General features: G+C 37.4%; 3 protein-coding genes across 3 annotated transcripts in view; 2 read left to right on the forward strand and 1 right to left on the reverse strand.

Annotated features, from left to right (window-relative positions):
* The window catches only part of LOC150087940 (transient receptor potential cation channel subfamily M member-like 2), a 409,197-nt gene extending 406,914 nt beyond the window's left edge, over nt 1–2,283 (forward strand). Inside the window, exon 32 of the mRNA XM_090369284.1 lies at nt 2,173–2,283. Within this exon, the coding sequence (XP_090225410.1) occupies nt 2,173–2,283 (111 nt within the window). The remainder of the gene's footprint in view (nt 1–2,172) is intronic.
* Nucleotides 2,284–23,385: 21,102 nt separating this feature from the next.
* Mzt1 (Mitotic spindle organizing protein 1) lies at nt 23,386–42,789 on the reverse strand. The gene is made up of 2 exons (XM_090370521.1): nt 42,547–42,789; nt 23,386–23,465 (listed from the first exon to the last, which is right to left on the reverse strand). Coding segments are annotated over exons 1-2 (216 nt in total). The 5' UTR covers nt 42,762–42,789; the 3' UTR covers nt 23,386–23,464.
* A 15,295-nt stretch (nt 42,790–58,084) lies between these two features.
* LOC150087942 (uncharacterized) lies at nt 58,085–119,725 on the forward strand. The gene is made up of 4 exons (XM_090369971.1): nt 58,085–58,438; nt 94,538–94,887; nt 104,443–104,648; nt 119,001–119,725. Exons 1-4 carry the CDS (start codon nt 58,307–58,309, stop codon nt 119,723–119,725), a joined length of 1,413 nt encoding a protein of 470 aa, XP_090226097.1. The 5' UTR covers nt 58,085–58,306.
* The last annotated feature ends 24,454 nt before the right edge of the window (nt 119,726–144,179 follow it).

The following is a 144,179-nucleotide window of genomic DNA, read 5'->3' on the forward strand; positions in this document are numbered from 1 at the left end:
TAAAAAAACATGGGCGTGGCTAAAATTATCTTTCCCAGTCAAAACAGCGCTCAGTGGGTGGGGGGGAGAGGGGTGACAAAATTGCGAGCATGGATATTTCTCGCTAATCCTTGTTCAGTATGTGTAATGCCCTTGCCATGGAAGGTTTCGTCATTTGCTTTTAATTTATATGCTTATAAATTTATAAATTGATATGCTTACAAAAGTGATAAATCTACCATTTTGCAGTATAAAACAGACTTTCTCGAGTGTGTTAATGGAAGAAAGTGACTTTATTGTGGACAAGTTCTTTCTAACCCGTACAAAAATATGGCTACGAATAACAAGGGAAATGTGAAAAGATCAAAGAAAGTGATGACATTAGCGAATAAAATTGAGTTATTAGACAAAATTTCTAATGGTGAAAGTGTCTCCTCAGTGGCAAAACATAAAATCAATGAGTCAACGGTACGATCAATCAAAAAATCGGAAGAAAAAATCCACCGTAGTGTCCGTGAAAACACGCTAATTGCTTCAAAAATTTTCTCTTTAACTCATGATGTTAAATTAGAAAAAATGGATAAAGCTTTAAATCTGTGGATAGAAGACCGAACTAAAAATAAAATTCCGTTAAGTTCACTCATCATTCATGAAAAGGCAAAAGGCTTTATCAACACTTTAGCGAAACTAGTGACAGCACTGGTAGGATAAGTTTTTTTGCTAGCAAAGGCGCTGGTTTGAAATTTCTAATAAATGTTACATTTAATATTAAATTGTTTCTTATTTTCATTTCGATGCCATATGCTTGCATTTCACTATGTAATGTCTATGTACATAGTCATATTATAAAATTTTGTCTACAGACGTAGACAAAATTTTAGACTAGTTTTTCTTATATATTTCATACTTTGGAATGGAACCCCTTTATTACTATGAGAGCCATAACTCAGTATTCGCGACATTTCTCAGGAACGTAACCCCCGCGAATAGCGGGGGTTTACTGTATATTGTTATCTTGTCAGGCAGTTTTGGTGTTGACACTTGAAATCTACACTAGAATCACTATAATTATGTATATATTTTGTGTAATATAATTTTGACATATATCTATTATTTTTTCCCCCTGCTTTTCTCTTTTCTTTCTCATTACTTACTTCTCTTATTCCACAACCTTATTTATTTACTTATTATACTACTATGGTTGTTAGGTCCTTTCTGGCTATCAGTTGCCTTTGTCCATAACTAATTCCTTTTTCATACTCTTTCTTCTCCTTTTACGAATTTTTTTTTGGCTGGTGCAGCATAAGCCTCAGGCTTCCTTGCACCATATAGCTAATAATAATAATATACAAATGTAAAATTTTTTTTTTTTTGATACTTTGAAAACAAAAAATTTTTTTACAACAATAAAACTTTACTTTAATTGATCAAAATGCCCTCTATCAGCACTAATGAATGAGTGGCATCTATCTTCAACATTTTCATTTCTTGATGTCCTCTTCCTGCCACATGCTAAGTTATTAATATTCTGAATGGTCCCATGCTCCTCAGATTCATCCCGCAAACGAGTAATTTTTAAATGTGCGGGTGCTTTTGTTCCATATCGTGATTTCCAAGCACGCTGAACTTCACCGACATTTTCACATTTCCAATATCATTTATAATTGCCTTTCTTTCTTTCTTCCAGACAAACTCTCCATTGTTTTAGAGGTATCTATAAAATAAAACTAAAATTAAATTATTGTAAGAAAATTAAATTGGTGCATATTGTTTATTTAAATATAAATTTTTAAAGTGTGTATACATAATTTTGAAACACCCTGTGTATGTGTGTATATATACATAGTAGAGAGCATATGCCATATACCCTCTGGATATTTTTTAGGTGAATAGTGTATATTTTCTTGTTTTTGAAAGAATTGAAAAAACAAATATTATTAAAATTATTTTTAATATATATGCTGTATATATATATATATATATATACATATACACACACACACACACAGGTATATACATATGATTATATATATATACACAGGTGTTTATATATATACACAAGTATATGCCATATACCTTCTGCTAATTTTATGACTACAGCACTGTGTATATGTATATATATATATAAAAATATGCAAAATGTATTTTAATTTACAAAATGTGTGTTATTTTAAGAATAACTATATTTTTCAGCCATCATTATCCTGGAGGTTGATTACAGAAGATGTCTTTTTTAAAATGCCAGCAGGTCAGGCAGTTCTTCTTCAGGAAATTACTCATCGTCTTCAGCCAGCTATATTATGAGAAATATGCTTCTGTAGCTTAGTAAATTCAGATATTATCCCGGTGATAATGCTGACATGCTAGGAATAAGCCTAAATTATGGCCAAAAGTGGCTGAAATATAGCAAAAAATGTTTTTTTAAATGTTATTGAGAAACTAACTACTTTTGTATAAAAGTAATTAGTTTCTTGCTTTTATTTTATGCAGGAATTTATGAGAATAGGACTCTTGTTTGTAGTATTTTTCAGTATAAAATATTACAGAAATAAACTAAAAAAGTTGTCTGAACATTAAAAATGTTTAGATGAAAAACATTAATGCAAACTTACGTTTACTTGAGCATTTTTGGTATCTGAAATTTCCAGCTTTATAAAGATTTGTACAGTATATATTAGAAATGATTATATATATTTATGAGAGCAGTTTCAGTCCTGTTTTACTCTGGTTGAAGATCTGTTTTGCATACTTGTTTGTTGATGTTCTGCTCTGAAACTGTTTCATCCTCATTTTTGTGCAGTGTGCTTCTTTACCTAAACATATACAGACAGCTGTGTGATCTATCTCATGAAAAAGTAATTGCATGACATTTACTTTAAGTGCCTTTTCATAAGTAAATTAGGTAAAGAAAAAAATTTATTCTCCCTGTATTATAAGCTGAAACTTTAGTTCTTATATATTTTTATAATGAATTTTTTCTACTGATATTTTATTCATGAAATAGTGATATATTTTAAATGTTAGCTTATTTGTGAACAGAGATATCTGTAGTTCTGTAAGCATGTTTTATTTCCATTTTGCTAAGTTATTGTCAGAAAATTTTCTTCGTTATTGTAAATAGTAAATATTTCCTGAGGATTTCACTAATTTATAGTACAGTAAACTCCCAATTATCCATTATTATTAATGATTTTTGAATTTTTTTCTCTTTTAACTCTCATTACTTGACACTGGAATGGTTATGAATTAGCACATTGTCTATAAATTGAACTAAGCTTTCATTTCTCTGTGTCTCTCTCTCATTTCATCTATTTATGTGTTTGTTTATTTTTTATATTTTGTGGCCTTCCAAGTAATAGAGAGCAACAGGATAAGTGCACAATTTCTTGATTTTTGTTTTTATTATTACTACTTTTGAATTTATTGAAAGTTGATGTAGCAACTGTCACCATCCTTTCTAAAATGAGGCCTCCAGCACTGTATGCAGTACTCGAGGTGTGGCCCGACTATTGCCTTATACAAAGGAGTAATCGCCTTTTCTCTGCTAGCAAAATTCCTGTATATCACTGACAAGATACCATGAGCTGCCCTTGCAGGCTGTCTGCACTGCTTTGAAAACTTCGTATCTGACTGCACAATTAGCCCCAGGTCCTTTTCGTTCTCCACTAACCTGAGTGTTGTACCACAATATTGGTACCTCATTATGGGGTTACTGCTACCCATATGCAGTACTTTGCATTTATCAATGTTAAACTTCAGTTGCCACCTCTCAGCCCAACTTTTCTAGATCCTGTTGCAGTAGCATACTGTCGTTGCTATCATTAATAGCCCTGCTGACCATAGTTTCATCTGTAAACTTGGACATTAAGCCCAATATACCTTTATCTGTACCACTGAAAATACAGAAAATAACAATGGGCGCAACACTAATAACATTAATCCACAAAGAGCAGCATCCATTGATTACCACTCTGTCTTCTCCCACTCAACCATCCCCTTATCCATAACACCAACTTTCCCTTAATGCCATACTGCTCCAATTTATGCAGTAGTCTTCCATATGCCACAATATCAAAAGCTTTCCTGAAATCCAAGTATATGATATCAGAATTATTTTTTGCATCCAGTTCCTTTGTGGCCACATCATAGTATCCAATAAAATTGGTCAGACAAGACTTCCCCTTAACAAACCCATGCTATGTCTGAACTATAACTGCAGTATTGTCTAGATTATCCTGCAGTGCTTCTTGAACTAGTGATTCCATTATTTTCCCCCCAAACAGGTCTGTAATTACTTGTCACCCTTTGATCTCCCTTTGTGAATTGGGTATAAATTTTGAATTGTTGAGGATGCTCTCATAATTATGGCTAAGGGTTTGTTTATTTTTTTGCTACCTCTTTAACATAGCTGGATAGATCCATCCATCCACCCCAGGTGCTTTTCTTGTTTAACTTCAACAATTTCTCCTCTCACTTTGCTCTGTTATTACAAAATCGTTTAGCTCCCTGCCAGAGTTTGACAAACTTCTGGCATTCCCCTCCCAGAATAACTCATGCGTGAATGTAGATGCAAAACAATCATCCAATTTGTCATCAACAAGGATCATCAACAGTTGAACCATTGATATCAAGTGGATCAATCTGATTCATCCCCTTCCTTCTAGAGTTTACATAAGTAAAGAAGTCTTTGCATCCTTTGCCAGAGATTTCTCGTAATCAGCTTTTGCTTGCCTAATCTTCTTTGTGACTTAATTACAGATTAGCTTATACACAGAAGGCTACACTGAGGCTTCTGTGTCACCTGGTAATTTATATGCATCCCATGCATTTTTTTTTTCTCTACCATGAGTCTCAATAATTCATCTGACAGCTATTTAGGCCTAAATCTTAAACAGTATTTCTTTTTGAAAAGCCTTGAATTCTTCCCATTTAGAATTTGCTGTTGGTATCATCATCAGTTGGTGCCACTGTAGGCACCTTTATGAAAGCAAAATCCCTTCCCTTTACCCCTGATGATAGTTAAAACTTTATTTACCTTCCCTTTCTTATTTACTTTATTCCACCTTTTTTTTTTTATTTTCCCAAAATGTGCAATCTGAGGAATGTTTTCTATTTATTGTTAAAAAAAAAAAAAATTAAAATACTAAATTAATACTTAAATCTTCTGACAGTAAAATGACAAACTTTGTCTCAACTTGCTTGATTCTGCAATATCAGCAGAATGAAATTTTATGATCATTTCTGTAGGGACCAAATATGGACTGCTAATTGTAGTTATATTGCTACGAGAGTATAATGAAGTAACATTATGTGCCTGTATATTACTGAAATGATGCTTAACTTTAAAAAAATAATAAAAAAGTTGTAAAAAAATAAAAACACATAAATACACCTACTTTATGTGTGTAGACACTGCTGTTATTTTTATATGGACTGTTATCACCTTTCTACCAGTGTCCTGAAACTCATTTTGTCATTATTGGCAACAGAGAAATTATAGTCCTACTGCCACACAAATGAACTCAAGGTCACTAGCACGCACAGCCTATGAAGTACAGGAATTAGTGATGTAGAAAGAAAGAAGGTGAGTGCAAATGGTATTTTTATATTATAGACCTAGATCAACATTATTTCATTATACATTTATAGGATTACTTTTTGTTACAAAATTAAAATTAATCTAAAAATCAAACTCGGCTCACTCCTCCCATCTCTTTACTTCTAACCTAGACTGCATCTGATTGTAACCTTCAGTTCATTCTCGTAGCAATATAACTATAAGTTCATGAGCTTATTTCATTCTATCTATACATAAGAAATCCCAAATTATATTGTGATTAGTAGCATATGATCACTTACTCCTGCCAGTTTCCCTGTGATGTTATGTATTCTGCCCAATACATGTATTTCATTTCATAATATAAAGTTATTAGAAAATTCAGTTAGACAATTAAATCTTGAATATAACATGAATTTAAAATCAAAAGATACTACAGCAGGACCTTGCTGTTTATGGGAGTTACATTCCTGAAGACATCTGCAAATAGCAAGGTTAAGGACCTGTAATAAAAGGAAGGTAGATTCTCAGATTGGTAGAAGCTATTGATAAAAGTGTCCCCCACTATTTGATGAGCATACAATAGATAGCAATTCTTGCAGATTTTCAACATTTGGTCATTTGGGAAATTTGCAAGGAAAAGTTTTTCTCGAAAAAAATGTGGGTGTCAAAATTGCAAGTAATAAATAAATAAAATGCAAGTGTATATGGGTATCATTCATTCTCTGCTGCAATATAGTATACAGCGCTATACTATATTATACAGACTATACATTATACAGACCAAATGACGGATGAAAACTGAATTCAATGAAGTAAAATACAGTGGTGAAATGTAATCACAGAAATCTGGTAAGAGAAAATGTCATTATAAGGATGTCTTCTCTCTTTATTCATATGGAAATGGGCATCCAAATAATCAGTCTCATTTAAGTTCTGTATTCTAAACTATTTTGAAAGAGTATCTTAATTTAACTTATAGACCAACCACAAAAAAATTGAAAAACTGTCAGCAAACATCTAGTGTATGGAAAAAATTCAGGTGCTGTATTATTAACCCAGTTATTGTGATACCAATCTGGTAGAGAGACTGGAAAATCCATGGAAAAATATTAATGAACTTATTTTAAATTTGCTATTTCTGAAAATTAAACTTTAAATTAAAACACTTTGGAAGATTTGGCCTTTGGAAATAGCTTCTACCCTATACTAATTTAATTAAAAAGACACCAGTGTCTTAGAATAGATTTTTATTATGATCTGTGTACCTTTTGGAAATACAGAATGATCCTGCATTCCGGAATGGTAATTAGACTGAGGCCCCTGAGAGATTGAGAAACGAATCCAGTATTAAGTAAATAGGTCTCCAACTTCACGATGCGTTATGTACAACTAATTACTATTATTTTAGTGCATGAACAACAAATGTGCTTAATATATTTCAAATTACAAACTGAAATCTGACAAATTAAGACAACTACATTATGAAATGGAACTAAAACTACCTTTTCCCACAAATTGACTGCTCCAGTGGTTGACAAATGGGACAGGCCAGAAGTGTGGAAACTAAATGCTGCAGTGGACATTCTGTTGAACTGGGTTCAACAGAGCATTAAATTTAAATATCAAAATATCTGTTAGAATTATGTCCTAATGAATTTTAAATATGCTTCCAGTATGGTCTTCTTTTTCAGTCTACATCACTTTTTTTTGTTAACATACCTATTTTCTTGTAGAATATATTATATAATATCGGAGTAAATACACCATAGTTTACCCATAAATTTAACTACATAAGTAGTGTAATGACATCGTTTAATTTTATCTCATATTGTGGCTATCTTCACGTGATACCAGGTATTGCACTACTTCGAATAAATAATGCTTCTCTAGCAGAGGAGAACCTGGTATCTCATTGTGAAGGTAGCCAGAATGAGATAAAATCAAACGATGTCATTACACTACTTATGTAGTTAAATTTATGGGTAAACTATGGTGTATTTAAACATATTATATAGTTCATTTCAACCCATACCATATTATGCCTTGTGCATTTAGTGTTCAAAATATTTCTTGTAGAATGCATAAGTCTGCTGTATGCTTAAATTAAGTTTGGATTGACAGTTTGAGAATTTTAGCCATTTGGAGAAATTAATGCCAAAAACAGGGTATATTGATATCTTCTTTTTAACATTTAAAATTATTATGCAAACTCATTTGAATTATTATAATTACACTCTAGACCTACAGTAATTCTTGAATATAGTACAAGTTTTTCCCTTATGAAATTGATTAATAAATATGTAATATGAAATAGTTCAAAATGCATCACATAAAATGTAAATCTTTTGTGAAGATATATTTCTTATTTATATTAAATTTAGCAATTTAATTCAGCACAGAGCATGCATAAGGTAAATGCTTTCTTGATAACAGAAGTTGCCTTGAAATTTAACAGGAAATAAACAGTTAATTTGAACTTTTTTTATTATTTTTTTTTTGTATCAGCACTAAGATTTCTAAACAAAATGAATTTATTGTATTTATAACCATTATAAGACTTGACAGTTTATGGCACACTGACTGATATTCAGTCTTTTATGCATTTTATTTATTTATTTTTCAATTTTATTAATCACAGAACTGAGAGGGAAACTAAGTGGTGTACAGTTTATACTAGGCACTTTTATATTGTGTCAGTAGGTTTTTGTTTAGTCTAAAAGAAAGAAAATGTAGCTAAATTGTAATTCATACCCTCCAACATACAAATATTCAAGTAATATCTGTATATTAATTAGTGGCTACGAAAAATTATTAAAGCAGACTATTTTTTCATATTGTACATATTCATCTGTGTATTAGCTCTGAATTAACTGTGATTGTACATGCTTTGATTGTTGTGCTGTATAAATTTTACACTTTTGTATTTTTGTATCTTTTCCAAATGTGCAGGGTAATTTGTTACTTAAATTTGTAATGTGGTTCAAATAAAAAAGTATACTAATAAAAAAAAAAAATTATTTGTTAGAGATGATTATTTTTTGATAATATTTGTCATGCTTTCTTTCTGTTGAAATTTTTCTTTCTGCACATACCTGAAAAGCAGTTTATTTAAATGCTTCATTTGGTGACCGATATGTTTTGTAGATTCTCTTTTAAAAATTCCTGTGTGAAGCTGCCTTATAAAACTATCAAAAACATTTAAAAAGTTTCTTAGCAACTGTAAGAAAATGATATTTTTGTATATTGGGTGATTAAGTTTTGTACAGCTAAACTAAGATATTTCTTAACTATTCAGTGGAATTTTATTTAACACCAAAAAAAAAAAAATTACATAAAGGAATTTTGTCTTCCTGGCCTCGTAAAGTACTAATTATATGAGGATTCAAATCAGAGAAAAACTTTTATATTTCATTATTCAAACAAGAAAACACCATATAATTTATTTAGTTTTTCTTGCTTAGGATGTTTATATTCTGTTCAAAATACCTGAGTCTTCGAAATTTTCATAGTGACTTTAGCACATTATATATAAAAATCTTTTATTGCCAACTAACTTCTATTGCCTGATACACAAAAGTCTGATATTGTCCAAATAACCACAGATATAAATTCAGTTAATATTTGTTATAGGTTACAACAGCATGATTGAAGACGGTGAAGTTAAAAATGAATCTTGATAAAATAGATTGGAGAATTGGTGATGCTATGTTGAACTTATATGGAAACCTTCATTGGATAAAATCCACTATGTTCAGACAATTGTCTTTGGCAACTAAGAGAGGGAGGGAGAGTGGCAAACAGCGTTTTAGTCTTCAACTGTTTGCTACCTTAGATGAGAAAGGGGTGTAAGTTTCACTTGCCCCTAGCATTAATGACTGGTGTACACCAGAGGTAGGCCCATATTTGCATTTAGCCAACATAGAAATAACACAGGTTATAAATGTCAGCTCTACAGCCTGTGGAGTCCATTAAGAATTTTGTCATAAAAGACCACATTGAGGAATGGACATAAAAATAAAAGAATGTACATAGGGCTTATTAATCGGCTGGGATTAATGGGATTATTAATCAGTGCTGGCTCAAATGCAGCATGTATCAGAAGTATGCAAAACAGATAGTCTGGAGCGGTGAGCAAAAAAAAAAAGTATTTTATAGTTTGACTTGACCAACTGGAGGAATGGACACTAAAAGAACCTAAAACCACAGCAAATAGGAGGCTGACAGACTTAATGGTATATTTATTGAGTTTTAGAGGTTTATTCAGAGCAAGGGGGTCTCACAGACTGATAGTGTAGTGTACTATCTGTTCCAGTTAGTGGAAGATGTAATGTATGAGTTATTGGGAGAAAGAACTAAACCTTGGAGAATACCAGCATTAATTGAGAAGTTAGAAGAAAACGTCCATCTGCCATGATTTGCAGTGAGCAGTTTCAGAAATGGTGGACTACTATATTGCAAGGCCCCTAGCCAAGTGGTCATCAGCAGGAGTGCAACAGCACATACTCTTTGAGTAGACCAGGGTTCAAGCTCCTGACTGCTAAATACAGTCAATCTGCCATGGACCAGCATGGTAGATTAAGGTCCATTTCCCTCAACATGAATTGTTGAGGAGGCTTCCATCCTGCAATGGATTGATAATGGCTGCAGTTTACCTTTACCTTTTTACTAAAATGCAAAAAAGCAGAAAGTAAACCATAAGACAGAAGCTTATTTAGAAGACTTATGCTAAACAAGATCAAAAGCTTTGGAAAGGTAAAGAGCGACTGCTTGAATTTCACTGAACTTTTCCATTGGATTTGTCCAAAGATAAGCATTATATGATTACATTATGGACAAACATCACACATACTTTACATTAGTGTTTGCTGAACCTAATTTAAATAATTTTTTTATCTACTGCATATATAGTAACTAATACTCTGGTTTCACTAAAACTTTGCTTGGCCATTTGTACATGAAATGAGTCTTAACATCTCCCCACCCAAAACTTTGTGGGGGGGGGGGGATGTTGCCTCAGGCTTTGAAGAATTTCACTCAGGCATTTTGGAAAACAAAATGTACACACGTACAAAATTAAGTCTTAACAGTTGCATTTCACAAGTCTAGTTTTGAATTTCACCTGAAAATTAAAACGATCGAGGGCATAAAAATAATATTAGTGAAACTTCCATGAATGCAAAATTAAGCCTCCTTGCAACAGATTTTGGTGATTTTAACAGTTAACAAATATAATAAACCACATTGGTGATGGAAATCCACGGGCAGGCTTTTTATATATATATAAAAAGTAGTAAATGATGTTAAATATAATTCCACTGAATTTGAAACATTCTTTAGAATCATATATTCTATTAGGAACTTCTGTATCTTTCAAAAATCATGTAACAATTAACAATTCCTAATTTTTTTTTGTGGCTGATGCTATAAGCTTGCTTTCTTGCACATGTTCCCTTACTAATGCTAATCATCGGTGACAGAAGTGCTAATGAGATTTGTTACATTATATTGCAATCACATGATTATAATAATTACCAAAAACTATACCATTATAAGATGGTTAATATACTTATAAGGCAGGCAATATGCAGGACCAGAGTAATATGTGGGGCAACTGCCTCAGGTGCAACTTTGGGTGGGGGGATGTTAAAATTCATTTCAAGTGCCAAAATCATTGCCCCACATATCACTGAGCCTAACTATGATGTATGTATTTATTTAATGCATTACTGAATGTGCCTCACTACAATGCAAAAGCACCTATTATGGCTTTATCTATCCGTCCACTTGTAAGCACACAATAGTGTCTTTATAGCTGAATGGATTTTGCCAAAATTTGGCACTTGCAAAATATGAAATTATCAAGATTCTGGTGTACACTAGCTAATTTAGAGTACTGCTTATTTTTTTTATCCAGTTAAATACAATTATTTTAATGTTTCCACTATATTGTACGCACATGCATTAGTTTTGTAAATAGGATAAAAAATAACTGATCTTGTTGGTTGTTGCTTTCTTGTAGAGATGTGTGAAACATCCATTTATGAAAGTTTACTTTTAGTAACTTGGTATGTGAATTGCATGAAAGGAGCAAGTGGCAGAAAATGGCATGAAATATTTATTAACAATACGTAGTTCATTTCACTAACTTATTATTGAATTTTTTTTTTTTTTTAAAGGAAATACTTGAAATTCAGAATCATTACTAAAAAATACATGTGAAAAACAGTGTTCATGACTATTTTTGGAATTACACATAGCAGACACTGTTTTTATGCTTATTCCTTTAAAATATTTTATAATGAATCAATAAAGATTTCTTTTATTTCTTTACTGATTTTGTTTTTATCTACACATATCAACACTATACTGGTAAATATAAAAGGGAGGAAATATTTGCATAGGATTGAGGTATTCCTCAATAACAAACAGAGCAATGCTAATAACCTTGGGTGGCTAGCAGCATTCAAAATTTTAGGATATTTAAAAAATTTTTATATTTTAATTTTCTTCTTAAGCAAAAGTTAAATTACGTACAAGTTAATACAACAGCATCATTTCTGTACATAGCCAACTACTTCAGTAGTTGCTTATTCTCGGCGGATACCACTACCTATAACAGCACCATTTTGGAGCTGATTGGCTCCTATCAATAAACTCCAAAACAGTACCGTATGGGTGGTGGTATTCGCAGAGAATAAGCAACAATAGTCTTCTATGGTGAAGCTTTAGCTATTTGAGGTAGTGCAATATTGTGGTAACTTCCAAAGGTATTCACAATATGAGATATACTTAAATGATGCCAATTTGTGACTACTTTAGTTGGCTACGTACAGAAATGGTGCTATTTCACTAACTTATACGTAAGTTAACTTCCTTCTTAATCTGGGGCTCTAGCCCTAAATTAACTTACATCATCAGGCATCTCTCGTATTGTGGAGTTATACTTCGCAACTGGATTGTCATCATTGCAATACCAGTGTACCTGCCCACCCACCAATGAGGAGCCAATAAGCTCCGAAACAGTGCTGTATGGGTGGTGGTGGTATCCGCCAGGAATAAGCAACAATAGTCTTCTCCTATGGCGAAGCGTTACTTATTTGAGGTTGTGCAATATCGTGGTAACTCGTAAAGGTATTCACAATATGAAATGGCGCCTCCATAGCCAGGTGGGAAGGAGCAGCAGTGCGTAGCACACGCTTCTTGATTAGACCGGGGTTCAAGCCCGTCACCACCAAATACGGAGGATGCGGAAAGGTCAAGGGAATGACCACCGCATATTCCCGGAGCAATATGGCCTTAATTGCTAATGCTCCTAAAAAAAAAAACAAATAACAATAAAATAACAATATGAAATATACTTAAATGATGCCAATCTGTAACTACTTAAGTAGTTGACTATGTACAGAAATGATGCCATTGCACTAACTTGTACATAAGTTAACTTATTTCGTAACCTGAGGCTCTAGCCCCGAATTACATTGCAAGCCCAGTCACTCCTGGAGATCCTGAGTACTGAGGCTGAGAAGTTTCTTACATAAAAGTAAGAAACTTCTCAGCCTCAATAGTCGGGATCTCCAGGAGTGACTGGGGGCTCTCCAAGCACATAATTCTCCTTTACTACAAGGCGGTTTTCCTCCCCAGAGTCACATTTGCTGCAGGGGCATGGTTTCGCTGGGCAGTTAAGTGTAAAATTAAAGAGAAGCTGACCTCTGTCCAACGGGACTTCTCCTGGCTACCCATCAGATCTGCAGAAGAGTCTCCACAGCAGCAACACAAGTCATTGCAGAAGTTCTTCCACTGGACCTCTTTGTAGTTTATAGGGGACTATGCTAGGAGGAGGAGGATTCCTGCAGTATTCCTAGGCATCCACCTTAACTTAGACACGGACATGAAAAGAGAGAAGCTGTGCTGCTATAATGAGCTAGTTCATATATGCCAGATGGAATGGGACATCCAATAAGGGACTAGTCACGAAAAACTTCATACTGGATATTACCTTTGCAATGGCAAATCTGTTACGAAATGGTTTACTCTCACGATGGAAACCTATCTAGTCACAGAACATGGGGCCCTCTATGAGAAATTGTTTCAATTTAGGCTTTCAGAGTCAGACCTTTGTCTCTGTGGAGCAAAGGAGAACTGGTCCCACATACTCTTCAACTGTGCAATATATAATGAATCCAGAGAAAAGCTGAGGAATAGCATCCAGGGATTCTCCTCAACTGTAGCAGAGCAACTAATTCAAACAGCAAGTAATCTTGCAGCACTCCAGGCCTTTGCAAAAGAAGTTTTTTGCTCAAAGGAAGAGGCTGGTTCTGCCCCAGATCAATCAAGTCTGAAGATAAAATTGGACAATAAGATTCATTTCACCAAGAAGACCTGGACAATACTTGAGTTTAAAAGTCTGTTTTTGATGTTAGAGTTCTTGATAGCCACAATTGTTGAGATATGGATGATTTGCTAGTGTAAATTTTATGCGTTTTTTTTTTTTTTTAATTAATTTATATATTTTGTTTTTACAACGTTGTATTTATTTATTTTATGGAAGATGTAAGATACTAAGTTGAGAGTTAGGCGGATTTGAACTTATGTTCTGGGTGCCACCTTTATTTTTAATAAAAATAAATAAGCAAAAGTTAAAATTAAGAGAAAGAAGCAAAAAATTAATCCTAACAACCTTTGTGTAAAAAGTTGTTAAACTGAATAAAGCAAATCAAATAATGTCAGTAATTTTAAACCTTTTCCATTTTTTCAAGCAAAAAATATACTCTTCTTCCTGGGAAGGGGAATATGTCCCCCTCCCAGGAAGAAGAGTGGAAGTGAATAGCATTTCCCCTCAAACACATCCATACATACAATCACTATAAAACTGTTGTAAATTTTCTTGTATTTTGTTTAGTTATCCTAAAAACATATCACAGAAGATTGATGTATATATTAACTGAAATAATGGAGTGACAGAAACCTTCTAAAGCAAGTTAATTCTCATTTTGTACAATATTTATTATACAAAATGAGACATTTATTGCATCGCCCCTCATTTTACTGTATCATCCAAAAAGGTCACAATTTCAACTTAATTTATATATGTTTAAGGAACATTTGCAAAAAAAAAAGTTTGCAAGGTTGCCATTAAAATGATCACAAATATTTAGCATAGTTTTGTTATCAAACAATTTTCTCTTCACAAAAACCCAGTTATAAAAACAATGGGAGGAGTTGTGCCAGTACCATCTGAGAGAGATGCAAAAAACAAGTTGTCGATGACAAAATGGATATCTTATTGAATGGCATGAGCCACAAAAATGACTGGCTTTCTCCGACATGAATGGAAATAATAGGAATATTTATGCATAATCATCTGTGCACGTTCCAGAAGCGACATGCACAGATGGATTGTGTATTCTGGGACACACTTTCAATTCAATAATGATAATAGATGTAGTGGTTACATCAGTAATGCTTAAGTTCTGAGATGAGAGCATATGGAAGTTGGTTGGATGGTGAAATGGACATTTGTGAGGAACTATGTAGAAAAGTTTTTTCTGGTTATTATTAACTATTAATAGTTACTGTAACTATCTGTAAACTATTAACATTTAAAACCAGGCCCTGACAAATTTGTTCAATATCTAGTAGGTACTACCAAATAGTACAAGCTGGCCTCGATTAATTCGTCCCGCGAACGCATCACACTAAACGGAAACGTGTTAATCGAATATAATAATCAATAGGAAAAATTATAATTGGCCCTTGACCTAGGATGTCCATAAAGAATTTTAAAAATACCTTTTAAATAACTGTTTTAACTGTATAAAATGTAAAATATAATGAAAATAATTATGGAATTAAATGTTTATTGCTTAAAAAAGCGGTTCCCAAACTGTGCGCCGCAGAATATTTTAAATTTTCGAAGGAAAAACAGCGATACTCTACATCTGTCGGACACTGCGCGAACTACTAGCTTGAGGTAGTTCAGTTTCAACATTTCTTATTAAGTTGTTTGTACCTAACTACTAAACGGAACTGTTAGGTATTTCTTTTGGTCTGGATGCGCCGTGAAAAAATTACTGAGACACTGTAAGGGCACCGTGAACCAAGGACCCCAGGAGATCACATCTGGTGAGTATGGGCTTGGTGCACCCAAGATCCTGAGCTGGATATCATCATTCTTCTCTTTCTTGGTGATTGCCTTCTACTTTTGACTCTCTCTCTCTCTCTCTCTCTCTCTCTCTCTCTCTCTCTCTCTGGGTAACTTGAAGGATTTTTTTTTTTTTTGGCTGGTGAGCATAAGCCTCAGGCTTCCTTGCACCATATGGCTCATAATAATGATAATAAAAGTTTGAGAACCTCTGACTTAAAATACACAATGAAGAAATGACTGTTGCAGAAATATTTGAACAGTTGACTTTCTCGTTTCATCAATCAATTTCCGATAGCCGACAACAATTTTCTCTGGGCCCTGGCGAAATAAATATCGCAGAGAACCTCAAACCTTTGTTTGAGGTTCTCTGCGATCTGAAAGATTTCCTATAGTTCTTTTACCATTATCTCCTTTACGGTAACATTTTCATCTGGCTCATTTAAAAATTTGAATTTTTAAATGCAAGTCTGCATTGACTTTATTAGTGGGAGACAAACAAATAACAAGTCTTCTTCTGATGGTTGATGGAACACACCGAGGCAGGCAGCAGGCAAACGTTCGGTTATTGCCCGTCCGACGTGCGGTTAGCTTGACCTGCGATTCAAATCTTTTTTCAACTATCGCATAAAAAAAAAAAAAAAAAAATCACGTTAACTGGAAATTTGCATCGTGAAAAGTGGTATAATTTTTTCAAATAACGGTAACTGAAACACACGTTAATCGAACTCGCATTATGTGAGGCCTGGCTGTACTTTCCAGACGGGTTTCCATAATAATAGATATTATGCAGTAAATTCATGATGAGATGAAAGTATCAGCTATCTTACTTAGCATTAAATTCAGATAATGCTCATAAGGGTATCTATAAGATTCTATGGCAACGAATCCCATTCTACCAGCGCAGACCTTAGCTCACCAAGTGACCGAAGAATTGGCTGTTGGCATGCAATGTGATGCTCAAGGACATCGCACACATGTTCAATCAGATTTAAGATCTGGTGATCATGCATGGAGTCATTTGGATCATGGATTCATTTGATATCTTCAGTTTCACAATATCCCTCCACCAATTCAGCTCTATGTGCAGTGGGATTGTTACGCATGAAAAGAAAATTTGGGCCAACTGCACCCCTAAAAAGTTCACATAGGGTTCGAGGTTCTGTTCTTGGTACCCCTAACAAAAACAAACATGAAGAGGGGTGTGGCCACTGATCATTATTCTGCTCCACACAAGAACATTACTTCTACCATAATGTCCCTTTCTCTGTTTTTGGAGGAATGGTACCACATTCTTCGTTGTCTCCAGATAGGCTAAAACGGGACTCATCAGAAAACAGAACTGTACCCCACTTGTCAGGGCTCCAAGTCACATGTTTTGATGAGCTCTGCAGTGAATTGGGATTAATGGGATACAAGCCACTGGCTTCCTTGCACTTGAACCTTAACACAGTCCAGTTGGAAATATTTTCACCCTGTGGCCACAGCAACATCAAGAAACAGTTGATGACAGGACACCATATGGTTCCATCTTGCTGTTAAGAGCCAGATAGTGATTTGTTTTAGTTGATGTAGTACTCAGGCAACCTTGGCCAGCTCTTCTTGTAATGATGTCTGTCTCCTGAAACTGCTTTCATAGTGCCAAGATGACATTGCATAACACATTAAGCCACCTGCAACTGCCCAGCTTCAAGTCGTCCAATGGCTCGCTACCTCAAAGAAATATTTTCACCTGTGACCACAGCAACGTCAAGAGAGAGTTGATGACAGGACACCATATGGCTCTGTCTTGCTTGTTAAGAGCCAGATAGTGGTTTGTTTTAGTTGACTTAGTAATCAAGCAACCTTGTCCAGCTCTTCTTGTAATGATTCCTGTCTCCCAAAACTGCTTCCATAGTGCCGAGATGCACGACACAGTAAGCCAACGTGCCACCTCCACCTGCAAAGCTTCAAGCTGTCCAAAGGCTTGCTATCTCAAAGAATCATTTAAATGATGATTTGTCATCCTGAGTACTGGAGATGTGGCTATCCAACTGAGCAAGCCAAAAAATGGGAATTAAGTGATGTGGTCACAACCCATGTTTTTAGAGACATAAATAATTTGCATACTGTGCATCTCTTAAGGTGGTAGATCAATTTCTATTGGATACTTGGAATTTGCATGCCAGGATGTCTATTACATCAAATATTTGCCTTTGGAAAAACATTTTGTTCTGTTCATTTTATTGAGCAGTGCATGAGCAATAAAGCATGACATGAATGCCAGTCTCCATTTCCCCAGTGAACAGGGAGGCCATTTCATGGTGGTAAAGTCTACAGAATGCACTTCAAACCATGTTCTAGTCACCACAGCTCTGTGGGGAGGTGCATTGTCCTGCTTGTAGAGTCCATTGTCCTGTGGAGGCATGATGACCATGAAGGGATGCAGATGGTCTGCAAGGATGGACACATAACCTGGACTGTTCAGAGATGCATCGACATACCAGAAGTCCCAATGTGTGCCAGTTGAACAACCCCAGACCATTACCGACCGTCCACCTGCCTGAACAGTTCCTTGTTGACGTGACAGGTGCATAGCTTCGTGTGCTTTCCACCAGATACACACCTCCCATAAGCTCGAAATAACTGGACATGGGACTCATCAGACCAGGAGACCCATCTCCAATCATCCATGGTCCAGTGCCAATGTTCTTTCGCCCGAGTGAGATGTAAAGTCCTGTGCCGCGGTATTAGCAATGGGACTCTGGTGGGTCAGTGGCTCCCATAACCTATTGTGGCTAATGAGCACCTGATGGTCTTGGTGGAGACGTTTCTGGCACCTCCATCGTTGAAGTCGGCAGTGATTTGTGCCACTATCACTCTCCGGTTGGCTGAAACAATTTGAGACAGCCTTCAGCCATCATCCACCACCTTTCTCTGTCCACAATGAGATGTTATTCTGGAAATGCCATATTTTCAATATGCTCTTGACACTGTCAAATGGGAATAGTGCAATTTCTGTACCACCTGTGTGATAGGGTGACCTATGCATCAGGCGCCCACTATCATCCCTCTTTCAAAGTCGGTTCACTGATGACGTTTATTCATATTGACAAATGTCATGATGTTTATCCATACTGACATCGAATTACCGTCTACATGAATGCAGTGTACCTATATACCTATAAACTACCTAGAAACCTTCTACCTGATCAACGATTGCCAGTATGGATTCCATCAGTGTCAATCCACTGGTGATATTCTGGTTTACATTACCCATTTTTGGACAAATTCAATGGAAGAGTTCAGTGAAACACAAGCAGTTGCTCTTGACATCTCAAAGGCTTTCGATCATGTTTAGCATAAAGGTCTTCTAAGCAAGCTTCCATCTTATGGTTTGCCAACTGTTTATCCAGTTTTCTCTCTGACCACTCACTGAGGGTGATAGTAGATGACTCTGTCTTCTAACTTCTTCACTAATGCTGGTGTCCCCCCAAGGTTCAGTTCTTTCCCCCCACTATTTTCCTCTTGTATATTAATGACCTTCTTCCATTGACCGGAAATCCTATCCAAAGTTTTGCTGATGATAGCACATTACATTCCACTTTCCAGTTTGAGAAACCTTGCCCTGCTCAATCAGCTTCAACTTCTCGAATATCTGCTACTAATTCCTTAAATGCTAATCTCCAGGTAATTCAAACTTAGTACAAATTCTCTAGTGGGGCAAAAACTTAGTTGATTTCAATCCTTCTAAAACTCAGTCCTGTCTTATATCTCGCAAAAAGGATTCTTTTGCTCCTATGCTTATCTTTGGTGACTCTGATTTCTAGGTAAGTTGAAACATCTTTTTTGGGGATTACCCTGACATCTAATCTCTCTCAAATATTATTTCCTCTGCATCTAAAAAAAACTTGGTTTTCTCTTTTGCTCTTTGCTATTTTTCTTCCAAACAGCTGTTCACTCAGTACAAATCGCAAATCTGACCTACCATGGAATATTGTTCCCACACCTGGGGCGGTGCCCCCAAAACTTCTCTCGGAATTCTAGATTCCATTCAGAAGAAGGCAGTTAGGTTAATTACTCATCTCCAACAAGGTCTCCACTCTCTGTCCCATAGACGTACTATTTCTGCTGCATGCCTTTTCTACAGATACTTCTATGGGCACTGTTCTTCTGAATTGGATTCTATAATTCCCATTCTCTTTCAAAACAGTCCGAACACTTGCTGCCACCAGCCAACATCCACTTACTGTCGAACTTCAAACTCACAGAACCAACTTTTCATCTTCCCCGTTTATTCATTCAACTGCCATTTTCTGGAACAACCTTCTTTCATACGTATTTCCTAAAATTACAGTTTACAGAAGTTCAAATCTAATGTCAACAAATATCTTCTTTTGTCTTCTCAACCTCCAAACCATGCACGGTACTAAGCACTATAGGTTCTAATACCTCTTGTGTTTGGGGTTTTCATAAAAAAAATTTAGAAACATACCTGTCAAGCAGCAGGTTCATTCACTAGTGAGAGGGGTGACAGTGTCAAATTGCCCGCGAACCAGGTATCCCATGAATTCTGTACTTTCAATGTATATCACTGTTTTAAAAGTTACTATGCATTAATGCAGCGGTTCCAAAACTACTGAGATTTCCGGACGCCTTCAAAAATAAAAATATGTTTGCAGACCCCCATATATATAAAGTGTGTGTGTGTGTGTGTGTGTGTGTGCGCGCGCACACACACAGTTTCCAGGATAGAGGTATCCAAAAATAATGGCTTATAATGCGAGAACCACTCATTATATTTTCTCAAACGACAGCACAATCAATAGGAAATCTCTCCAAGATTTGTTTTGTCACATTTTGCTGCATTTGGGGTACTGCGAATCTTCACCAAGTGATCAAAAATGAAAGGGGCACACCAAAAGTCAATGTCTGATTAGGAGTGCAAAAAAATGGCTTCATCAGTCCATTTTTTTTTTTCATAGATATGACTATGAAAAAAAAAAAAAAAGCATGGGACTTTATTAAAGACTGTGTCAATTTTTTAACACAGTCTTTAATAAAGAAAAAGAGAAAAGTTTGGGATTTGGACGATTTGAAACAGCATATCGTTGAAGCAGTTACTCTAATAACACCTCAGATGCTGGAAAACACTTGGCAAAAGCTTGAGTATCGTTTTGACATCTGTCAAGCTACAAAAGGTGCCCATATTGAACTTTACTAACCTTCATAAAAACTTGGTAAGTTACTCTGTATAATAACAAAAAAATTATTTTAATACACCTTATAGATGCTAGGATATGTGTGTGTATTTCTGGATACCTCTAGCCCAGACATCCTGTGTGTGTGTGTGTGTGTGTGTGTGTGTGTGTGTGTGTGTGTGTGTGTGTGTGTGTGTATATACACACTATCATTGAATTATATTAAATAAAGTTAAATTATAATGAAATAAATAAATAATTAAGCATTCATTAGAGGCAGCGACATGCAATTCCTCCATATGAAGCTGAAATACATCCAATGTGTTAAATTAAATAAAATAAAACATAAGCCAGTAGTATGGCAAAAACTGTAGAGCGAAAATTAACATAAAAATAACCCAAATAAACAATCGAACGAAGAGAAAGAATAGATATAAATAGTAACCCATAAACCCTTGTATATTTTCGAACTTTAAATCCAATTAAAACTATACAAAATTTAGACTAATGCCAATTATTTATTAATTTAGCAGTACCCCCCAGAGAGGTACCAGTTCCGAAAGACGTGAAATATCACCAAAAGAGGGTTAAAGGACGATAACAAAATCAAAATAAAATAAAATAGACTGACCATCATGCCCCCATATCGACAGAGGACCACGATTTTTTTTTCGCTGCATAAGGACCACCGCCGTGCAAATCCTCTGCATTGGTGGATCGATCGGAGGAGGGAGGGTGAATTGGTACTTCGATCTTTTCACCATGGCGACGATTTGTATAGCGATTGAAATGCAGCGATTCCATGACCATTATTGGCCTCGTGGTCCTCTGTCGATATGGGGCATGATGGTCAGTCTATTTTATTTTATTTTAATTTATTTTGATTTTGTTATCGTCTGGTAGTTCCTTTAACCCTCTTTTGGTGATATTTCACGTCTTTCGGAACTGGTACCTCTCTGGGGGGTACCGCTAAATTAATAAATAATTGGCATTAGTCTAAATTTTGTATAGTTTTAATTGGATTTAAAGTTCGAAAATATACAAGGGTTTATGGGCTACTATTTATATCTATTCTTTCTTTTCGTTCGATTGTTTATTTGGGTTATTTTTATGTTAATTTTCGCTCTACAGTTTTTGCCATACTACTGGCTTATGTTTTATTTTATTTAATTTAACATATTGGATATATATATATATATATATATAAAACATATGAAATAAGTGATAAAAATGTAGAAAAAATAGGAAATTAGAAATGAGTCTCAGATCAGATTAATGCCATCAAATGTTACATTAGTCTGTAAATCATATATTACAGAATGGGTATATTTTTACTCTGAATACTAATAATCTATATTCTTATTAAATTTCATTTGACATTTGACTCCCATGGAATACTGTAATATATATATATATATATATATATATATATATATATATATATATATATATATATATATATATATATATATATATATATATATATATATTAAAACTGGATTTTCTGAAAAGAAAATTCAAAGTTGTGTGAAACAACTCAACTTTATTCTTATTTTTTTACAGATATATAATAACTTTATCATCAATTCGCTATACATGGAATGAATAATTTGAAATATGTATACAATTATATATTTTTGATAAGATTAGTATATAACTAATCTTATCAAAAATAAGTCATGTTCTAAAAGAAAAATTCATTGTGATTCTATCAATATTTTTTAAGAAAATAAACATACATTACTTGATACCTTCTGAATGTTTTGTAGACCCCCTGGAACTGGTCTACAGACCCCATTTGGGAAACGCTGCATTAATGGAAACAAACAAAAATTAATTTACAAAGAAAAACAGTTTTATGACTCCCCTGTAAAATTTCAAATATGTGACATGTTTCTTATCTTCATTCAACTGTACTCAACTATTACTGGCATCTCAAGAAAGGACTGGAGCAAAAGTTCACATAAATGTTCAACAGTGTAGCACACAATGTGACTGGATTAGGTGTCCTAAATTGAAATGATTCCTGTAATAATGCTAGAAATTATTTCAATTGATGAAACAACAAAAACAATGGTGCTACTGAAATATAATCAAAACTGGAAGTTGCTGAGAGACAGGGACATTGTATTTGACATAAAAAATAATGCAAATTTGATGTTTATTTAGTAAATTTTTTGTGGTAGTTATTATAAATGTTTGTTTATAATCTAGCTACATTTCATGTTTCACATGTACTGCTAAGTTTGAAAATGCATAAATACCTGTATAAATCCTTGTTTATTTAGCATCTGTTAAATAAGCTAAATATAGTGTTTATGAAATTCCTTTCCTAGTTCATAATTCTTCAGAATGAAAATAAACAAGCTACGATTTAAACATAGAAATTTACTTCAAATAATTGCATCTACATATAAAAAACAAAAAAAAAAAAAAAAAAATCAAAACAGATGGAGATCTTGAATTCATCTACAAATACATTAAATACTTCAGGACAAAGGATATATGAGAAGAAAGTGTTTTCTTCATGATCCGAACTAATTATAGAAATGTATTTACAAGAGTCTCCTTTGAACTTATCATTGCACCGTCATCTGTTGTCTTTCTAAAAAGGCAAAAAAAAAAAAAAAAAATTACATTACTTGCTATTTATAATTAATCTGCTATTACCCTATACAAGATGAACATATTACATCAAAAGCAGTTACAAAACAAAATAAAAACTAAATAAATGATATTCATACAGAAGAAGAATATTTATAATCTGTTTTTTTTTTTTTTTTTTTTTTTTTTGCCAAAAAAACAGACTAGATATTTCCAAAGAATATCAGCTGCTACAAAATACAGAAGGGTCATCCCATGTCAAATGGCCTAGGGGTCCCTGCAAGACCATCTTCAATTTTCTTGAAACTTGCTGTGGATGTTTAAACAAGTTTTAAATGAAGCTGTGTAAAATTTCAGTTCAAAATATAGTATGATTGAGGCACCAGCACCTTTTTTGTGGAGATTACTTGTGTTACGCAGAATAAATCACAAAAAATTTTCAGTTTTAAATGTTACTGTTGCACAACATTGAGAGATAGTGCTCTTAAACTTGGTATACCTAGTTAACTTTTGGCAGAGAATGCAAAACGTTTGGTGTCCAGGCTCAAAAACCTTCACATTCTTTACAATGCAGTCTAAATCTGGCACCAAAAATCTGCCGCAACAAATTTAAGCAAGACTTTTTAAAGTCATAACTTTGAAATAAAAACCTTTGGTACCTTCTTCTTTGGACATTCCACTTACCAACTGCATGAATTCAGCCTAACTAAATATCAGCTCTTATACTTGTTTTCTGACTGAGATATTTTCCTTCAAAGATCGACTCAAAATTTGAAAGTCAAATTTGACCTATATTAGGGGGCAAATATCTTAATGTGAGACACCGTCAATTCTCTCGTTTTTGCCACCACTGGAAAGAGCAGAGTTTCAGCTACAAGGATCATGGTTTATCTGTTTTGTGCCTTTGCACTTAAGCCTAAACATAAAGTAGTTTTATGTGCCGTATTGTTATTTTGTGAGATCATTTTTGATGCAGAGCACTTCCTTAATGCTGTCTAATGTTTAGATAAGAGTTTCTTTAAATCGAGTATCTTTAAATAGAGTACTGTATTTCCCCATGTATAAGACGCACCTTTTTTCAAAAAATTTGGGGTCTAAAAACTGGGTGCGTCTTATACAGTGGTTGTAGATTTTTTTTTACTTGCATTTCCTCCTTGTCTTTGCACTCATTGTTTTGCACTTGTTACCAGCATATTAGGTTAAGTTTTGCCAAGTTCTGCCCAAAAATGGCTCCGAAAAGATTTTTGTACAGTGCTGAATTCAAGTTAAAAGTTATCCCGTTTGCAAAAGTGAATGGAAATCGTGCTGCTGAACGTAAGTTTGGTCCTCCTCCAACTGAGAAAACAATCCGAGACTGGCTACAGGAAGAAGAAACCCTACTGAAAACGCCACAGCAGAAGAAAGCCAATAGAGGCAAGTCAGCAAAATGGCCTGATTTAGAGAGAGAATAGAAGATATGGATTGAGGAGCAAAGGGCAATTGGAATTCCTGTGTCCACAAAGATGGTTCAGCACGAGGCAAGAAGAATTGCTGATGAAAAAGAAGTTACTGATTTCAAAGGAGGATGCTTCAGGTTCATGAAACGGAATGGACTAAGCATGCGTACACGCACCAGACTTGCCCAAAAGATGCCTGAAAGCTATGAGCAGAAGGTGCTTGAATTTCATCGTTTTGTCATTCAATGTCGGAAGACATCAGTTTGAGTTGAGACAGATTGCAAATATGGACAAAGTCGCCCTTCAATTTGATGTCCCAAGTAACAGAACTGTTGATAAGAAGGGGGTAAAAACTGTAACTGTGAAGACAAGTGGACATGAAAAGAGCCATTATACAGTCGTTCTAGCTTGTTGTGCCGACGGAACCAAGCTGGCTCCTATGCTGATTTTAAAACCAAAACAATGACAAAAGAAGACATTCCTCGAGGAGTGACTGTCCACGTTCATGACAAGGGTTGGATGGATGAGGATGGGATGAAGATCTGGTTTGAGAAAGTTTGGAGCAGGAGACAAGATGGTCTCTTATACAAACCTGCCCTATTGGTGCTTGATCAGTTCAGGGCACACATAACAAAAAATACAAAGAAGATTGCTGCAGAGCAAAAAACAAAACTTGCCGTCATACCTTGGCATCCCAGCTCCAACCACTTGATGTCAGCATTAACAAACCCTTCAAAGCTGACATGAGAGACAAATGGAACCAATGGATGAAGTCTTCTGGGGACAATTTGACACCAGCAGGAAGAGTGAAGAAACCAACTATAGGAGAAGTTTGTATCTGGGTGAAAAGACCCTGGGATAATATCAAGAATGAGATCGTCAAGTCATTTAAGAAGTGTGGCATTTCAAATGCCATAGATGGAACTGAGGACGAGGCAATATATGAAGACAGTGATTCATCATCAGACACAGATGAGGAAAAGCTAATGGATGGGAGTTTTGACTGTGATGAGTTGTATGAATTTTATGATGAATAAAACTTGAGTTCAATAACTTTATGTAATACATTTTTTTTCAAATTTCGAGCCCCAAAATTAAGATGTGTCTTATACATGGGGAAATACGGTATATTCTTGAATTCCAAAAAAAAAAAAAAAAAAAATATGAATGAACATTCTAGAACTCTGGAATATTCTATAATCATACAAAAAAAAGTATAAATAGCTATTTGAACCATGCTGTTATTAATGTGTTTTATCTTCATGATGAACAGTTTGTTTATTTTGTTCCTCTATTTTTTATTGTTTGACTGTAATAAAGTTAATTAAGTTTTCATTGCTTGCAGAAACATCCACTTATTAGTCAGCATGAAAGCCATGGAATCAGAAGATTTTGCTGGAGATAAGCTGGACTCATGCACTATCAGTCATATGGATAATTCTAAACGTCATGTGCTATCCTATACATGCAAAACTGGGTTAAAATTATTTAAAGAATTTGAAGAACAACAGGTGATAGGTTGACATTGTGAATTAAAACTGGGTGAAGAAGACAATTTGTCTATCATGAAGCTTTGCTTTCGACAAAATTTGAATTTTTGCAGCATTCATGTTGCAGTCCTTTCCAAAAGAAAAATCATATGGTGAAAAAGGTTTACAACCAATTGAATTTTGTTACAATCATGTGACTGGAATAAAATTCTGTTTTGTTTCTAAAGAGGAAATTGAGCAAGTAAGGCAATTTCAAGAAAAAAGATTCATAGACAGTCATACTATTGCTGGAACAAGAGAAAATCACCACTTCATTATTATTGATGCAAAACAGATTTGTGTTTGCAGAGTATCATTCAAATGACACACCATCATCATCTGTAGCTCATGTAAATCATGACTAGTGAAACCAATATTTAATATGTGCCAATTGTTAATTTACAACTTGGCCAATACATTGTCTGTATTTATGACAATAATTGGCAGATTGGAAATATTTGTGAAATTTCATTTGAAGAACGTGATGTATTGGTAAATTTCATGCATCCTCATGGAGCAGCTCTCTCATTTCACTGGCCTGCTAGACAAGATGTCTGCTGGATTCTTGAACAACAAATTATTGCCAATCTGGCTCCAAAAACAACAACAATGGGACGACAATATAGTAGTAATATCAACCATCAATAAAAAATTCCAGTCCATTATGACGCAGTGATTCAATATCTTCTCACTTGCTTATTTCAAATTGTATTATGTTTTAAATAAATTTTGTTGCAGTTATAACTTCTTTCAAGCTTAGAAACCAATAGAACATCTTTATGTTTGGAATCCTGAACAAAGACCACTTTTCAGGCTTGGGAACTTGCACTAAAGAAACCCATGCAATTTTTCTTTTTTTGCCATTTGCACTTCCATTGTAAAAAATACATATCTTTTTGTGCATTGGCAATATAACCTTTCTCCTTAAACCAAAGGGCAGAGTAATTGCAGAAAATTTCACTCGTAAATGCAATAGTTCTGTCCTTATTGAGATGTGAAACTTCACCATCAAATAAGTATGCAAATATTATGTGGAAAATATAAAATGTTTAAGGCCATTTTTTAGGCCTAAAGTAGCAAGACAACTGAAAAACCATGATTCTTGTTGCTTAAAACTTGCTCTTTCCAATGTTGGCAAAAACAAAAGAATTGAAAATGTCCCACATTAAGGTATCTAAGTGAGCTATTTCTTGGTATTTAGTCCAGTTAGGTACCGCCATAGCCAGGTGGGCAGGAGCAGTAGTGCGTAGCACACGCTTCATTAGACCGGGGTTCGAGCCAGTGACCACTAAATACAGATGATGCGGAAGGTCAGGGAATGACCACTGCATATCCCCCAGCCCGGATAAAGACTGAGGGTTGGCGTCAGGAAGGGCATCCGGCCACAAAAATTTCATGCCAAAACAAAAAACGCATAATGGGAAAAAGCGAGGACAAAAAAAAAAAAGTCCAATTAGTCTTATCAAATTTCCAGGTTGTCCTAATGTTACTCTGAGGAGTAGAACTTATACAGAAAGTACAGATGATAGGAAAGTGATCACTACCACGAGGGTTATTAGTAACGGTTCAGTCTATGAGAGAAAATATCACTGGAGAGCATACTGAAAAATTAATAGCAGAACTTGAGCCAGATGGTAAATCCACGTATGTGTGAACACCAGTGTTTAAAATAGTCAGGTTATGTTTATCTAAAATATTTTCAGGTTATGTTTATCTAAAATATTATCTGTCCTCTGAGTCGAGATGTTGAGAACCCCATAGTGGGTGATGGCCATTCCAGTCACCCATAATAAAAAAGGGAGCAAGTATTTGCATTACTAAATCATCTAAATCAGTAAGGGTACAGGTATTTGCATTACTAAATCATCTAAATCAGTAAGGGTCTAGTCCTTGAGGTTGTCACAGACATTCTCTGAGATATGCCAGACAAGCTGTACTTGCTACCTGTGAGTCTAAAACGCTGATGGAACTGATATTCGGGTTGGAGATGGAAATATCAAGTCAAGTGGACCCAATTTCGGCGAAGTCCGGATGGTCTGTGACAGCCAAATCCTCTGCTTGCACCTTCAAAATGGTGGGACTGTTAGTAATACTGGGTATAACCTCCATGCACAAGTACATGGTGGGTGACCATCCAGGTGTGAACCAACTTAAGCAGAGGTCGAGGTGTGGCACCCAAACCACATGGAGGAACGCCGGCCCTCTATGTCACCAGGCAGTACTAGTTGGTAGATGACTCTCATCAACCGGTGCAATACCACCACTTTTCTTACTGGAGGCCTGAAGTGGTGGAACCCATGTTTAGTCTCTAGAGCTAAGTTCTGGTCAACCCTTCCCCATCTCTTCCATCATGCAGTATGATTGATGACTTTTGAGGTTATGATGAACATCGTGGTGAGATTCAATATTCCTTACATTTCGAGGGTACAGCTCCAAAACGGTGTTCGCAGGCTGGCCGCTAGTTAGTACACCGGACCGAACCTATTGGTAACTCTCTAGGAGGCTTCCGGATCAGCTAGTGTATAATCTTGCTACCTCTACTCTGCCAGATAGTGACTGGAGTGAGTCCGAGTAGTGTGTATGCGGGGAGCATTGTCGAAGCCAAGTTATGTCAAGGATCTGGGTATATTCTTACCATGTGTACGCCATATCCAAAAATTTCATTACTTCATACAGCATGTCCCACCCACTTTTTCTTACTATTGAATACACCATGAATTGTCAAACTAATAGAGCAAGCTGCGAAAAGATCTAAACCTCCCAAGCACTTCCTAATTCATTTCACAAATGTACGTTGTCTCAATTCTAATCTCAACGATTTCCATTTCCACTTGCAGTCTGCCAAACCACATGTACTTTTTCTGACAGAATCTCAGTTATCGGTTGATTCAACTACTGCTCGTCTCAGATGCCCAAATTATTCGCTGTATGATTCTTTTCGCCTCAAAGGTGGTACTTGTGCATATGTCCGTTCTGATATTCCCTGTCAGAGACTTGGCAATTTGGAATCTCCTCTCTTTGATCTTCTCTGGCTTAAAATCTCTCTACCTCATTGTGTCAAATTCATCTGTTGTCTCTAACCGTTCTCCCAACTCCACTAATCACTTGGAGCTCTTTGACTTCCTCTCTTTGCAACTTGACTTTCTCCAGTCCAACATTCCTAACAGCGAGGTAATTTTCCTTGGTGATTTTAATGTTCACAACTCCAGTGTGACTAGAAAACTGTTTTCTAGTCACACCGACCCAGCTGGTCGAGATGCTGAGGCTTTTGCAATTACTAATGATCTTGCACAGATTGTTCATTTACCTACAAGAATACCGAACAATCCTAATGATACAGCCAATATGCTTCATCTTTTTCTCACAAACAACCCTTCTAAGTACACGATCGAAGTGAGAGGTCCTTTAGGCACTTCAGATCACAACTTGGTGGTTGTCTCTTCTCCAATGGAACCTTTATCTCATGGCTATTCCCAATCTCGTGCTGTTTGGCATTACAAAAATGCAAAATGGGATGACCTGCGAGACTTCTTTTCCTTGGTCGGATTACTGTTTCAAAGTTCTGATGTCAACGTTTGCTCAGATCATGTCAGTGAAATTATTCTTGTAGGAATGGAATCCTTTATCCCACACTCCACTTTAAAATCTCGTCCTTTATCTAAACCTTGGTTTGTCAATAAATGTGCTAAGGCTGTTCAAGAGAAGAATGTTGCATATTGTGATTGGCTTGTTTCTAATTCTTCAGTTTCATTTTCTGCCCACACCAAAGCTCGCAACAATTGCAAAGCAGTTATTAACCAGTCTAAACTAGAGTTTGAACAGGCTAAGAGTAGAAAACTTTCTTCTTGCCCTAATGGTAGCCGAGGATTCTGGTCTTTTGCCAAAGCTACTGGCCGCAACTTTTGCCCATCTCTGCTCCCACCTCTGTCCAAACCAGATGGTTCTGTTGTCACTTCAGCCAAGGATAAAGCTGAACTGCTAGCATCCCATTTTTCTTTCAACTCATGCATTAACGATCTTGGTAAAACACCTCCCACTATTCCCAACATGCTCCATTCAATGCCTCCTGTGGTATTCCGTCAAAAGGATGTCAGAAGGATTTTGACGAATCTTGATGCTAAGAAAGCTCCAGGTCCCGATGGTATTTCTCCAATTGTTCTCAAAACTTGTGCTCCTGATCTTACTCCTATCCTTTGCCGCCTATTTTCACTTTCTTATTCCAAAGGTGTTTTTTCTTCTGCTTGGCAATTTGCTCATATCCAGCCAGTTCCTAAAAAGGGTGACAAATCCCTCCCATCCAATTATCGTCCCATTGCAATTACTTCTACTCTTTCTAAAGTAATGGAGAAATCAATTAACTGCCAACTTCTAAACTACCTAGAAACCTTCCGTCTGATCAACGATCGCCAGTATGGATTCCTCAGTGTCGATCCACTGGTGATATTCTGGCTTATGTTACCCATTTATGGACTAATTCAATGGAAAGGTTCAGGGAAACACAAGTAGTTGCTCTTGACATCTCAAAGGCTTTTGATCGTGTTTGGCTTAAAGGTCTTCTAAACAAGCTTCCATCTTATGGTTTGCCAACTGTTTTTAGTAATTGGTTATCCAGTTTTCTCTCTGATCGCTCACTGAGGGTGATGGTAGATGGCTCTCTGTCTTCTAACTTCTCCACTAATGCCGGTGTCCCCCAAGGTTCAGTTCTTTCCCCCACTCTTTTCCTCTTGTATATCAATGACCTTCTTCCATTGACTGGAAATCCTATCCATAGTTTTGCCGATGATAGCACATTGCATACCACTTTCCATTTTGAGAAACCTTGCCCTGCTCAATCAGCTTCAACTTCTCGAAAATCTGCTACCAATTCCTTAAATGCCGATCTTCAGGTAATCCCCCAGTGGGGAGAATCTTTAGTGACACTCCGATTTCTAGGCAAAATGATATATCTCTTTTGGGGATTACCCTGACTTCTAATCTCTCTTGGCACAAGCACATTACAAATATTGCTTCTTCTGCATCTAAAAAACTTGGTTTTCTCTTTCGCTCTCAGCGTTACTTTTCTTCCAAACAGCTGCTCACTCTATATAAATCGCAAATCCGCCCTGCCATGGAATATTATTCCCACACCTAGGGTGGTGCCCCCAAAACCTCTCTCAGGCTTCTTGATTCCATTCAGAAGAGGGCAGTTAGGTTAATTAACGACTCATCTCTAACAGAGTCTCTGCACTCGCTGTCTCATAGACCTACTTTTTCTGCTGCATGCCTCTTGTACAGATACTTCCATGGGCACTGTTCTTCTGAATTAGTTTTTATAATTCCTGCTCTCTCTTTCAAAACAGTCCGAACACGTGCCGCCACCAGCCAACATCCATTTACTGTCCAACTTCAAACTCACAGAACCAACTTTTCATCTTCCTCGTTTATTCATCCAACTGCCGTTTTCTGGAACAACATTCCTTCATACGTATTTCCTGAAAATTACAGTCTACAGAAGTTCAAGTCCAATGTCAACAAATATCTTCTTTCGTCTTCTCAACCTCCAACTCAAGCACAGTACTAAGTACTATAGGTATCTAACATCTCTAACACCTCTCGTGTTTGGGGTTTACATAAAAAAAAAAAAAAAAATGTATGGTTTGGTGATAGATACAACGAGACTAATGTTATTGTGATTCCAAAGGTGACAGACTGTAATTGCCTCTACAGATGTTTGCAGGGGGATAGGTCTAGAGGCAACAAAGAATTCACTATGAGCACTACTCCTCCATGAGCTAAATTAGATGAGTTTCTATCTTTTCTATACATATTGTAATGCTTAATTATCATAGATATTGCATTTGTGAGATTTGTTTCTTGAATGCATAATGCAACAGGCTTATATTCAGATAGGAGATCGTAAAAGTAATCAAAGTTAACACAGAGCCCACAACAATTCCACTGAATAACTGTATCCATTGTTTGGTTTTAACTGGTGTCTGCTAACTTCCGTGAGGTAGTTTGCTTATGCCTTTCTATTTTTCCTTTTTCCTTCTTTGAGAAGACTGGTCAGCTTGTGTCAATGTCACCTTCTAGATGAATTTCAAGAAATGTGTCATCTTCATCCGCTTTTTCATCGGTGTCCATGGTATCAGATCTGAATGTGTGTGTGTATCAATTCTTTCAGAGCTCTTGGTTTGTACTTTCAGTTGCTGATTGGGATTCTTATCTGGAGGTATTGTTACCAGTGTATTTACTTCTTGTTTGAAGAGTGTTCCTTTAATGAAGAAAGTAATGATTTAGCCCAACCAGATATAGAGATATTTGGAGGAACAGAGCAGGCAGTCTGAGTTGATATTGAGCGTAGCCATTGAGTAACTGATGCATACGTAGATGATTCAGTAGCAATTGCAAAGTGTTTCTTTGCCTCTTGATATGACACTTTGCTCTTTATCTTATATTTCTGAATGTTCTTCTCTCTCTCTTTTCCATTAGATACAGTCCTTAGAGAAGGCAGAATGATTACCATGGCAATTAGGACAGTTTTGGGTTTCATTATTACAGTCTGTAAGTGCGTGTTCTTTTTGAACCACAAGAAGCAAAAGTGACTACACCTCTGCACAGTTTGCGAATGACCGAATTTTTGGCACTTAAAGCACCAGACTGGGTTGGGAATGTACAGTCGAACATGGCATCTGAGATATCCAGCTTTTATAGTTGTGGGGAGATTTGGTGACTTAAATGTCAATATGACTGTTCGAGTAGGGACAAGCTCTCCATCTTTTTTGATGACAATTCTTTTTGCATTGACTACATTTTGGTTGCTTAATTCACAGACAAATTCATCCTCTGATACATTTAGGAGATCCCATTCTGATATTACCCCTTTAGAGGAGTTCAAGGTGGCATGTGGGGTAACCTTTGTGGGAATTCCACCAAAGGCAGATATTTTCAAGAGTCTTTCACAGCATGTCTGTGTTCACTCATCTCCACTAATAAGTCTCCAGATCTTAGTCGCTGAACCATTTTTGGAGGGCCAGCCATATTTTCGAGGCATTTCTGAATCAAAAATGGGGAGAGCTTACTCAATGGTTGGTCTGTGGAGGAATGAAATATTAAAAAGAGCAGAGCAGAAAAATCTGTCCCTTCTTTTTTTTTTTGTCTCTTGTTGTTATTTGGTTTTTAGGAGCATTAGCAACTAAGGCCATATTGCTCCGGGATATGCGATGGTCATTCCCTGACCTTTCTGCATCCTCCGTATTTGGTGGTGACAGGCTCGAACGCTGGTCTAATCAAGAGGCGTGTGCTACGCACTGCTGCTCCTTCCCACCTGGCTACGGAGGCGCCGTTTTTGTCTCTTGGCATGGGATGTATCCAAATTATCGTGGTCATCAGGTCTATTTGAATCTGGATCAAGAGATCCATAGTTGGACTGTTTTGTGTTGCCCATAGTTGCTCCTTTTAGCCCCGGGAGAGTAGATTTCTTCTCCAAAGTTTCCAGCCTCACCACGTGGAGGCAGAAGCGGTGCCACCAGTGACCAAGCAATAAGGTTGTTAGTGTTATCACATTAGTAGGTTAGTCTTATATACAAGAAGAAAGGTGGCTTTCCTTTCTGTTGAGTAAGTTGACTTCTTTAGTTTAGAAGAACAAAATTATATAACTTTGGAAATTAGAAAATAATGCTCAACTACAATCAATCACTCTTTTAAGAAAATCGCTTTCAAATCACTCAAGAATCGCTATAGTCACTTGCTTGGCACTCAGCTAGATATAGGGAAAGGGATCCCCCATAGTAGTGAAAAGGAAGGGGATAGATTGGGGGTAGAAAAGAAAGTAGAAGTAAAGGGGTGGATGCAGCTGGAAACATCCACCTTAGGGATTTGAAAAGGGGGGTAGATAGGGAAGGAGGATCCAGGAGGACATCTTCCCCAGGGGAGAGGGAAACAAAAGATCACGGATAAAGCCCACGAGGTTGCCACGTGGTGGACATTGATATCCCACACCCTTGAGAAGGGGTGTCAACCTCCTACGCCGCGTCAGGCATCAGCAGCATTCAGACATGGAAAAAACTAACATCCTGGTCCTAGGGATGCATGGGCCAGCAAGGGAGAATATCTCCAGGCCTGTGGGGGGGGCGGTATTCTGCAGCATCTGCCTGCAGTGCCCCAGTCGTGTGTCATATATGATAATAAGACAGGGGCCATGCCAGTAAGATGGCCAGAATTCCAAAAAAATTCATTCTATATGACAGACACAAGGCCCCTGGCAGTCTAACTCCAAATGGCCAATGGTACTTACTATTCTCGCCAACTAAGTGGGGGTTGTCTGCATCCTGAAGCTTCAGGAAAGGAAAGGAACAAAATTTTTAATTTTATTTTAGCATTTGTTTTTAATTATGGAATTGTCTTCTTTCACTCATGGAGGTTTGTTGGTGGTTTGAGGTATTATGAAGGTTTTATATTAGGTTTTGGAGCTCTTGGACCTTTGGTTCTGGGTACATTGGCTCATCTATTTCATTATTAATTGAAATAATGCAGAACTTATTGAGCCTCGTAGCTCTGTCGTTTATTAAATAGCCACAACATACAAGATTGACGTGGCATGCAGGCCACATTCTATGAAAATAAACTTCTATTGGCAAAAAATATTACGAAGAAAACAGAGCACTTCACTTAACAGAAGACAGCCAAAGGCTTAACTAGTTGAAAATTTCCCTAAGCAGTGGACTGTTCACAGAAGACCAGCATGTGATCTCTGCTCTCTCTATCAACCTTCAGAATTTTATTTATAAGGAGGTGTGCATGTGTTAAGCACCAAAGCAATTAAGTCTGTGCATCATCATTATATTGTGTCTGTAATTGCATGTATTCTTCAGTCAAGTTGCTGCTAGCCAGGCAAAAAACCCCAAGTTTCTGGCAGAAAAAACTATGCAACCCATGCCTGAGATAAACTAACTCAGCCATGTTGTGAAAAAGGATCCATAAAAATTACTCATGGTGTTGACAGGATTTGAACTTAGGTTTTTCCACCTGGTGTAGGAAGACGATAATTATAATCAAAGTGCTATCAGCGAGGTTGTGGAGACATCTAAAATAATGTGATATACAGAATTCAGATGTAAACACACAAATTACTTCATGTATTCCACATGCTGATGAAAAGAACACCATATCCAACCAAATTTAAATATGCTTTAAACCGAAGAGGGTAATTTTGGACCAGGTTCACAAGAATTTTTTTTCCCTTATTATTGATCCCTCGATGTCAGATGTTTAGTAAGAGAGTTTTGAACCAACCCCTCTACATAGGTGAGGCACAAATTTTTCCAAGCAATTTTGTCATACATAAACTGCTTTGGTCATAATGCACCATTTCTTACTGTTTCTTTGGTTTGGACTTCTTTTGAAGTTATCGAGCATGTTGCTCCTGGTTGTTCTATTTGTGTGAAAACAAATAAAACAACCAGGCTGTTACAAGATGGGATATATATTAGCAGCTTTTACAAATGAAAGATGTCCACAAGTTTTCCATGTTGCTCAATAAATCTCTAGGGATAGTTCTGTTGCAGTCTTGACCACGAAAGCTTGCTGGTGTTCCCTATTACATGCTGTACAAGTACACTGGTGTACAAAACTTAAGGACCAACACTATTTCTAAAAGTTACAACCACAAAATCAAACAAAACAGCCTGTGGCAATTTGCATAACTGTGGCCATTCAGTAGAAAGTTGGTGCACATGCAAAAATTTGAATCGTGATGAGAGAGCTCACATAAACAGATAAAAGCAGTAGTTCAGCAGTATATATGCAAATTACCAAATGGTGAGCACAATTGTTACAGACGTTCGATTGGTTTCATACAGTACTACAGACAGCGAAATGGCCAGTAGACAACATCTGGTTGACTTTACCAGGGGTCGAATAATTGGGAAGCTTGAGGAAGGTCAAAGTGCAAGGAGTGTGGCTGCAGAGTTTGGTATCACCCACATTGTCTCACGTGCATGGTCGGTCTTCAGAACAATACGTACAGCTGTTCGAAGGAGCAGTGGTGGTCGTCCACAAAACAACGCCCAATGATGACCGCTATATGCTCCTACAGGCCAAGAGGGACCGATTCCAGAATCCATTGCAAACCAGCTGCACAAGATGCAGGATATCGCGGTTTACTGTGGCCAGGCAACTCCACAAAGGTGGACTGTTTGCTCAACAGCCAGTACGCCGTGTCCCTTTAACACCGGGCGCCTCCGTAGCAAGGTGGGCAGGAGCAGCAGTGCGTAGCACATGCTTCTTGATTAGACCAGGGTTCGAGCCTGTGACCACCAAATACGGAGGATGCGGAAAGGTCAGGGAATGACCACCGCATATCCCCGGAGAAATATGGCCTTAGTTGCTAATGCTCCAAATAACAAACAAACCCTTTAACACCTGACCATTGGAGACACCGTTTACAGTGGTGCATCAAACACAAGGACTGGAGAGCAGCACAATGGGGTAAGGTACTCTTTACTGATGAGAGTACATTCAGTCTCAGCAGCAATTCTGGATGTCAGCTAATCTGGCGAGAGGTTGGCACATGGTATCACCCCGCAAACATCACTGAAAGGGATCGATATGGCTGTCGAGGTGTTCTCGTCTGGGGAGGCATTATCTTGGATGGACGTACACAACTCCAGATACTGGAAGGCGGTACTGTAACCAGTACATGCTACTGTACTGAGGTAATCCTTTCCCATGTGCATCTGTTCCGAGTTGCCATTGGCCCAGAGTTCGTGTTTATACAACACTCATTATTAACATTAACATTAGTAGAGGCATTTGATGCAAGAAAGCAAGCTTATGCAGCATCAGCCAAAAAAAAAAAAAAAAAAACCCACTTCCACTTCACCCCTCTGTTCGTTCAAAATACCTGTCCAGCTGAGCCTTAAACTTATTTAGGCTATCAACCTCCACCACAAGGGATGGAAGTCTGTTCCACCAACCAACCACCCGCTGGCTAAAGGCAAATTTCCGCACGTCTATCCTACATCTGTCTTTCCTCAATTTGAATTTATGCCCTCTGAGGTGATTATTCTGAGCAAGAGGAAGAATCCCATCAGCATTGAGCATGCTTAAACCATTCAAGGCTTTATACACCTCTATCAGATCACCTCGCTGGTGCCTAGTCTCCATGTCCTAGTCTTTATGGATGATAATGCCACACCCCATTGCACTGCAGCTGTTGATGTGGTTTTAGAAAGTGAAGACATTGTTTGTGTGGATTGGCCTGCCCATTCCTCCAATCTAAATCCCATCGAACACATATGGGATGCTCTGGGGAGATGCCTAGCAGCACATCCACACCCACCAGAAAATGTTCACCAGCCGAAGATGGCCCTGACAGAAGAATGGACGATGTTACCGCAAGAACTTTCAATAACATTGTCCTAAGTATGGACAGGTGGTGCAAAGCCTGCATCAACATTAGGGGTGGCCACATCTCCTACTGAGGACCACCTCTTCTCTTTGTTCCATCTTTGGCAATGATGCGTCTGTATCATGGCAGCCAGTGCTATGTTGCCATTTCAGAATAAAGTCCCTCTGTACCGTTTTATTTCCGTTGTTGTGTCAGTGTTGTTTCCTTTATCATTTCTGTACCTCACTAGGTTTCTTTGGTATGCTTTTCCCATATCCAGGCCACTCCTATGAGAAGCTACAGGTGAAAACCTGACTGGTCCTTAAGTTTTGCACACCAGTATATATTGCAAATCTCATTAGTATTAGTGATGGGCATAACTAAATTATTTCCATAATTGAATGATTAATAATCAAGACATTTCAATAATAATCAAATGATTAGTACTAATCATTCAAATGATTTTCTATAATCAATTATGACATCTCTATTATTCTCATCACTACATTACCCCAGGGGCTCATGGCTAGTAAGTATGGGCTTGGCAAAACCAGGGTCCTGAGCTGGATATCATCATCATTCTCTCATTCTCTCTCTCTCTCTCTCTCTCTCTCTCTCTCTCTCTCTCTCTCTCTCTCTCAGCATAAGCTTCAGGCTTCCTTGCACCATATGGCTAATAATACTACTAATAGGCATCTATATTAGGCCAAGGACAGTTCAAAGGGGTGCCACTGTTTTTATATGGATGTGTCCAATTCATAATCTGGCCACTATTTCTTGTCAAAATCTCTGAAAGATTAAGTTCCAGAGTTTGTCTGTTACTTGTTAATGTCAAGCTTGAAGATATCTCACTTGGTCATATATAACAGAATTGATTGTAGTCTGTGTGCAGACTGCTGAAAGGTTGCTCTAGAGACAGTTTTGTCTTCACATTTTGATCTGCCAATTCATTTCCAATCATTCCTACATGGCTTGGTGGTGGTTGTTGTTATTTGGTTTTTAGGAGCATTAGGAACTAAGGCCATATTGCTCCGGGGATATGCGGTGGTCATTCCCTGACCTTTCCGCATCCTCCGTATTTGGTGGTCACGGGCTCGAACTCCCATGGCTTGGTATCTTGCAAAATTTCATATCTCATTTGTTGTTCAAAAGTAAGTTATGAAAATCAGTCATAAGACCTGCCAAATCTGTTACAATATAGGAACACATCCTAGAGCTTGAGTGTATTGAATCAAGCCATCAAGGATTACAAAAAATTCAGAAGAGTATATATTTATGGTGGAAGGTGTGAGGGCATGATTTCAGGACTCTGGCTGCCTCCGATTGGTTTCTGTTTTTGATCCAACTGTATATATTGAGACAGGGGTGCAGTTGTGGTGGTAAGGGATCTGGACAGATGATTTTTTTTTTACAAACTCGATTTTTTATTATGGTTGTTGAAAACATTAAAAATAGCTACACTAGCTAGCCTACTTAACTATCAACTATAATATCTACTATTGGGATCCACCCCCCTACAATCAGGCACTCAGTCTGGGGGACCAGGTAGGCACATGTGAAAGGATAACTGTATTGAGATATTACTATTAGTAGGTGCAAAACGATGCAAAGTAGAAAGTTTATGTGGCATCAGTCATAAAAAAAAAAAAAAAAGGCTGCTAAAAGGCATCAAAAGTACATCCTTAAGAAAGTTCAGAAAGCCATGTAAACCAACATAGGAGCAATGATGTTTATCTTTACTGTCTGAGTTCAGACAAATTAAAGATAAACATCCATTCAGAAGTTATTCAATAATAATACTAAATTGACAATTATATTAACTTTTTAAAAAAATTACCTATTCTAAGAAAATATTATTCTCTAAGGTATGTAAAAGTATAGGATATATTCAGGTTTTCATTGATATTTTAAATTTAACTGTTTAAATTCACTTTAACAACTTCATTTATTTAATTCCTGGACTTATATTTATGCATAGTTTATCAAAGATGGTATTACTGCCAGATGTCTCAAATTAGGATAAAAATTATCACATATATGTGAACTACAGGAGACATTATATGCCGATTCAAATTTTATGAATATGAATGGATAAGTGGGAAAATATGCATTCCTCTAAACTGGTTGGCTTCAATGGCCACATATGTGAATGGTTTGACTTTTCTTAAAAGGTCACAAGGAGATTGCAAATTCCCCTAAAACTCACTGGTGCATTTAGCAATTTTCTGTCTGTAATAACTTAGCAATTTATCCCTCCATATAACATGCATGTTTCCCATCATTGTTTACCTTGAGTTTCATATTACATAGTAGTAGTAGTAGTGGCATGTGATGCAAGAAAGCAAGTGTATGAGCTTATGCAGCATCAGCCAAAAAAAAAAAAAAAACACACACCATTCCCTCCAAATGCCTGTCCAGTTCCTCCCTAAATTTATTCAACCTATCAACTTCCACAACGACAGATAGAAGTTTGTTCCAGCAATTTTTTTTTTTTTTTTTTTATGAAAACCCCAAACACAAAAGGTATCAAAACCTATAGTACTTAGTACCGTGCATGGGTTGAAGGAGAAGTATGGGGAGAGGGGGATGCCGGAAACTTTGCTCTAGAGACTAAACATGGGTTTCACCACTTCAAGCCTCCAATAAGCAAAGTGGTGGTATTTCACCGGTTGATGAAAGTCATCTACCACCTACTTAATTAACCACCCGCTGGCTAAAGGCAAATTTCCGCACATCTATTCTACATCTGTCCTTTCTTAATTTGAATTTAAGCCCCTTAGGTTCGTAATCTGAACAAGTGGAACGATCCCATCAGAATTCAGCATGCTCAACCCATTCAGGGCTTTATACACCTCAATCAGATCACTGCGCAGGTGCCTAGTCTCCAGCCACTGCAATTTGCAGAACTTAAGCCTCTCTTGGTAAATTCCTTCATTCCCCTCACCAATCTTGTTGCCCTTCTCTGTACACGCTCAAGCAAATCTACATCCTTCCTAAAATGAGGCCTCCAGACCTGTACGCAGTACTCAAGGCGTGGCCTGACCATTGCCTTATACAGAGGGACAATCACCTCCTTCTCCCTGCTAGCAAAATTCCTATATATCATTGACAAAACCCCATGACCTGCCCTGGCAGCCTGTCTGCATTGCTCAGAAAACTTCATATCTGACTGCACAATTACTCCCAGGTCTTTTTCATTTTCTACCACCTTAAGTGTAGTACCACACAGTTGGTACATTTCTCTGGGGTTACTTCTACCCATATGCAGTACTTTGCATTTGTCAAGGTTAAACTTCAGTTGCCACTTCTTAGCCCATCTGCCCAAATTATCTAGATCCTGTTGCAGTAGCACACTGCCATTACTGTCATTAACAACCCTGCCAACCTTTGTATCATCTGCAAACTTCGACATTAAGCCTGATATACCTTCATCAATATCATTGATAAATACACAAAACAACAGTGGATCCAACACCGAACTCTGTGGGACTCCACTAATAACATTAGTCCACGAAGAGCAGCACCTATTGATTACCACCCTCTGTCTTCTCCCACTTAACCATCCTTTTATCCATTGTAGCAACTTACCCTTAATACCATTCTGCTCCAATTTGTATAATAGTCTTCCATGCGCAACAGTGTCAAAAGTTTTCCTGAAATCCAAATATATGATATCAAAATTATTTTTTGCATCCAGTTCCTTTGTAACCACATCATAATAACCAATCAGTTACACAATCCCTACTTTTCACCTCTCATAACAGAGCAATTTACATATGGCTCAATATTCATACTTATTTACCTAATTTAAACTGAATTGCTAGCATATGTTTATCAAGTGTAATTTATCACATTCTGATTACAGTAAATACAAAGGCAACCTGTAACCCTGAATATTTTCTTTTCACTCCAAGGATGAAATATGATTATTTCCAAAACCATCACCTGATAATTACTTTCTCAATAGTGCAGTTTGTAGTCTTCTGCTGACATAACATCTTAGAAGAGTTGTCAAATGCAACGGCATATCATCACAATATTTAACCATGCTGCAACATTATTTTGTATATAGTTTCTTGTTTTTCTTTTTCACAAGAGCTCAGGACTCCGATGCAGCTACACGATCCAGAGGCGGACTGGCCATAAGACTAACAGGGGAAATCCCGATGCGATATTCAATATTACACTCTGACCTCTGATACATTCTATTGATTTCCCCAGTAAGAAATTTTGATCCAGTCAGTCTGTGGCTACAACTCAGGATGATACAGCACTACCAAGATAACTCACAGTAAAAGCAATTTTTTTTTGCTCGAAGAATCAAATTTATGAATGATTTATAACATGCACAGTAAACCTTAATAATATACTTAAGACCATTCATTGTCAATTAAATGCACTGCGAAACGCTAATAGTTATCTACATTAAATACGGTATAATTTTTGTAAAGTTTAACCCATGCAAACATTACACATCTCTTCTCACTGATTCTGACATTCGGATGACAATGAACGGGCTATGGAACCGGCAATGGCCAATTTGGAAAAAAAATTTAGAATGTTTAATAATTAAAACACACTGGATTAGTTTTAAAGTCAAAACAACAACCGGAACGTCGGCATGCCGACCCAATTCGAGCACTGATTATAGTCACTAAAAATGTGAACATAAAATATATTTATTTAAGATATATTAATCCCAAACTTTGAATAAGACACACTTCAACCATTTCAGCTGCTACAACTTACCATTCTGTTTCCGCTGCTTTAACTGAGGCACTGTCCCTTCTTAATTCCTGAATAACAAGCGCAAGAGCCTCGGGATTAACTCCATTTTCACACAAACGTACACAAATCGCTAAAGTTTCTGCATCCAAACCAGTATTTAGAAGCTTAGACATTTCTTGCAAAATTCGAAATGTTTCTCGAGCTTGTAGAGTTGTACTGGTCACAGCGTCTGCCATAACTTAGCACCAGTAAATAAGAACAATTCTTAAGCTTCTCGAAAAAAAAAAAAAAAAACAATGATTAAAGCAAGACTATATTCAAAGTAATGTAGACAACTTAACTGGAGTTCAGTGCTAAAATTATATTACTGTAATTGCAAAACGAACGCCGAAAATCACATCGATCATCCTAAGGCGAATTCCTATTTCTAAACAACTCACAAATTCTAACCCCCAGATTACTACTCTGTGATTCAGATAAGCGCCCCCCTCGTTTATCAAAATTCTTATTTATTGATTACTAAAATACACGAAAATTGAAGAAATTAATTGGAGGAAAAAGAAAAAAAAAAAAAAACGGACCTGGACAGAATACATTCTGCTCGTGAGCAATGTTGGGCCAACAGATTATTTTTACAGAGAGATAGAACCTTCAATTTCTAAGTTTGAAATTTAAGTACGGTATGATGACTGAATAAAGACATTTAAAGTTTCAAAATGGAAAAGAAAATTAATTGCTATTGATGTCTTTTTTATTTTTCAGGTAATATATTCAGTTGATTCTGTTGTTATTGTGTTGTAAAATTTTTCTTAAATCAAATAACAGTCTCATGTCTAGACTTTAAGCAACCTGATGTAAACAAAAAAAGTTGCACCTCCACATTAGATGAAAAGGTCCTAGTAATGCGGTATTTACTTTTCTATGCCCCACATAACTACAAACAAATACAGTACAGTACATGAAAAAAGTCTCATTGATGCTATTCATTCTGCAGCCCCTGAGAGCGGACTCCTTAACTGTCGATTAATTTTAATAATATTAAATGTAGATTACTTTGGTCACTGTGTGGCAGTTAATACAGAGGCACATTAATAAATTTGTGGTCCGCAGATAAAAGGTTCATGCACAGGTCGCTAGAAATGGAACCAGAAAAAAAAAATTCAAATAATGATACCAGGAGCATAATGTCAGACAACATTTTATTTAAAAAATGTATAATGGCTCTAGCATAAATACTAGGTAGCCAGTTCATTGGGTCCACCTCTGATATCGAAGAACCGAAAACTCCAACAGTCAAGTGTTCCTACCAGGCTGTCCTCTGTGGCAACTTAATGGATAAATAGTTATCCGTATGCCACTCGTTTTTTGGAGAGGCCACGGTTCAATTCCTATATAACGAAGAATTTTAAAGCTTCTTCAATATAGTTGAAAAATCTCAAGTGGAGAGAATGGGGTTTCCCGTCCGTTATATCTGGCTTATCAGCCTGCATAACTTGTGAACCGGACAATGAACACACTCTTGTATACGTATAATACACATACGGATTTGAGCAACAGGCTGCCATTAAAATAATAGTCTGAATTTTAAACTTTCTGTATTAGGCTGTATAAAACAAATGGCCAAGATACCAAGAGGAGAGAGAGAGAGAGAGAGAGAGAGAGAGAGAGAGAGAGAGAGAGAGAGAGAGAGAGAGAGAGAGAGGTTGTGTGGTCAACCACTGACTCCACTCAATGTTTTTGATAATCACGTAAGGGAATTTTATGTTACATTATTAGGCTTGTAATAAAAAATCAAAACAATTATGGATACGTATAAAAAACAATTTTAACAGAAGTTGAAGAATATATTTCTGTCCTTAACGACTCAACATCATGAGAAGTAAACTAATGCCCCTGATTACCTGCTCTAAATTAACGATAAAATTCGGCAAATATAAACTCTAGGCCCGTCATATTAAAACTGGATCATCATGAATAGCAATAAAAGTGGAATTTAAACTGCACGTGTTTAGCTTCATTTCTGATTTTTAAAATATGTTGTATAATTTTTTCGGTTTTTTTTTTTTTTTTTTTTTAAACATCCAAAGACATGCCACAAATAACAGCTGCGCCTGCCACTCGGGCCACAAGTTGTCAACACACCCGTGGTCTATATCAGAGGCAGTCTATAGTCACTTTTTGAAAGGTGGCTTGTTCGATGCTGGTTTCATAATCAAAGATATTGTGCCATGTGCAAGGTTTTACATCCGGCTGTTATTTTTCTTCGTCGAAAAATCCTATGAATTTCCTACAAGTGTTCAGACTGCGACTTTCTGGAGTTCCTTGTAGGCATTCTCCATGAGATCTATTACTGCTACACTCTTATGAAGGGTATTTGGCACCAAACTGGTGGTGGACACGGTGATCGGGATGGTCGTTACTTTTTCCATATGCCACATCTTTTTTGGTCTCCTATCTTGTGTCCGCTAGTCTTTTCCTCGTGATTTTCTGCAGGTTACCAGCGTTGGGCACCGCTTTGTGTTTCAGATAGGTAGTCTTTTCCTACCTGTCGACGACGGTTGTGTTCGGTCTGTTGTGCAGGACTCTCTTGTCAGTTATTATTTGGATATTAATTGGAGCAGAATGGTTTTAAGGGTAAGTTGCTACAATGGATAAAAGGAGGGTTAAGTAGGAGAAGACAGAAGGTGGTAATCAATAGGTACTGCTCTTCGTGGACTAATGTTATTAGTGGAGTCCCACAGGGTTCGGTGTTAGGTCCACTGTTGTTTTGTATATTTATCAATGATATTGATGAATATCATTGATAACTGTAAGGGATCTATCCAGTTATAATAAAAGAAGGCAGCAAAGGAAGTAAGCAAACCCGTAGCCATAATTATGAGAGCTTCCTTGGACTCAGGGGAAGTACCCAGGGACTAGAGATGTGCAAATGTGACCCCAATTCACAAAGGAGGATCAAAGGGCGACACAAGTAATTATAGACCTGTTAGTTTAACTTCTGTTCCCGGAAAATGAATGGAGGCACTGGTTAAAGAAGCACTGCAGGATCATCTAGACAAGACTTCAGTTATAACTTAGACACAGCATGGTTTTGTTAAGGGGAAGTCTTGCCTGACCAATTTGATTGGATACTATGATGCAGTCACAAAAGAACTGGATGCAGGGAATAACTTTGATATTATATACTTGGATCTTAGAAAGGCTTTTGATACTGTTGCACATGGAAGACTGCTGCACAAATTGGAGCGGGTGGCATTGGAGGCAAATTGCTGCTATGGATAAAGGAGTGGTTGAGTGGGAGAAGACAGAGAGTGGTAATCAATGGATACTGCTCATCGTAGACTAATGTTATTAGTGGAGTCCCTCGGGGTTCAGTATTGGGTCCATTATTGTTTTCTGTATTTATAAATGATATTGATGATGGTATATCAAGCTTAATGTCCACGTTGCAGGCGATACGAAGGTTTGCAGGGTTATCAAAGTCACTACTGACACTATGCTCCTGCAACAGGATCTGGAAAGGTTGAGCAGATGGGCTGAGAGGTGGCAAATAAAGTTTAACATTGACAAATGTAAAGTATTACATATGGGAAACAGCAACCCAAGAGCAACGTATCAATTCTGTGGTACTACGCTGACTGTGGTAGAGAATGAAAGGGACCTGGGGGGGGTTGTGCAGGCAGATATGAAGTTTTCTGAGCAGTGTAGACAGGCAGCAAGAGTAGCTCATGGTGTATTGTCGATGATATATAGGAATGTTTCTAGCAGGGACAAGGAGGTGATTATTTCCTTGTACAAGGCAATGGTCAGGCCACACCTAGAGCACTGAATACAGGTCTGGAGGCCTCATTTCAAGAAGGATGTAGAGATGCTGGAACGAGTACAGAGAAGGGCAACAAGACTGCTGAATGGAACAAAGGGGAGCTCTTACGAAGAAAGGCTTAAGTTTTGCAAATTACAGTGTCTGGAGACTAGACACCAGCGAGGTGATCTGATAGAGGTGTATAAAGCTTGAATGGTTTCTGCATGCTCAATGCTGATGGATTCTTCCTCTTGCTCAGAATAATCACCTGAGAGGGCATAAATTCAAATTGAGGAAAGACGGATGTAGGATAGACGTGAGGAAATTTGCCTTTAGCCAGCGGGTGGTTGGTTGGTGGAAGAGACTTCCATCCCTTGTCGTGGAAGTTGATAGCCTAAATAAGTTTAAGGCTCAGCTGGACAAGTATTTCGAACGAACAGAGGGGTGAAGTGGAAGTGGTTATTTTTATTTATTTATTTTTTTTTTTTTTTTTGGCTGATGCTGCATAAGCTTCCTTTCTTTCATCAAATGCCTCTACTAATGCTAATGATAATGCTAATGAAGGTATATCAGGCTTAATGTCGAACTTTCCAGATGATAAAAAGGTTGGCAGGGTTGTTAATGACAGTAAATGCAGTGTGCTACTGCAACAGGATCTAGATAATTTGGGCAGATGGGCTAAGAAGTGGCAACTGAAGTTTAACCTTGACAAATGCAAAGTACTGCATATGGGTAGAAGTAACCCCAGAGAAACGTACCAACTGTGAGGTACTACACTTAAGCTGGTAGAAAATGAAAAAGACCTGGGAGTAATTGTGCAGTCAGATATGAAGTTTTCTGAGCAAAGCAGACAGGCTGCCAGGGCAGGTCATGGGGTTTTGTCAATGACCATATAGAAATTTTGCTAGCAGGGAAAAGGAGGTGATTGTCCCTCTGTATAAGGCAATGAGGCCTCCAGACCTGTACTGCATACTGGTCTGGAGACCTCATTTTAGGAAGGATGTAGATTTACTTGAGCCTGTACAGAGAAGGGCAACAAGATTGGTGAGGAGAATGAAGGGATCCTCTTATCAAGAGAGGCTTAAGTCCTGCAAATTGCAGTGGCTGGAGACTAGGTACCTGCGCGGTGATCTGATTGAAGTATATAAGGCCTTGAATGGGTTGAGCACGCTGAATTCTGATGGGATCCTTCCACTTGTTCAGATTACGAACCTAAGGGGGCATTAATTCAAATTAAGAAAAGACAGATGTAGAATAGATGTGCGGAAATTTGCGTTTAGCCAGCAGGTGGTTAATTGCTGGAACAAACTTCCATATGTCGTTGTGGAAGTTGACAGGTTAAATAAATTTAAGGAGGAACTGGACAGGCATTTGGAGGGAATGGTGTGATTTTTTTTTTTTTTTTGGCTGATTCTGCATAAGCTCATACACTTGCTTTCTTGCATCACATGCCACTACTACTACTACTATTATGGCGCAGCCCTAGTACAGCTTGTGGGTTGGGATTTCTAGCACGGAGGGTTGTACTTGAAATACAGTACCCTTTCTTTGATCAACTGGTATATCCTTGCAAGCTTCTGATATAATATCCTGACGATCTCGTCGTATCACTTCGGGTTCCTTGGAGAAGCATTTTCTATAGTTTCTATAGTGTTTATTTTTCTATAGTGTTATTATTATTATTATTATTATTATTATTATCTGTTTATTTCTCTTTCGAGACACTCATAGACAGCACGTGGCTAGAGGGTGTGGTTACATTATAGTATTTACAAGCATGTTTACATGAACTTATTTAAAAAATTTGGAGATGAAAAAACACAGAATATGTGGTGAATGAATTAATTGTTAAGTTGGTTTAATTAATTGCAAATGGTTGTTAAATGCTAAATATTATTGTATAAATTAGTCTTCTTATTATATTGATATTTGCCGATACACATTACCAAAGATTTCTGTCCTATACATTTTGTCTGTACATAGTTTCTCTGGATCTATATTTAAATTATTAAAATAATTAACAGTATTTGCTGGGAAAAATCTCCCCAGAGAGTCCAATTGAGTCAGTTGGCACTTGAGACTTGGTTCTACCCTGTTTATTCTCAGTCGTATCATCCGGGGGCGAGTGATCACGTTTCCCACTTTCGGCGCATCTATTCTCTCCGTTAGTAGCTTTGCCAGAGTTAAGATGTTTCTGGTTGTGATGATATACTTCCGGGGTGTGATGTCCAGATTGGCAGACAAGACCGCTCTTGAGATGGTAAACGGTTTCCCGGCAATCTTGTTTAGCCATCTCAGGAGCCAGTATTCTACTCCTAAGAAGGCCTTGATGTTGCTCTCAGGGGCTGATGACCAGATAGTCGATGCGTACAACGGAATCGGTGTAACGCATTTAAGGATGTATTGAATTATAAGATGAGGGCTTCGGAGACCGGTGTTGATTACTTGGATGGCAAACATAAATCCCTCAGTCTCGCGGAAGATCGTCCCGCTCGTGAACCATTCATTGGAAGCCATCTTATATATATGGTCTTGATGGAGGTCATTATATTAAGACATGTGTCTATCCGCTCAAAGTTTATGGCACAAAAGTCTGGACCTTTCAACTGCCTCAACGCATCTGAGACAGATTTTCGCGAGCGAATTTTGGCTACTGAAGTGACCCATGTGGAAACTTCGGCTTCCCTCTGCACCCAGATGGTGGCAGCTCTAAATGTCAGATGTCTTCTTGCCATTATCCTTGAGAAAAGATTCGTTTTTGCTGTAAAAATGATGGTTGGCATTATTTCGGGACCAGATTTCTGGTCTAACTGTGAATGGAGAATCCTAGTACCAAGCTTTAGGGACAATCCAGTCCTTCAGGCCACCCCAAACCGGTTAAAGTTATCCGATCGGTTCTTACCCAAAAAAATATAGGCAGAAATTACTCCATCGACTTCCTTCTCCGGACCACGACACAGGCCATTAGAAATTGCTGCCGACGACCTGTCCATCACTGCCATGGATCCATCACTACATTGTTCCAACTTTCTGTGACTGCTCAGATGACTCCAGCACTGTAAAAGGACTGCTCCCTGGAGAATAATTTAACTTGATAGCATGCTGTTGTGTATACAGTATATTTTCAAATGCAAATTTGTAAAATTTTTTCTAATGTTGAATCCTACACTTGTATAATTAATAATAATATTGTTTTTTTTTCTCTCCTATCTCATCCTTATTTATTACATTGTATTAGCCGTTACTGTAAACCCTTGGCTTGAAGCTGTGAAGGGTATTGTGCACGGCGTGTGTCTTTTGCATGCAATAAAGTGTTCTTCTTCTTTAGGAGCATGAATAACTAGGGCCATATTGCTCCGTGTATATCTCAGTAAATTGCGTGTGTTCTGTGGTCGATTTTCTGTTTGCTGGAAGAAAAGCCCGAGTTTTTGGGAGAAAAACCATGCTATCCTCGCCTGACACCGACTAATTCAGCCAAGTCGTGAAAAAGGTCCACAAAAATTCCTCACGTCGTCGACGGAACTCGAACTCAGGTCTTTTCCACCCAACGTGGGGAGGACAGCGATTCTATTAACTGTGCTACCCACGAGGGCATTCCATCTGAGCTTGAGAGGTCTCCTTGCTTAGGTTGAGTGGGGTATGCCTCTTATCTACCTTCTTTATATCATATTAGAGTGGCGCTATGTTTTTCTGGAAGAAATCCTTCAGGTTCCCTATCACTTGCTTCTCTTGCTCGAGGAGGTCTCTAAAGCTCCGTCTTTTTATCGCCCTTCTCACCATCTGCAGAAAACGTTTTGAAAGATTACTACTAGCAAGAATCCAACACTACTACCAACTAGCAAACCTACCTTCACCCAACCAATATGGATTCCCACAAGGTCGCTCCAATTTTGACGCTCTTTAAAAGCCTAATCACACAAGCACAGGAGACGGATAAACAATACCTACTGACTATTTCCATTGATTTTGCTGGGCGTTCGACACCTCATGGTGACCGAGCGTCCTGGGCCGGTCCGGTAGGCCAGGTTTCCTGGCAACCTGTACAAGGTTATTCGGAGCTACTTCACCGGCAGTACGATCATCGTCAACACCAAGGCAATACAGAGACAAATACACAGAGGCTGCTCACAAGGCTCGGACCAACTATGCGGAACTTGGTGATGGACGATTTCTTGAACAAGGACCTGGAGGAGGTCCGTTCGCATGCTTTCGCGGACGACCTTGTCTTGACAAATGCAGCCAACTCCAGACAGCTGGAGACCCAGACAAACCGTACCACACAAACCCTCCAAAACTGGGTTGGGCTTCACTTGCTCCAAATCTCACCCACTAAAACTAACTCAAGGGAACGCTCGATATACGCAGACCTCCCCAGATAAAAATAAGAAATATAGCCATCCGATTCAGCAAAAAACTGAAATATCTGGGAGTCATACTCGACAATCAACTGTCGTTCAAACCACACCTCAACCATCTGAAAATGAAGATACGCTTCTCCAGTGCCCTGGTTAAAAGAATTGCCCGGCGAGACTGGGGATTAAACCAACACACAATGAAGCTGTACTACAAGGCAGCACTTCTGCCAATAGTAACATATGCAGCGAGTGCATGGTATAAAAAGAGAGAGAGAGAGAGAGAGAGAGAGGTTCGAATCCCGTCGATGACGCGAGGAACTTTAGTGGGCTTTTTTCACTCCGTGGCTGAGTTAGTCGGTCTCGGGCGTAGATAGTAAGGTTTTTTCCCCAGAAACTGGGGTTTTTTTCGTCCAGCAAAACAGGCAAATCGACCAGAGAACATACGCAATTTACAGTCACGAATATGGGTTAATGTAATGATTTTACAGGTAACCCTAATATAGTAATTTTTTTTCTCCCCTTCTCTCCCCCACTCTATCTGCACACAAACGAATGCCCCACCCCACACATCAAATCTAACCTCGTCCAAATTTACAGTTTCGCCCTATCTCAGTCTATTCATTTCAAGCGGCACCCCAACGCAATCGATAATTTTTTTAGGTCCTAGCCGCTGAAATCTCAGGAAAGTAGGCAGCAGGACCTGCCACAGTACTTACTTAAAATACTGGTGTACTTGATCTGTCTCCACGGGGCAAAGTGCGGGCAATGTTGAGCCTCAGTAGGGGTACAACAGTTAAATCGCCAGAGGGAAAACGGTACATGACATTACACATTTACAATATCCACACACTTTTTAAATCTCTGGTCTTCCCAGTGAACTGGTTCGCCTACAATGAAAGCAACGCGGAGATGCTTTCAGCGGAGAACATTTTCTCCGCTGATCAAACCTCGCTTGAACTCTTCCCAAGATTAATCAATGTCTTGTAGTAGTTCATCCCTCTCATTGCTCTTAATTAGCGTTTTAGCAAACCTGCTTTTGCAAAACAATTCTTAATCGTTGTTTCCATCACATCTCGACTCCACAATTTCGCCAAATCTGATATGCACATCCGCAAATCTATAACAGAATCTATAGGTTGGTTGGTTTCTATTCTCCGTATAATTTTTTTCAGTATGCGCCTTTCATGGTGCATTTTTAAATCCTTGGCCCATTGGCTTCAATTTAGACGAGGTATTTTGGGGCGAAGAAAACAAGTTTCATACTTGTTTCGAAATTACTGAGTGAAGGTGGGCAGGGCAGTTGTTTATCAATGCGATTTTTCTGTTTTCTTTCATCGTCTTTCTATTGAAATTCGAAATCCACTGTTCAAAAATTTCACTTGTCATCCAAGATTTTTTGTTGTAGTTGTAGTCCAACTCTAACTTACCATTTTGAGACATTGGAGTTGTTTACTTTTGCCTATTAACAAAAGCTTCAGTTTTTTATTACCAGCCATATTTGCACCAACCAAGAGTGTAATTCTCTCCTTACAATTTTTATCACCTAAACATTTATAACCTTTAAAAGTCAGGGTCTTGTTCATTAAACATTTAAAAAATAGACATGTTTCATCAATGCTGAATATGTCTTTGGGCTCATAATCTAATTCTCTCATCTCTTGTACGTCCTTGGCTTTCTTCTTTTCTAATTCTATCCCGGGGGACACAGCTGTTATGTCTTACTTCATTGTTCCATATGTTGCCCAGAGCTCCTCGGTCGTCTTCTGCTCGGTAGTCCGTTTTCGTCTTGTTCAAGACTCTTGTAGAAGGCTTTTTGGTTTTCATCGAAGATTCTGTTGTTTATTTTCCTCCGGGCGCTCTCTTTGTTTCGATGTAGTCTCATGCTGAGTGCGAGGAGGTTCTGCTTCAGTATGTCTAAGTATCCTCCTATTCTCTGATTTTTGGTCTCTTGTTTGCTGTGGACGTGGTCGCTCTTGAGAATGCTCTTCACTTTTCTGTCAATTAAATATCCTATTACTACGTTGGTACTATGTAAATTGGCCTATATTGACTCTTAATTCTTCTCTCTTCTGCTGAAGTCTTCTTTCCCAAGCTGGCGGTTCCTTGTTTTTTTTCGACTGTTCTGCTGCTGGTCTCTCGTTTCTCCTCCATTAATCCCAGCGACTACTATGGCAACACAGTATACAGCTGTGTCGATGGCCTCCAGTGTTACACCATTGTTGTCAAGGTAAAAAGTAAAGTAAAGTGCAGCCATTATCAACCCACTGCAGGGTGGAAGCCTCCTCAACAATTCATGCTGAGGGAAATGGACCATAATCTGCCACGCTGGTCCAGTGCGGGTTGGCAGATCGACCGTATTCAGCAGGCAGGGGCTTGAACCCCGGTCTACTCAAAGAGCGTGTGCTACTGCACTCCCGCTCCTGCCCACTCGGCTACGGAGGCCGTAATATGGTATTACTTGCCTATTAAGGGGTCTGTGACTCTCCACAGGCTCTATTGGGGATGCTCCGGTATCATGTGGCTTTTTGCGGGGTCCATTCCTTCGAATTCTGTTACGGCCTTCTTCCACTCGTCTTCTACTCTGGATATCATGACCTAATCTCTTTCCACTTCAGCTGCTCTGGGTTATATTTCTCCTTGCTCTTTCTCCTTTTCTTCCATATTGTCCATGTTCTTTGTTCTTTGTAGTTGATCGCTCACGACCTGCTTCATTTTTTCCAAGATTGCAGAAAATATCAGGTTCCTCGTCACAATGCTCCTTCTCCTGTCCGCTGTTCGGTGACCTGAATATCCTGGAATCGTTTCAACCACTTGGTATGTAGTCTCCAACTGTACATTGTCATACTGGTTTCTAGCTTAGTTATTTCGCAATATGTTCGCATGATGAAGGTATTAATTTCGATGCTTCACTTCATGGGTTGGCATTTTCTTTCTTCCTGGGTGGTCACTAGCGCAATTGCGCAGGAAGCACTTCCAGTTGGTTGGGCTGGATGGTCTTGCCCTTCCCTTGTGGTAGTCATATGGGGGGTAGTGCCACTTGCTCCACTGTCTTCCACCGGAGACTGTCTCTGACTTTTCGAGTCAAATCCTCTGCCTAAGGACTGAACTCAAGTGACTTTAACCTGCGCCACACTCGATGCTGTATGATTATCACTTTTCTTCAACATCATCCTCCATCTATAAAGGTGTTTAGCTTCGGCTTATGTGCAGTAGTAGTGCTAGTTCTTGGGAACGAAACCAGATGGCGCCACTATCTGCCTCAGCCGTCACTTCGACCTTGGGGAGCTAGGTATACTGAAGCGAAATTCATTAAGTTTATTATTATTGTTATTTTTATTGCAATTTATTACTATTTTTCTTATTATTATTATACCGGCTTGCCTTCGTGATGGAGACGTGTTTGCTTCTACTTCGCTTTCCATCAAGACTGAAGATAGAAGAACAGGTGAATTTTTGTTTCTCAACCAGTGGCGCGTTATTCTATAGGCAAAAAGACATATGTAGGGCCCTGATCAGAGGGGGGCCCCAAAATCACTATTTCAAAAAAATCATTGCTGTTTTTTTACTAATATTTTAAAGTGATTTTTAGATGAAACTGAACTTTCTACCTGCCAATATCAATGAACTTTACGTGAAGATTAATTTGAAAATTACGTTTTGTGTTTTGTTTTCAAAAATGGTTTTACCGATTTTAATGTTATATAAAATTTAGGTTTTTATATTCGATTTTACAATCGAATATAAAAACCGAAATTTTATATTTAGTTCTTCTTATGTCATATAATTTGTTTGTTTTGTTGTCGGAATAAAATGAAATCGAAAATGTTCTTTATTGGTTTTTTCTTTAGATGGGAGGCCCCCATATTCCATTTTGCCTTGGGCCCCAGGAAGGTATAACGCACTACTTTTCTCAACTGTTTCTAAACAGCATCTCAACAGTTTATATACAGTCGAGAAACATTTCGGATACAGGAAAAAATCTGTCTCGCAACAACAAAGGTAGCGAAAAAGGGATAATATTTTAAGAGAAAATGGGATAATATTATAGATGAATGGATAGACAGATAAATGGGTGGGAATAGGTAGCTTGTTGATAGGCATGCTGATGGATAGATAGGTGGATGGATAGTACAGAATACAACTGGGACGCAAATTTTAAGTCTCGCCTAGGGCGCATGAAACCCTTGCGCCGGCTCTGCTCAGCAAGAATGTTTAGACCTAAATAAATTTTAGCCAGTATTTTATTTACATGATAATCAAGCTTTATCTGAATGCACTTGTATTTCAAAGTTCAAATTTCAAATGTTCGCTAATTCATTCCCTTTTCAAAGAGAATGAATTAGCGAACAATTCATTCCCTTTGAAAAGAAGAAGAAGAAGAAAAAACTGTATATATCTGCACCAAGCACACTTCTCTCAGACTTATTTAACTTTTTAAGCTCTCAAAAAAACTATATTTGATTCATTTTTAAAGAATGAAGTTTCTTCTCCATTTTATTAATATTTATAAACCCCCACATCCGTACTGAATCATTGCTTGGTAAAAAGATAGGCTTGTAAAAGTACTGTATGCGTTGTTGTAGGTATGTGTTGGTTGTAAATTGCGTGTTCTGTGGTCGATTTAATGTTTGTTGGACGCAACACCCGAATTTCCGGGAAGAAAAACCGTTCTGCCCTTGCCTGACACCGACTAACTCAGATACGTGAAAAAAAAAATCCCCATAAAAATTCCTCTTGTCACCCCCACGGGATTCGAATATGCGTGTTAGTGGAATCTTCGTTGGAGAAGACTATCTATTGAAAGGCCAATGTATTCATTTTGAATTCAGTTAATAGTTAGCCAACTCGTAAATTCAGATTTTTTTTTTTAGAAGCGATACATTGACGAAAGTCAGCCGTTATTACCGCGAATGTCGCAGAAAGTTCAAGAAGTAACGAAAATTATAAACTGGAATGGGAGAAGTATAATTATTGAATATTTTCTTTCTTGATTCTGTTATTCACTTTTCTAAAATATTTTTTCTATTTTTTTTTTTTTTTAACATTATTATTGCCACATGACGCAAGGCAAGCTAATACAGCATCAGCCAAAAAAAAAAAAAAAAAACCCGTACCCATCTCCATCTATCCATCCCCTCCTAATAATATCCCTAATTTTCTCTTAAATTTTTATTCAAACTACCCACTTTCACAATACCAGATGGTAATTTATTCCAACAATCAATTGCTCTAGCTGAAAGCAAATTTTCGCAAATCTATCCTGCAGCAATCTTTTTTAAAATTATGCCTCCTTGTGTGTGGATATAAACTTAAATGTCTTTATGTCCACTTTCTCAAAAAGAATTGAATGCCATCATCATTAAGTTTACCCAATCCCTTTAAAATCCTTAAACACTTCAATCAGGTCTCCTCGCAAGTGCATAGTTGCTATCTTAGCACATCGGAGCTCTCTCTGATGTGCTAGGATAAGTAGCAGTCTTCATTCTGGAAATACTCTATATGAAACTGTTTTCATATAGAGTATTTCCAGTCCACGTATTTCAGTCTATAAGAGATGGACCGAAGTCGCTAATAATGACACAATCGTACTGTCAAGTCCATTCAGTTTGTTCAAAAACATTTTTGTCATACTCCTCAGTCATTGTCTTGAATGCAATCCGATTATCACCTTCCCTTTACTGCAAGTCACTTCACGCCACAGTGACTCAATATTCGTATTACCTTTATCTGACTCGCGAAATCCTTCTAAAACTCTCTCCGGTTTCATATCTCTCAAAATTATTCCTACCTCCAAGAACTTTTTGATCAGTAGGATCACTTCCTCACCTTTCCTATCTCTCCTGGATACACAATATTCACAGAAGTTAGTATTAGCAGTAGCAAAATGGCTGCGGTAGTTGTGTAGTCAGGTCGAGTAGCCTCACGCCTGCACCTAGTATACTGGAGGTGACAACCCTCCAGTATACTAGTTGTAGTATTTCTGGACCTTCACATGGGGATTATACTCAGGTTTACTAACAGTGCCACCATCGTGAAGATGAAAGCAGAGGATTTGGTTGTCGCAGAAAGACCGGACTTCACTGAAATTCGGTCCACTTGACCTAAGTGTACTTTGATTTTGTCAGCCTTGATTCTCCCCATTATAATTACTTAATTTCCATGTTGTCGTAGACTGAAGTGGATTTTACTTCTATTGCAATTCCCCTTTCGGTGTTTAAGGTAATTGACAATTGATTTCAAGCCCTCTCAGAGAGGGTGCAATTGTATGTCCCATGTCGCTAACCTGCTTCTGTCAGTGACAACTTCTCTAATCCCTCAACTGCAAGTTTCCCTGATCCCACAATTTCTCCTCTATAGCATTAGCAAAGCCCATGTATTTCATCTTTTTAAGCGAATACCGTCTTTACAAATTAAATTCAGTTGAACTAAAAGGCGGCCATGCTGAGAAAAATCCTCCTTCTCCATAAAAATTGTGATTAACCAGTTACATGAGCAGGAAAAATCAGATCCAGTCTTCATTATTCCAAACAATCTCCTCCCCACCACACTAAACAGAAATTGTTGTTTAGTGAGGGGAGGGAGGTTGTTTAGAGTGGAATGGAGTGCATCGTAATGTCATTACCCATTCGCATCGATAATGTCAAGCACATTTAATATTATTATTAATACTGGCAAATGATGCAAAGAAGCAAACTTATGCAGCAAAAAAAAAAAAAAAAAGCTACAACCACCTAATCTGTCCATCCCTTTTAATGAAAGTAAAATAATTTTACTTTCATTAACAAAAAAATATATAAATAATAATGATGAACTGAATTTTAGATTGCTAACATAATTTTCAATAATTAAGGACTAGTATTTCTCAAATATATAATGATGAAAAGACTTCCATGGTTGAAACTGGATACAATTATTCGGTGTCGAAATTAAACAATATACACTAGTCTCATTTTTGTATATGGAACAAGCACGCTATATTTGATTAAACCTGTTTACTAAGTAGATATTTTCATACTGATTCCTATTTATATGCAAGTTTATTGCATCAGATTTTTTTATTATAAAGGATATGAAAATTAGATACCAAAAGATCATTCCTATGTTCATGGGCGCCGGCAGGATATTTTGAAAGAGAGAATTTGTATTGTTTTAATATTTCAATAAATTAATGAAAATATTAAAAATATTAATTCGAAATCCAGCATGGTGCATTACACTTTCACCATGCTGCCGGCACTCATGCCTATGTGATTAATAATTCTGGAACAAATGCATCGCGTATGCAACAAGTGGTTGCTCAAAAAAGCCTCCGTAGTTGCAAGTCAGACCGGTTATTACGCTCACACAAGTCAGTGATAAGTCACGCTTTTCGGAGGAACATTCATAAGCAGGTCGGCTGCTTTCCTAGAAGGTAAGAGAGTGATATTTCATTTCGAGTCGTATTAATCATTCCTAGGCAGAAATAAAGGCTGAAGAACTATCCCGTGTTTATTTACTTCGTTAAGGACAAAAACTGTAGACTTTTATAAAACTCTTGACACTTGTTGAATTCCAGTAGCTGATATGTCTACAGCAGTGGTAACGCGAGGAGCGTAGCCTCTCGGTGGGAGGAGTCATTACAGAAATGGGAACTACCACGGAATGCACCGAGCAGGAAGTGACACCCCCTGAGCCTTCTCATTTAGCAGAAACTTCAGTGACACCCTCTGAGTCTTCTCATTTAGCAGAAACTTCTGCTAATGTAAATAACAACGAAGTAAGTGTCTTTTATTTCCTTTCATTCCTTTCAAAGTAGAGATGATGATGTGATCAAAATGCGAGAGAAGTTTAAATTTATATACATTTTCAACGTTACATTTTATGTTATAATCATGAAGTATATTACACTTAATGTTATAAAATAAAATGTAATTTACATTTACTTACTGGTTTTATTTAGTAAGCGACCCAATCATACCTGTTTTTTTTTTTAACAGTAGAGAACATTTTGTTGTCTGTCAAGTGATGACTTAATGTATGTAAACAGTGTGCCTGATGCCCTTGCATTCCTGCACTTGCTGGTTTGTACCACCTGACAGTATATGAATTCTTGCCTGGATGATGATCACCATCATAAAAATAATTGTTTGAAAACCATTTTGTTAATAATCAGCTTAGAGTTAGAAACAGGTTTTTAGCTTAATTCTGAAATAATGGTTGAAAAAATTTTGGCTTTCGTAATAAATTTTATGGTAATTAACTTAATACTTGATTTTTTTTTTTTTTTTTAAGTTGTCTTACCACAGAAATAGTGTTGTTGTTTTTTCATTGCTTGAACTGTATATTTTCATAAAATTAATTAGCTGTACATAATCGACCAGTTGTTGAAGGTCTCACTTTTCATTGGAATCAAGTAAAATCGTCTTGTTTGCCACTTGGTATGATAGTCGTAAGCATGGTCCTGCTGGAACATTCGACTTAAGTGCCCGAATGCAAACCAAAATGTAAGTTTCCCATCACATGAAAATCAGTGGATTCATTTTGTTTGCCGCTCCACTACTTGCAAAAGGTCCAGTTTATACTATTCATTTTCTCGCCCCTGACAGTTGGCACTTGGATGCAGTCGCTTCCAACACCACCCGGGCCACGGGATTGATTTCTTTGCTTGCTGAAACATACACGAACCAGTAGATCTAACCCTGTGTACCGCTAGATCAGACTTAAAGTTACTGCTCTGTATATTAATTTAAAAAAAAAATATATATATATATATATATATATACACTGTACTAATCTTGCTATAGTACTCCTTGTATTTCACATCAGATATTCTCAAATATCTTTCAATAAAGGCAAATTTTCAAAAAACAATAATTACACTTAAAGATATCAGCAGTTATTGTTAATTAACAATTGGAAACTATAAGTAATTAAACAACACCTGTCACTTACAAAATTACACAAGTAAGACTTGAGAAGATATAGAAAGGTATAGATCAAAAGCCACTCATTTCGAACACAGTTAATTGCACAAAAGTATTGTACATGGGTAGCAGTAGCCCCATAACATACCAACTTTGCGATACAACACTCAGGGTCATGGAGAATGAAAAAGACCCGAGGTGATTGTGCAGGCAGATATGAAGTTTTCTGAGCAATCCAGACAGACTGCAAGAGTAGCTCATGGGGTTTTGTCAATGATATATAGAAATTTTGCTAGTAGGGATACAGAGGTGATTGTGATTATCCCCTTATATAAGGCAATGGTCAGGCCACTCCTTGAGTACTGCATACAGGTCTGGAGGCCTCATTTTAGGAAAGATGTAAAGCTGCTGGAATGAGTACAGAGAAGGCAATCAGATTAGTGACTGGAACAAAGGTTACTGTTACCAAGAAAGGCTTAAGTTCTGCAAATTGCAGCGTCTGGAGACTAGGCACATGCGAGTGATCTGAATGAGGTATATAAGGCCTTGAATGGTTTGAGCAATCTCAATGCTGATAGGATTCTTCCTCTTGCTCACATTTCGCATCTGAGGGGCATAAATTTAAATTCAGGAAAGACAGTTGTAGAATAGATGAACGGAAATTTGCTTTCAGCCAGCTTTCAGACAAACTTTTTGGAGTGAATGGATGGGTGAATCGGGATGTTTTTATTTTTTGACTGATGCTATATAGTATACAGTATAAGCTTGCTTTCTTGCATCATATGCCTCTACTAATGCTAATGCTCATCATTGCAGTATTGTCAGATGCTAAAGATCAAGAAGTGTACTGTATGGTAAGTGTACATCCTTGGTTTTCTTGCGTTCTAGTTCTATCCAGGTGGCTCGGCTGTTATGTCTTACTTCCCTGCTCCATATGTTTCCGCAGAACTCCTCAATCGTCTTATGCTCGAGTGGTCCGTACCCTTCTTTCCCATCTTCTCCGATACTGCTGTAGAAGCCTCTTTGGTCCTCATCGAAGATTCAGTTGTTTAATTTCCTCTGCGAACTCTCTTTGTATCGGCGTAGTCTCTTGCTGAGTGCAAGGAGGTTCTGCTTCAATGTGTCCAAGTACTCTCCTATTCTCTGATTTTTTTTTGTCTTACGTTTGCTGTGGACGTTGTCTCTCTTGAGGATGCTCTTCACTTTTCCAATTAATTTCTTACTCCTATTGCCCCATTGGTACTGGGCCAATTGGCCTATCTTGACTCTTAATTCTTCTATCTTCTGCCGAAGTCTTCTTTCCCAAGTTGGCGGTTCCTTCTGTTTTCGGTTCTTCTTCTTCTGCTGGTCTCTCATTTCTCTTCCATTCATCCTAGAGGCTGCTACGGCAGCACAATACACGGCTGTAGCGGAGATGGGAGAAATCCCAGGTGCCGTCCGACTCGAACATACACGGCTGTGTGAATGGCCTCCAGTGTTGCCTCCTTGTTGTCGAGATAATGCGGTATTATTTGCCGATAGAGGTGGTCTGTGACTCCCCACAAGGTTCTATTCGGCCTCTGCTTCGGTATCACGTGAGGCTTTGTGGGGTCCATTCCTTCGAATTCTGTTAGGGCCTTCTTCCACTCGTCCTGTATTCTGGATATCATGACCTTGTCTCTTTCCACTTCAGCTGCTGTGGGTTGTATTTCTCCTTGCTCTTCCTCCTCTGGTTCGGTGGTAGTATGTTCTTCCTCCTCTGGTTCCGTATTCTTTATCCTTATCCTTTGTAGTTGATGGCTCACGTCCTGCTTGATTTTTTTCCAAGATTGCAGGAGCTATCAGGTTCTTCGTGACGATGGTCCTTCTCTGGTCCGCTATCCGCTGTTCGGTGACCTGAATATCCGGGAATCGTTCCAGCCACTTGGTATGTAGTCTCGCCCTGTAAGTTTTCATATCGGTCTCCAGCTTCGTTATTTCGTAGTATGCTTGCATGATGTACGTATTCATTTCGATGCTCCACTTCATGCGTTGGCGTTTTCTTCCTTCCTTCCTGTATGGTCACTTGCGCAGGAAGCACTTCCAAGTGGTTGTTATTATTATTATTATTAGTCATATGGTGCAAGGAAGCCTGAGACTTATGCTGCACCAAAAAAAAAAAAAAAAAAAATTCTGCATTACCCTGAGAGAGAGAGAGAGAAAACAAAAGTCAGAAGTAGAAAGGAATCGCCAAGAAAGAGAAAAATGATGATATCCAGCTCAAAACCCTGGGTGCGCCAAGCCCATACTCACCAGCCCCTGGGGTTATGAGCAAGATGTGGTTGTAAGTCGTGTACTATTGCATTTGCTTCTCTGTGATTTTCGCAGACTAATCAGAGGTATAAAAAATTTTATCATCAGCTCAAGTTGTAGAATTTTTATTGTGAGAAGGTATTCAAGCGCAACGACAAACACTAAAGCCAACAAAACACCTCCTTGTGGTAAGCACCATGTTAGAATGTAATTTGCATTTAAACCGGCATTCTCAATAACACCCTCTTAACATAAAGTTTAAAATGAACAGTAATGCTGTTGAGGAAATATTACCAAAGGCGGCTTTGATAAACCCCAACTAGAAATTATTTCTAACAAAATCATTTCCAATTGGAATTTTCTATTTAGTTCCCTCTGTATGCAAAAAAAATGTATCTAGTAGGCTTGTAATGATTGGCCTCTTGGATATTAACAGAGTGCAGACATGAGAACCTATGGGAAAAGCAATGCTGCCTTAGTGGCAGAAGTATAACTTCTCAAAAAATTTCAGAGGAGCACATCCTATCGATATTGATCGAAAGTCACTTGTTTTTTTGGGGGGTGAGGGAGGGTGTTCTTAGTTTCTTTCGAGGTTTGAACGTATATTCCAGATTGTTTCTGTAATGCATTGAAAAAGGGCTTCATACAGAGGCGGATTTAACGGCGGGCGCACCGGGCGCGCGCCCTGGGCCCCGACTTCTGAAGGGCCCACGCAAAACCTCAACAAATTAGTTGAACATATTAGTTCAAAACTTTGTCATTATTATTATGCTATTATTAATTATATTATACATATATTATATTCAAATTTTATTGGAAATAAAACATTAATAGTACATAATATTTTTTATTTATTTTAAAAAATGGTTAACATGTATTTTTATTTTCCCTGTCTCTCTCTTTTTTTTTAAGGGACCCAATATTTTCTTGGCCTCAACCGACCCTAATATTCTGGGGCCTCAACCTACCCTTAATATGCTCCTGGCTTCATATGTACCTGATGGCTCCCTGATATCGGCTACATATGGGTTAGGTATTTTCAAAAAAAAGATGGAAACTTCTGCTGCTCTGCTGTAGTTTTGTGAGTATGCCATTTGCCAAAGTTTGGCAACACCGCTGTCTAATGATAGTATGCTACTGCCAGAGGATCTAGAAAAGTTGGGCAAATGGGCTGAGAGTTGGTAACTGAAGTTTAACATTGACAAATGCAAAGTACAGTACTGCATATGGGTAGCAGTAACCTCAGAGTAATGTACGAACTGTGCGGTTCTACACTCAGGGTAGTAGAGAATGAAAAAGATCTGGGGATAATTGTGCAGTCAGGTATGAAATTTTCTGAGCAGTGCAGACAGCTGCCAGAACATCTGATATACAGGAATTTTGCTAGCAGGGATAAGGAGGTGATTATCCCCTTGTATAAGGCAATGGTCAGGCTACACCTTGAATACTGCATACAGGTCTGGAGGCCTCATTTTAGGAAAGATGTTGAGCCACTAGAACGAGTACAGAGAAGGGCAACGAGATTAGTGAGTGGAACAAAGGGTTTCTGTTAACAAGATAGGCTTAAGTTCTGCAAACTGCAGCGTCTGGAGACTAGGCATCTGCGAGGTGATCTGAACGATCACCTTGCAAGTTCATCTGCTGATGAGATTCTTCCTGTTGCTCAAATTCCGTGCTGAGGGGGCATAAATTCAAATCGAGGAAAGACAATTGTAGAACAAATGTGCGGAAATTTGCCTTTAGTTGATTGCTGGAACAAGCTTCCATCTGTCGTTGTGGCAGCTGACAACTTAAATAAACTGAAGGCTGAACTGGACAAACTTTTGGAGTGAATGGACGGGTGAAACGGGAAGAAGGGTTTTTTATTTGGCTGATGCTATATAAGCTTGCTTTCTTGCATCATATGCCTCTGCTAATGCTAAATGCTAATATACAGATAATTTACGTATGGTAATATACACCCTCCTCTGTTTTTGCTCAATTACAGAGTGGGAAGGCAGCCCTCTATAATGACACATTAAAGCGACACGAAAATAGATACATTCTGGAAACAGGCCAAAGTCCCAGCTTCAAATATTTGTTAGCCCATTTCAAAGTCTGCAGCATCATCAATTAAAATGGTCACGGCAAACCATCCCAAACCAAAAATAAAAAAGCAAGCTACAGTAAAAACAGAATTTCCGACGCTGGCGTGTTGCTCAATACCGTTTTATCTCAGCAGCTCAAGCGACTACTTTTCACAGATGCTGAATAAGGAAGTCCTCACGACGTCAAAGAAGCCTTCAAGAATCCACATCCCAGAGTCTGTAGGAAACAGTACACTGGGTGGACAGAAATCATGAAATATCTACCTAGTAACGGGTAAGGCTCACCTTTCGCCCCGATAAGGGCAGTCACACGGCTTGGCATTTAGTCCACTAGTTCACAAAAACGTTCCTCAAGTATTTCCATCCACGATTGCTGCACCGCTGTCCATAATTCCGTCGCATTCCTGGGTGGAGGAACCAAAGCTCGAATGGATCTATCCACAGAATCCCAAAGATGCTCTACAGGGTTCATTTTCGGTGAACGGGGAGGCCATTCCTTGGTGATAAAATCTGCGGAATGCTCTTCGAACCATGTTCTAGTCACTTTGGCTCTGTCGGGACGCACATTGTCCTGCTGTAAGAGTCCATTGCCCTGTGGGTGCAGGATGACCACGAAGGGATGCAGATGGTCTGCAAGGGTGGGCACTTAACATGTACCATTCAGAGACATACCAGAGGTCCTAACGTATGCCAGTTGAACACGCCCCAGACCATTACAGATCGTCCACCAGCCTGAACAGTTCCTTCTTGACATGACGGGTACATAGCTTCGTGCGGTTTCCGCCAGATACGCACCCTCCCGTCCGCTGGAAATAACTGGAAACGGGACTCATCGGACCAGGAGCCATCTCAAATCATCCAAGTCCTGGTACAGTTCTTGTGAAATTGCAGTCTCTCCTTTTATAGTTTTATTTAACAAGTAGTTCCGGTCATATGTCTTTAGGCGATTTCATATAATTTCCGTTTTAAATAATTAATTCAAAATATTGATCTGATTGTTTCTTCAGTTCGACCGACCTCATCCTTAGGGAGGACTGTTTTCCACATATAACTTGCAGCAGTAGGATTCCGTGTAGAATATTCTGATTAAAATTTACTTTGAGGAAGAACCAGGTATTTTTTGTTGAGTGGTGGTAAAGCAAATCCAGGTGCTTATCCAACATGCTGTAACAAACAATTGGTACAACACCCGGACGTAGGCATGGCGCGATCCTTGTGTAATTGATGAGTTGATTCAACCCGTTCAGAATGGCTTGTTTCTTGTCTGATCATATTAATATTATAACATTCGTTGCATCTATAGGAAAAGACAGTTCATGTCCTTTCCTGTCCTATCTATCTATCATTACCAGTATATTTATAGTCAGGTAATCGTGTGATAAGATAAACTTTTTCTTTCTTTTTTTTTTCGTCTTAAATTTTGACAAACGTACTTGGTAGCCATGAGTTGAGTACTAAGCTCATGGACGAGTAAGACGGATGTAATCTAGATATAAAAACAAGATGTTTGTTTTTTTATTGCTATTATTTCGTATCGGGTAAAGGCAATGTGTCTTATGACCGTTTCTTCTATTCGCTCTATGTAATGCGTTATCAAAACCATTCTTCAATTTGTTCACGATATTAGCCATGAGTTTTGCATCTACAAAGAAAAATCATATAATCGAAAAGTCTCAACTAGGAATCGAGTTTGATATTAACCAGAATTTAATGAGTTAATTTTTTAAATACAAAATTAAGTCCATGATGCGTTTGCACAAATGACTTCCTGACATTGTTAAGTACAGTACTACGACAAGAGTTGAATCATTAACGTAATTAGCAATTACGTTAATGATTCGTTAATTGCTACATGGGCGTTTTTATTACTTGAGATATACGTGATGAAATTCAGTTAAGTTTGTGTTCACAGTCCTATCCAATGGGAGTATAAGCTTTATCTGAAAACCGGATGTTGTGTTAATACATACTACATTTTTCTCCCTCTGCCCATTCGGCGAGTTGAACTTTCCTGCTTATCATTTTTGGAAACTTTATTCATCGCTGTAATCTTGTATGGGGATATTTTGAAATCCAATTGAAGTATTCGTTCAACAGAATACTTCGCTGTATTGAGACTCTGAACAGAATGTCTAAGCTGCATTGCAACTCTGAGGGTTTCAGCATTTTCTGAAGAACGCACTGGCCGCATGTGGTTGTTTTTGTTCCTTTATACAGCGTTCCTCCTCAAACTGCTGGGATAAACGACGTATCATGCTCCTTATAGATGCCCAATGAGTTACAAGGGGAAAAAAAATCTGCACAGCAGTCACTATTTATTTGAGGGGTGGGGAATGCAAGTATAGCCTACTGCTGGAACAACTTCTTTCCCATTTTGTCTACATCAAAACTACTCTTCGGACGAGGGTTAGATGAATAGCCTAACTGTCAACTAAAATATACATACTTTTGGGGTTCTCTGCAATCGGGAATCGACTAGGCTCACGTAGAAAGATGGCCTTCCATATACTGTACATTCTAACCGAAGCACTGGATATTATGTTTGTTGCCATGCACTTATTGGAAGAACGAATTGGTTGGAAATATGGAAAATGTACAGAAAAAAAAAGAGTTAAGTAGTACGCGTATGAAAGTCGTTTCTTAAGAGCTCATTTTTGTTATCAGTTTACTAAATATATAAATTATTACTGTTTGCTTATTAATCACAGCAGAAACATTAAATACGTTATATTTCAGTTCTTGTTAAAATCCAGGAGGAAATAAGAAGGGTACAATTACAAAAATGTTGACTTCATACTACAATCTGAGGTACATATTGCTCTTATTTTATTAAAGGCACTGAAGGTCCGTGAAAAGTGTTGAATTCGATTTTTCATTAAAAATTACGGGGGGGGGGGGGATGGGGAGCAGGTAAAGTATTACAAAACTTGAGTGAGTATTACATTTTCAGATACGTGCAGTGAAACGAAAACAATTACTTTTATGTACTACTACTGCTACTTAATTATTTGGTAACAAGCCTTTTCAGCCTTTTTACATTTCTCTTAATCACAGAAAAAGAAAATTCAATATTAAGAAATGAAATCGAACGTGTCTAAAATGTAAGCGCTGTGTTCATTACTTAGCTTATTTTTAAAATCGTATACTTTGAGGTAGACACAGGTGAACCCGCCACAAATTGTTCATAGTTTGCTTCATTTTTGTGTATCCACAACATTCAGATATTAAAAAATAAGGCAATTTACTGTCGAACAAACTGATAACAAAAAAAAAAGTATATTAGAGCAGTACTACTGTACAAGAACTTTACAAATTACTATTCTTCCATGAAATAACAGAATGTACAGGAGAGAAAGAAAGAAAAGTCTCGCGGAATTTTGCAACTTATTCTTGACTATCGTTTTAACTAGCTGTTTCCCTTATATCCGCTGTACACTTGTACTCCTTGGGTTAAATAGACCCCATGCAGTTTCTCTAAGTTTTTGTAAGGAAATGAAAACGTGATACGAAGTAAATATTTAATTATATAAAAACGGAAATAAAGTCGGTATATTATAATAACAGTATACAAAATGGTAGGGTACAAAATGCTATATTAGCAAACAAAAGTTTCTACTCTAAAATGATAAAAACAACAGTCATTACTTTTCACAATTAGGGCAGTAATGTTAATGTTAACTGGAGCAGGTGATCCTGAAACTGAAAGTGATGCTGACGTTCCTTGAAAATTCCTTACAGTAGCAGCAGCTTGATCGATTCTGGGTATATTTTATTTCTCAGGGTAATATACGGAGTTATCAGTGACCTTCCTAATTTTTCTATGAATATTCTTCTCTTGTGCAAAAAATTCTTTTTTCCACTCTGGATTAATTTCTCTCCACAAAATAAATGCGTTGTATTCACTTATGTCAAGCATGTTGTAAAATATAATCATTGGCCAACGATTAGTTTTCCTTTTGCAACTATTGGTTGCAATAAGTTGATCCAGGCTGTCAACGGCTCCATTTGTGAAATTATAGTTGTAGTCCAATATCAGTTGCGTTTTTAATTATTCCAATCACTTACCTGGTTGTTATGACGCACCGTACCCAAAAGAATAACGTTCTTGTTTTTCTTAGAAACGTAATCTACCACTGTAGTATCTGGAGTAAAATAAAAAGTAGAACTATAAACTATTTTCTTCGTCGTTAAGATTTGTTTTAGTTCGGGTTTGTTTTTTTCTAATGGTACCTGGCATTGTAGTTTTTGTTTGAGTAGCATTTGACCCAATTATTAAGATGAGAAAAAGTTATAATTAGCAATGTTCTGCCCACAAAGTTCATATGTCAGGCATAGGCGCCGGCAGGCTATTTTGCAAGTTGGTGCATGTGGGAATACATGTTTTGTTCACCAAATTTTCGAATACGTGCAATATCTTATGCTTCAATAAATTAAAATATTAAAAATTGTGTATTATTTCGAAATCCAAAGCTGGTGCACTTACACCACCTTGCACCATGCTGTCAGGTCTAACACTACACGCATACCTTTTTTTTTTTTTTTCCAGGAGCTTCTCCAAGTATTTTTGTTTTCTTGTGTTAACCTGTTAACCCTGCATTTTTAGGGCGTAGGAACTTACTATTACAGAGAGTCTGTATTTTGAGACCATACTTAGCTAGTTTGCTAGAAATATATTGTTTGAACGGACACCATCCTCTAAAACTTATCAGCTGTTCATCCACAGTTACATTTTCACCTGGATTGTATAACTTTTGAAGACTTCGACCCACCTTTTCCATAATTATCTTATCGCAGCTAACTTGTCTTTTGCTATTCTTTCTACAAGATAAGTTTTATTATCAAATCGTGAGACGATTTCACAATTTTTTTTTTGGCTGGTGCAATGTTGTTGTTGGTTTTTAGGAGCATTAACAACTAAGGCCATATTGCTCCGGGGATATGCGGTGGTCATTCCCTGACCTTTCCGCATCCTCCGTAGTTGGTAGGCACGGACTCGAACCCCGGTCTAATCAAGAAGCGTGTGCTACGCGCTGCTGCTCCTGCCCACCTGGCTACGGAGGCGCAATATCTTATGTATCATAAGATATAAACATAAGATATCGCATGTATCATAAGCCTTACGCTTCCTTGCACCATATGGTTAATAATAAGTCTTTCTCAAGAAGGAATATTTAACTGTTTCATCTCGCCACAGAAAGTCGACTTTGCATTCACTACATAAAATCACAGTCAGGATAAGTCGAAGACTTTGTGTACCACAATAACATATGCAGTAACCACAATAACATATGCAGCTGAAATTGCTATGTGATGTACCCATAGCAATTTTGAAGCTGTAATCAAGAATAGTAGCCTACTGCTCAGGAAATAGAACGAAATCCATTTACCAGTCTATGCAGTAATGTAATGAACAGGGGATGAACATCTTTTCATTAACTACTAAAGAATACACAGCTCAGTAGCAGACCAGTCAGAACCAACATCTTCAAGAAACAAAGCAATGATTCACTATTCAATCGTCGCCATCACAATCGGCAGGCTCGCCGTGTTGGTTTAATCGTCCACAGAAGACGATTAGACCAACTTTCTCCGACACAAACCCAGCCACCCATAGACGACAAGTGTACTTCAAGTGTGATGGATCACAAATTCAAACTCAAGTGTAGTCCCTAAGTTCTGCCCCCAACTTCAACATCGAGATGAATTTCATAGTTGGCTCAACAGTTCAAATATGTCACATACCACTGTACGAGATGTTTCCCAGCCGCAGACAACTTCATATGACTTATAAACACCAGCCAACAACAACCCCATATGAGCTTGCAATGTGATGTCTTTATTATGGAAGTGGTGTATCTGGGCGGACCACGAGCAGTTCTCATTACATCAACAGAAGTCTTTCGTCCATGTTTAGGAAATGCTTCCATCAGCCAATGTACATTTTTATTTTTTGATTAAACTGATCGCTCTGCTTGCACAGCTTGCCCTCTATTATTTGTAAAACAGTCACAGTCCGAGGTATCAAATTCCTCTTCTGCTGTTTCTTCTGATAGTTTGTAATAATTGCCTTCACTTATGTGACTTTCTTCTTCAAACAAAACATGTTCCTCGTGATCACTAGAGTGACATGCATTTGCATGTATTATTTCGGCTAGTTCATCATCGGTAAGTAGCACCTTGCCATTATACAATCATTTGTTCACAGTGCGGTGTTTAAGGCGACACGAATATCAGTGCCTTTTTGTTAAAAACACTAACACAGTACACTTTATATAAGTTAATTTCTTTTTTTTGCACTTTAAAGAGAAGCCTAAGTTAGGGCATGCAGAAGCCTCGGTTGTTAATCTACGTAAACTCTTGTAAGTGCAGTTGTAGTTGCGAGATGAAGGATTTATTATAATGATGGTCGGGATTTTAAAGGTCTAATTTTGTTAAAGTACTGAGTTCAACTTAATGCGAAATTAATGAGCCACATTTGGAAAATGAGCTGCTTTTTATACGGTACTTTAAAGAGGAGGATACTGAGTGAAATAAAGTTGAAATTAAATGGCTAGTGTACTTTTGCATTATAGGTAAAGTCCTTAAACAGAAATAACCAACCAAACATACCACTTATAAAGCGGAATAGACTACTTCTTTAAACCTTATTTAATGTGAGATAACAACAACATTAAATATGATTGGTAGAAAACGAGTATGATAATGTACACGGACGCCCTCAAAAATTTTACTAGGATTGTTCTATAAAGAATGATATATTTTTTTTCACATCTTTATTAATCATCCGTATTTTCATGGTGCTTTTCAAAGTATTGCCCATTTGATGAAATAAAATAAATAAATTTTCTGTTTATACTCCGGCACGACAACCAAGTCAATAGAGTTTACAATAAATCATCAATACAAATATTTATCGGTCACGGGCTTGAACCCCAGTCCACTCAAGGAACGCGTGCTATGCACTCTCGCTCCTGATAACTGGGCTACGTCTTGGACCAACAGTTCTGCCATTCTTCAAAAACATGGTGGAAGTAATTTTTTGACGTGTGTTTGAGAATCGCCTCCGATGTCTTTACAACTTCTTCTGACGACTGGAAACGTTTTCCACGCAGCTCCTTTAACTTTTGAAATAAAAAAATAATAATAATAAAATAAAATAAATCGCGGGGTGCAAGGTCAAGGCTGTAGGGTGGATGTGGAAGACATTTGACATCAATGCTGGCTAAGTACCCGACGACAGTACGAGAAATGTGGTCTCATATTGTCGTGATGCACTATCCACCCAACTGCGTGCAGTTGTCGTTTGCGACGAATGTGATCCCTCAAAGTGTGCAGTAGTTCTTAATGAGGTCCGGTAACAGTCGTATGACGTGGCACAACGCGCTGGTAAACCATTCCTTGAATGTCAAAAGAGTTGACCATAACCTTTCCTGCAGAAGCCACAACTTTAGCTTCTTTCGGCGTTGGTGATGACGTAGACTTCCAAACAGAGCTTTGTTGCTTACTCTCTGGGTCGAAATGATGAAGCCAGTTCTCATCCGAGTATCCCCTTTTGCAGAACCTTGGTAGAAGTAGAAGTTACTGAAGATCAATAAGATCTTCAGTAACCATTCGTAGCAGCTCTTAACACATCTCCATGCATACTTGCTGTTGCCCAATAGTAGTCTTGGAACTCAGTTTGCACAAACACGTATTATTTGTGTATACAACCATCTTCATCCAGCAAAACAGGCAAATCGACCAGAGAACACACGCAATTTACAGATACAATACACATGGGTATATGTAATAACTTACCGGGTGACCCTAATGTAACAGCTTGGTTTGGTTTTTGTTCCTTTAAGTGAAGCGGACTTTCTGAGCACCAGAGAAAATTTCCAGCCCCTGTAAGCAGTGGATTTTTTGTCAGCAGGTATATCCACAAAAAAAAAAAAAAAAAAAAAAAAAAGGCGCCAATTGCCTAATACTAACCTAACTATTATTTTTGGGTTTTAAATAGGGGGGAGGGGTACGCCATTTGTAATAAAGGCGTATCTGTATACGCCTTTATTACAAAAAATTATATTAAATATGAAAATAATAACAACAAACTATTTTATAAATGATTATTTTTATTACTATATTTAGTAAATACTTTAAAATGTTTTATTCATTACATACATCTGGTGAGTATGGGCTTGGCACACCCAGGGTCCTGAGCTGGATATCATCATTCTTCTCTTTCTTGGCGATTCTCTTCTATCTCTCTCTTTCAGGGTAATCATAATTTTTTTTTTTTTTTTTGGCTGATGCAGCATAAGCCTCAGGCTTTCTTGCACCATATGGCTAATAATAATAATAATAATAATAATAATATCATATACAGTACGTATAAAATATAAGCAATATCTATAAACATGCGAAACCAAAATAAACATGCGAAAATAAACATGCGAAACCAAATAAACTGCAAAAATGATACATAAAATAAAACATTACAAGAAAACGAAACACGAGATATACAAACGGCAGAAAGTTTTAAAATTTTATATATACTGTATATACACACAGTATTTAAAAATTTTTACGTTATTTTTTCACACTAGAGAAAATTTCCAGAACTTTATCGTAATTTATCTCTAATGATAAATCACGCTCAATACTTAAGAGCTTTAAAATACTTTAAACGGTCCTCTGGGTAAATATTTACCCAGATCAAATTACAATTCATAAATTCTATAATTTTTACACTAATTACAGAGCTGAAACTCGGTATAGCTGGAATCAGAACATTTTTCTTGAGTTTTCCTACTTAAATTTTCAAAACCTTCTATTGAATTTCACGCAAATGACAAAAATGTGACATCAAGTATGCAATTTTTTAGGCCTTTTTCAATTAATTTTTTTACCCCCACCCTAATCAGCCTAGAGCTTATGAAACCCGACACTTGATTCGTTTCTTGGTGTAAAGCGCGCGAATTTCTTTTTACGGAGAGGAGCAGTTCTCATAAACAACTCCGCGTGAATACGAGCGAAGCGTGGGAAGTATATAAACAGCTACATCGTACGACTACATCGAGACTGTAAGGGAGAAGTGTAAATAAACAAAAGACGAACAGGAGCTACTGTTTTTGACATAAGAGGCAATAAAGCCATACAGTACCAATAACAGTTTATGGAAGGTGAACAGATCGTATTTCCTTTCTTCAACGTGTATTGCTCCTACGAACAAAAGATCAAGGAAATTCATCTGTTCGAAACGGGAAAAACTGGTGTAAAACTGATAACACTGCAATGCGCATTTGATAAAAAAAAAAGAAAAAAAAGTTTGCTTTATTGTAATTGTTTTTAGTAAACAATATCAGAACAGCAGTTTCCTGGGTTTGATCTTCTAACCAAATTTCGAGAAAATATTTCTATTTATAGCTGCGTTATAAACTTCGAAACTGGTGCATCAAAAGAAAGAAAAAAAAATCATCCGCTATGAATTTCTTTCTTTCTTGAAATGTGTATTGTTCACATAACTGCAATATTTATAACAATACAAAGCTAACAGATTACAACTAACGGCTGCTCAAAAAGTATCGTTAGAAGATATTTGCTTGTTACGCTTTGATGTCATCGCAAAGGGAGAAATTCTGTTTTAGCTCAGAAGCCAAATAAATTCACCATCCATGGTCATAATGCTGTTCTGAACTGCAATAAACAGATAAACTCCGCTGACAAATAGACTTACTCCCCATCACTTTTATTGTTTTACTGTGGTTTTTGGCAGATGAGTCGGTGACTGCTAAATGCAGTGCGACTTCTTGTATTCTCTCTCTCTCTCTCTCTCTATTTCGGGATCTCTGACCTGTGGTCATCACGTAATATAAACAGAAAATTTGTTCGTCGGAATGCTGCCCATCAATTATCAACTCTTTTACCGACCTTCTAATGTATGTTCAAATAATCCACTTTGCGAAATTCGAAAGTGCTACATCAATTAGGAACAAAAACGGTTTCCCCCAACATAATGAATTACTTTATATGTATAATAATGATTTTACTGACTGGAAGAAACTGTCCACAATAAAACAATTGTACAAGGCGAAAACATGCGGTCACTCAAAGGATAAGCAATACAGCGATGTTTGAAATTTATAATGCAGTTCACTAGCTAATATTTCCAGAGGAATTATTCTGGATTTTTTATCAAATGAGCACCAGACCAAAATCGGACTAATTAGTAATTCCGCATCCTAGGATGAACTGACTAATTAGAACTCCAGCATCTGTGATGAAACGTCATGCACACCGATATCGTTTGGTACAGCAATAATGTAAAGAAACGAAGCAAAATATTGTAACAGAGCTATAACGCAAAATAATGTTAGAAAGTAAAAATGTAAAATATTGTTCTCTAAAACAATTGCAGTTTCCGCATCCTAGGATGAAACTGACTTAGAGCTGCAATGCTGTTTTATTATTATTATTATTATTATTATTTTTTTATTTTTTTTTTTGTTTTTGTATGGGCGGCTCCTACAACAAAAGTCATCTCGGCCTCGTTGCTCTGTTCAATTTTTACGCATTGTCAGGGTAAGGCCAGTGTGTGTTGTGAAAAAAAAAAAAAAAAATCATCCTGCTTAGGAATATCCCATGTTGGATGAAGACAGATGAAAAGGAAGACAAGAGAGAGTGACAGGAAAGAAAAACTGTTTGTGAGCTTATGTGTGTGTTCTGTATTGTGATGTTGTATTTGGGCATTCTGGCTACCTGGAAGCAGCAATCACCTGGCTGCCTCCAGGTACTCGTCCCTACCAGGAGGGCAAGATCTCCCCTACTAACTGCACGCTCTCCTCCCTGGGGAACTGCTAGTAGTAGTAGTAGTGGCATGTGATGCAAGAAAGCAAGTGTATGAGCTTATGCAGCATCAGCCAAAAAAAAAAAAAAAGTTTCCCAGGGAGGAAAGAAAAACTTGTATAAGATGAAGAGAGGGAAGGAGAAAAGAGGAGAAGCACTATCCCGGCCCAGGGAAACCCCAATCCAGGATGGATTGCTAGAACAACACAAGAAAAAAAAATAAATAAATAAGAGGCAATAAATTAAAATAACAAAATAAAATAAATAAATAATAATAAATAATATAAATGAAAGTTAGCGCTCTGGAAGTTTGACAATCTCTTGGCCTTCTCCCCACCAAAAGGGTATTTTTTATTTCTCTCTCTCTCTCTCTCTCTCTCCAGGGTCGGACTATAAAGGGTGGACTCCCTCCCCTAAGGAGTTTTTTTTCCGTCAAGTGAAAGAAGGGAATTGGAAATTTCATGAAACTGAACCCTGTTTTTCTTCATTCGGTGAACGGCTACTCTGTCAGCGCAAGAGAAGTGAAATTACATTTGCAGCTCAGAATGGAATTCAAACATTGAAACACATGACATTTTATGGTGAATTTTTCGGGCGTTGTGTGATAATGAAAATTCAATTTTTCTCTGGAAATTTTTTGATGATATCAAATGCATATCAAGGAAATATTGAAGTATTCAATAACAATTACTTACAATTTCCCAATCCCTCACTACGAGTAATGGATTGTTCTTACAATCTGTTACTAGCTGCGCATTTTTTTTTTTTTTTTTTTTCGTTGTACACCAGGTGAGATGCATGTGAAGTTCCTTCGATATCAGTTTTCGAAGTTTATAACGCAGCTATGAATAGAAATATTTTCTTGAAATTTCGTAAGAAGATCAAATATACATCCATGAAACTGCTGTTCCGATTTAGTCCTCTAGAAACAATTACAATAAAGCGAACCTTTTTTTTTTTTATGAAATGCGCATTGTAGTGATCAGTTTTACGACATTTTTTTTCTTTCCGTTTCCAGTATAGCTTCCAATAGATGAATTTCCTTGATTTTTTTTAGTAGATATTGAAGAAAGGAAATGCAATATTTTAGTTTTTCAAAACCAATTCGTTGCAATTCTTTCGTACAACAATTACGAAAAGCAATAAGGCTACTGTTGTGAGTGAGCCATGCAAATTAGTGTTTGCAAGTAAAGATGCTCAACTGTTTGTTTTCCACGAAAGTTGTTTACAGTTTCATTTTCTCCTTGGATCACCTTGGTAACGCTAATGACGTAAGCTTGACCAGTCAATTATCTCTCTGCGTGCGTTGATTCGTTTTAGCCAGAGGCGTCGAGCTGACGCGCGAATTTTGAACTAATAAAGTAACGCGTTTTATTTTCAAAGCTTGGATCTTGTTTTGCCGACATCAAAATTTAATAAATTGAAATGTGATCGTACATTTTTGCTGTTTTAGAGTGAATTAATAGTTTTTGCTGAGCGCTAAAGGTAGGAAATTAAAGAATATACTTCTGTTTATGTATATTGAGAGTTTCAATTTTGTATATTGAGTAGAAATTTCAGAAATAATTAGTTTCTATGACGAGGCCGGGTGTCAAATTACAGTTAAAAATTGTGCTCAAAAAGCACAGGCCTAAAGCAGGGTTAAGAGCTAAGAAAGATAACCTCTCCTCCCTCTCCCATTGTGCTTCAAAAATAATTTTAATCAGTTTTCAATCTGCTGAAACTTCTTTCAGTTGAAGCACTCGTAACAGGGATTGTTAGAAAAAATGTATATAATATTAATAAATGATTGTACACTACATACAAATTATTTGCCAACATAAACACAATTAATATCTTCTAATTTTATTTCTCCCATTTCGGAATATTTTAAATAATTGACTAAAGAGATTTAAATTCGGCAAGAACATCGTCGGCATTTATTATGTAATTTCTGCAAAAATCAGTAAGCACTGATAGGCAATTTATTTCATTATCCGAAACGTCTTTCAGCAGAAAAAAATTTGGAATTTAAAATCTCTAACATTCTTGTCGACGACTTCAAAGAGAGAGAGAGAGAGAGAGAATGGAAGATGACCGTAACGTTCACTACTCCAGAAGTTATTGACAGTGTGCATGATCTGGTGATGAGTATCGGCCAATGACAGATCGATACATTTCCAGCACCTGGAAAATCTCATCTGAGCGTGTGTACTACATAATAACAGAGGTTCTCGTTATAAAAACTGTATCGGCACGATGAAAACGGTATCCTAAATCGTTGACAGCAGATCAAAATTCACAAAAGTTGCCAAATCAAGTGAACATTTGCAACGTTTTCAAGCAGATCCAGAAAATTTCCGTGCAAGGTTTATGTCAATGGATGAGACGTGGGTGTAGACGGCCCTTTCAGCAGGAGACAAAGGCAAAGCCTAAACAATGCTCTTTTCCTCTGCAAAGAAAGCCAAATTGATTCCTTCTGCTGGCATTGTTTTTTTGAAATGCTAGTGGAGTGGATTACCTTCAGAAAGGCCAGAGAGTCATAGAGCATATTATAGCGACCTTGAGAGGCGTTTACGTCAAAACATTAAAGATAAATGCCATGGAAAATTCAGCAAGGGAATCTTTCCATCAGGACAACGTGCCTGCTCAAAAGCCTGGCATCCATAGATGCACTGCATGCAGTGGCGTAGCTACCATGTAGGCAGGCAAGCATTTGCTCCTGTGCCCTTTAGGGGCCCGGTGTCTTTGGCTGTCTCCAGTTTTTGCAATTTTCATTAATTAAGTAAGGGCCCGAACATGTTCTTTGCCTCCGGGCCCGAAAAAGGGTAGCTACACTACTGACTGCATGAGTGCAGTTTTGAAATCTTTGAAATCTAATTTTAATTTTAAACGGAAGGAAATGTGCTGTTCAGATACATACAACTAACGTGATTATTGTATTGTACGGGGTGCTGTATTGTAGGGTGTTGTAAATAGGTGCGGGGTTGCCAGAAGGCTGAATGAAACAGTCTAGTTTAATAAAATAATAAACATAAAAAAAGTACATTCAGTCGATGCAATAAAAGAAAAAAAAATTGAAAAAATACCTGGCTGGCATTTATTTTCCATTAACAATGACGCCATTAATACTTTGGATGCATTCCTGGAGGCCCAAAAGAAAACTCTTTGCAACCGGAATCAACGCATTATAGCATCGGTGGAAAATGTGTATTGACCCCAGAGGGGACCATGTTGAAAAGTTGTCTTACCAGTGACCACAAATAAACCCTTCATACTCAGGCAGCGAAATTTTCATACCCCCATGGTAATATTGCTAAATTCTAAGGAAGATACGTAAACCATGAAGAAGCAGTATAGAAAAAACAAATATAGTATTATAAAAAAGGAATATTTTCAAAAGTAGATATGAAACTATACATGTATTTTGTGACAGGCTAGTTTTAAAAGAGGGATGCATAGCACTTGAAGGCTGCTTACATGGCCACGGGTCGCACAATATGGAGAGAGCCGAACATGGCCCTCGGGCCGTGGGTTGGACACCCCTGAACTATACTCTAAGATGGGTATAAATACATGCTTCCTGAGGTGCTGTTGGCAAAGGTGGAATGGGTCCATTTTACAGTTGGGTGCTAATCAGAGTGTTTATTCGTCCAAAAAGGGGAGGAAACAATAAGAAATAAGTATAGGCGTATAGAATTTATAAAGATCAGATATTTGGAACAATGTTGATTGCTAGTCTTCCTTAGCATAAAAGTATAAAAAAAAAGGCCGTTTCCTTAGCATAAGCACATCACAACTATAGTTCAACGATCAAAAGTTATTGCGCCCTCTTCTTTATTTTGAATACAGATTTCATGTCAAAAGTTAATTTTGAGGGTTTCAAATAGCTGCACCTGGGAAAGATGCATTTACAAATACAGCTTTTCTTAGAATATTCTTGTCATAATTAGGATGATATATTTTTAAAACTATCCGTAAAATCATCGCCTATGTAGAAAGAGCTTTTAGATTAGTGCATCTTCAGCTGTAGTTTTACATACTACTGGTACTCTACAGAGATTTAACAGGTGTTCTGGATTGATCACAGATAAGTAAATTGATTCTTATTTTTTTAAACAGACTAGTTTTATTTACATTACAAACATGTTTCCTTGGGCGCAGGTGCATTAGTACACGCGCCTTGAGTGACCAGGGTTCAAGCCCATGTCTACTAAATACGGTGCTGTTTCTTGTGTTCTGTCTATCATGTGAACTCATCTGACCGTGTGGTCGTCCCGGAGTATAAACAGAAAATTTATTAAATTTATTTATTTATCTTTCCGAACCCATGCTAATAAGCCTTCGCGAGTAGCATGATTACTGTATAATAATCACCGCCCTAGCACACCAGGTAGAAAAAGACCTCAGTTCGAATTCCGTCAATGAAGCGAAGAAGTTTTTAGGTTTTTTTCACAACTTGGCTGCATTAGTCGGACTGAGTTAAGTCTTGCATAGTTTTTCATTCAGAAAACTGACCAAAAAATACCCGCCATTGCAGATATACTGTACTGCCGCTTCATAGCCTCAGTTGCTTTGGTGCTTAACGCATACATAACCTAACATAATATTAGTTAGGTTATGTATGCGTTAAGCACCTAATTCAATATATACCTAATAACATAATATTAGTTACATAACCTAACATAATATTAGTTAGGTTATGTATGATTCCATAATAATATTAAATTAATATTAATTTTATTTAAAGGTTGAAGCTTGTCAACCAGAGGGTAATTTTTCCTGGAAGATCGTTTATACGTACAGTTGTAAGATGTAAAATCGTACAAATATAATATTTTGTGGAGAAGTGAGTTTTATTTAAAGTAAAACTTATAATATGGCAATATGGGGGAGCGAACCTTACAAGTCAAGAATATTACTAAGATCACTCCGAAGGGATTAAACTAGACAACATCTATACAAGGGGAGCGGTAAGTGAAAAGCTATTAGCAACCTAGGGACACTCGACTCTCAGCTCACACAAACAAACCAAACAATAGAAACTAGTAGCAATGGCTATTAGTAGAAGGGTCAACTCTGGTAAACAATAGCGCGGTGGACCATGTGTTGTTGGGACATTTCTTTAATCGGTGACACCTGAAGAGGATAATAAGGTGGTAAAAACGGAACAAATGCTGGGAATTAGATTTAAGTCTGTCTGGCTGGCAGTGATGGCAAGTTTTATAGATAGTGGGAAATTAGTCTGCTACAGTATAACTATAAGCGGCTGACTTCAAAGGTACTGACAGCCTGAGAAAGTTTACAAATTTCTTAAAATAAGAAGTTAGATCGAGCAACAAGGAATCAGCTTCAGAAAATAAAATGGGCAAATAAGAATAGAGAGAGAGAAAGTTGATAAAATGAGTAAGATTGGTTAAACAGAAAACTAGGGCTAATTTGACATATGTAGGCGGTACAGAAAAGGAGATGAACAAAAAGTGAGTGAACAGGGAGAGAGAAAACACAGAGTTGAGAATTTGGGAGTGTTTTGTGAATTTGAGTAAAAGACAGATCCCCGAGTTGAGTTATGTGGGTGTTTAGGAAAATGAGTTAGTGGGATTCTAAGTTGAGTTTTTGTTGGTGCTAGGGAAAATGAAATAGTCAGCGGACACAGCAGTCGAGATTTTCGTCGATATAAGTAAAAATGAGTTAGTAACATGGACAGTTGAGGGTTCTGTTGTGGTAGGAAATATGTGTAAGTTAACAGTGGAGTGTTTGGTTGTGGTGGGAATAAGAAAAGGGTAGCGCCCTGGGAAGTTTTCTTCTTGAAAGAGTTCTTAATAGGTGGAGCGTAAAACGAGGGTAGCACCCTATGAGTTTTTCCTTGTGATAAGTTTTAATAAAGTGGAGTGGAGAAGGAGTTAGTGTGAGGTGCCCTATGAGTTTTCCTTGTGATAAGTGAATGGATGGTAGCCCGAATAAGGTGGAGAAAGAACGCCAGTCCCATGCAGCCAAGAGTTCCTAAAAAAATTATCTGTAGCAAATTCAGGTGAAAGCAGATGAAGGAGATCCTCAGTGAGCCAAAAATGGAAGTTTGAAACCGCCCCGGAAAGCAAAGGAAAGAAAAATGATAATAGTAAGTACTGTAAGTTAACAAGGACTGTTAGTGAAACAGTATAGTGATTAATTAATGAAAAACAGAGATAGCACTAGAAGTAAAGTGATAGATAAATTATCTCTTAAGTAAATTATATATATACTAACAGAGTTAATTAATTCAAAAAGGTTATTGTTATTGTAAAATGCAAGAGAAACGAAAGATAAGTAATATATTAAATTGTTGTTCAGATGATTATAATATGTTAGAAGGATAATTGAACTATATAAAAAAACTTTGAATAATAAATAAATAAATAAATGTTTTAAGGACAGATAATTGAATCCTATGAGAAGTTTTGATTATGTTTTAAGGATAGGTAATTGAATATAGTGTTTGTATTAATGAAGAATTGTTGGTCCAAATGAAAGACTAATAACAAATAGAGACTTTAGGAAAGTTAAGATTGGTCTTCAGTGTATTGTAACAGAATGGCGAGAACACAGAGTATAATGATGAAAATAGCATATTGATTGTTAATATAAGAATAATATATGCAAGGTATCCTTGACTTAACCTTGAATGCATATTACATGTTTTTTTATTCAATTGTATATTTTGTTGTATATATATATATATATGTAAATAAACTTTGTTGTTTGTTAATTTGTGAGTTTGTTATTCCTGAACACTCAGCCTTTCCGAAGGGAATTATACACAATTGAGAAGTTCCCACGAATCTGGAATTCTCCTAGGAAGTAAAGGCAGATGCGTAAGTGGGGGAAATAAGAATAAAGTGGACAAACACATAATAGGGAACAAAACGGAATAAGAACAATAAAATAATAACTAAAAAAATATAAATAATAATAATTTTATTTCCACCCCCCCAGTCATTATATAGTTACGTATTAACCTCTACTCACTGGAATTGTAAAAGCATGACACTCCATTTCATCTTATTGAAGCTCCTTGTATAATTTATTTTCCATTCTAAACTATTATTAGAAATTTATTCATTTTTATGACCTTTCCGTAAAACATAATCCTCGATGTTCAGCTAGCTGCATCCTTGAATAATATAATGTATTTCCTCTGCATTTTGTCTCTTTTATCTGTCAAACATGACATGTGGCTGACCTTCTACGTCAGAGCACGAATCGCAGTAACTGCGTTTGTAGACCGTCACGTGATTTGCAAAGAGAACAAGAATACATAAATAAATAAATTTTCTGTTTATACTCCGGCACGACAACCAAGTCAGTGGAGTTTACAATAAATCACAAGTACAAATATTTATCGTATTTAGTAGTCACGGGCTTGAACCTCGGTCCACTCAAGGAACGCGTGCTATGCACTCTCGCTCCTGACCACTGTGCTACGTCAGGCCTAAATAAACTTTCTGTTTATACTCCGGGACGATAAACGGTCAGGGGAGTTTACAAGATACACAGAATACAAGAAACAGCACCGTATTCAGCAGTCACGGACTTGAACCCCTGTCACTCAAGGCACGTGTACTTATGCACCCGCGCGCCTGACCACTAGGCTACGGCGGCCTCAATCCGAGGACGTAGATCACTAGGTGGGAATGGATAGTTTGGGGGGGGGGATTTATTATTATTATTATTAGCCATATGGTACAAGGAAGCCTGAGGCTTATGCTGTACCAGCCAAAAAAAAAAAAAAAATTCCCCGAGTTACCCTGAGAGAGAGAAAGAGAAGTAGAAAGGAATCACCAAGAAAGAGAAGAATGATGATATCCAGCTCAGGACCCTGGGTTTGCCAAGCCCATACTCACCAGATGTGAGCCCCCGGGGATGGGAAATATACCTAGAGATATTAAAGGAGTATTTCGTGGTGAGAAAAGGATTTGAATTAATAAATAATTGGGAATTCATGAAGCATTAGTAGGGCATATGATGCAAGAAAGCAAGCTAATATAGCATCAATCAAAAAAAAAAAAAAAAAAAAACCCTTCCCATTTCATCCATCCATTCACTCCAAATGTTTGTCTAGTTCTGCCTTGAAGTTATTTAATCTGCTGACCTCCACTACAACAGATGGAAGTTTGTTTCAACCATCAAGCAAATAATATAGATCTGTATTTTGAATTAATATCTCTTATTTTGAATAAAGTATACCCTCAGTGTAATAATAGAGGCTTATGTAAATTCACTCTTTCTTAAATTTTAGGCCTTACCCAGCACCAAAAGGGTATTAGTAGGGTTTTAGGAGTATCAGCAACTAAGGCCATATTGCTCCATCTACATTGTCTGTAAATTGTATGTTCTGTGGTCGATTTTCTGTTTTGCTGGATGAAAAGCCTGAGTTTTCTGGAGAAAAACCATGCTACTTGTGCCCGAGACTGACTAACTCAGCCGTTTTGTGAAAAAGGCCCATAAATATTCCTTCCATCATTGACAGGACTCGAACTTGGGTCTTTTCCACCTGGTGTGGGAAGGACGGCGATTCTACCTACTGTGCTACCCACAAGAGTGCTAAAAGCGTGATCTTATGCTATTGAAGTAAATTAAATTTAATAGTTTCCAACCAGCTCTAGTTCGAAAGTGGAAAAGGCTTTCTTTCAGCAGCAGCAGCAGCAGCAGCAGCAGTCATTAACTGAAATTGAAAAATATCTTTTATTTATAATTAGGAAAGACTTTTTAACCCCAAGTTTGGCTGAGTTTGGCAATCTCTTGGGTGTGTTATATGGATCATCTACCAGAAACTTTTTCATCCCACAAAAAACAACACAGACACTCTATTCCGACAATGCATGGTCTTCATTGTCTAGGTGGAAATTCAAACATCCCAGTCCAATGTCGAATAAGTTGTTTGCTCAGAAAGCATAATTCTTAGCAATGAACATGCTTCTCCACATCCAACGCAATTTCAATTATGGCTAGTATTGAATTCTGAGGGTGAGGGATTTTCAGATGAACAAGAATTCCTTTCCCGGATAAAATGTCAAGTTATGTTATAACTATTACTGATTATTATTACTATTTATTATTATTTCCCTTCTTCACATTGATACCCCCATGAGAAAAGCTATATATTGAATATCAGCTGTGGAAAATGTAAAGAAATACAGTGGTGGACAAAAAAACTACATCACCTTAAAAAAAGTAACATTTGTAGTTGGTTGGTTTTTTTTTTTTTGGTTTTTTTTTTTTTTTTTTAGGAGCATTAGCAACTGAGGCCATATTGCTCTGGGGATATGCGGTGGTCATTTCCTGACCTTTCCGCATCCTCCGTATTTGGTGGATCACGGGCTCGAACCCCGGTCTAATCAAAAAGCGTGTGCTACACACTGCTGCTCCTGCCCACCTGGATACGGAGGCGCCAATATTTGTTGGTGAAACGTATAAGATATTGTTCAATTACAGTCATTTTGTTTGTTGCAAAGCAAAGGTATTGCATCAGATAATGCTTCTATTGCATCAGACAGTAATTGCAAGGCATTTCATCAGCCATTTCTATAAATACAGTGTTGGAAATACATGCTCGTTAGTATCATGTTTTGCGGAGGTGTAAGCATGGCTCCATATGTTCAGTTGATACCAAGAAAAAAAAAGTGTAGTTGTTGCTCTGTCCCAAAGAGGGCTTTCGACGCGTGCTATCGCTGATAAAATAGGCTGCCACCAGTCAACAGTATCCTGGGTGCTGAAATTAAAGCACGAAACCGGTGATGTGAAGAGAAGACCTGGGCCAACGTTTGGGTATTTCCCAATCCACTATATGGAGGATACTGTCAACAAACCAAATGAGTTCATACCATCTGCAACGAGTCCAATCATTGGAGCTTGTGGATTATCCACTCCAGAGGACTTTTGCTACTTGGTTTCTTCAACAGAAACGGTTCGCAAATGCTGACTTCCAGCGGGATCGCTGTTCACGCGACCTCCCGTTCAACGTCCTCTACCGCATGACGAAGGCATTTCGGACCCTGCAATGCTATATGATTCCGATTCGTCTTTGTGCCCCCTACACCTCCTGCAAGTTTGTCGCACTGGTAGTGAATCACCCTGTATATGTTCGCAATATCTTAAATTTAATGAGATTAAATGTAATGAAATTAATAACTTCTATTTATCATATTTTAAATCAAATAAATTTAGTACCAATAATTATTATGGATATATCTTGAGGTACATAGCCACCAACTTATGCTATCGGTCACTCAAACAGGGCTTGACCGCGTGGTGTACACTGAGAACAAAGGCCTTTGTTTATTAAGCAGCATACTAAAGTCGAACAAGGAAAGCTAGCAAAATATCCAAAATTCATCATGAAAGTTATATGTGACTGTAGAATTGTTCAATTACTGTTCCTGATAATTACTATAATCAATATTTAGGCAATATTTGTGGTACTATTCACTTTAACAAAATTAACAATATACAATGCAAAATCACGTTGTGACCCGCCGAGATGAACGCTAATAAAAATGACCATAACTTTTGATTACCGTGGCCATACTTCACGAAGTTGATGTCCATGGACCCATCTTGAGAAGAGGAACTTGATGGACACAAAATAGATCAAAATGTGACACTTGAAACCAATAAATGGCACAACAAATCAGTGGTCTCCGCTATCGTCAACTGCTTGCTGACTGTGTTGCCGCTATGTTACACTTTTTCCTGAATGGCGATGGTATCTTCCAAGATGACAATGCGCCAAACCATCAGGCACTTGTTGTGCAGGAATGGTTTGAGAAACACAGTTCTGACTTCCAGCATATCGATTGGCCTCCAAACTTCCCCAACATCAATCCTATAGAGCACTTGTGGGACACCATGGGAAGGCATATCAGGCGTCTGGATACACCAATTACCTCTATACCTGCATTGCTGACCGTATTACACACAGCTTGGTTGGTCATACCTCCTGAACGCTTCCAACATCTTGTTGAATCAATGCCACGTCGGATAGCTGCTGTACTGAGGGCAAAAGGAGGACCGACCTACGAAGTATTAGGTAGGTGGTCATAATTCAGTGATCACTCAGTATATGCCTCAACTAATGCTAATGATCTTTTTAAAGAAGTATCATGTTGGACATAAATATTCAACAGCGATATGTGGTTCGTTATTGTGTCAGATGAGGCTTAGAGGCATCGGATACAGTTAATGAGATGAATGAAGTGCATAATAATAAGCATCTTGGTAGGATGGCCATATTCCAGTGTGACCGAACTTTCTTGCATGAGGTGGTTTCTGAATCAAGACAATGCCAGGCTCTATATGGCTAATATTGTGTAGGCAGTGATCACTGCCATGGGTGCCAAGGTTTTTCCACATCTCCCTTATTTACTGGACTTAGCCCCATCTAATTTCTTCCTGTTTCTAAACCCAATGAAATGGTCCATGAATTAAATGATCACCCCCCCCCCTCACACATTTATAGGTTATAAAAGAAAGAAATGTTTCAGTGGCCAGAGTTTTGGAATTGCCAACCTAATTTAAAAGGATTAGATAGCTTCTTGATGGTTACTTCTACAGTTCTTGGCAGAAGACAGCTCCAGCCCAGATATTTTTCCAGTTGGTGACATCTTGATACCTGTAGTTTTCAACCTTCCACAAATCAGGATTTATAGATGACTTCTTGAAAATTCCAATGATTGCATTTAGGGAGAATTTGTTCAGGTTTTCATCCTGATGTGGTTCAAACAGAGGTGAAAGTTGCTTAAAAACAGAATGGCCTATAGGTATTCTTAGCTTATACAGTCTCAAATATTTGTGTTCCTGAATTTTGGGTGCCAAACTTGATTCTTTCTAGTTGTAATTTAGATTCTTTGTTGGATGGGTGCGTAGTTAAGGTTGTTATACAGGGTTATTCAAAATGAAGTCCGGAGTTTCAGAATTTTTTTTTTGGGAAAGCGCATGTGTCATAATCATTTGTAGCCATCTCGAAAGAACGCATAATATCTCGAGTTTCGTTCCCATGCTCGTGATGTTTGGTATGCTGCATGGCTAACCACCAGATGGCGTTGGACATATACTGCCGTGCAGTCGTTTGTTTGCTTGTGATGTCAGTTCTGCTCTGTTGCAACTTGGCTTCGGAATGTAATGAGAAAGCTTTTACTGTGTTGGAGTTTCATGTAAGTAAATCTGTTACCGTTGTGCAAGGCGCCTCCGTAGCCAGGTGGGCAGGAGCAGCAGTGCGTAGCACACGCTTCTTGATTAGACCGGGGTTTGAGCCCGTGACCACCAAATACGGAGATGTGGAAAGGTCAGGGAATGACCACCAAATACAGAGATGCGGAAAGGTCAGGGAATGACCACCGCATATCCCCGGAGCAATATGGCCTTAGTTGCTAATGCTCCTAAATAACAAACAAATAAACAAACCGTTGTGCAACGCCACTTTCGGACAGAGTGATTTTTTCTGATGAATTGCACTGAAATTCCCCAGACAAATGGACAGAGTGATTTTTTCAGAGCGAAATTTCCCCGACCGAGTGATTTTTTCTGATGAATGCACTTTCTCCAACAAATGGAAGGTCGACAAATCAACCTTCCATTTGTCGGGGAAAGTGAATAAGTAGAATGTGCGATTTTGGGTGATTTCAGTACGATTTCACTAAAGGCTCTCATATTGAACATTTATGAGGTATGTAAAAAAACTTCATTACTATACTTGCATTCTGGAAATATTTCTTTCTTCCTATGTCTGCTCATGTGTGTACAGGAATTGTTTGAAACCCCGGACTTCGTTTTGAATAACCCTGTATAATGGTTTGTGATTTATAAGACCATCTTTTGGTCTTAGTAACCATTATTCAATACTCCAAATTTACTTAAATTAGGAGATGGGGACTGCAGACCAAGCGTCAGAAGAATAGTAGAATTTATATCAGTAGGTATTTATGTGCTCTGCTATAAAGGTCTACTGATTCAATTTGAAAGTGCTTAGTGAGACAGAGACAAAAGATATAATCTACACAAGAGCTGAAATGGGGAATGAGATGTTGTGGATAGCACAATGGTCAATGAATCGAGGAAAATTTATGGCTTTTTTTTTTTTTTTTTTCACACTTGCTGAGTTAGTTGGCCTCAGCCACAGGGTGTATATGGTTTTTCATCCAATAAGAGCAAAGTAATAAATTCAAAAATATTGAATACAGGAAGATTACAATTTATAGGCCCAGTATATTGACGCCTCTGAGACATAGCTGCTTTGGTGCTTATCATCCACCTGACAGAGGAATGACATGAGAAACAGAACAAAAATAGCTTTGAAGAGTTTTTTTTGGAAGCAAGGGTCCTGATACTTTACCAAATAACTGCTCTAACTTTTTTTTTTTTTTTTGCACCAATATGATACCCGAGAATCAATTTTTTTTAAAACTTATTTTCTAGATAGTTTTTATTGAGAGTGCTATTAACATTCCTAACTGTTGGATGCAAACAATTTTTAATCAAATTTAACTTTTAGAAACTTTGTTCAGCTGTTAATTGCAGTTAAACTGTCAAATTCTAATAAATAGTTGATTGGAGTTAACTTTATTCTTAATAGTGTTCATACTATATATAGATTTAGATCCCTCCCTCTGAAATCAGCTTTTCTAACAATCATCTAATTTGTTGCTGTGAAATGTGAGCTCCACTTAACATTTTGTTGAGAGGAGTTGTCAAGCAATTTACAGAACGTTCCCTGAATCTTACAGTAGTTTTTGAAAATCTAGAGCAGAGTTGAATTTCTACTGAGTATTTATTTTATTGCTACCAGGATACACAACATATGACCATTAACAGTGTATCTGTGAACAAAAAAATGTACTACAGAACAACACCAAACAACTATGCAAAAATTATTTGCATAGCTGTTTGGTGTTATTATTATTATTATGCTGCCACCAGCCAAAAAAATAAAATTCTGAGTTACCCAGAGAGAGAGAGAGGAATCGCCAAGAAAGAAGGATAATGATATCCAGCTAAGGACCCTGGGTGTGCCAAGCCCACACTCACCAGATGTGAGCTAATGGTGTTCCAAGACATGATTTGTGTTGGTGATTGCAGGCATGTGATGACATATGGGCAGAGTTCTATCATATTGAATGTGAGATGCAATATATTAATAGATATTTCTAGATACATTTTAGGAATGGTTATGAAATGGTGATGGATTGATCGCCGTTTCATCTCCATTCCTAAAATGTGTCAAGACACAATTGAATTGTTTCAATACCCAATATGTTACCTTGGGTACTGAAACAGTTCTGAATATGGATAAAATCAGCATTAGCAAAGGCACATGATGCAAGAAAGCAAGCTTATATAGCATTAGCCAAAAAAAAAAAAAAAAAAACCCTTATTTCACCCATCCACTCACTCCAAATGTTTTTCAAGTTCTGCCTTGAATCTATTTAAGCTATCAACTTCCTGCTGGCTAAAGGCAAACTTCCGCACATCTATCCTACAACCGTCTTTCCTCAATTTGAATTTATGCCCTCTCAGGTGATTATTCTGAGCAAGAGGAAGAATCTCATCAGCATTGGGCATGCTCAAACCATTCAAGGCTTTATACACCTCAATCAGATCACCTCGCAGGTGCCTAGTCTCCAGACACTGTAATTTGCAAAACTTAAGCCTTTCTTCGTAAGAGCAACCCTTTGTTCCATTCACTAATCTTGTTGCCCTTCTCTGTACTCGTTCCAGCAGCTCTACATCCCCCTTAAAATGAGGCCTCCAAACCTGTATACAGTACTCAAGTTGTGGCCTGACCATTGCCTTATACAAGGGGATAATCACCTCCTTATCCTTGCTAGAAAAATTCCTGTATATTATTGACAAGACACCATGAGCTACTCTTGCAGACTGTCTGCACTGGTCAGAAAACTTCATATCTGCCTGCACAATTACCACCAGGTCCTTTTCATTCTCTACCACTGTCAGTGTGGTACCACAGAGTTGATACATTACTTTGGGATTACTGCTTCCCATATGTAGTACTTTACATTTGTCAATATTAAACTTCATTTGCCACCTCTCAGCCCATATACTCAACTTTTCTAGATCCTATCATTAGTGGCATTAACAACCCTGCCAACCTTCGTATCGTCTGCAAACTTGGACATTAAGCCTGATATTCCATCAATATCATTTATAAATACAGAAAACAACAATGGACCCAACACTGAACCCTGAGGTACTCCACTAATAACATTAGTCCACGAAGAGCAGTGTCCATTGATTACCACTCTCTGTCTTCTCTCACTCAACCATCCCTTTATCCATAGCAACAATTTGCCTCCAACGCCACACTACTCCAATTTGTGCAGCAGTCTTCCATGTGCAAGGCTTTTCTAAGATCCAAATATATGATAACAAAGTTATTCTTTGCATCCAGTTCCTTTGTGACTACATCATAGTAGAAAATCAAATTAGTCGGACAAGACTTCCCCTTAACAAACCCATGCTGTGTCCGAGCTATAACTGAAGTCTTGTCTAGATGATCCTGGAATGCTTCTTTAACCAGTGCCTCCATTAATTCCCTTGGAACAGAAGTTAAACCAACAGGTCTGTAATTACATGTGTCTCCCTTTGATCCTCCTTTGTGGATTGGGGTCACATTTGCACAACTCCAGTCCATGGGTACCTCCCCTGAGTCCAGGGAAGCTCTCATAATTATGGCAAAGGGTTTGCTTACTTCCTTTGCTGCCTCCTTTAATATAACTGGATAGATTCCATCCACCCCAGGTGCCTTTCTTGCGTGTATCTTCAACAATTTCTCCTCCACTTTACTCTCAGTTATTAAAGTTTATCTAGCTTACTGTCAGAGTTTAATACACCTCTGGTATTCCCTCCCTGAATAACTCCTCATGTGTGAATGTCGATGCAAAATAGTCATTCACTTTGTTAGCTACTTGAGCAGGATCATCAACAGTTGAACCATCGATATCAAATGGACCAATCTGATTCATCCCCTTCCTTCTAGAGTTTACATAAGTAAAGAACTCTTTGCTGTTTTTCTTTGCATCCTTTGCCAAAGATTTTTCGTAATCTGCCTTCGCCTGCCTAACCTCCTTTGTAACTTGGTTACAGACCAGCTTATATCTATTATAGGCTTCTGTGTTACATGTTAATTTATATGTATCCCATGCATTATTCTTCTCTGTCACATGTCTAATTAGTTCATCTGACATCCATTTAGGCCTAAATCTTGAACAATATATCTTTGTTGGTATAAAAAGCCTAGTGGCTTCCAAGATTAATTCTTTGAATGCTTCCCATTTTGAATTTGCTGTTGGTAACATCATCAGTTAGTTCCACCGTATAGAATTTAAATACTGTCTCAGACCACTGTAAGTCACCTTTACGAAAGCAAAAACCCTTCCTTGATAGTAGTTACCTCTTTGAGTAAATCCCACTTCAGCACATTGTGATCACTGCCACCTAGTGGTTCCTTTATCTGCAGATTCTTGATGCATGAAGAATCACTACTGATAATCAGATCAAGAGAATTACTCCCTCTAGTTGCCTCCCGAACATGCTGCTGTAGAAAACGATCATCCAATAAATCCAGAAAAGCCTTGCTAGTGTGTGAGTGACCAACCCACAAATTCCAGTCAATATCTGGGAAATTAAAATCCCCATTATAAGACACTCTAATATACTGGCCCACTCTATTTCTCTGCACAATTGCTCATTATACTCATCAGATTCATTAGGCCTATAACACACACCTACTCTCAAATTTTCCTTTCTCACTGCTTGTCACACCAAACAGACTCAACATTGCATTGTACACCAACATCAATTGGATGCACCTCCTTAAATGTTATGTGTTTCTTAACTAACAGCATAACCCCTTCTCCCCCTTCTTCCTGTGTATCCTTTCTGTACACATTGTAGTCCCCAAATTCCAGTTCTGCACTTCTTATGTCTGTGTGACACTATGTCTCTGATATCCCAACAATATCTGCACTTCCAGTTCCAGTTCTGCACTTCTTATGTCTGTGTGACACTATGTCTCTGATATCCCAACAATATCTGCCTTTGATGTCTTGACTAGCACTTCAAGTGCATCGAATTTATTAACTATACTCCTAGCATTGGTGTACTACATATGCACCTGTTTCTACTCTTAGTTACCCTAACACAGCCCATGTATTTACTTGTTCCACTATGACTCCCACCGGTTCTGGAAATTCCCATTGCCTTGCTTTCCAGGCTGCTGCCCAATTGCATTTCAATAGAAGTAGTGCAAGAATCACTTTTACCTCAGCCAGTGGCTACTGTTAATCTATTAGTCCATGTATCCCCCCCCAAAGCTAGCAGTTTTCCAACCCACCTAACCTTGCTTCGATAGCATCAGCAAATATTCTTGTACCCTTTCTATTTAAGTGTATCCCATCCCTGTAGAAGCAGTCTCTCCTGTTAACAAGCACAGACCAGACTGAGAAAAATTCTACTCCTTGAGCCTTGCACAATCTCTCCAGGGCCGAATTGATCGACAAGGCTCTCATCATATACTCCCTCCTATCATGTCTGGGCAGAATTGCAGACACTTTCAAATTCACCCCTAACTCACGGCTTTTTTTTCAGCATTGTCTTGTACTTGTTAAGTAATTCTGCTCGTCTCCTACTCTTAATATCGTTAGTGCCAACATGTACAACAATATCACCTTTTGTGCCCTTAAAGGATGATATCTGCCCTACAACGTCATCAACCTTTGCCCCTGGCAGACATACCCTGGTCCTGTTCCATCTATTATTTTTACATACCATATTCCCCGTTTCCCTGACAATAGTCACCAACAACAACTAGTTCCTGTGGGACCAATGCATTCTGCCTTGGGGGTTGCCAAAAATTTCAAGGATTGTAGATTGGCTATGGATGGCATTTAGAATGTCACTAATGAAGACTAGCCACTTGTGTGTGTGCATGTGAAGCAACTAAGGCTATGAGGCATCCAGAAGAGAAATTAGTTCCCAGTAGAAAAAAACTATGCCATCCTTGTCTGAAACTGACATGTCTTTGTCATTGATGGGATTTAACAGACATGAACTGACATGTCTTTCTCATGTCACTGATGGGATTTAAGCTCGGGTCAATACCAACCTCGATGTGGGAGGACTGTGATTATATTCCCTGTTCTACTTGCAAGAGTGCCACTTTCATTGCAAATTTATGAATGAGATTGACTTCCACAGATGTTTCATCTGACATAAAATTTAATACACCAATGACTTTATCCTTAATGATTGAGATAAAAAGGTTGTCACCATGTCTTCCTTCTGCCAATGAAGGAAAATATTAGTATTATAATTGCTAAATAATGCAAGGAAGCAGATTTTTTTTTGCATCTGCCAAAAAGGAGAAAAAAATTTTTTTTCTATCACTCATACCTTTGCAACAAAGTGGCTATACATTTCCACTTTGAACTTGAAACTCTCTTCAAACTCTCTGCCATGAATACTTTGGCTGGCAGTTTATTCCAGTGATCTACAATGTACTGTCCAAAAGCAAAGCCCTTGTGGGTATCATAGTCCTCCCTTTGCTGGGTGGAAAAGACTCCAGTTTGAATCCCATCAGTGATGCAAGGAATTTTTAAGGGTCTTTTTCACAATGTGGCTGACTAGTAAGTCTCAGGTGAGGGTAGCATGGCTTTTTTTCCAGAAACTTGGGTTTTTTGTCCAGCAAACAGCAAATCAACTGCAGTTTAAGGACATATTATATATGACTCAGAATGGCTTAAAAGTTGCTGATGCACCTAAAACTACAACTGAAAGCAAGCTTCATTAAATCCAGTTTTATGTTACTCCCCAAAATTCTGTATTTGTGCCTGGTTTTCTCTTCTATCAGTGGTATATACCTCTCTCCTTCATTTTATTGATTCCTTTCAAGATTATATATACCTCTATCAGTCCCCTTCTAAGTTGTTAGTTGTCAAGCTTTGCAGTCTGTCCATTATAAACTTCTTAGCATATGGAAATCGATTAGCATCCTTCACCAATCTGGTGAAGGATGCTAATAGTATCAGCAAATATTCTTGAACCACTTGTTCAAGAAAAGTTGCCTTTTGTGACAACGATATTGCAAAGACAGCTGTCACAGAAAAAGCTGTAAGAAAATACCAAGAAATGTTTGACTCCATTATGTATATATTTCCAATTCAGAAACATAATAATACCAATGTAGGTTTGAGTGTTTTATTAGCTTCCAACAATACAGTTTACTTATGCACCATGCTGCTCAAGGGAATGCTTTAGATCAGTGCTTCTCAAACTATCTGTGGTGAAGAACCAGTTTCTTTTATTTCCAATCCATCGCGGATCAATACTTTTGTAAAATGCAAATCTCGCAGACTGGTAACAGATGAATCATCAAGGACTGGTAACGTCTGCAGACCACACTTTGAGTAGCACTAAGTTTGTTTGCTCTAGGTTTGCTTTAGCTTATTCTGTTCTGACTTGAGATTATTTTTAAAAAAAATTTTGTGGTATGCTTCACTCCAATTTCTCTTTTGTCCACTTCTCTATATTACTTCATTGTGTTAGAATAAGTGACTAATTTTCTGGAAATGCTTGCAGTATTTTTTTAGTTCAGAAAAGTATTTGCCATTATTTTACTTAGGCACTTACTTTCAGGCATGGAAGAGCACCAAGTATTCAACAAAAAAAATTATATGTGTATTACTTGTGTATAATTTATTATATGATATTAAGCATTTTTTTATAGTAGTATATATTTTACAGGGTGGAGAGAAGGAAAAAAATGGTAACTACGAGAAAGATGTTCCAGTTCGTCCTAAAGGGAAGAATTTTCGCAATATTTTCACATTTCCATTTTATCTAGTTTTCTTTCTTGTAAAGTTTTCAGGATACCTCTATAAACTCTATGAAGATGGTGCTACTGCTGCTGTGTACTATAATGATGAAAGGTTTAACTATTATAGAGTTTCAGCATCAGCTCTCTTTATCCCTGCTGTAACCTATAGCATCTATCTTATTGGTCGCTACTTGAGGGACGAAGTAAATTTTCGCTGTAGTGAATTAGCCACCTTTATTGTAAAGGGGATTCTTCTAATTCCTTGGCAAGTAAAAAGGTATATCACATAACCATTTTTTTTTTTTCTTTTGATTGATCAATATTAGTATTTGAAGTAGTGTTAGAATTTTAAGAAGTGTTAAAAAGTTTAACTTTATTTCCTTCACTGTGGTACACAAGCAGGGTTGGCTTTAGGACAAGGCAACAGTGGCAATTGTCCTGGTTGTTGAACATTAATTTGTGGTTTTGACAGGAAAGTAACATTGACAGTGTAAAAGCCATACATTATCAAACAAATGGTGTTTAGTTGTTTCATGCAGATGCTGTTATTAGGCATAAAACAGTACCAAGCTCAGTCAACAGAGTTCAGATTTATAATTCTATTACATGACAATTCAACAAAACTCAAAACTCAACAATTCAAAAGTTAATATTGCAAAAGAAATTGCAGAATCTTCCAATGTTCCTTTAAGGAATCTATATACAAAGGTGTAGACAAAAAGTTTGGGGGACAAGGAGAATCAGTAGTGCTAAAACTATAAGAAATATTCAAACATGAGTTTTTGTATGTTACAATAGATGCCATTCATGTTTCCCAAAGAAAGAGCAATTTGAACAGCTTGAAAATAAGAAACTATTGGAATTTTCATATAATCATATACCAGAAGACATTAGAATTAGCTACTCGTTCAATGAATTTAGAAGTCTGTTCCATTTATAGCATAATGATCTCCATCTTTGCTGATAACAACTATTCTGATATAAATGGAATGGACCTCTGTGATAAGCTGAAAAATCTTCGTTTTGTCATGTCTACTAAAAAAGATTTACTACAAGCTCCTTATCCATGACAAAAATGTGTGATGTCTTCCTGAAGGTATGGGTGGCACTAAGTATTTTACTGAACATTACCAGTAATGTTTGTTAATGTCGAAAAAAGTTTCTCAAAATTGACACTAATTAAAAATTACCTTTAGTCCATAATAATGGATGAGGGTTTCTCATCACTGAAAATGAGATTTCTAGTAAGCCTAACTGATCATGACACATTTCACCAAGCCACAGGCTCAAAAGTTAAAATTATTTAGTTTTTAAAATATGTATATTGTTTTGTTTCTTGTTAATTATACAGCTAAATATAGTTATTTTCTAATAATTATAATTTAGTTAATAAAAATTATTGTCAAATAAATCTTTATTTCTGAAGTAATTATTTTTATTTAAAACCATTTTAAAATAAAATCTAAATATTTCCATTCTCTATATTACCCTATATCATATCAAAAAATATTTTTTATAAAGTGGAATGGGGGCACAATAGAACCACTCACCCTGGCTGCTGTTTACTCTAGGGCAAGGGTGGCAAGCCCATGGCATGAGTACAAATTTTTTGGACACACGGAATTCAGAGTGTCCCAAAAAATATTCCAAAATTCATGTAGTGATTTGTCTGAAGTGGGAGTGGTGAGATGTACTGATGAACTTGTGAAACAGAATTAATTTTTAAAACAATTGTATATTTCACACATTTATTCAGAACATAAGTTATTGGTAAAGTTATCCACATTCAGTATTAGTGTCAATTACGGTTTGTGTGTGGTGTGGAGATTATTCTTCATTAATTCCCATAAATTCTCATAAATATTTTAATTGCTATTTGCCCTTTGCAGATTGTTCAAAATGTCAGCTCAACCAGCAAAGAAATAAAACCATTCAAATGAAGAGGGGAGTAGCAGAGAATTTCAAGAATCTTGGAGTGAAAGATTTGATATGATTAAGAAGGATAATAAAGCATTATGCATTTTGTGTTCTGAAATGCTAGAGTAGTTTTTTAAAAGATCTAGCCAATTTGGCATGCACCCTTAAAAAAGGTTTGCCACCCATTATCTAAGGCTAGCCCTATACACAAGTTTTCCAAAATTGTAAATTCTTTTCATTTTTGCCATGATAGACAATCATATGCTGAAATCATCATCCATGAAGCCACTACTTAACAATACGAAATGATGCAAGATTTGCACAGTAGTTCAGTGATACTGCTGATGGGGGGTGTGTGTGTGGGGATGAGGTTTGACAATAAAAAAAAATTCTGAAATCTGTTTGAAAAATTTCATCACTAAATTTCAGTGGTTGTAGAGTTACGTTAGTGTACTTTAAGTTAAAACACACACACCAATAACTGTGATTGCTGGAAACAGTTTCTGAATTCAAAATATTATTCTCAGTGTAGGAAACACAATTTTCATGGAGCAAGGTTAGCTGAATTGTGATTATACCAACACTGGTGTTATTTTAATTATTTTTTTTTTTTTGCCAAAAATTCCTCATTAAGTTAAAACACTAGTGTGCAAAACTTAAGGACCAGCCAGGTTTTCACCTGTAACTTCTCATAGGGGTGGCCTGGATATGGGAAAAGCATACCAAAGGAACCTCGTGAGGTACAGAAATGATGAAGGAAACAACACTAACACAACAATGGAAACAAAATGGTACAGAGGGCCTTTATTCAAAAATGGCAACATAGCACTGGCTACCATGATACAAATGCATCACTGCCAAAGATGGTACAAAGAGAAGAGGTGGTCCTCAGTAGGAGATATGGCCACCCTTAATGTTGATGCAGGCTTTGCACCACCTGTCCATACTTAGAACAATGTCGTTGATAAGTTCTTGTGGTAACATCATCCATTCCTCTGTCAGTGCCATCTTCAGCTGGTGAACATTTTCTGGTAGGTGTGGACATGCCGCTAGGCATGTCCACACCTACCAAGAGTGTCCCATATGTGTTCGATGGGATTTAGATCAGCGGAAACAGGCAGGCCAATCCATATGAACAATGTCCTCACTTTCAAAAGCATATCAACAGCTGCAGTGCAATGGGGTGTGGTGTTATCATCTATAAGCACGAACTTGAGGCCAATAGCACCTTGGAACAGACACACATCGGGAAGGATTACCTCAATACAGTAGCATGCACCTGTTATGATACCGCTTTCCAATATCTGGAGTTGTGTACGTCTATCCAAGATAACGCCTCTCCAGACGAGAACACCTCGACCGCCATATCGATCCCTTTCAGTGAGGTTTGCAAGGTGATACCGTGTGCCAACCTCTCACCAGATTAGCTGACATCCAGAATCACTGCTGAGACTGAATCTACTCTCATCAGTAAAGAGTACCTTACCCCATTACGATGCTGTCCAGTCCTTGTGTTTGATGCACCACTATAAACAGTGTCTCTGATGGGCAGGTGTTAAAGGGACACAGCATACTGGCCGGCGGGCAAACAGTCCACCTTTGTGGAGTCACCTGGCCACAGTAAACCGCAATATCCTGTGTCCTGTGCAGCTGGTTTGCAATGGGTCCCGCTGTCTGGTGTCGGTCCCTCTTGGCCTGTAGGAGTATATAGTGGTCATCACTGGGCATTGTTTTTCGTGGATGACCACCACTGGTCCTTCGAACAGCTGTACCTGTGGTTCTGAAGGCCAACCACGCAAGTGAGACGATGCTATGGGACGTGAGACAATGATACCGAACTCTGCAGCCACACTCCTCGCACTTTGACTTTCCTCGAGCTTCCCAATTATATGATCCGGGTAAAGTCATCCAGATGTTGTCTACTGGCCATTTTGTTGTCTGTAGCACTGTATGAAACCGATAGAATGTCTGTAACAATTGTGCTCACTATTCCGTAATTTGCACATAACTGCTGAACTGCTGCTTTTATCTGTTGATGTGAGCCCTCTCATCACAATTCAAATTTTTGCATATGCACCAGCTTTCTACCGAACAGCTACAGTTAACTACTGAAAGCTACAGCTATAAAATTAAATGAATCACCACAGGTTGTTTCGTTTAATTTTGTGGTTGTAACCTTTAGAAATAGTGTTGGTCCTTAAGTTTTGCACGGTGTATAAGAAGGTGCATAGTCATGGTACAAAATCCACTTGTTGGACCAGAAATTTGGCAGTTTCAGGTTCCTTAATCACTGTACAGTGGTTTTGTCACCTGTCTGGATTTGAATCTAGTTGGAAAAGACTGGAGGAATTCAGCCAATTTGCATAACATGCACACTGGCTCAAGGGCATGTTGTCCAATTAGCCCTTGAGCACATGCTTGTGGAAAAAAATTACAACACAACCATATGAACTAGCACCATATGGCCTGAGAGGCTGTCCCAAAAGTTGCCTAAGAACAAGGACAAATCCTTTTAGTGAATTAGTGAATGGATTACTAGAGTGTTCCAAAATGTGAAGATATGCTTAGCCGCTGTGGGAAAAAAAAAAAAAAAAAATGGAAGATTGTATAGGACAATTCCTTTGCTTTTGAAAAAAGATCAGTGTGGTATCAATTTCACTGATCTTCAATTTTGACACACCTCTTTTCTGGTCTGGGGTAGCTGCGGACTTTGACTAGACTGATATATACAGGGTTATTCAAAATGAAGTCCGGGGTTTCAAACAATTCCTGTACACACATGAGCAGACATAGGAAGAAAGAAATATTTCCAGAATGCAAGTATAGTAGTGAAGTTTTTTTTTTACATACCCAAAAAAAATTTTTGGGTATGCTTTCCCAAAAAAAAATTCTGAAACCCCGGACTTCATTTTGAATAACCTTGTATATATATATGTATATATATATATATATATATATATATATATAGAATATCAATAGAAAAAGTAAATCAATCCAATAATAAGAATACCATCAAGGAATTAAGAAAACGCAAAAAAAAAAAAAAAAATTATTATTATTATTATTATCGCTTTTTACCGACAATCTAGATGACTTCAACTGGGGCCAACCACCCAGAATGAAGGCAAAAAACGACAAGAAGTTCTCTGTTTCTGTGATGAAGTTCACAGAAACAGAGAACTTCTTGTCGTTTTTTGCCTTCATTCTGGGTGGTTGGCCCCAGTTGAAGTCATCTAGATTGTCGGTAAAAAGCGATAATAATAATAATTTTTTTTTTTTTTTTGCGTTTTCTTAATTCCTTGATGGTATTCTTATTATTGGATTGATTTACTTTTTCTATTGATATTCTGTAGACATTGTGGGTGTATTGCATGATTGCTTGCAACTGCATTAACCCATAAATATTAGTTATTGTCTTTTAACTTTCTTGCTTTGCTTTATTTCTTGCTTTCCTTTTATCACTAATATAACTATTAATATATATATATATATATATATATATAGGTTCTTCCAATCTCATTTTTGAGAGGTCTGAACAAATTTCTTTTCTTCTTGGATTTTGACCAAAGTGTATGCAAAAGAGTGGTCAGATCAATCTAACAGTTTCTCTGTTCATGTCTGGTTTTTCTGCTTACTTTCAAACATTCTACTAATGATCATTTCTCACCATCTCAACTTTTTGCACATTTGAAGCAATCCTTTGAGATGCCAGGTGGCATTTTTAATATTATTTCCTTCCTTCCTTTTTGAATTCTATTAACATACACGAAACTACATTTTCTATAAATTGTCTCCATAAACTTTTTGTACTCTTTCATAAATGTTCTTAGGATTTTTACAGTTTAAATCAAATTTAATGTAGATTCTTTGTGCTACCAATTTATCATTTAATCCCCCCCACAAGTGAAAACTGCTTGCTAAATAAAGCAGTTATTGCATCCTACAGTTAGTGATGCAGCCATGTAAATGCAAGTGCTATACAAGTTGCTAGCTCCCATGCAGAATTTTAGTGTGCCTATTTTATTACCAGACCTCATATCTGCTGTTTAGGATAAAGATTTTATGTCATGTGATTATGATTTAAGTGCTTTTCTTTGGCTAATTCAACCTTAATTTTATACGACATTTAACATTAGAAAGACTGCACACCAATATTTTTATAACAACTAGGTTTCCTCTTTCCCATTTTATTTACTATGTAAATTTTTTAACCAATTAATGGATGCCCTTTTTTCATGCATGCAAGTAGGAATGCTTTGGATAACGTACATTTATACTAGGGTATTTCTATAATTTATAACCTAAAAATAAGCAAGAAATAATTCAAAACTGTTGACCTTTTTGATGCCATCCTTTATTTTAACATTGCAGTGGACACAGCTATGAATAATGCATTTTTTTATATTGAAAACATATACAGTAAACCCTGACTAATCTGGTTACAGTTAATCCGGATGTCAGATATTCCTGATTGAAATATGAAAAATTCTGTTCACAGTGGCACTGGCATGCAACGCCACCTGATAAATGGATAAATGTATTGTCTTTTTATACATTCTAACAAAGCAACAATCAACTAGTCAACAATCAACAATCAACAACTGGAGTGGGAGTGCAGTCTGTGCTACTGCACTCCCACTCCAGTCCTAAAAGACAAAAAAAAAAAAAAAAAAAATTTTTTTGAAAATTTAATGTATAGGTAGTGCTGATGAGAAAAAAAAAAATATATATATATATCACTGTAGAGCCTTTATTTAAAAACTATAAAAAAACAATAATGGCTCTACAGTGATATATATATATATATTTTTTTTTCTCATCAGCACTACCTATACATTAAATTTTCAATTTATTTGTGTTCTAAGTTTTTTTTTTTTTTTTGTCTTTTAGGACTGGAGTGGGAGTGCAGTAGCACAGACTCTTTGAGTAGACCGGGGTTCAAGCTCCTGACTGCTGAATATTGTCGATCTGCCAACCCGCACTGGACCAGCATGGCAGATTATGGTCCAATTCCCTCAGCATGAATTGTTGAGGAGGCTTCCATCCTGCAGTGGGTTGATAATGGCTGCACTTTACCTTTTTTTTTTTTTTTAGGACTATCTTTTGCTTCACTAATCTGGATTATTGCTTGATCTGGATGACCTCTCCCCCCCAATTAATCCAGACTAGTGAGGGTTTACTGTAGTTAACAAATTTTTTTTATATGTGGGCATGCCATTATTCACATAATGGGACTAGTTTATTGTGTGAAGTGGTCGTTGTCACTATGGCAAAACCGTGAAGTTATTGATAAAGGCTCAGAGAGATGCTGCTATTTTTAGCAACACGTTTGCAAGTTGTTTACAAGAAAATTAGTATCAAGTGAATGGGAATAGAAGATCAACACATTTGCAAGTGGTTTACAAGAAAATCGGTATCAAATCAATGGGAATACAAGAGTGTTTCCATTCACTTTGTACTTTGCACACATGTACAAAGTAAGTCAAAAAGTAATTAGCCTGTTATTTTATTTTTTTATGATTAAACTGCTTCAATTACAATGCGATTAATGCTGCAGTTTTGAAAGAAAATTCAGTAATTAAAGAATAATAAAGTGACATTGATTATATATATTTAAAGAGCTCTGGCATACTTTATACAAGGGCATGCCTTAGCTGATTAAATAGATGCCATGCCAGAAAATTCATTGTTGTTATTGTTGTTATTGTTATTTTTGGTTTTTAGGAGCATTAGCAACTAAGGCCATATTGCTCCGGGATATACGGTGGTCATTCCCTGACCTTTCCGCATTCTCCATATTTGGTGGTGACGGGCTCGAACCCCAGTCTAATCAAGAAGCGTGTGCTACGCACTGCTGGTGCTCCTTCCCACCTGGCTACGGAGGCACCCAGAAAATTCATAAACTTTGGACCATAATTACAAGATTAGTGGAATCAGAATTTTTTTTTTTTAGTGCACCTAAATGGGATAATAATTGGTATTGACCATATGGTGCAAGAAAGCCCTAGGCTGTTGCTGTACTATCCAAAAATAAATAAGACATTAAAATAAACTTTCTTTCCTCCCTCCTCACATAGGTACCTATCCAGCTTACTTTTTGAATGCTCTCAAGCTATCAGCCTCAACCAATTGTGGAGGGTCTCTTCATCATAATTAGAATTTATGGCCTCTAGTTCTGGAATCATAACAGTGAAAATTCCATCCTCAGTCATTTTACTTTCACCTGTTCATGCTTTATCCACCTCAGTCAAGTCTCCTCCAAGGTGCCTAGTTTGCAAGCTCTCTATCACACATTAGTCCTTTCTCACATGGATACCCTGCTGACCTAAAGAAAGACACTCTGTCTTTCTTTAGGTGCAGTGTCCATACTTGTTGATGCTCATGTCCTACTGTATATAAATAAAACTTATTTAAACTTTAACATAATCTAAATAAAACTAAATCCATTTAAAATTTAACTTTGTATTTAAACTTTATAAAGTACAAGCTGGGGTTCCACAAAACTTGGCACCTCTGTAGCCAGGTGGGCAGGAGCAACAGTGCATAGCACTGTTGCTCCTGGTCACCTCCAACTTATTCTCCCGACAAGGCACTAAAGTCGGGAGAATAAGTTGGAGGTGACTAACTGAACATCAAAAGTGGCTCTGACATTTTTCACACTTCAACTCAGACTAAGGTCTGAGTTGAAGTGTGAAAAATCTGTCATGGCAAATCAAGATTCCTTTAAGTTGTTTTTTGGGTCTATTTTGAATGATTTTTTTCAAACACTTCAGGCAGACATTTAGTAGTATACCACTCACTGGTGACAGTCTTTCGATCTTCTGGCTTTACAATACAGTACATATATCTAAAAATCTGCTTTTTCTGAAGAAACAAATAACTATTTGTTTTCTGACACTTCTGGTTTGGCAAATTTTCTTGGGTGGAGGGAGTCATTTGAGAGCACTAATGGTTGATTGTTGCTTTGTTACTGGATCAAAATTGTATATCTAAGTTTCATCACCTGTAACAATATCATAAAGCAGCCTTGGATTTGCCTTCATCAAACTTTTTTTTAAGCAAGAAATGGCACCATTCAACACGAGCAACTTTTTGATTATCATTCAAGCTGTGAGGCAACCATCTGCTAACAAGATTCCTGTACTTTAAATTATCATTATTGATGGTATTAATTGCTGCTGATTGAATGTCCACATCTTTCTCTAACTGCTGAAAAATAAATCTTGATCTTCTCTCAGTAAAAATAATACCAGCTCGATTATTTTCAGGTGTGATGGTCAGTTGATGACCTCCCTGAGCAAGATGCATTTCTTCAAAATTGTCTTTTCCAAATTTAAATTCATGGAACCAATTAAAAATTGTCCTAATTGATGGTGCTTGATCCCCCTAAAGCATTTACTAACCTTTCATGGGATTCTTTAACAGTTAGATTCAATTTAAAATAATAGAAAATCATCAAGTATAAACTTTGACAATTAATCTCATTACGCGATCTTTAAAAAAAAACAAGCACCTTGTCAACAGAATCGCACCCTCAGTAACTATTTGAAGGATTTTTATGAAACTTGGCATTCAGGGTAAATGAAAAATGTAGACTTTAATGGTACTATTTATTTTTTATTATTTAACATCATTTGCAAAAGTTTTGGAGTGCCCTTTGTACAATACAATACAAACAATTTTTTCAATTGTTTTTTAATAACACAAGAGCACAATCAATTGTTTTTTTAAAAAAATTGTTTTGAATATTTATTACTTCTTCACACAGTGTCCCATTTCCAATGTGTGAGAATAATTCTTCTGTATCAGCATTAATTTGATTTTGAATTCATATTTGAATATTTTCCTATTTATCAACTTCCCTTTTGTCATTCACTAAATAATTAATATCCTTGTTCAATATTAATTTTGACAGCCATGTGGATGCCTTGCATTTCGTTACCCCTAAAGTGTTTAGTAAAAGAGCTACTACTGGAGAAGAGAAAAATCAGCTTCTAATCTTAGAACAGGAGTCTTCAGTTCTAGATTTTTTTGAAAATTTATATGCAGGTTTGTTGCAGCTACTACTTCAAGTCTTTATTCTCATTCAATCAATGGAATATCAACCTGAAGCAAAATCATGTGAGTATGGAAAGTTGTATAAATTACACATAACACATTAAACTCTTGGTAATAGCTGATGCTTAGCGAATTATGTTTTCTTAAAGCAAAAATATTTGGATATGAAACAATTTAAAATATCAAATAATAATTTAAAACATCAAAGGACAGCTGGAAAAGGACAAGTGTATATGTCTGCCAGGGACTAAATTTGATGTTTAGAGCAGTTATCTTTTAAAGACACATTGTTGTAGATATTGGTAGTAATATATACAATACATTACGAGTAGGAGATCTGAGGATTTCCTTAATAAAAAAGTCATGAGTTAGGATTAAATTTAAAAGTCTCTGGAATAGTATCTAAACAGAATAGGAAGGAGTACATGAACAGAGCTTGTCAATCAATCCACCCTTGGAGAGACTGTGTAAGGCTCACGAGGTAGAATTTTCTCAGTGTGGGCTGTGCTTGTTAACAGGAGAGACTATTTTTACAGGGATGGGATACCCTTAAATCGAAAGAGTGCAACAATATTTGCTGATGCTATTGAGGCAATGTTAGGTGAGTCGGAAAACTGCTAGCATGGGAGGGGAGGATACACAGACTAATAGCAGCCACAGGCAGAGGTGTAAATGATTCTGTAAGTGATTGCAGCTCCTGTTGGAACATTCAGGAGTCTGGGATGATTATAAGGCCTGTTGGGAGGGCAAATACACAGCTGTGTTAGGATTACTAAGAGTAAAAACAGATGCATATATACTTGTTTGTATACTATACTAGGAGCATAGTAAATAAATTTGATGAATTTAAAGTACTGGTTAAGTCATCAAACACGGACATTGCAGGGATGTTGGAGTCATGGTATAATTCAGATGTAAGGGGTGAAGAATCTGAATATGAGAAGTAAAGTGTGTGAGAAGAGGATGGTAGGAGGGAATTATGCTCTTATTGAAGAAGCACGTAGAATCAAAGTACACCTAGTCGACTTGAGCGTGCAGTGCAATGTTGAGTCACTTTGGCATCACCATAAGCACTAGAAAAACAAAAATGGGAGTACCAATGTATTATTATTATTATTATAAGCCATATGGTGCAAGGAAACCTGAGGCTTATGCTGCCAGGCAAAAAAAATTCCCCAAGTTACCTTGAGAGAGAGAAGTAGAAAGGAATCACCAAGAGAAGAATGATGATATCAAGCTCAGGACCTTGGGTTTGCCAAGCCCATACTCACCAGATGTGAGCCCCTGAGTTAGGGATGTAATGTGTATAAAGAATAACTATACAGACAAATAGCGTGCTAGCAAATTAAAATATTTTATAATGAGGAATTTTTTTTTTATAAAAAAAAAAAAAAAAAAAACCTCTTGTTTATACTCCGGCATGACCACCAGGTCAGTGGAGTTTACAATAAATCAATCAATACAAATATTAATCATATTTAGCAGTGTCACGGGCTTGAACCCCGGTCCATTCAAAGAGCTTGTACTATGGTACTCGCACTCCTGACTACTTGGCTACATCAGGCCTCATGGATATTGTAAGGAACTTGTAGGTTGGTCAGTCACATAGTAGCAGGAATTTTGTGAATTTATTTGATGACTGTTTACTACACCAGCATGTTAGAGAGGCAGCAATAGAAAGCAATAGTCACTGATTATCAGTAGTGACTCTTTATGTGTTAAGAATTTTGCAGATGAAAGAACCAATGGCAGTGATCAGTGTATTGATGTCAGATTTACTCAGATGTAACTATCATAAAGGCCAAAGGGAAGGGTTTTTCTTTTGGAAAGATAAATACAATGGTCTTGGACAGTTTTTAAATTCTATTCAGTGGGAATAACTGTTTCCAACAACAAACTATTATTATTATTAGTACTAGTAGTAAAAAAAAAGGTAAACTGCAGCCATTATCAAATCACTGCAGGATTGAAGCCTCCTCAACAATTCATGTTGAGGAAAATGGACCATAATCTGCCATGCTGGTCCAGAGCAGGTTGCCAGATTGACCATATTTAGCATTCAGGGGCTTGAACCCTGGTCTACTCAAAGAGCATGTGCTACTGCACTACAACTCCTGAGGTGCCTCCATAGCCAGGTGGGAAGGAGCAGCAGTGCGTAGCACACGCTTCTTGATTAGACCGGGGTTCGAGCCAGTCACCACCAAATACGGAGGATGCGGAAAAGTTAGGGAATGACCACTGCATATTCCCGGAGCAATATTCCCTTAGTTGCTAATAACAACCAAATAACAAACAACAACAAATACTACTCCTCACCACTTGGCTACAGAGGCCATTAAAAAGGAAAACCACAGCCATTATGAATCAATTTCAGGATGGAAGCCTCCTCAACATTTCATGTTGAATTTCATATGGTCTAAGTTACTAAAATAGTTGCAGTAGTAAGTAGTTTCATGAATGATTGCAAAAACCAAACAGTATAATCTAATACAAAAGATATTTTAAAAGTGAAGCATAAGCTGATTTTTTGATAGTTATAATCAGTATCACAGAATGCCGCATTCCTGAAGGAAATGAATAACTTACGAGAAAAAAATGTTTCTTCCATGCATTTTTGTTCTTGTGTTATAATTGACTTTGTAGCAATTAGAACACAAGAACAGGAATCCAACTTTGTCTATGGAGAAAAGAAATAGGCTGACATCACAAATACGGTTCATTTGTTTCTCGCATTCCTGTGATAACTCTTCCTTAATATGGGACTTTAGAATGTAAACAAGTGAGTGAATGAATTTGTACAAAAAGTTTATAAAAGTTTCTGGCATGGTTGACCATCTGTTTAAGGAAAATTGTCTTTTAAAAGATGAAATTGGCTAGCAGCCAGAAAAACTTCATTATGACTTTTAACCCTGGCTACATTCACTGTCACCACATGTCAACAGATTTTAGTGCTGGTGATTCATCCTTGAAAGGTAGCCAAAGTTTTACTAGGCAAAACATGAAATTGTGCTTTTAATTGACTTAAACTTGTCTTTTGAGAATAGAGCTTCTTTTCATAAATCGTGCACAAAAGGGTGCACAGATTATTAGAACTGGCAAATGATGCAAGGAAGCAAGCCTATACAACATCATAAAAGGAAAAATCAGAGGCCTGGACTGAGTTCTGGGGTACTGAATCAAAGCAGCGAATCTCACCCAGATTGAACTGCTGGGGGCAAACCACAGGCCGAGGACTCCTTACAGATATGTTTCCTCACTTTATAAAATGAGAGAAGAGAATTATTTCCCACATAGATCTTGGGGTGGAGCAAGATCTTTGTGGGAAATAATTCTCAATAATTCTCAAGACAAATAATTTTGTCTTGCTAATTACAGCAAGACAAAATAAATCTGCATTTATTTTGTCTTGCTGTAATTAGCAAGACAAAAAAAAAACTGTTGTTCTTGCATTCTTATTGCTCTGAGCCAGCTAAATAGTGTCAAGGCAATGTGCACTTACTTTAATGTAGTAGTAGTAGTAGTAGTAGTGGCATGTGATGCAAGAAAGCAAGTGTATGAGCTTATATAGCATCAGCCAAAAAAAAAAAAAAAAAAAATCACACCATTCCCTCCAAATGCCTGTCCAGTTCCTCCTTAAATTTATTCAACCTATCAACTTCCACAACGACAGATGGAAGTTTGTTCCAGCAATTAACCACCCGCTGGCTAAAGGCAAATTTCCGCACATATATTCTACATCTGTCTTTTCTTAATTTGAATTTATGCCCCCTTAGGTTCGTAATCTGAACAAGTGGAAGGATCCCATCAGAATTCAGCGTGCTCAACCCATTCAAGGCCTTATACACCTCAATCAGATCACTGCGCAGGTGCCTAGTCTCCAGCCACTGCAATTTGCAAAACTTAAGCCTTTCTTCGTAAGAGCAACCCTTTGTTCCATTCACTAATCTTGTTGCCCTTCTCTGTACTCGTTCCAGCAGCTCTACATCCCCCTTAAAATGAGGCCTCCAAACCTGTATACAGTACTCAAGTTGTGGCCTCTTCATTCCCCTCACCAATCAAGAGGATCCCTTCATTCCCCTCACCAATCTTGTTGCCCTTCTCTGTACACGCTCAAGTAAATCTACATCCTTCCTAAAATGAGGACTCCAGACCTGTACGCAGTACTCAAGGAGTGGCTTGACCATTGCCTTATACAGAGGGACAATCACCACCTTCTCCCTGCTAGCAAAATTCCTATATATCATTGACAAAACCCCATGACCTGCCCTGGCAGCCTGTCTGCATTGCTCAAAAAATTTCATATCTGACTGCACAATTACTCCCAGGTCTTATTCATTTTCTACCACCTTAAGCGTAGTACCACACAGTTGGTACGTTTCTCTGGGGTTACTTCTACCCATATGCAGTACTTTGCATTTGTCAGGGTTAAACTTCAGTTGCCACTTCTTAGCCCATCTGCCCAAATTATCTAGATCCTGTTGCAGTAGCACACTGCCATTACTGTCATTAACAACCCTGCCAACCTTTGTATCATCTGCAAACTTCGACATTAAGCCTGATATACCTTCATCAATATCATTGATAAATATACAAAACAACAGTGGACCTAATACCGAACCCTGTGGGACTCCACTAATAACATTAGTCCACGAAGAGCAGCACTCATTGATTACCACCTTCTGTCTTCTCCCACTTAACCATCCTTTTATCCATTGTAGCAACTTACCCTTAATACCATTCTGCTCCAATTTGTACAATAGTCTTCCATGTTCAACAGTGTCAAAAGCTTTCCTGAAATCCAAATATATGATATCAAAATTATTTTTTGCATCCAGTTCCTTTGTAACCACATCATAATATCCTATCAAATTTGTCAGACAAGACTTTCCCTTAACAAACCCATTCTGTGTCTGAATTATTGCTGCAGTCTTGTCTAGATGATCCTGCAATGCATCTTTAACCAGTGACTCCATCATTTTACCCGGAACACAAGTTAAACTAACTGGTCTGTAATTACTTGTGTCACCCTTCGATCCCCCTTTGTGAATTGGGGATACATTTGCACATCTCCAGTCCATGGGAACCTCCCCTGAGTCCAAGGATGCTCTCATGATTATGGCTAAGGGTTTGCTTAGTTGCTTTGCCGCCTTCTTTAATATAACTGGATAGATCCCATCCACCCCAGGTGCTTTTCTTATGTTTAACTTCAACCATTTCTCCTCCACTTTGCTTTCAGTTATTACAAAATCATTAAGTATCCTGCTACAATTTAATAACCTTCTGCCATTTTCAAACCTTAATAATTCCTCATGTGTGAATGTAGATGCAAAATACTCATTCAGTTTGTTTGCTATCTGAGCAGGATCATCAACACTCGAACCATCGATGTCAAGTGGACCAATCAGATTCATCCTCTTCCTTTTAGAGTTTATATAAGTAAAGAAATCCTTGCTGTTTTTCTTAGTATCTTTTGCCAAGGATTTCTTGTAATCTGCCTTCACCTGCCTAACCTCCTTTGTGACCTGATTACAGACTAGCTTATATCTGACATAGGCTTCTGAGTCGCTTGAAAATTTATATGCATCCCATGCATTTTTCTTCTCTGTTACGAGTCTCATTAGTTCATTAGATAACCATTTAGGCCTAAACCTTGAACAATATTGAAATGTAGTCCTCCATGATACTGCAAAAGTACAGTGGTTTTACCCTTATCACTCATTGTAAGAATTTTGGGGTCAAGTCCTGTGCGGGACTGGAGGAATTTCTAAAGGCCTCTCAATTGAGGCTGTAGTTAGGTGGTCTCAGACAGACAGAGAGAGAGAGATTAGAGTTACCCCCAAAAGTTACTCTGAGTTTTTCAGCTTATGATCTCACATTTCTGTAGACATAGTACATAGTGCCACAATATGGTCTAAGTTACTAATGTGCCCCAAACCTGACAACATCTGAAGATGATTAAAAAATAACTTGTTTATTTACAGCAAAATTGCACCTAGCCCTCTTATAGCATAGTTCATTACAGCATGTTTTTTTTTTTTTAATACCAAAAAATTTATGTTATGTGAATTATGGTTTGCGTTATTGCAATTTTATGGATATGCAATCTTAGTTACCAATTTACAAAGCATGGAAGAGACATATCAAAGGGATAACTTTGGACCACTTAACATAGATGGGTTGATTATTGATGATCATGCTCAGGTAGCTGATAAACTGAATGAGTATTTTGCATCTACATTCACACATGAGGAGTTATTCAGGGAGGAGAATGCCAGAGGTGTATTAAACTCTGGCAGTAAGCTAGATAATCTTGTAATAACTGAGAGTAAAGTGGAGGAGAAATTGTTGAAGATAAACATAAAAAAGGTACCTGGGGTGGACGAGATCTATCCAGTTATATTAAAAGAGGCAGCAAAGGAAGTAAGCAAACCCTTAGCCATAATTATGACAGCTTCCTTAGACTCAGGGGAGGTAACCATAGACTGGAGAAGTGCAAATGTGACCCAGTTCACAAAGGAGGATCAAAGGGGGACACAAGAAATTACAGACCTGTTAGTTTAACTTCAGTTCCAGGGAAATTAATGGAGGCATTGGTTAAAGAAGCACTGCAGGATCATCTAGACAAGACTTCAGTTATAGCTCGGACACAGCATATGGGAAGTCTTGTCTGACCAATTTGATTGGATACTATGATGTGGTCACAAAGGAACTGGATGCAGAGAATAATTTTGATATCATATATTTGGATCTTAGAAAGTCTTTTGATACTGTTGGACATGGAAGACTGTTGCACAAATTGGAGCAGTGTGGCATTGGAGGCAAATTGCTGCTATGGATAAAGGGATGGTTGGTGGGAGATGAGAGAGAGTGGTAATCAATGGACACTGCTCTTCGTGGTCAAATGTTATTAGTGGAGTTCCCCAGGGTTTGGTGTTGGGCCCATTGTTGTTTTGTATATTTATCAATGATATTGGTGAAGGTATATCAGGATTAATGTCCAAGTTCGCAGATGATACAAAGGTTGGCAGGGTTGTTAACGACAGTAAAGACAGTATGCTACTCCAACTGGATTGAGATAAGTTGGGCAAATGAAGTTTAACATTGACAAATGCTAAGTACTGCATGTGGGTAGCAATAACCCAAGAGAAATATACCAACTTTGTGGTACTACACTCACGGAAATGAAAAGTGACAAAGACTAGGAGGTAATTGTGCAGGCAAATATGAAGTTCGCTGAGCAGAGCAAACAGGCTGCCATGGATAATCATTGTCCCTTCCTGTCTCTGCTAGCAAAATTCCTATATATATAGGAATTTTGCTAGCTATTTTGCTATTCCTATATATATAGGAATTTTGCTAGCAGAGACAGGAAGGGACAGTGATAATTTAACAAAATTTAGCAAAATTCCTATATAGGAATTTTGCTAGTAGGGACAGGGAAGTGATTATCCCGTTGTACAAGGCAATGGACAGGCCACACCTAGAGTACTGTGTACAGGTCTCGATGCCTCATTTTAGGAAGGATGTAGAGTTGCTAGAACGAGTAAAAGAAGGGGCAACAAGATTAGTGAGCGGAACAAAGGGATGCTCTTACCAAGAAAGGCTTAAATTCTGCAAATTGCAGCACCTGGAGAATAGGCACCTGTGGGGTGATCTGAGTGAGGTGTATAAGGCCTTGAATGGGTTGAACAAGCTGAATGCTGATGGGATTCTTTTCTTGCTTAGTGTAAGAACCTGAGGGGGCATAGATTCAAATTGAGGAAAGACAGTTGTAGAATAGATGTGCAGAAATTTGCCTTTAGCCAGCATGTAGTTGATCGGTGGAACATCTTTTGTGGAAGTTAATAGCCTAAATAAATTTAAGGCTGAGCTGGACAGGCATTTGAAATGAATGGAAGGGTGAAATGGGAGGGTTTTTTTTTTTTTTTTTTTGGCTGATGTTGCATAAGCTTGCTTTCTTGCATCATATGCCTCTGCTAATGCTAATAAGATGAAATGACAAGTAGCAACTTACCTTAATAAGAGAGAGAAACAAAAAAAACTAAACAGCATCAAGCATAATGTATTCTTCTTCAGAGTGCATTATGCATATAGGTGTCCCAGGACTCAAACACCAGGTTTGGCTGCCTCCCCCATCTATGAAGATGTCTGAAGCTACTCACAAGCATTCTGACTAGACTGTTGCTTTGATACTCATTAATGTGTAATCTACATCACTGGTGCCAGACTTGGTCATGAGTGAAGCTGTGATCTGATCAAATGCTCTCATTTAGTTTTAGAGACTATTTCAAACAGAATATGGTTAATTTTACTTGTCTTCTAGATACTCAGTCATTTTGTATTATCACTCGTAGGGTAAAATTTGAAAGTCTAACATCATTCCTGGCAGATGCTTCTGTAGGATTACCAAATATGACTAAGTTGCTTCAAAACCCTTGGCTTATTTAGAATATACTCTTCAGTTGTGGGCACACCACTGCCTACTTAGCTTTATAGGAAAGGTAGTGCCATACCTAGACTTCTGCCAGCCCTGGGTAAAATATTCATCTGGGGCTGGCAGAAGTTGCAAAAATTAAAGGTAGAATTCATAAAATTGAAAAATAAAGGAAACATCAGAAATTATTCAAATCTTTATTTATTTAAATTTTAACGACTAGTATACATTGTTTATATAAACTTAAGTTTTCACATCATTACCTCAAGATATTTACTTGACATAAATTGTCTATGACATGTTTTTGATATTTTTTTTTATCTTTTAGTACATCTTGTTCTATTGACATAATGGCAGTTGTAAAATAGGAAGGATGTTGTCTTGGTGAATTGTTGCTCGTGAATATGTTTTAACTCTTTTTGAGTTTTGAAAAATTTCTCTCCAGACACAACTGTAATTGGCAATATTAATATCTGAAGAGAAATTATGATTTTTGTATATAATTCAACTAAATTTTTTTTTTTTCTTGAATAAATGTCAATAATTCAAAGCAACTAAATTTTTTTCTGGCTAAGGTAAAGAAAGCCAACACCAGAACGATGAGAAATGTTGGATAACTTACGCGGAAAATTAGTTTCCTGACACTGGACTTTAGTGCTGCTCACTTGGTAAACAGACAGTAGGTGTTATTGGTCTGGAGCCGAAATTGAGAAGAATATATTGATTGACAAGTCTGCGTGGCAATCGATGAAATGATTGGTGGTGGGCAAGAAAGACGACAAGCTACTGTGTAGTCATTGGTTGGCATTATAATGTGTATTTATGAGTAGAGAACTGTGCATAATAGTTTTGTGATGAGCGGTAAACAGGTAATAGCAACGATGAATCTTTTAAAGATGGAAGAAATTTGTAAGGAAAATAAAATTGAATGTATTTCTAAATATGACTGTGATTCTAAAGAAAAAAGGTTAGGTTACCCCCTCCACTTCGGGAGGGGTTCAAGCTCCCATGGGATTCAAGTGGGGGTAACCTGACCTTTTTTCACCATTATGGAAAGTTTTCATTAGGGCAAGTTATGATTAATGTTTCTGAGTGTTACTAAAGTGATACTAAACCGATGTTATCGTGTGTTCTGTTTGCGCACAAATCAGTACATCGTTTGCCATGCCTATCTGTCAATCAATATAACATTCTCGACTTTGCTCCAGACCGATAACACCTACCATCTGTTTACCGAGTGAGCAGCACTAGAATGCCGTACCGGGAAACTAATTTTCCACGTAAGTTATCCGATGTTTCTCGTCGTTCTCTTGTTGGCTTTCTTTACCTCGCCTTTTTTCCTTTTAAAACATGCTGCAAATAGGTGGTAGATGACTCTCATCAATTGGTGCAATACCACGACTTTGTTTATTGGAGCCTTCTAGTGGTGGAACCCATCTTTAGTTTCCAGAGCTAAGTTCCGGTCAACTCTTCCCTCCCCATCTCTTCCATCATGCAGTATGACTGATGACTTTTGAGGTTATGATGGACATCATGGCAAGATCTAATCTTACTTACATTTCAAGGGTACAGCTCTAAAACAGAGTTTGCACGTGGGCCACTAGTTAGTACACTGGACCAAACCTATTGGTAACTCTTTAGCAGGCTTCCGGATCAGCTAGTGTATAATCTTGCTACCTCTACTCTGCCAGATAGTGACTAGAGGGAGTCCGAGTAGTGTGTATGGAGGAGACATTGTCGAGACCACATTATGTCAAGGATCTGAGTATATTCTTACCATGTGTACGCCATATCCAAAAATTTCATTACTTCATACAGCATGTCACCCAACTTTTTCTTACTATTGAATACACCATGAATTGTCAAACTAATAGAGCTAACTTATCTGCAAAAAGATCTAAACCTCCCAAACACTTCTTAGTTCATTTCAAGAATATACATGGTCTCAATTCTAATCTCAACAATGTCCATTTCCACTTGCAGTCTACCAAACCCCATGTACTTTTTCTGACAGAAACTCAGTTATCGGTTGATTCAACTACTGCTCATCTCAGTTGCCCAAATTATTTTCTGTATGATTCCTTTCACCTCATAGGTGACACTTGTGCATATGTCCATTCCGATATTCCCTGACAGAGATTTGGTAATTTGGAATCCCCTCTTTTTGATCTTCTCTGGCTTAAAATCTCTCTCCCTTTTTCTGTCAAATTCATCTGTTGTTTTACCATTCTCCCAACTCTACTAATCATTTGGAGCTCTTTGACTTCCACTCTTTGCAACTTGACTTTCTCCATTCCAACTTTCCTATCAGTGGGGTAATTTTCCTTGGTGATTTTAATGTTCACAACTCCAGCTGGCTGTCATTTTCAAGTCACACCGACCCAGCTGGTCGAGATGCTGAGGCTTTTGCAATTAGTAATGACCTTGCATGGATTGTTCATTTATCTACCAGAATATCCTAGTCATACAGCCAACATGCTTTATCTTTTTCTCACAAACAACCCTTCTAAGTACACGGTCGAAGTGAGAGGTCCTTTAGGCACTTCAGATCACAACTTGGTGATTGTCTCTTCTCCAATGGAGCCTTTATCTCATGGCTATTCCCAACCTTGTGTTGTTTGGCATTACAAGAATGCAAAATGGGATGACCTGCAAGATTTCTTTTCTTCTTTTCCTTGGTCGGATTACTGTTTCAAAACTTCTGATGTCAATGTTTGCTCAGATTGTGTCAGTGAAATTATTCTTGTAGGAATGGAATCCTTTATTCCACACTCCACTTTAAAATCTCGTCCTTTATCCAAACCTTGGCTTTCCAATAAATGTGCTAAGGCTGTTCAAGAGAAGAATGTTGTGTATCGTAATTGGCTTGTTTCCAATTCTTCAGTTTCATTTTCTACCTACACCAAAGCTCGCAATGATTGTAAAGCAGTTATTAATCAGTCGAGACTAGATTTTAAACAGGCCAAGAGTAGAAAACTTGCTTCTTGCTCTAATGTTAGCTAAGTATTCTGGTCTCTTTGCCAAAGCTATTGGTCACAACTTTTGCCCATCTCTGCTCCCACCTCTGTTAAAACCAGATGGTTCTGTTGTACCTTCAGCCAAGGATAAAGCTGACCTGCTAGTATCCCATTTTTCTTCCAACTCATGTATTAATGATCTTGGTAAAACACCTCCCACCATTCCCAACAAGCTCTATTCAATGCCTCCTGTGGTCTTCCTTCAAAAGGATGTCACAAGGATTTTGATGAAACTTGATGCTCAGAAAGCTCCAGGTCCTGATGGTATTTCTCCACTTGTTCTCAAAACCTGTGCTCCTGAACTTATTCCTGTTCTTTGACCCCTTTTTTTCACTTTCTTATTCCAAACGTGTTTTTCCTTCTGCTTGGAAATTTGCTCATATCCAGCCAGTTCCTAAAAACTGGTGACAAATCCCTCCCATCCAATTATCGTCCCATTGCAATTACTCCTACTCTTTCTGAAGTAATGGAGAAATCAATTCTTTACATTCAACAATAAATCAATAATTCACCTCCAACTCTTTAACTACCTAGAAACCTTCCGTTTGATCAACGATCGCCAGTATGGATTCCATCAGTGTCGATCCACTGGTAATATTCTGGCTTATGTTACTCAGTTATGGACAAATTCAATGGAAAAGTTCAGTGAAACACAAGCAGTTTCTCTTGACATCTCAAAGGCTTTCGATCTGTTTGACATAAAGGTCTTCTAAACAACCTTCCATCTTATGGTTTGCCAACTGTTTTTTGTATCCAGTTTTCTCTCTGATCGCTCACTGAGGGTGATGGTTGATGGCTCTCTGTCTTCTAACTTCACTAATGCTGGTGTCCCCCAAGGTTCAGTTCTTTCTCCCACTCTTTTCCTATTGTATATTAATGACTTTCTTCCATTGACTGAAAATCCTATCCATAGTTTAGCCAACGATAGCACATTGTATTCCAGGTAATTCTCCAGTGGGGCAAAGGCAACTTAGTTGATTTCAATTCTTCTAAAACTCAGTCTTGTCTTATATCTTGCAAAAAGGGTTCTCCTGCTCCTATGCTTATCTTTGGTGACACTCCAATTTCTAGGCAAAATGATATGTCTCTCTTGGGGATTACCCTGACTTCTAATCTCGCTTAGCACAAACACATTACAAATATTGCTTCCTCTGCATCTAAAAAACTTGCTTTTCTCTTTCGCTCTCAGCGTTACTTTTCTTCCAAACAGTTTTTCTCTCTGTACAAATCGCAAATCCACCCTACCATGGAATATTGTTCCCACATCTGAGGTGCCCCCAAAACCTCTCTCAAGCTTCTAGATTCCATTCAGAAGAGGGCAGTTAGGTTAATTAATGACTCATCTCTAATAGAGTCTCTCCACTTGCTGTCTCATTGACGTACTGTTTGTGCTGGATGCCTTTTCTACAGATACTTCCATGGGCACTGTTCTTCTGAATTGGCTTCTATAATTCCTGCTCTCTCTTTCAAAGCAGTCCAAACACGTACCGCCATCATCCAATATCCATTTACTTTCCAACTTCAAACTCACAGAACCAATTTTTTTTGTCTTCCTCATTTATTCATTCAACTGCCGTTTTTTGGAACAACCTTCCTTCATACATATTTCCTGAAAATTACAGTCTACAAAAGTTCAAGTCTAATGTCAACAAATATCTCTTTTCGTGTTCTCAACTTCTAACCCAAGCACGGTACTACGTACCATAGGTTCTAATACCTCTCGTGTTTGGGGTTTTCATTAAAAAAAAAAAAAAAATTGGATTTCTTGATTATTATTATTATTATTAGCCATATGGTACAAGGAAGCATGAGGCTTATGCTGCACCAGCCAAAAAAATTTCCCATGTTACCCTGAGAAAGAGGGAGGGAGAGAGAGAGAGAGAGAGAGAGAGAGAGAGAGAGAGTCAGAAGTAGAAGGGAATCACCAAGAAGGCAAGAAAGAGAAGAATGATGATATCCAGCTCAGGACCCTAGGTGTTACTCTTTAGCATCAATGTTGCAGCTCCTGTCTTCACCAGTGAGAATTCCTTCAAGGTGTTGACATTCCATTTCTATAGCATTTTCAAATAAATTCATAAAGTTTTCTGATTTTAGAATAAGATGAAAAGCCGAGAGTATTTCACTCGTCTGATCAAATCTTTCTTGTAAGCTAACGATAGCTACATCAATCATTATATAGCTCCAGATTTTAGAATTTTTAGAATATTCTAAAAATTTCCATTTCAAACCTTTTGGTTGGATCAATAGAACATTCGTCTGAAGTTTCGTTAGGTAACCTTGTGGTTTTTTTTTTCTAGAAACTCTCACTTCTGGTAACACTGACGGCACTTCCACCTCAGTTTCAATGTGTGATTTATCCATACACAATTTAAATCCTGATGTTCTGAATTTGTTTATTTGACTATGACCACCTTCTATCAATATAATTTTAGTGTTCATATCAATTTCACTACTTTGCATGGCTTTATTTACTTTATTTATAATACCCAATGTTTCATACCAAACAACTACACTTATAATAAATTTAAAAGAAGTAAATTCTATTAACAAGCCTTGTATTTCAGACTGCAATTTTGCATTTTTGCCTTTAGCCTGATCCTTTATTTCATTTAATGCAGCTGTAATATCCCATAACTAATATCATACTGCTTCAACAGCTTTTATCTTTCCTTTCCATCTTTTTTCCTGGTAGAGATTTCACAGTACTTAAAATATCCCACCTACTTTAATTTATCTTTCTATCATTGGAATTTGGACCCCTACATTCCTGGACCCTGGGTGACCCCGTGGTCTGCCCATATCTAGGTACAGCACTGAGAAAAGGTGTGAAAAGTGTAGATTATGTAATGCACCAACTTAATTTGTATGTTCAACTAGTAATTTTTCAACTTCTTGTTCTGTCTCAAAAATTTATCAGTAACCAACTTTGAAATTAGAGGGTAAATATTTTCTTTTTATTTACAGTAATTCAACCCATAGTTGCCTCGGCATTGTCGCTTGGTGCCTTGCTGCTTGCGGTGCGTAGAAAGGATGATGGAATTCTAGCCACCATTTTTTCTGTGTGTGGTTGGGGAGCTATCTTCACTTCACGGATTGTAGGAATCTCTATGGCTGTTTACCGCATTCGTAGTTTAATGGTATTTCCTTGCTTTATTCATGGTGTAGCTGTCAGTGTGTGGATAACTATATTAGCAATTAATAGTCATGGGAATGAAAATTCTAAAAACTGGCATTTAAAAAAGTGCAGACTTGGAGTATTCCTTCTTGTATTTGTGCTCTTTGGGTTGCCATCAATAATATATTGGCCCATTATGTTTCAGCTGAAAGAGAAAAGACGTCCCTTAATTTTCTTAACCATAACTTTGTTAGAGAACAGTGCATGTTTTGTTGTTTGGTTTCTTATGAGAAATAAAAATGTCTGGTCATCATATGAAGTCGTTCTGGCATCACTGTTGATTGGATCTACCATAATTGGAAGTATCTTCATTGGTCTATATATTTTATGGAAGCCAAAAGAAACAGACAAGGTCGTGTTGTACGAAATGAAGGTAAAGCAAGTAGATTCATATGGTATATATTTCAACTTTTGTGATGACATTTTTAAACTTCCTATAGAAACTATCAGTAGTGAAGAAAAGCAACTACAGGATCCCACTGCTTGTTTGAGTGAAACAACACAAGAAGTATAATGACAGAATTTAATTTAGAATCTTTGTGATTTGAAATAAGTCATAATATCAAGTTTTTTTTTGTTTTTTTTTTCTTATTTTTTGTTAGTTGTTGGCGCATCGGCTTCTGTGGCCATATTGCACCTCCCAAGGTGTTTGCATTTTCTACTTTGATCCCGCCGGATTCGAACCCATGACCTTTGGGTTGCCAGGCAGGCACTTTATCCACCCAGCTAGCCTGGTCAGCATATCAAGTTGTAGGAAAAACAAACAACCAAAATCCCAATACAGTGGGGAAGGGCAAAAAACATTTAATACTGCACTGTAATTAAAACACACTGTATATTTAGTGATCAATACATTTAATAGGAATTTTGAACTTTAGAAAAAAAAACAGAACAGTGATCCATTATTTTATCCAGGAAAATTAATGGAATCACTGGTTAAAGAGGCAATGCAGGACCATCTAGAAAGAAATGCAATTATACTGCAGTTACATCATGGACTTGTTAAGGGGCATTCTTGACTGACCAGTCTAATTGGATACTATTATAAAGTAACAAAGGAACTGGATTCAAAAAATAAATTTTAATATCATATACTTGGATTTCAGAAAAGCTTTTCATACTGTTGCAAAGAAAACACTGCTATATAAATTGGAGCAGTGCAGCATTAAGGGCATGTTACTGCTATAAATAAAAGGAAGGTTGTGTGGGAGGAGACAATGGAGTACCTCATGGTTCAGTGGTGGGCTCATTGTTGTTTTCTATATTTATTAATGATATTGGTGGGGAAGGTATATCAATCTTAATTAGCATTAGCAAAGGCACACGATGCAAGAAAACAAAAGCTTATATAGCATCAGCCAAGAAAAAAAAAACCCTTCTCATTTCACCCATCCACTCACTCCAAATGTTTGTCTAGTTCTGCCTTAAATCTATTAAAGCTATCAACTTCTACAACGACAGATGGAAGTTTGTTCCAGTAATCAACTACGTGCTGGCTAAAGGAAAATTTCTGCACATCTATACTAACAACTGTTTTTCCTCAATTTGAATTTATGCCCTCTTGGGCAATTATTCTGAGCAAGAGGAAGAATCCCATCAGCATTGAGCATGCTGAAACCATTCAAGGCTTTATGCACCTCAATCAGATCACTTCACAGATGCCTAGTCTCCAGACACTGTAATTTGCCTTTCTTCATAAGAACAACCCTTTGTTTCATTCACTAATCTTGTTGCCCTTCTCTGTAGTCATTGCAACAACTCTACATCCTTCCTAAAATGAGGCCTCCAGACCTGTATACAGTACTCAAGGTGTGGCCTGACCATTGCCTTATACAAGGGGATAATCACCTCCTTATCCCTGCTAGAAAAATTCCTGTATATCATTGACAAGACACCATGAGCTACTCTTGCAGACCGTCTGCACTGCTCAGAAAACTTCATATCTGCATGCACAATTACCCCCATGTCCTTTTCAATATCTACCATTGTCAGTGTAGTACCACACAGTTGGTATGTTTCTCTTGGGTTATTGCTACCCATATGCAGTACTTTGCATTTGTCAATGTTAAACTTCAGTTGCCACTTCTCAGCCAACTTATCTAAATCCAGTTGGAGTAGCATACTGTCTTTACTGTCATTAATAACCCTGCCAACCTTTGTATCATCTGCAAACTTGGACATTAATCCTGATATACCTTCACCAATATCATTGATGAATACACAAAACAATAATGGGCCCAGCACTGAACCCTGGGGAACTACACTAATAACATTTGTTCACGAAGTGCAGTGTCCATTGATTACCACTCTCTCTCATCTTTCACCAACCATCCCTTTATCCATTGTAGCAATTTACCCTTAATGCCACACCTCTCGAATTTGTACAGCAGTCTTCCATGTGCAACAGCATCAAAAGCTTTCCTGAAATCCAATTATACAATATCAAAATTATTTTTGACATTCGGTTCCTTTGACAAAGGTTAAGTTGTATCTTGAGTAATACATACAGGTCTGGAGGCCACATTTTAGGAAGAATGTAGATCTACTGGAATGGGTGCAGAGAAGGGCAAGGTGAAGGGAATGAAAGGGTGGTCTTACCAAGAAAGGCTTCAGTTCTGCAAATTGCAGCATCTGGAGACTAGGCACCAGCACCAGTGAGATGATCCAATTGAGGTGTTTAAGTCTTTGAATGGATTGAGAAAGCTCAGTGACGATGGCATTCTTCATCTTGCTCAGATTATACATGTGAGGGAGATTCAAATTGAGGAAGGATGGTTGCAGGATAGATATGCAGAAGTTTTCCTTCAGCCAGCAGATGGTTCATTACTGGAACAAACTTCCATCTGTTGTGGAAAGGATAGTTTGAATAAATGCAACATAGAATTAGACAAATTATTTTTAGGGATGAAATAGTGATGTTGAAAGGGGTTTTTTTTTGGCTAATGCTTCATAATCTTGTTTTTTTGATCAGATACCTATAAAAAACTATTACTATTTCAAAAAGGGTGGAGTTAGCCAGTGTCAGGCAGGGGAGGTGGATTCTGCTCTAAATTCAGCCAAATCAGCCTTGAAAACTATGTATAGATACAACACAGTAACACATCATAGCCTAAGTTGTTTGAAAAGCTAATTAAACAACATCAGCTCTGAACTACAAATTTTTGTGCTCTATCAAATGTGAATATCCAAATCAGTATGACAGTAGAAAATAGTTTGATAGAATGAAATCAATTGAAATAATAGTATGTGAAAAAAATACATGAAATAATATTTTAAGTGAAAGTAACAAAGAGAAACTATAAAAACAGCTTAAGTACAAACACATTTTTACTTGGTTTTACATCTGCAAAAAGCCATTGGTCATAAGAAACAAGGAAAATCCATTAATTGTAACATTTTTTTGAAATGCAGAATAAAAATAATCAGTAATATATTTTGTGAAGTTTTGTAATGAACTTTTTTCAATATAACAAAGTTATTTAAATTTCTAATTATCCATGTAGCAACTGAATGATGCATTAATTATTTTTGTATAGATTATTCATTTATTTTATACTAAGAAGCATCTCCTCATGTAAATTTTTGTATGTTACCAAATTATTTATCCTTTGATTATTGTTACCTACCAGAACTACTGAAATACTGGATCATTTCTTTTTTTCCCTTAATAATTTATGGTGACTTTTTTGCTTATTGAAACATCTTAGCAATTGTGCAGCTCTTATTACTTCTAGGCAGTTAACAAGACAATTATTCAGACAGGAGATCTGCCAATGCCTGTTGCAGGAGTGCTATAACTTTCCTTTCAAGGATCAAATCATTTGAAATAAGAGCACTTCATTTCACTTTGTAGGCTTTAGAATGTATTTATTACTAATATAGTCTGACAATGATATGTTTCACAGATGTTTTCTCTTCTTCAGACACCAAAGCATGAAACTGGCATCAGTTTGGTACTTTGGTGTTTTTGTGATGGTACAATTGTAAGATTACAATCGTTGAAATAGAGGACAGAGGGACAGAGAATGCTCGCTTTTGGTTGTCTTTTTTTTTTTTTTAGAGAAAGTTCATAATATAAATAACGAAAGATATAGCCAAACACTTGATAGTCTTAATAAGACTATTAAACTAATTACCTATTAATAAAACAACAAAGGACGATTCAAACAGTACACCTAAATCACATTACAAAATGATAATGCCAAGCCACATGCTGTTCATATCACTCAGATAAAAATTCCAGACCTAGGGTGGAGAGTTTTTCTCATTGTGCTTATAGCTCAGACTAGGTCCCGTCTGATTTTTTTCCAATTTGGGCATGTGAAGAGATATCTTTGTGAAAAAGTTTTTCAGTAATGAGGAGCTGAAAAAGAGAGTGACATGCCGACTTCAATACCAGGATCCATCTTTTCACCACAGTGCATATCTGAGTTGGAAAAACTGTGACAAAAATGTATTGATAAACAAGTGGATACATAGAATAATGTATGCATGCTTCCCAGTGTTTGCTTAATAAATTATATAAAGATAAACTTTTTATCTGTTACCTTTATATTTCTACAGCCAAAGAGGCATTATGTACTTAGGGACTGACCCTCGCATCACTTAATTTAATTTTATCAATTTATGGTTCTGAATTTCAGAAAAGTTCTACATGCTTTTGACTTTTGTAAGTCCAAAATCAGATAACTCAGGTTAAGTCAAATCTCCTTCTCCTCTGATTTTCAAAACTATTTTCATGCTGCCACCTGTTATAAAGTGTCTAAAATTAGTTAGAAACACAGGTAAGAGTTTCAGCACACACATTAATATAACAAAATTGTGCATTAATTGAAACACTGAAATGACTTTGAAAAATGTAGATTTATACATTTCCCAGAGCTCACACATGACAAACTTAAATCAACATACATACTCATGAAAGGGTTAAAAAAAAAATGCTTCTGATAAGCTGTTAATTAAATGTGTACAAAGTAAAAATCCATAAATGTAGAACTGTATATAGTAATTAGCATAATTAGATGAGTTTATTATTAATGTTGAGATATCTTTCTTTAAAACTTCAGTCTAAATGGTTAAAACCTACAAGCTCTTTTCAGAATTTGATTTTGCTCATGTTTGATGTTTTTAAAATTTTAGAGTAAATTGTCAAAAATCAAATCAATTTTTAAAAAAAATTGATTTAAATTTTAGTTTTTGTGTAACAGTAATAATATTAGAACAAAAATGGAACATTAGCTAAACTAGCTGTTTTGGTTCTTAGTGTTTCATAAATTATGATATAGTTTAGGGCTAAAGCCTCAGGTTATGTAAAGAGTTAACTAATGTACAAGTTAGTGAAATTGCATCATTTCAGTACATAGGCAACTATACAAGTAGTTATAAATTGGCATCATTAAGTATATCTCATATTGTGAATACCTTCACAATGAGTTGCCATGATATTGCACTAGCTCGAATAAGTAACACTTAACCATAGGAGAAGACTATTGTTACTTATTCTCAGCTGATACCATCACCCATACAGGTGATGGTATCCCCTAACAATAGAGAATAGTATTCTCCTATGATGAAGTGTTACTTATTCGAGGTAGTGCAATATCATGGCAACTCATTGTGAAGGTATTCACAATATGAGATATACTTAATGATGCCAATTTATAACTACTTAAATAGTTGGCTATGTACTGAAATGATGCAATTGCACTAATTTGTACATTTGTTTCATAAATTTTAAAATATAAAGGAGTTGGACAAAATGCACTTTATCAATTTTGTGTTTATAAATACTGCTTAGCTAGCATGTAACGTGGATGAAATAAAAAAGTTTTCAACATGATTAAGCACTGTAGTTTTTCAAAAAGCTTTATTCATAATGTCATATTGGTTTATATTTCCATTTTTCTTCATTTGTGCGTATTGGTTTATATTTCCATTTTTCTTCATTTGTGCACACATTAAACATGAGTACAAAAAATATGCTATAACAACAGCATTAAGAAAAGACAACTCTGAACTGAACAGATAGTGAAAGAAATTAACTGACAAACTGATTTTAAATGTTCAGTTTAGTATTGCCACATTCTGAAATTTTTTGAATCAATCTGAATGAGACTTTCTAAGTCCCTGAAAACATGTACACCAAAAGTTTCCCTTAAACAGAAATTTCAGTGAATGACTTGGTTGTTTCACTTTCTGTAGTCATTCACTTTCAGTGAATGACTGCAGAATAATAAGTGAAATATGTGTAAATATGAAAACTTTTACCGTGATGACTGCTTTTAACCCCGCTATTAATGCTACTTTTCTTATACATGTTTTGCAAATACAGAAAATCCTTTCTTTAAAAGGCTCCAATTTAAAATACTTTTTGAAATAATGGACAGTGTCCACTGAACCAGGCTGTTTTTGTCCAAATGGAAACTGCTGACATATCTGCCTCAGTCTGATGATATACAGTCGGACCTCTCTTTAACGAACTTCCATATAGCGAACTTTTTGATTTCCCCTTGGTCATTACATTGAAAAATAGTTTCCCCTATAATGAAGAAAATTTCCATATAACGAACTGATTTCGAGAGACCCGAGCTTTTTTTTTTTTTTTTTTATGAAAACCCCAAACACGAGAGATAACAGAACAAGAGTAGCCGTGTGCAGGCGAAGTTTTTACAGCTCCGGAAAACAGAGAAGTTTTTTTCTCTTTTATTAACTTAAATTGGCATATTAACTTAGTTTCTAGAGTAGCTATATATTCCTAGTTATGATGCTTAGTTTAAATTTTAACTTAGATAGAGATTTTGTAGTTTATTAAGGTTACTTAGTATCGGTAAGGGTATCAAATCCACGTGTTTTACAAGTTTTGCAACTCCGGCAAACAGGAAGTTTTTTTAGCTATATTTAGCCGCTTTATTGACTTATTGTTATATTAAATTATTTTCTATAAGTAGCGTATAGACTTAGTCAAGGTCCTTGGTTTATTCTGAATTGAGACAGCGAGATTTTGGAAGTTAATTAATACCGTAGATTTACTGTTCGTAACTTGCCGCCATTGTTATACGATACATTATATCCCGAACTAGATAGCTTTAGCTTAGTATAGTGTAGTATATAATATTATAAATTAATCAGTAAAATTTATTAATCTTGTTAAACTTTATTGTCAATTAAATCGTACTTTTTAACGAAATACATATAACGACTTAGTTATAAATATAACATAATTAATTAATACACATAACTTGTTACGGAAGTTATATAACGGAACTCAGAGATACTGAAAAAATATATATAGTGTTATAACAGCGTTGGGATACAAGTTTAGGGTTACAATTTTGTACTGGAATTGAAATTTTATTGAAATTGAATCAAAATCATGACTCAGACCAAAGCAGCAAAGAAAAAGGCTCAAGCTAATGGGAGTGCTGTGGCTCAGGGGAGAACTGAGGGAGGGAAGTTGCCCTCTGAATCACAGCCTTTTAAAATGCACTGCTTGCTTGATGTTTGTGGAGCAATTGGGTACCAGACATGATATTGCCAACAGCGATGTCTTTGTGTGTACTCCTTACATTGCGCACACACAACGGCAATCTCTTTGTGTGTGCGCAATGTAAGGAGTGTAAGGAAATTGGGCGACAACTCAGCGTAGTTATGGGTCTATATGAGAGCTTTAAGGACAGGGTGGATGCCCTCGAAGGATCTAAGTTGAGGGGCCCATCAAGCTCTCAGCTGCCCACATCAACACCAGAGCTTGCACTTGATCATTACTCAACACAGCGGCAACCCCCAAGGCAGAATGCACTGGTCCCACAGGAACTAGTTGTTGTTGGTGACTCTATTGTCAGGGAAACGGGGAACATGGTATGTAAAAAGGATAGGTGGAACAGGACCAGGGTATGTCTGCCAGGGGCAAAGGTTGATGATGTTGTAGAGCGAATATCATCTTTTAAGGGCACAAAAGGTTATATTGTTGTACACGTTAGCACTAATGATATTAAGAGTAGGAGACTGGTGAAATTACTTAACAAGTACAGGTCACTGTTGATAAAAAGCCATGAGTTAGGGTTGAATTTGAAAGTGTCTGCAATTCTGCCCAGACACGATAGGAGGGAGTATATGATGAGAGCCATGTCGATCATTTCAGCCCTGGAAGGATTGTGCAAGGCTCAAGGGGGTAGAATATTTTTCAGTCTGGTCTGTACTTGTTAACAGGAAAGACTGCTTCTACAGGAATGGGATACACTTAAATCGAAAGGGTACAACAATATTTGCTGATGCTATCGAGACAGTGTTAGGTGGGTCGGAAAACTGCTAGCTTAGGGGGATATAAGGACTAATAGATTAACAGTAGCCACTGGCAGAGATGAAAGTGATTCTGCACTGCTTGTTATTTTGTTATTGTTATTTGGTTTTTTAGGAGCATTAGCAACTAAGGCCATATTGCTCCGGGGATATGCGGTGGTCATCCCTGACCTTTCCGCATCCTCCGTATTTGGTGGTGACGGGTTCGAACCTCGGTCTAATCAAGAAGCGTGTGCTACGCACTGCTGCTCCTTCCCACCTGGCTACGGAGGCGCCACTCTGCACTGCTTCTATTGGAATGAGCGGCATCCTGGAAAACAAGGTGTGGGGTATTTCAGAGACTGCTGGGAGTCATTGCGGTAAAAGTAAACACATGGGTTGTGTTAGGGTAGCTAAGAATAGGAACAGGTGCAAGTATACTTGCGTATACACAAATGCTAGGAGTTTGGTAAATAAATTTGATGAATTTGAGGATATCAGAGACGTAGTGTCACACAGATATAAGGAATGCAGAACTGGAATTTGGGAATACGTTGTGTACAGAAAGGATAGGAAGGGAGGAAGGGTTATGCTAGTAGTTAAGAAACACAAAATCCAAGGAAGTGAAGCCAGTCGACATCGCTGGACAGTGCAGTGTCGAGTCAGTTTGGTATGACATAAGCATTGAAAGATCAAAATTGAGAGTAGGAGTGTGTTATAGGACTAATGACTAATGAGTATAATAAAAAACTGTACAGGGAAATAGAGTGGGCCAGTAAATCAGAGAGTCTTATAATGGGGGATTTTAATTTCCCAGATACTGACTGGAATTTGTGGGTTGATCACTCACACACTAGCAAGGCTTTTGTGGATTTATTGGATGATTGTTTTCTAAATCAGCATGTTCGGGAGGCAACTAGAGGGAGTAATACTCTTGATCTGATTATCAGTAGTGATTCTTCAGGCATTAAGAATCGGCAGATAAAGGAACCACTAAGTGATAGTGATCACAGTGTGCTGAAGTGGGATTTATTCAAAGAGGTAACTACCATCAGGGGTAAAGGGAAGGGTTTTTGCTTTCGTAAAGGCGACTACGGTTGTCTGAGACAGTATTTAAATTCTATATAGTGGGACCAACTGATTACCAACAGCAAATTCAAAATGGGAAGCATTCAAAGAATTTATCTTGGAAGCTACTAGGCTTTACATAGCAACTAAGAAATATTGTTCAAGGTTTAGGCCTAAATGGATGTCAGATGAACTAATGAGACATGTGGCAGAGAAGAAAAATGCATGGGATGCATATAAATTAATGGGTGACATGGAAGGTGGAGCCTTATATGATAGATATAAGGTGGTCTGTAACTAAGTCACAAAGGAGATTAAGCAGGCGAAGGCAGATTATGAGAAATCTTCGGCAAAGAAAAACAGCAAAAAGTTCTTTACCTATGTAAACTCTAGAAGGAAAGGGATGAATCAGATTGTTCCACTGGATGTTGATAGTTCAACTGTTGATGATCCTGCTCAGGTGGGTAACAAACTAAATGAGTATTTTGCATTTACAATTCACACATGAGGATATATTCAGGGAGGGCAATGCCAGAGGGCAGTGAGCTAGATTATTTTGTAATAACTGAGAGGAAAGCGGAGGAGAAATTGTTGAAGATAAATATAAAAAAGGCACCTGGGGTGGATGGGATCTATCCAGTTATATTAAAGGAGGCAGCAAAGGAAGTAAACAAACCCTTAGCCATAATTATGAGAGCTTCTTTGGACTCAGGGGAGGTATCCATGGACTGGAGATGTGCAAATGTGACCACAATTCACAAAGGAGTATCAAAGGGTGACACAAGTAATTATAAACCTGTTAGTTTAACTTCTGTTCCAGGAAAATTATGGAGGCACTGGTAAAAGAAGCGGGGAATAACTTTGATATCATATATTTGGATCTTAGAAAGACTTTTAATACTGTTGCACACGGAAGACTGCTGCACAAATTGGAGCAGTGTGGCATTGGAGGCAAATTGCTGCTATGGATAAAGGGGTGGTTGAGGGGGAGAAGACAGAGAGTGGTAATCAATGGACACAGCTCATCGTGGACTAATGTTATTAGTGGAGTCTCTCGGGGTTCAGTGTTGGGTCGATTATTGTTTTCTGTATTTATAAATGATATTGATGATGGTATATCAAGCTTAATGTCCAAGTTTTCAGACGATACGAAGTTTGGCAGGGTTGTTAAGGACACTAATGACAGTATGCTGCTGCAACAGGATCTAGAAAAGTTGAGCAGATGGGCTGAGATGGGCTGGCAAATGAAGTTTTACATTGACAACTGTAAAGTACTACATATGGGAAGCAGTAACCCCAGAGTAATGTATCAATTATGTGGTACTACACTGACAGTGGTAGAGAACAAAAAAGACCAGTGGGTAATTGTGCAGGCAGATATGAAGTTTTCTGAGCAGTGCAGACGGTCTGCAAGAGTAGCTCATGGTGTCTTGTCAATGATATGCAGGAATTTTTCTAACAGGGATAAGGAGGTGAGTATCCCCTTGTATAAAGCAATGGTCAGGCCACACCTTGAGTACATTATACAGGTCTGGAGGCCTCATTTTAAGAAGGATGTAGAGCTGTTGGAATGAGTACAGAGAAGGGCAACAAGATTAGTGAATGGAAGAAAGAGTTGCTCTTACGAAGAAAGGCTTACGTTTTGCAAATTACAGTGTCTGGAGACTAGGCACCTGCGAGGTGATCTGATTGAGGTGTATAAAGCCTTAAATGGTTTGAGCATGCTCAATGCTAATGGGATTCTTCCTCTTGCTCAGAATAATCGCCTGAGAGGGTATAAATTCAAATTGAGGAAAGACAGATGTAGGATAGACGTGCGGAAATTTGCCTTTAGCCAGCGGGTAGTTGGTTTGTGGAACTGACTTCCATCCTTTGTTGTGGAAGTTGATAGCCTAAATAAATTTAAGGCTGGGCTAGACAGGTATTTGGAATGAATGGAAGGGTGAAATGGGAGAATTTTTTTGTTTTGGCTGATGCTGCATAAGCTTGCTTTCTTGCATCATATGCCTCTACTAATGCTAAAGAGTTACCAATAGGTTCTGCCGGTGCAGTAACTAGTAGGCCTGCAAATACCATTTTAGAGCTGTACTCTCGAAATGTAAGGAAGATTGGATCTCGCCATGATGTCCATCATAATCTCAAAAGTCATCAGTCATACTGTATGATGGAAGAGATTGGGAAGGGTTGACCGGAACTTAGCTCTGGAGACTAAACATGGGTTCCACCACTTCAAGCCTCCAATAAGCAAAGTGGTGGTATTGCACCGGTTGATGAGAGTCATCTACCACCTAGAAAGAGTATTTATCATTTGCAACTTTGGCCTTTAGGCAATCGAACTGACACTGTAGAAAGCAGGAATTAAGAACTAAAAGGATTAACAATTAATCTCTTTAGCTTTTAACAGCTAAAGGGTTTAATTCTTAAGAGCATTTCACAATTTAATGCTGTCCATAAAGCCATTACCGTACTGAGAAACCGCACTGTTCAATTGTTATCTGTATGTTGTCCACAGTTATTGGCAAAGATTAAGGCATATTTCTGACACGGATATTGGCTCTGGTCAGCCTGTTTCTGTAAGCAACCTATTAGAGAATTGAGAGAGAGAGATTTTTCTTTATCCCGGAAATTCATCTGTTGTTTTGCAGAAATGAGTAATCCACACTTTCACTAAATTTCTCCTGTCTCCGAATGGTAGATACAAGTGGGTCCTAAATCAGTTTTGTTTTAGCTGCTGTGCAAGTAACCTTACAATGTCTAAGAGGAAGTCTTTGAGTGTAGTGGAAAAAGTGGAAGTGCTTAATAGTGTAGATCGAGGCATTAAAAAAAAAAAAAAAAGAAATCACTTTAAAATTTGATATTCCTGCCAGTAGGTGACACGGCTTTTCAGAATGTCAACCAATCTGAAAAACTGTGTTTTGATTCTCAAACTGTTTGAGGAAACGGGACCCAGTGTGCAAAATTATCCCTGTATGAAGATGTAGATGAAGTTGTTTTTAAGTGAGTGAAGTTGATTCAAGACCAAAACATGCTGATATCAGGGCCATTAATAAGAGAAAAGTCTAATGGAGTACGCATCTTTTCTGGGGCAAAGAAACATTCCATTCCAAGCCAATTCTGGTTGACTAGAAAAATTTGAAAAGCACCATCACTTACTCGAAAAAGTTATTTCTGGTGAAAGTGGGGTTGTAATTGAAGAAGACTGTACCCATTAAAAAGAAACAGATTTTTAAAAAATTATGGAGGACTACGAGCCCAAAGACATATTCAACATCAACGAAATATATTTTTTAAATGTTTGCCGAACAAGATACTGACTTTTAAAGGTGATAAATGTGTTGGTGGAAAAATAGTAAGGAGAGAATTACAGTCTTGGTTGGTGCAAATATGGCTGGTAATGAAAAATTGAAGCTTTTTGTAACAGGCAAAAGTAAACAACCCCAATGTTTCAAGGGAGTAAGGTCATTAGAGCTGGACTACAACTATAACAAAAAAGCTTGAATGGCAAGTGAAATTTTTGAACAGTGGATTTTAAATTTCGATAGAAAGATAACGAAGAAAAACAGAAAAATCGCTTTGATTGTTGACAACTGTCCACCTTCACTTGGCAATTTCAAAACTTAGAAGTGTGAAGCTTGTTTCTTCCCTCCAAATACCTCATCTAAACTGCAGCAAATAGACCAGAGCATTATCAAGAATTTGAAAATGCACTACCGAAGGCACATACTGAAAAAAATTATACTGAGAATAGAAACCAACCAACCTATAGATTCTGTTATAGATTTGTGGATGTGCATATCAGAGTTGGCAAAAGTATGGAGTTAAGGTGTGATGGAAACAACAATTAAGAATTGTTTCACAAGAGCAGGTTTTGCTAAAATGCCAATTAACATCGATGAGAGGGATGAACTGCTATAAGACATTGAGCAATTTTGGGAAGAACTCCAAGCAAAAGAGGTTTGATCAGTGGAGAAATTATTCTTGAAGGAGTTTGTTAACAACTCCTAATCTTTAGGAGTTGATAACGATGTCATAGTGGCTGGATATCCAAGTGACTCCAACATTTTGGAGAGTATTCAAAGAACTAGTGACAATATTGATGATGAGTTGGATGAAAATGAGGACAACGAGTGCAATATTAATTAATACCTTCCAAACATGAAATGTTGGCAGCATTTGAAACTTTGCATCAAGGTCTTCAGTGTGAAGAAAATGTGGCAGAAAATATTTGAGTGCTTAAACAAATGTGAACATTTTTATGAACAATGTACAGTATAATCCAGTGTAGAACAAAAATAACCAAATATTTTACGACATAATTCTTAAAAGCGTACTAATATATTGTGCACATCACATAAGTAGTAATTTCTTAATATGTGATATTAATAAATTAATTGTTTTAAAATGTTAGAAAATTTATTCGTTCCCACTTATTTCTGATTTATTTCCCATATTTTACTGTATTTCTGAATGTTGAATTACAGTATTTTTTATTGTTGAAAAGGTCATATTTCTTTATAACAAAATTTCTGTATAATGAATTTTTTCAGGCAAACAATTGATTTCATTATATGGGGGTCCGACTGTATATACTATCCGTTAAGATATTGCAACAACAAGGCATAGTGCCAGGGGAGCCATAATTTATCTTCCGTCAGCCTGCTAACCATCAGTTGGGTCATCAGAATCACTGGTGAAGCATTCTCAAGAGCTCAACTCTGAATAAGCACTATGATATCACTCCTCTGTGATACAGAAAAATTAAGCTCTTCTTCTCTATGAAACTGCAAAAAAAAATAATAAAAAAATACAGCATTATAATATTTAACACTTTTTATTTCATATTACGGCACTCGTAACATTCTGCAACATCAGCAGCCATATGTATTTCTTTCGAATTTACTGGACAATAGACTTTAGTGGACAGGCTTAACACTGATCCATTAAAGCAAGGTCTTACTTCATTGTGTCTATTATTTATTTATAACCATTGTTGGTGAAATTAGCATATAAAATTATCACCCGTTTCATTCTTTAGAGTTATGCAAACAATGTTTATATGAATGAAGGGGAAACATTCTACATGGGAAATCATAACAGCACTATAGTTTTGCTTACCTTTCTGTTTCCACTACTACAGGTCAATATCCCACATTTAATTGTAATTTCAGAAATGTTTGTTGCAGTGTGAACTGTGCAATTGAAAAAAGTGTGGTACCTGTTATCTTCATAAGATTAAAGATAAAATTAGACTGCAGTTCAGTGATCCATAGGAGAGAAAGATATTTTGAGATGCTAAAATAATTTTCACATACCTATTGTAACATCTATAAGCTGGATGTCATCTTAACTATATTTATTTCATTATCCTACTATTCCCTGCAATAAAATTACTGTAACAGTTGAGATTAGAAGTTGAGTATACATTAGATTTTCTCAAAATCAATTTCCTGCTATTTGAATATAACAAGAAATTATACAATTTTCTCAGCTCTTGTCATAATGAACTTTCACTTTATATACTCTTCTACCTATTTAAATGAAATTGAAGTAATATTATAAGAGAGTAGAAGCAGAAGAATTAAATCAACAAATTTAACTTTCTGAAATGAATATTACTTAGATAAAATGACAGAATAACAAAAATATTTCACAAGATGACCAAAAGGAAAATTGGTTTTCTTCTTTCTGCTTACCTAAAAAAAAATTATAATAAAGCTTCAGTTTGTGAAATGTTTCTTTAACATGGAGATTAATCAATACCCCACATCTAATATGACCAGTTAATTAAATCATAACTTTAGTATCTAGTAATATAAATAATTCAACACAAAATTGCAAATGAAGTAGATGAAAAATAACTTGGTATTATTTTTTATTAATATTTCATAAATCCTTAAAGGTAAAATTTCACTCAAATACATTTAGAAATTCTGATTAATTTAACTTTCAGTGCAATTAGAAAATTGATTTTAAGCTGAAAAATATGTACATTTTTCAGGAGGTACAATGTATCCATAATTAAAGTTTTTCCCTATTTGCAGTTCCTCTATTGCAGTACATAGTGATAACACTACTCATTCCACCTAGTTGGAAAGGCTGGAGCTTAATTCTGTTGCTAGACCAGAGTGATATATTCACATTGGTAATGGCAGGTTTCTAAAGAATAGTCCATATAATTTACAGACTCCACATACAGCTTTCCCTTTAATTGGCAAAATTATATTTAATTTGGAGAGAGAGAGAGAGAGAGAGAGAGAGAGAGAGAGAGATCATAGATCAACACACCAGTGCAAAGGATTTGAACAGTGGTGGTCCTTATGTTGTGAAAAATATAAATAGAATAGATAATAGCACTAATATGGAAACAACCACACTACTGACAAGATTAACATTAAACCAGATTTAATGTTAATTAAATCTGTAGCGAATGGTTAACATTAAACCAGATTCAATTTTTCGAACTGACCCCTCTACCTAAAGTCTGAACACAAGTGACTTTATCCTACACCGCACTCAATACAGTATGTTCAATATTTCTACTGCTCATCTTCATCAAGCTATGGATGTGGACCTGTTTTAGGTTTAGCATCTAGTGATGGGTGGTAGTCATGGGAGCGACACCAGATGGCACCATTCTCTGCCTCAGCTGCCACTTTGATCTTGTGGGGAGGTAGGTCCAATGAAGCAACTTTTCCAATTCCTCTTCCCCACGGTGGGATTCAAACCCGGGTCCATGATATTGGTGGTCTGGCACTGTAACCACTGGGCTATTTGCACCCCATTTTTTATTATTATTATTATTATCATCACCACAATAGAGTGATTATATAACCAATTCGTAGATACAGTTATTAACCCTTCATTGGATGCACCAGCAAAACAAACATAGTTGGTCGCAATGTATCTCAGATACATACTAGGTTTCATATCAAAAAATTAAAGATTATGTTTAAAAATCACTCTAGTTTATTCATAAATAACATATACAAGAATTTCAAAAGTTTATACATTAAGAAATTTTTATTTTTATATAAAAAAAACTATTTTTCATCTTTTTGTTCATTGCACATTGCTTTTTTAGAGCATAATGCACAAATAATTTCTATATGTTCTAAGTGGAGGTATGGGCACCTCCGTAGCCAGATCGGCAGGAGCAGCAGTGCATAGCACATGCTTCTTGATCAGACTGGGGTTTGAACCTGTGACCACCAAATACGGAGGATGCGGAAAGGTCAGGGAATGACCACCACATATCCCCGGAGCAATATGGCCTTAGTTGCTAATGCTCCTAAAAAAAAAAAAAACAATAATAACAATAACAAGCAGAGGTATTGCTTACAATTTATGCTAGAATACCTGTCAGTCTGGTTCTTTTTGTTGCCAACAATTAGTGCAACACTTGTGAATACCCTCCCGTTTTGCACTTGTAGAAGGCTCAATACTCTGTAACCTTAGTTGAAGGGAAATTGCACCTCAAGGGACCTGGCTTCTATGATGAAGTTCCTCAGCCACTAATTCTGCAGAAAGTTGCTTGAGGAAGAGCCTATGGCTTTTTGCTTCTTTTTCATTTCCCATGTAGATCACTTGTGCATTGATTCCACTATGTTTAGCATGGTGTAGAATATCACCATTGGCCAACAACAGCAAGCTCACACCAGATTGTAAGCTGCACGCATCTGATCCACGGTATCTATTTCAGACTTGGGTTGCATTATAAAATGTTACAATTTTTGGTTTCAGCTGATTGCCTGTTTCACGGTCAATGGCATCATCAAAATGCAAGGAGAAAATCAAGATGACATTCTTTGATTTCTTCGTTACATAAGAAACAATTGTTGCTTCTTCCCTGAAGCCAAACAAACTCTATTTTTCTGGTCAACTCTTGGCTGACAAATTCTACTGGGAGTTGCAATTTGTTCTTTTTTATCGTTCCACCATAAGAGAGTTTCCTTTTTCTGAGTTCCAAAACCAAACTGACATCCGTAAATCAAATATTCACCATAATGTACCATCCGGTCCCATGGATTGGTTCAGCCAGTCTTTTGACAACATCAGCTGGTCTATTGCTGATTTGGTACAGGCCTTCGAGTTGCTTCCCTGCATATCTTTCAAAATTGTAAGACTACAGTACCCTAGCATCTACTAAGGCATATTTGCCCCAGGAGCTCACATCTGGTGAGTATGGGCTTGGCACACCCAAGGTTCTCAGCTGGATATCATCATTCTTCTCTTTCTTGGTGATTCCTTTCTACTTCTCTCTCTCTCTCTCTCTCTCAGGGTAACTTGGAAATTTTTTTTTTGGCCGGTGCAGTATAAGCCTCAGGCTTCTTTGCACCATATGGCTAATAATAATATTAATATTTGTTGGGCTTTTAAGGCATATACTGTTTGAAACTGCATTTGCCACTGATGGCCTCTAATTTCTCAGCAATAGCTAGATTTCTTGGACAGACAACTTGGGTGATCGAGACCAGCTAATATTCATAAAATCGGACAAATGCTATAATTTTTCTCTTGTAGCGAATTTCTCTACAAGAGAAAATCTGTCCTCATTTTGAGCTTAAACCAAATAATAATAGTATATTAAGAAATATTAAAATTTCGAAATATTATATTTTAAGTCAGGAAATCAGTAAGATGTAATCAGAATAGATGGAAATTATTTCAAAGACCTGCTTAAAGATGGAAAAACCTTGCAACAAGACAAAGGAATAAAAACAAGCTTTGGCACTAAACCCATGTGTGGCGAATAATTGGAAGTATAATGGGAGTTAATTACCTGAAGCTTGATGGGGACTTTTCATTTATATCATCTTCAAAGGGGAAGCGAACATGAGTCGAAGGCTGTATATATAACCCCGGCACGTTCCGTTGCCGTATTTCAAAAGTGTGGAGGGGGGATGTGTAAATAGGCAAAAGGAAGAGAAGCAGGATAGAAGGAAAATTCCCACCCACTCGTATTTCACTAATACTTTGGGAATTTGAAAATCTAGGGATTTGGAACAGTTTAAGGGTCATTTGGAGAAAAGAATATGAAAGTTTCTAGCTTAGCTCAATGTCAATAGTTAGATTCTGACCCGGAGAGTAACACGTCTTGCAGTTTTCTACAAATCAATGAAAATCTCTCTTATGTGGGCGAGGCGATCATATTTTCTTCTCTCATCTCTGGTTGCTTGATCATCGAATTTCATACATCTGATGAGGAACTTGGAGCGTCTCTGGTTCATTACTAAGCAAAACAACAATGCTAACACACACACATTGCACTTTTTAAACCTCTAGCCTTCACAGAGTTCTATGATACATAAACAGAGTACACAAAGGAGATGGGGGAAATCTCTGGGTCCATTAGACATCGAACACTTTACTAAGCAAAATATTTCAACGCCATTTCCATCAGTTCCCCATAACTCTTCCAATCTCTGCTTATTACTCCAAAGTGATCCAGCTAAATAAAGAATGCCAATGAAAGCTTTTATCTCGATTTTGTCTGTAAATTTGACATCTCTCTTTCCCGGCTGTAGTTTGATGGAACAGTTTGAATGTACTGATTTGTGTATTCAACAATTTTATCTAAAATTTTCTCTGTAATAAGGCAGTTACAGGCATCAGGAGGGCGTGCTAACGTTTCTTCCTTGACCAATAACTCTAGTCAATTTTGTTAGATTTTGAGATCTGAACCGAATTTGCGTTGATCTCTTTACTTTCCTCCAATTTGTCGATTTATCCTTTCCATTGAAAAAACTGTCAGTGTCGCCCTCTTCATTGCAACTTTCCTCTTCTGATGTAGCATCTTGTGTACTCTCCGAGTTGTCTTCTCTTATTTCAAAGTAATCCTCATCAGATTCTGTCCCGTCATCAATGATTTCATCACTTACTTCCTCAGAAAACACCAGGGCATGAATAATTTCGGCATCATTTCATCATTTGCATTACTTGGGTACAACCCCAAGGATTTACATCTGGTAAGTATGGGCTTGGCACACCAAGGGTCCTGAGCTGGATATCATCATTCTTCTCTTTCTTGATGATTCCCTTCTACTTCTGACTCTTGATTTCTCTCTCTCTCTCTCTCTCTCTCTCTCTCTCTCTCTCTCTCAGGATAATTCAGAATTTCTTTTGGCTGGTGCAGCATAAGCCTCAGGCTTCCTTGCACCATATAGCTAATAATAATAATAATATTATTATTATTATATCATAGAGTCAAAATAGGTCAGTTGACCCAGTACCAACAGGATAATAGAAGTAAGAAATTGATTGGAAAGGTAAGAGCATCCTCAAAAGAGACAGCGTCCACAGCAAACATGAGACCAGAAATCAGAGAATACTTGGACACATTGAAGCACAACCTCCTCGCACTCAGCAAGAGACCACACCGATACAAAGAGAGCTCCCAGAGGGAAATAAACAATCGAATCTTCGATGACGACCAAAGAACCTTCTACAGAAAACTGGGTGAACACTACAAAGCAGGAAACGGACCACCCCGAGAAGAAGACGATCGAAGAATTCTGGGGAAATATCTGGAGCAGTGAAGTAAGACATAACAGTAGAGCAGCCTGGATAGAAGTGGAACGGAAGAAAACGGAGGACATACAAGAGATGAGAGAGTGGGAGATTCGAGAAGAAGTAAAACAGTCGATCAGGAACACACAGAACCGGGAATTGATAACATCCACAACTACTGGTACAAGAAGCTCACCTGCACACACACACACACAAGCACCTAGCAGAGCAGTTCACTCGAATGATAAGGCACCCGGAGACAAACCCGAAGTTTCTCACTGAAGGAGTCACATATCTGAAGCCTAAAGATGAAGATACAAGGAACCCGGTGAAATACAGGCCAATCACATGCCTCCTAACAATGTACAAGATCCTGACCAGCTGCATAACTAAGACGATATCAGACCACTTAGAGAGTCAGAACATAATGGCCGAACAGCAGAAAGGATGCAAGGAGCAATTAACCACAGATGCCTCCAAGAAGCACCGCAACCTATACACGGCCTACATTGATTACTGCAAGGTCTTCAACTACGTACCTCATAGCTGGCCAATAGAGACCCTGGAGATTTACAAGGTCAATCCGATAGTGACAAACTTCCTAGAAGCAACAATGGCGAAATGGAGTACCACCATTAAGGTCGAGAACATCACAACCAGGCCAATCCCCATTAGAAGAGGAATCTTTCAGGGAGATGCTCTGAGCCCACTATGGTTCTGTCTAGCACTCAACCCGCTATCTACCGTGCTCAACGACAGCAAGTATGGATATAACCTCAAAGGAAGAAAGAACCTGTACACCCTCACCCACCTGATGTACGCAGATGACATCAATCTCTATGCGACAACCGAGAAGCAACTACTCCAGATCACCGAAGAATCCAGCAAGGACATCAGGATGGAATTTGGTCTAGAAAAATGCAAGACCCACACACTGAACCAGGGAAAATTAGTTGGCCGAAACTACCAGCAGCTGACTGGTAAAGAGATCGAAGCTATAACAGAAGGAGAGACCTACAAATACCTGCGGATGTTGCAGGCTGAGCAGTTAGAACACAAGGAAGTCAAGAAGTGCCTGACCGAAAAATATCATCAGAGACTCAGAAGCCTGCTGAAAGCAAAATTGAACGGAGGGAACACAGTTAAAGCCATAAACACCTATGCAGCTCCAGTATTAACAAACACATTCGGGGTCATAGATTGGACTAACACCGAGCTAGAAGATATCATGCGAAAGATAAGGATAATGAAGACCAAGAGTCGCCAACATCACCCGATGTCAGCAGAGGAGAGAATAACAATATCTCGGAAAGAGGGAGGAAGGGGCCTGATAGACCTGATAGAACAACAGCAAGTAGCGATAGTTAACCTGAAGGATTATTTCGAGAACAACACAGCACCACTCCACCAGGCCATAAGGAAGATAGATAAGTACCCAGATGGTACAAGAAACGAAGTTAGAAAGATGGGCAAAGAAGACACTCCATGGCAGACACTACAATGACCTCCATCAAGATCACATCGATAACATTGCTTCCAATGCATGGTTCACAAGCAGGACGCTCTTCCCCGAGACTGAAGGAGTTATGCTGGCCATCCAAGACCAGGTAATAACACCAGAAACTATAGAAAATACATCGCAAAGGAGCTCGGAATATCAGATGACATGTCGACGATGCCACCTGGCCTCAGAAACGATCCAACACATCACCGCGGGGTGCAAAGTGATCACCCAGACTGAGTACACTCATAGACACAACCAGGTAGCCAGGATAATACATCAGAAGCTAGTGAGGAAATACCAGTTGACCAAAGAAAGTGTACCATACTACAAGTACGAACCACAGGTAGTACTAGAGACCCGAACCCACAAGCTGTATTGGGACCGCGCCATAATAACAGATAAGACCATTCCGCACAACAGACCGGACATAACCCTTGTGGACAAAATTGAAAAGGCTACCTACCTGATTGACATAGCAGTGCCGAACACTAGCAATGTCCAGAAAATCCATGAGGAAAAAATTAGAAAGTACACGAACCTGAGATCAAGGAGTTGTGGCATATGCAAGAAGTATCAACCATCCAAATCATCGTATCAACAACCGGTATGGTACCAAAGACTCTACATAGCACCCTAGCAGCAATAGGTCTCCCAGAGAACACTTACAAGGAACTCCAGAAAGTCGCAATCCTGAACGCCTGTAGGATAGTCAGAGATTTCCTCGACCGACAGTAACACCAGACATTACAACCACCCTGTGTACTTGGTAGCAGTACCCGTCACGGAGTGGAATCCCCGAATCAGGGAGAAATAATATAAGAGCAACAACAATAATAATAAAAATAGCAATCCATCCCGCTCACCAAAACAACGCAGCACCACTTATGCGGACAGTCGCACTGTATCTCACCCATACAAGCAGCAAACTAAACCGAAACCAAAAGGCTTGGGAAAACAAATCAATGTCAATGGCTTCCAAGAAGCAATGTAGGAAGCTACATCTTGTTCCAAGAAACAAAGAAAGATATGACATATGTATCTGAGAGATACATAGCGACCGACGAAGAGTTAAATAACACACATTAAAATGCGGAAAATGATCATTTTAATGCATGATGAAAATTAAAATGGATCTATATATCTCGGCATGTACATACAATTTTCACATGAAATCAGTCATTTAACAATTGCATATTTACAAATTGATCTAACGTAGCCGAGTGGTCATGTGCGAGTGCAGTAACATACGCTCTTTGAATGGGCCGGGGTTCGAGCTCGTGACTGCTGAATGCGATTAACGTTTGTATTGATATTTTATTGTAAAATCAAGTGACCTGGTGGTCGTGCCGGAGTATAAACAAGAACATTTCTTGATCTAATTGGGTGTACCGCTAGCCAAGATTTAAATTACTCCTTATATATGGATTTTTAAAAAAGAATGTTAAATTTATAAGTCAGTACTTTAAATAATATTTAAAGTATTCAATAATATTTAATTATCAAATTAAAGATATGAGTAGTTATTATTAATCAATAAATGAAAATAATTATTTTAAAATAATAATTAGCAGTAGCTTTATGTACAATGCTTGATGGGGGTGTCACGAACGGCATTGTGCTTGACCAGTTTTAGGCTTCGTTCTATTATGATTTTTAATCATTTCATTTATATATGTAACTATCGTGTTCATTAATTGTTGAAACTGAACATTAAAGGTGTTCATTAATTGAACATGAAATAAGCGTGCTACCAGAATTATCAACTAAAGATAAGTATTTCTACTAAATATTTACTCGTATAATATTGTTAGGCCTAACTCTAAATTTGCGACTTCTGGCCAATCTGGTTACACTACGAAACGGTTATAAAACCTGAGAGGTAAAGCCAGAGGCGAACTGGCCATAAGATTTATCGGGCAACCCCCGGTGGGTCGGAGGCCGATGTGATTTTCAATATTACACTCTGACTTCCGATGCATTCTATTTTTCCCTCAACTATTAAGAATTTTTGACCCAGTCCGCCTCTGGGTAAAGCTATACTGATACTATGCAGGAAACAGTACCACAGAGATCGATTCCGAGTCTTATTCTCGTTTTGTTTTCAGAATAATAAACTAATCAATGACTGTCCAACGGCAGTGCAAGCATACCTCTTTGCAGATGACATGTCAATCTCATGTCACTCTCACGGTGTTTTACTCGAACTAAAATAAGATATAAAAATTTAATTCAGTAGCACACATAAAGGAAATCCGGACAATGAAGAAAATTAACATTCTTCGAGCAATATCTGCTAAAAACTGGTGCTGATCGTGCTACCCTCCTTGATATCTGATCAGAAGATACATAGTAACCCCGGGGGCTCACATCTGGTGAGTATGGGCTTGGCACACCCAGGGTCCTGAGCTGGATATCATCATTCTTCTCTTTCCTGGTGATTCCCTTCTACTTTTGACTCTCTCTCTCTCTCTCAGGGTTACTCGGGAACTTTTTTTTTTTTTTTTTTTCCTGGTGCAGCATAAGCCTCAGGCTTCCTTGCATCATATGGATATTAATAATAATAATAATAATAATTATATATCATGAAAATCGAACTCCAGTCACTGTCTCTAAGAAAAAAGTGCTCAATCTTGGCTTAAGCTTATCTAGAACAACGCACTCAGAATTGACTCATGGGCATTTAGAACACTTTCCTAGTTCAAATTTTATACACATAGAACCCTAGTGGGTAGCACAGTTAGTATAATCACCGTTCTCACCCAAACTGGGTGGAAAAAATTTCAGTTCGAATCCTGTCAAAGACACGAGGAATATTTATGCGACTAATTCACAACGTGGCTGAGTTAGGCTCAACCGAAAGTGCCATGGTTTTTTCCCCCGGAAACTCAGGTTCTTCGTCCAGCAAACAACAAATCGATCACAGAACACACGCATTTTACAAACATGTTATATACGGCGCAATATGGCTTAAGTTGCTCATGCACCTAAAAGCTAACAAGAACAAGAACAATTACATAGAGCTTACGTGTCACCATTGCACCTCAGAATTAAAATGCTATTAACTGGACCCTGTCAACACATCCTATTTGGCCATACTGTTTTGAACCTGAATAGATAACATTATACAGAAAATAAACCTCATATCAATACACTAGCGGATATTTAACTTCACTAGATAACATTTTTTGTGAACCTTCACAGTCACAAAATTAATGAAGATATGAATTGGAAAACTTCTTGAGGCCCAGACTACAAATTACGCTCAGTATAATCAGATATACACTGATGACCCCAAGATGGACATAAGTGTATGATGCTGCAATCTTACCTGCTAACACCTTTGGCCTCGCAGCCAATAGAATTTAGAAAATTCTCTGCAGAACTATTTGCCAATTACTAGATCGAAAACCTGACACAGCATTTCGTCTATTCTGACTTTAAATGCTATTAGCTTCAATGCAGAATTAAACGTGCCCTAACCATCCCCTGCTGAAACAAATCAACCCAAACTGATCTAACTACAAATATACTGCAAATTTAGACAAGTTCGATGTGCCTTCATCAATATCGTTAATAAATATTGTAAACAGTAAGGGCTCAGCACAGAACTCTG

This window comes from Mastigoproctus giganteus, chromosome 3 (assembly GCF_048544385.1).
Source record: "Mastigoproctus giganteus isolate SK-2022 chromosome 3, ASM4854438v1, whole genome shotgun sequence".
NCBI lineage: Eukaryota > Metazoa > Arthropoda > Arachnida > Uropygi > Thelyphonidae > Mastigoproctus > Mastigoproctus giganteus.

Coding starts and splice junctions, on each gene's coding strand:
- Mzt1 (XM_090370521.1), bottom strand. CDS start 42,761: ATGGCAGACGCTGTGACCAGTACAACTCTACAAGCTCGAGAAACATTT.
- LOC150087942 (XM_090369971.1), top strand. CDS start 58,307: ATGGGAACTACCACGGAATGCACCGAGCAGGAAGTGACACCCCCTGAG. Junction 58,439..94,537: donor CTAATGTAAATAACAACGAA/GTAAGTGTCTTT, acceptor TATATTTTACAG/GGTGGAGAGAAGGAAAAAAA. Junction 94,888..104,442: donor ATTCCTTGGCAAGTAAAAAG/GTATATCACATA, acceptor TAATTTTGACAG/CCATGTGGATGCCTTGCATT.